This window comes from Lacerta agilis, chromosome 2 (assembly GCF_009819535.1).
Source record: "Lacerta agilis isolate rLacAgi1 chromosome 2, rLacAgi1.pri, whole genome shotgun sequence".
Taxonomy (NCBI): Eukaryota; Metazoa; Chordata; class Lepidosauria; order Squamata; family Lacertidae; genus Lacerta; species Lacerta agilis.
The window spans coordinates 8,251,854-8,395,664 of NC_046313.1; the positions used below are offsets into that span (position 1 = coordinate 8,251,854).

A 143,811-nucleotide genomic window follows, 5' to 3' on the forward strand; every position below is an offset into this window, starting at 1 on the left:
TGTTATTTTTCCAGACTAAGGTTTGCACAAGAGTGATAAAGAAGTCTTGTACAAAGGTATTAAAAACCGAAACAAAATAAAGCCTTGTGCATGTGCCACAATTGATCTCCAAGTTAGTCTCCCAAATGCACGGTCTGGAGATTTGGAGCTACAGCTCCTCCTACCTAACCTGGTGGTTGTTGTAATTCAGATGTGCCTTCGCCATGCAACAGTTGGTGGAAATGGACACAATTATATTGTGTGGACTGCCAGAAACAAAATGGCTCAGGTGAGGAGCAGATGGAGGCAGGGGTGTGGCATTAGAAATATATTTGAGCCGCCCCTGCCCCTTGGAAATGCCACCCCCTGTCTGTATTACAGCCTCATAGCCACAGCTGCCTATAGCAGGGAGGGATGTAGAACTTGTGGCTCTCCAGATGTTGAACTACAATTCCCACCATCCCAGAGTATTGGGCCATGCTGGCTGAGGCTGCTGGGAGTTGCAGCCAGAATTCAACAACACTGAGAGGGCCACAGATTCCTCATCCCCGACAGTAGAGCTGCCATTTGACATAGTTCTGAAGACAGAGGTCCTGTGCTTTCAACAGCCGCTGAACCAGAAGTCTGCTGTGATCCAGCGGTGGGGAAAGCTTCCCTTGTTGAACTTCTTCTGCCAGTTATGTAGCCATTAAAGGCTCAGAGCCGCAGCTGGATATCTTGATATTGCAGATTTCCTGCAGTCCGTATGGTAGGCAGTTAAATGTTCTGATGGTGTGCTGTGCATTATCAGACATAATTCAGGTCCAGAACCCAAGTAAAACCTGCTCAGACTCCTAACTCCTAACTCCTGGTCCTGTCCTTTATCTGAAGTGGCAGGTTGTAGTTTGGAAAACATGGACCAGAAATGTGGATCTGGACTCTAGTTTGCTGATAGTTCCTGTTTGTGTGGAAATCTGCTTGAGGGACGATTTCTAGAGGCACCCTAGTAAAGGCAGCTGGAAATCCAGTGACCAGCTCTGACATCCAAGACTCTATTGCACTACAGCTTGATATCAAAAGTGGATGTTGTGCACAGCTAGCTAAGGGAAAGGTAGGGTTGCTAACTGACTAGAACCATTCCAGCCTGACATGCCTTTGACATTGACTTGAAATTGGTTTTTCACAGCATGGATATCAGCAGTATCGCCTGCTAAGATCTGCACATCACATTGCTGTTAAAGGCATAGCTATAGAGATGCACATTCTGGTGTGGGGAACAAACCTAACTTATGTACTTGTAGAGGCTGATCCGGTGGTGAAGGATCAGGAAAGAGATATTGGAGTACTTGTGGTGGACAGCTTGATGAAAATATCAACCTGCTGTGCAGCAGCTGTGAGAAAGACGAATTCCATGTTATCGATCATTAGGAAAGGGATTGAAAACAACAAGAACCACCTGCCAATATCGTAGTGCCAATGTGCAAATTTATGGTGAGACAACACTTGGAATACTCTGTACAGTTTTGGCTGTTGTACAGTATCTTCAAAAAGATTGTAGAGCTGGAGAAGGTTCAGAGATGGGCAACCCAAATGGTCATAGTACTGAACCAACTCTCCTATGAGGAATGGTTACAACATGGCTTTGGTGAGTAAAGGGGTTGGGGGTGCGATAAAGATGTATAAATAATTATGCATGATGCAAAGGAAGTGGACAGAGAGATGTTTTTCTCCCATCTCCCACCATTCTAGAACTGGGACCGTCCAATGAAGCTGAATGTTGGAAGATTCAGGACCGACAAAAGAAAGAACTTCTACAGACAGCACATGGCCCCTCCATGGTTGTTGGCTTTCTTGCAGGCATTACCTGCAACATGTCATTGATGCAATAATGGTGCGTTAGTGGTGGGTTTATACTGGGCCGCACAAATCATTCCCCTTTATCAGCTGTTCTGTGATGCTTCCCTAATGTTACCCTATTGCTGCCGTCTGGAGAGAGATTCTTACACTGTGGCACCACAATAGCAGCACCAAAAAATTAAAAATCCAAGGAACATTTGTGACGTGAAAAGTTGCAGGATTTTGGCCAAAAGCTACATATCGCAAGCAAAAGCAGCATGACTGCCTCAAAGCGTTTGCAGGCACAAATTGAACTGAAAATGCAAATTGCATGTAACCACCCCGATAACATCATGAGAGCAAGTCGTGAGGAATGCTTAAGAAAAAGGATGCCTGCAGGGGACCACATACAGTACTTAAAACTGTAGAATTTGTATCGGCCATCAGCTTGGATGGCTTTAAAAGGGAGTCAAACAGATTCAGAGAAAAAAGGCTATAAATGACTATCCGTCATGAACCCCTAATAGGTGCTTCACCTCCTTCATGGTATTAAGGTTGCCAACTTTTTACTTTTTACCCTGCTCCTATGCCTTTAATAGCAGCCTGGTGTGTATAAATTTAAGCAAGTGAAGCTTTTCCTTACATGGGGATAAAGAGCTGGGGAAAGCTTCTTCCCCTACTTAATTTCTGATTACCATTCTTTTTTCATTTTTTAAGTCAGAGGAGTAAGGCTAGTTTTTAAAAAAAAGCTGGCAAACTTCCATTGCAATGGCTTACTTTGATTTAACTTTTCAGCACCATTCCAGGAATTCCTGCCTTGCTTGTTTAACATAAAGCAAGCATACCTATTTTTCTCTGTCAAATCCTTAAGCACATGATTGTACTTCTATGTAAAAATAGCAGGAAGTGGCTTGCTAGGCCATTATGTAGATATGGGTTAAGGGAGAAGGGCATGATGAGGCCTCAGTTTTTCAGGTTGCAACCCACAGCTGCTGAGCACTGTGGTTTTCCTGCCAGACGCAGCTTCCTGCATCGTGTACTACTGATTTGACAAGCTATCTTTTTTTTCTCTCCCACCCTCAAATGTCTAAACGTAGGGTTTTCTGTGTAGAAAAAAAACCCAAGTGGTCATTCTTCATTGATTCTAGAATAGAATATTGTGTGTATGCAGCCTCTGGGAAACATCTTGAGATTCCCATCAAACACATATCCCTCTGGTGGCCAACCTTTGGTCCTCCAAATGTTGCTCATCCCTGACCATTGGACACACCAGCTGGGGCTAATAGGAGTTGGAGTCCATTGGCATTTGGAGGGCCACAGTTTCTCCCCTCCTGCTCTAAAGGAGAACCAGGTTGAATCGGATCAAGTCATTGCTCTCAAGAAATGACTTCCATTCACACAATAGAACTTCCCTCTTCCCCTGGCCACCCCATATGCTCCAGAGGGTTGAGGACAACCCCAGAGCAGATTTTGGGAGGGTACAGGGTAAGGGGACAGATCCGGAAGGAGCAGGAGGGGAAGTCCCATTGTGTAAGTGGAAGTTGTCCCAACAGTACAACCCACAATCTTCAGGTGGAAAAGGGAGAAGAATGTAATGCAACACCATCCTCTGTCTCTGTTCATGGTAGGCGAGTCCACTGACATCCTTCCTCAGGCTGTATTTGGTCCAGGGAAGGATGTAGAGTGCGATACTCTTAATCTTAGGGTTGTGGGTTCGAGCCCTACATTGGGCAAAAGATTCTTGAATTGTAGGAGGTTGGACTAGATGACCCAGTCCAATTCTATGATTCTATGATGGGTGTTTCTATTCCCTCTTCCACTGCCTGTGGTGGAACTCCTTTGCTGGGCCTTAAAGTCAGAGGCACCTGAACCCTGAGCTGGCTGAAAGTTTTCCCCTGTACCTGCAACTTTGTGGGACAGCAAAGAACGTTGTTTCCTTATCAATAGCTAACAGTGCCCAATATATACACTTTCTAGAATTTGTACTGTTCTGCATGGTATGAATGTCCTCCATGTAGGAAATATGCATAACCCATGCTGCATACCCTGAAACCAAATATGGTCAGAAGGTTTATCAGCATTTACTGGGAGTTCTCTGATTTGCTGTAGATTAGCAGAAGTCCTGAATCCTAATTTTTCCCTTCTAAATTGGATGGGTGATATGAAGAAAGCTTGCGGTGGGGCAACAGGGCAGGGGACCAAGGGTAGGGTTTTGTGTGGCACGACTGTGAGCTCAGTTCTGATACTGAAAACAATTTCCTGCACTGAGCATGTGCTCAGAGGCACTCTTGTTCCAGGAATCTGTTGGCATGCTCGCCCACCCCCGCCACCTCAGTATTTTGCATTTGGTTGTGCTGGGTAGGTCTCAGGGTTCTGGTAAATACAAAATAGATACCATAAGCCTCAAGTCTCCCTACCCTCACCAAAAAAAACTTGATGCAAAAACAGAAGAATTGTCAGAGTTTGTTCAGTCACAATAAAAGAGGAAGTGAGAGAATGAGCAGAAGGCTAGTGAAGAACTCTCCCCTTGGCCTCCATTAAATGCTTTTTTGTGTTATTGATGGTTCAAGGGGAAGCTTTACTTCTCGCCATACAGAGGGAGAAATCTGTATGTCGGTAGACACTAGAGTTGTCAGATTTTCTTTTAATGAAAAAATGAGATATCCTGGAGTTGTGGTAACTGCATGAGAGAGTTCTAGAAGCCAGAATGTTCTGAAATAAAAGTACGTCCAAAATGTTCAGCAGCAATGCCGCTGCGTTCTAGAATAAAGAGCATTTACATAAAATAATGGACATCTGGCAACCCTGACGCAGGGCCAGGCGAATGGAACAGGAAGTGCCCACAAGAAATTACAAAGTCACCATCCCCAACTCATCAAAGCTGTAGCTAATTGGTAATGCAATGCTGTGCATGGATATGGTCCTCTCAGGCTCAGTCTTTGGCATCGGCTGATAAATGGCAAGGAAAGACCTCTTGTTGGGAAGCCACTCCCAGCCGGAGTATGTAGATGTAGGGTAGCCAACGTGGTGTACTGTACATGTTGTGGACTTCCAACTCCCATAATCTCTGACCATTGGCCTTGCTGGCTGGGAGTGATGGGAATCTAACAGCATCTGTAGGGTACCACACTGGCTACCCCTGAGACAGACCGATGGTCTGATTAAGCTTAAGCGATCTCCTTTATTCCAAGCTCAGTCCATTTGAACAATGGCGAGCAGAAATTGAAGGGCTAGGCAGAGCAGGACTCTGAGAGGGTCTTTATGAAGGTTACCATGCCCTTCTTCCTTGGTATGGCATTCTCTTTTGGATGTTACATTGCTTTATTGGCACCGTTAGAAACATTGCTGCGTCTCCAACCCCAGTGTCCAACCTGGAGACTGAGGTCCACCTCTGAGGGCCTTCTGGTGGTTCCCTCACTGCGAGAAGTAAAGCTACAGGGAACCAGGGAGAGGGCTTTCTCGGCAGTGGAACCCTCCCTGTGGAACGCCCTCCCACCAGATGTCAAGGACTTTTAGAAGACATCTCAAGGTAGCCCTGTATCAAGATGTTTTTAATGTTTGATGTTGTATTATATTTTTTTATATGTGTTGGAAGCTGCCCAGAGTGTGTTATATGAGGTGACTGATCCCTGCTGTCTTGAGCATGCTTTACTCTAGCATGTGCATTTTTATACCCATTACGTGGTTGGAGAACAGCATTGCAAAATTCAGAGGAGTGTAAATTTAGAAGGGTGGCTGTTTCATTTCACATACTGTTTTGGAAAGCATGAATTCGGCAGTTTTGCCTCCAGATGTGAACTGAATTGAATTCTTCCCCCGTCCATATCTGCATTACACTGATCTGGTCACCTGCCATTTCTGACATTGGCGCGTTTCTTGGAAGAGCCTGCCTGCCACCCTCCTTGGCAAGCATCTCCTGCCACGTCTCTTCCTGCTCCCCTTTCCCTGCTTCATGAATGGTCGTATGACTCAGGACTCCTGCCTCCCCTATCTCTCTGTAGCTGCCACCTCACTCCACCCCCAGCTATTCTCTAAACTCCAGGCTGACACACTTGTAACGCCAGGGCGGTTTTATGCTAGTTCCCTCTCCTCCCCAAGAAGTCTAGGCCACGGCGCAAGTACAGCCTAGCGCTTTCTCAGTGCCTGCCACCTTACAGCCAGCAGCATCACCCGCTCAACCCTGTCCTCACTGGAAGGCACACGTGTATCTGCCACTCTTCCCCCATCCTTCTCCTTCCCTGCTACCCCAGACCTTGCCGCATCTGCTGCTCTAGACAATTGCTGCCATCTCCCACATAGCAACCCAGCATTCTGCTGCCATGACAACAGGACAGCGTGGGAAGGATGGAGGGTTGCTAGGGATGCGATGTGGCACCTTTCTTGGAGTTGATTATAGCCAAAGCATAGGTGCTATAGTACCTTAAGCCCCATGGTGGTAGGATCCTCAGTTAGGAAGCCCTTCAGGTAAAGGATGAAATGACTTGCATGTGCTATTTCCATATCCCAGCAGGCTGGGTTAAGTGGATAAAATTCCAGAAGCATGTAGCTCTGCCTGCACTTTTAAAGCAAGGGAAGATTATGTGTTCTGGTCCTGTCTTCAGAAGCAGGGCTGAGGCACTTCTGCCTGAGTGAGGTTAGCAGGCTGTATGTGGTACAGAGATCCTCTTTATTCCCAGCCTGCCGTTTTGATATCCCAAAACTGGGCAAAACAGCACACATAGGTCAGAAGATGCACACATGCAAAAGATCCCTGGTTCGGTTTCTGGCATCTCCAGTGACAAGGGTCAAACTCTGATTGGCCTAAGTTATTTCTTTCCTGGCACCCTCCTCTGGGTGGTTCTTCCTGAAGTTCCTTGAACTTCCTAAAATCAATTAGTTTCCTCTCCTTCTGAGTGTGTGTGAGTGTTTGAGGATGTAATGGGAAAGACCTCTGCCTGATATCCTGGAGACCTCCAGCAAGTCAGAGTACAAAAGTCCTGCTTTCTGTATTCTAAGAGGGGGCAACTATTGTCCTTATCATTTATTTGTATGTGAACATACGTAAGGAATATTTGTGTCTCCTGACAGCAGAGGAGAATGATGATCTTGAAGGTCAGTAGGTCCGGCCACGCCAACACCTCTGGCATAGCCATTCTGATGTTCTTCCGTCTTCCGGCTATAAGATAATACATCTTCTGCACTTATATCCCTGAAACATCATTCCCTTTAGTCCATATTTCCCTTTGTGAGAATAGTTCCATATTGTCTGAGAACCTGGCTCTTGGAAGCACTATATAAAGGGCATAAAGTAGGAAAATAGAGGCTGATTGTCTTAATTTGCATAATTTATTCTGAGCACTATTCCTTCCACACACACACACACACCCTTCTGATTTGTGCAGCATGAATACAGCTCTGGATTCTGGGATTTTTTTTGGGGGGGGGGGAGAATCCCCTCTTGCCAGCTTAGCTCTGCCCATTAGGATACCAACCACGAAACCGCACAAACACCATACTTTTAAAGCACTCCCCACGAGTTCTGGGAATTGTAGTTTACCTAGTGTTGCCATATTTCAAAAAGTGAAAATCTAGACACACACAAATGACATTTTTGAGGAAATTCAGCAAAATCTAGGCTTGCCATATGTCCAGATTTTCCTGGACATTTCAGCGATTTCTGCCCAGACACTGCTTCCGACTGCCATATTCCAGGTATGTCCAGGAAATTCCAGACATATGGCAACCTTAAGTTTACTCCTCACAGAGCTACAATTGCCAACCCCTTTAGCCAACTCTCAGAGGAAGTCAATCTGACAAGGCATTGGCTCCTGTCAAGCTGGCTCCCCCTTTTATTTTTTTTTGCAGCCACAACCACAGAAACCATGGTTGGTTCACTAGATGGAGCTGCAAAATGTGGCTTGCCTGGCTGCGTCCTGTAGCCTGCTGTGTGTGCTTCATTCCCTCCTGGTTTCATCGTCTGCTTCTATTAGATGTGCCAATGGGACAAGGAAGGGAGCAGGGAGGGGAAAGAGCATGTCAGGCTGCAAAATGAATAAATACCCCAAACAAAAAAGTTCTGCAGCATGAATAGACATGGCTCTAAACCCCCCACACTCACACCCACAAGTTCAGCCAGAGCACAGGGGAAGACAGCAGGGCTTCCAAGGAGCATCTGAAGCCAACTCAATTGACTTGGCTTCTCCCCCACCTAACGGCTGCCTTTTGGTGTGAGGTTTCCTTTGGGCAATCTGCATTATGGGAAGAGGTATGGCTGGCTGAGTTGCACAGCAGAGCAGGCAGTTGGATAGAGAAGGCGAACTGAAGGGGGGAAAACGGCTACTAGCCATGAAAATCAGGAATTGCAGGGGAGCCCTTTTCTGTCAGGGATTTAGTTGCCATCTAAATTCAGGCCTGAAGGCAGACCCTCCAGGTGCCCCTATTTTGCAGCAACAGTCCCGGATAACAGAAGCCGCCCCGGTTTCTGATTTGATCCTGGAATGTCCACTTTTCCTTAGGACATCCCTATTTTCATCAGTGAAATGTTGGAGGGTATGGAGTTATGTGACACCCCCCACCCCACCCTGCAGCCAAGGAGATAAGCAACTATACAACCTTTAGAAGACATCTGAAGGCAGCCCTGTAGAGGGAAGTTTTTTTAAAAAAACGTTTAGTGTTTTTTAAAAAAATGTTTTTATATATGTTGGAAGCCACCCAGAGTGGCTGGGGCAACCCAAGCCCAATAATGAAATTGTTGCTGTTGTTGTGGAATAGGATGTCCCTATGATGAACAAGCCACCATCTTAATTCACATATACAGATGGGAATAGGAAAGGCTGTTTGTGAGGAAGCCTGAATAAAATACTCCACGGAGGAGGGATTATAAAACACACTGGTGTATGAAAAATGCTGTCTATGCTTCATGAATAATGGTAACCTCTGTTGTGACGTCATTATGGTTGGAGATGTCACAGACAAGGGGCAGTGACTTCAGGTGTGACTGGATGTCCAAGCACAGTGGGCCAACACGGATGAGGGAAGTGGAGGTGCGAAGGGCTGCTGTGCTGCTTTAAGGACTGTTCCCCAGGACTGTGAGTGATCAGACACGCAGCCTTTCCCCCCATAATGTTCCAGCCCCTTTAAGGACATCCTTGTCTTGTGTGTATGTTTTGTGGGGGCGAGGACTGTACTTTGCTTCTGTCCTTCCACATGGCAGGGAGGAGAAAGGGAGAGAGGGAGAAGGAGGGAGGGGAAAGGGACAAGTGCGTTGCAAAGCGTGACTGAGAGAGTCGCATCCCACACAACTCGCTGCTCTGCTTGTCAAAACTTGGTAGGCTGTTGGGGGAATCGGCCCCTTGGAGCAGCTGAAACGGAGGGGGGTTGGGGTGGAGAGAGCAGGGAAGAGAATGAAACCCCTGTGGCTGTTCCTAGGAGAGGATTAATTTGGCAAAAAAAAGCCAGGGGAGATCATCTGCCTATCATAAGCATAAAACAGGGCAGGTCTTGCCCACGTGGCAGGGTTAGGCAGCCTCTTCTTTAGGTGGCAGATTTGGGGGATGCCATGGAAAAGCAGCAAAATTACAAATTACTAAAATCTATTTTGAGAATTTTTACTATGGTGGGGGTGCTGTGTGGATTTTGCACCTCAGGCATCCCAACATCTTGGATCATCACTGGTCTGGGGATATATATACACTAGTGCCTGATAGCTGCAACAAACATTATCTCAATAATCCTTGCAACAAGCCTATAAGGTAGGGCAGTATTATCATTTCTGTGTGTAGATGTTGGGATGTAGGAAGGCATTGTTTTCTGTTCTGCCCTGTATCAGATGCATACAGCACTGCTTGCCTTCCACTGCAGTTCATCTTCCACCAAAAACTACGTTGCTCGTCTCTGCCCACAGTGGTGAGATTAGATAATTTATGTAATTAGTTATGTAAGTTACATTTTCATTACGCTCTTCCACCCCATTGATTTCATTGCAAAGGAGGGGAAAACATAATCCGTTACGTATTGTTTGCAGGCTGAAAGCAACAGCAGTAAATACCAATCATATTCACTGGACTGATTTCCGTTCAGACATGACACAAATAAGTGAACCCTGGCAATTTCCACTCCCGTCTATGTTTTAATCAGAATTCGCTAACATCCTTAGCTGAAAGTGATGAGGCAATTTTGGTAGGCCTACGGCTACCTAGTCAGCTCATGACTGATGTATATTGGAGCCAGGATCCTCCCCAGCTCACAGCCCTTAGCTATTATGCTACACCAGATCTCAGCTGTGAGGCTGTACTATCTAGTTCAAACTTCACCACAGCCAGGAACTCAGTAGGTGACACCAGACAAGCCATTATTCACCCTCAACCCCACCCTGTCCTGTCTGTGGGAATAATTATGACTTTCCTTGTAACAGGAATGGGGAGCCTTTGGTCCTCCAAATGTTTTTGGGCTCCCATAAGGCTCAAAAAGCACGGGCCAAGGATGATGGGAGTTGTAGTACAACAAGATTTGGAGAGCCTCAAGTTTCCCATCTCTGCCTTACCATGGTTGTACGAGTTTCTGAAAGGATGTTTGTGAAGCCCTTGGAGTACTTAGGGGGGGGTAGTTCTAGATAAAGGCAATTAACATGGATTAATTGTTCTTTGTCTACCTGGAATACTCCCATTTCTTTCTCCCACTCATCCAATGTGCATGTGTATTGTGGGAATTCAAATCTTTGTTAATGATTTGCCCCGGGTTCCATAATGGAGGGGGTGACAAATCATCAAGGAACAATTTTTTTGGGAAAAAAAATTGGGAAAAATTATTTGAATTTTTTTTTAAATGCCTGCTCCAAAGGTCTTATCTTACTATAATAGGGATTATATAGCTATATATGGAATTTCATGCATATCGGTTAATATCTTGACCCTCCTCCACCAAAATAGCTATTCACTTGGCTGTTTTCCTATGTCATGAAGGCTGAAATTTCAGTTCAGAGAACACTTACTGTTCCCAACCCGAACCCCGAGGAAAGCCATCTAATTAGACTTTAATTTGATTTTGAGATGTTTTTAGGAGGTAATTTAATTATTGTTTGATTATATACCAATGTTATGTATCTGATGTCAGCCACCCTGAGACCGACTTTGGCTGGGGAGGGTGGGATATAAATAAAAGTTTTTTTTATTATTACTTGTTATTATTCCTTTGTAAGAAAATATGAAATAACTTAAAACCATTTTTGCGGGGGCGGGGAATCAATGGGGGGGGGGTTGACAAGAAATTTTCCGCACCGGGTACCACAATTTTTTTTGCCCCCGGGTACCAATTTACCTTGCTACACCCCTGCACACACTGCTTCTCAGTAGGGGCAGTTCACCCATGCGAGTTGTTCAAGTGATGCACATTCATATGTGAATCAGTCGTCATGAATATGAAATAGGGAATGGTTGTTATTCTGAATTAATGTGGAGCACACAATACAGGTGTATAGGATGCATGGTCTTCATCCTCATGCTCCATGCAGCCAGAGCATGTGTTGCTTCCTGTGTGTGTTGTTGACAATTAGTTGGCTGTTCCTTGTTTTGCTGGATGAGTTTGGTTTTCTGCCAAACACATTGGTGTCAGTTCACATATATTGCAAATATATTTGCAAAATTTCAAATATACCTGAAATGTTCTGATTAACGTATGGTGGTGCTTGTTTTTGTGGTTGGTTTTTATTTGGGTTTTAACTGTATTATTTGTGCCATTGTAAACCACCCTATATTATTTGTGCCATTGTAACCCACCGTGCTCTGGTCCATGGGGTCACGAAGAGTTGGACACAACTGAACAACAACAACAACCCACCCTGTAGTGTTATGGAAAAGGGCAAAGCCGGCCCACCCATGAGGCAGACTGAGGCAGCTGCCTCAGGCAGCAGAATCTGTCAGGGTAGTTCCACGATTAGAGAAAACATGATAAAAATGTTCTATCGTTGGTACATGACACCGGAGAAAATCTATAAGAGCAAAGATCTATAAGAGTCAATCAAAAATGTGTTGGAGATGTGGAAAGGAGACAGGTACTTTTCTCCATGTATGGTGGGAATGCCAAAAAATAAAATCCTTCTGGAATGAAGTATTTGAACATTTAAAGAAGATCTTAAAATAATTTTTGACAAAAAACCAGATTTATTTTTGATAGGATTAATCCCAGATGGTATACCCAAAAATAAAATAAATATACTATTATACGCAACAGCAGCAGCAAGATTGCTGATTGCTAAGAATTGGAAAGGGGGAAATTTACCAACCATAGCAGAATGGAGGGAAAAACTCCTTGAATTTGTTGAAACAGCCAAAATTACAGCTAATATTAGAGGACGCACAAATAAAGATTTAATTAAAAATTGGGAAGGATTAAAAGAATACATGGAGAAATACTGTCCTAATTACGAAATCTTAACAGACTGAGTAGAGAGACCTGCACGGGAAAAGGAGGATTAAAAGATAGGTTACAAATAGATAGAAGATTATTATTATTATTATTTTTTGGGAAAGAACGCAACTGAATACGATAAGAGAAACTGGAATTGTAGACAGAGGATCACTCATGGGGGAGGGGAAGCAGGGGAGGAAGGGGAGGGGGAGGAGGGAGGGGAATTTTGGATGGACAAATGCAATATTTTGCTTGATATTCTGTTATGGTTTTGTTTTGATTTGCTTTGAGCTTTTGAATTTGAATTTTGAAACAGAGATATATGTATATATTATTATTTGACAATAAAGTGCAAAAAAAGAGAGAATCTGTCAGGGTAGTGCTCTTGTGGGTACCCTGCCGCTGCTGCTGCCACCACCACCACTAGAGAAGCAAGGAGAAGTGGTGGCAACAAGGAGAATGGGCAGGGGTGGCACCTTCTTGTTTCACCTCAGGTGGTGACATGGGATGGGTTGCCTCTTTCTGAATGGCATCTAATCTAACAGTGTTGTTTTTCTTCATAGAATCATAGAGTTTTAGAGTTGGAAGGGACCCAAAGGGTTATCCAGTCCAACCCCCTGCAGTGCAGGAATATCAGCTAAAGCATCCATGACAGACAATGTCTGGGTGGAGAGTTCCTCTTCAAAAGGGGGCAACCCCAGTCCCAGAGAGTCTGCCTGCTCACATCTGTCTATAAGGTTGCACAGCAAGAATTTCCATACCTTTCACCATTCCTAGAGAATCAGCCATACCATGGTGGAATGTGCGTCATGGACAGTTTACACATGGTTTTTCTCTTGAACCTGCAGGCTGTTTGGCAAGGAAAGTAGATCTGTGTGTGTGTTCAAAGTAACTTCCCTTTCCATGGTTACCACAAATACCAGCCCAAATGCTTCAGAGATGAGGCAAGGCTTCTGGGTGTGTCTTTTAGTCAAACATCAGAATCTGTACTCTCTGTCTCCACAGCAAATTAAACCCTGCTTCAAAACTCCCTCCCAGTCTCTGCTTGCGAGAACTTGCGACTTTGCAAGGTCTCCTAAAGCGGTGCGGGGCTGGCTCGGGGTGGGCAGCGGGAGCAGCATGCAGCCAGAAAAATGCGCCCGGGGTGATTGCCCTGGCAGCCTCCCCCCACCTACGACCCTGAAGCCAACCAGTTCTAGCTTTGTCCCCACCCTCCTCTTTGCTGATTTGTAGAAGGTCAACACTGAGGATGGAGGAAGCTACCCAGGGCAGTGCCTCCCCCTGGACCAGTTGTATGTAAGAAGGCAGGCAGGTTGGGCCTGGCTGAGGGCAAGCAGAGGTTGGTGGGGCAGTGCCCTGTCCACCCTAATGGACCTGCCTCCACGACTGAAAAGTCTCTCCAGAAGGGTGCAGGGCCTGTCTGCCGAGCAGTGTGGGTTGGGGGAGGCTGGGACTGCCATGGGAGAGGGAAATCTTCCAGAATTAAGCAAGCAGACCTCTGATGAGAGTTGTAGTCCAAAACAGCTGAAGAGCACCAAATCGGTGAAGTCTGGTTTGCATTAATGGTGGCTTTCCTTGTTGTTTTGGATAGTTTGGTACTGAGATAGACATGGTTGCATTTTCCGTTTTAATTTACTATATGTGGCTCTTCCTCCAAGGAGCTGAAGAGCAGTTCACATGTTCTTTGCAAACAGTCTTCTTAATGCAGATCCTTAGCTTCTAATGCGGCTCCTTAACTTCAGCCGTTGAAGCTTATCAGATGCCTTCAAGCTGTCTTCTGGGTTGCAAGCTTCCATAGCTGATGGCTAATTCTATGCTGGGCATTTCTTCACAGGGGCACCCTTTTTCTGGGCTCTAGCGGGGGTTGGAAAAAGATGATGAAGCCAGCAGGAAGCTGGGACAATGTGGGTGCGTCGCTATGGAGACGCCAGCAGCGCTATCACTGTGATGCAGGGTGCCATTCCTCAACTATCCTCCTAGTATGGCATGTTCCTGCTTTGCTGAATACTGCAGGAGATCAGTGTCTAAAGGAGAAAAATGGAAGAACTGAGCTATTCCTCTGTGTGTTCCTCTGCCGAAAGAGAGTTGGAAATGGGAGAAAGAACACCATCTAAGGGTTGATACATGACCAGCTCATGCAGTGGCACTCATATAAATTGCAGTATTGGGAGAGGAGGTGGCACGTATATCATGACTTGCTATATGTATTCAGAATCCTGATTTCGCACCATGCAGATGCAAATTATGGTACTGGATGCAGAGTTCAGCATCCTCAATGCTCAAAGCTTCCATAAATTCCCAGTGCTTAAGGGGGTGAGGTTAGTGTGGAAGTTGAATTGTGAGAAACCAGGAAAGGTGGCTGCAGGGCAGCCCTATGTTACTGACCTGTGGACTTCCCTGCCCTTCACTATGGTTAAATAAGCTGAACAAGCTGTGCCAAATAAGTGTGTTAATTTTGTGTGCTATATACTGGTTGCTGAATTCAGCTTTTCTTGATGCAGGCTGCCTAAACACCAGAGCAGGTCTCACAGGTCCATTTTATTCAGGAGCACTTTTGTGCACACTCATCCACAAACAAGCACTTTCATTCAACTCTGTCTCTGCGTTTGCCTTCCAGACTTTCATGGGTGGTGCTTGATGGGATGCATTTTCACTTTGTCTTCTTGTCCCCTCCCCTTAACTAATACTTCCCTATCCTCCGTGAATTTCTGGAAACCTGAGGTCATATCAGTCTTGCAAAAAGCAGCAGAACATAGGTCAACAATGTGGCCCCCACAGACACACATGTGCCCTCAGAGTAAGTAAGTAAGTAAGTAAGTAAGTAAGTAAGTAAGTAAGTAATTTTTTATTTAGACCCTGCCCTTCCTGGCCAAGACCAGGCTCAGGGCAGCCAAAATCAAATATCAAATATATTAAAACACAAACAAACAATTTATTAAAATACAGTTTAAAAATTAGAATCAGGATAAAATTAAATGATTGCCCACGAATTACAACCATAGGGGCTGGGAACCTCAAGTATTCGTCAGGGCCAGCTATCCATGTTGGTCCCACATGAGCTGATAAAAGGACCAAAGAGGTAACTTACAGGGTCCCGGGGGGGGGGGATGTCAAACTGGACCTGGACTGAAGGCCAGGCAGAACAACTCCGTCTCGCAGGCCCTGCGGAAAGATGTCAAGTCCCGCAGGGCCCTGGTCTCCTGTGATAGAGTGTTCCACCAGCCTGGGGGGAGAGCCGAAAAGGCCTTGGCTCTGGTTGAGGCCAGTTGAACCTCCTTGAGGACTGGGACCTCCAATATATTATTATTTGTGGTCCGTAAGGTCCTCTGCGGGGCATACCAGGAGAGGCAGTCACGTAAGTACGAGGGTCCTAGGCCGTATAGGGCTTTAAAGGTTAAAACCAGCACCTTAAACCTGACCCTGTACTCCACCCGGAGCCGGTGCAGCTGGTATAGCACTGGATGAATGTGGTCCCACGGCAAGGACCCCGTAAGGAGCCTCGCAGCGGCATTCTGCACCCGCTGGGGTTTCTGGGTCAGCTTCAAGGGCAGCTCCGTGTAGACTCCTTTCCTGGCACCTGCAGGGACCTGTCCCCCTGCTGGAAGGAACCTCTTTTGGCCAACATAAGACTTTTTTCCTCCAGTATAACAAAATAGTTTCAAGCGTAATTGCAGCATAGGGTGATATGGGGTTGGGGGTTGCAGCTCAGGTGGGGAGCGCTGGGTGCACATGTGCTGTCCACATCAGTATCAGTGCTGTCAAGTATCCCGTTTCCCCCGGGATTCTCCCTTATTTCAAGCAGTTTCCCGCTGCTCTCCCTTATTTCTTATTTCCCTTAAATTTCCCGATTTTAGTGGAAGCAGCTCCTCCCCTGCTGGCCAGGGACTGGGTGGGAAGACCTCGCCTACTTGGAGAGAAAAGCCTCAGCCCTCAAAGCAAGTGGGAGCCGTTTCCTGTGCTTACAGGGGGGTGTATTCCTCCCCCTGCATCAGCCCCTATCCGTTGCCGCCGAGCCCCTCAGCCGGCCAATCGGGTTAGCTGGCGGGCGGAGCCTGGCTGCCTTTGAGCAGCTGCTGCTTCCTGTCCTGTTTTGATGGGATCAGACAAGAAGACGATGGGGCTCCATCGCGCAGAGCACATGGCTGCCCTCCTCTTTGCTGGCTGCCCTCCTCTTTGCTCCACTCCAAGCCCGAGGCTGCTTGGAGTTTACATTGCTGCTCCGCCCACTTTTGCTTCTGGCTCCGCCCACCACTGACATGTGACTGTCCCCGGGATAGGTGAGACCGCTGATCCCTTATTTTCAAATCCGAAACTTGACAGCTATGATCAGTATGTCCGGCTTGCAAATATCTTCACGGGCCCACAAAGGTTGTATGTGGAAAGATCTTGGCCACTTGGGTGAGCAACGCGTTAAGTGCTGTGTGGATCCTCCATTTGAAATCCACTTCCAGATGGTTGCAGGAAAGCAACGCCTCCTCAGTGCTAAAGGGCTCTGAGCATTGAAGCAACGTATGCTTTGCAGTCAAGCATGTTGAAGATATAAGTGTGTGAGGGGATTCAAGAGCAGCTCCTCCCTACAAAGAGAGGTTGCCGCCGCTGCTGCTCTCATCATACCCAGCCCCCTGTTTTGCAGGTTTCTGATCAGCATGTGCATGACAACAGTTTTTAAAGGGGAGCTGGCAACACCAAAGGATTAAGACTGTCCTTATAGGCAGATTACTCTTGGCTCTGTCTGTTGTGTATACACATTAAACACAACGGTGGATCTGAGTGTTAGGAGTATGTATAGGCCAAGGAGTAACATGTCTTTGCTCTGCACATTTCCTTAGCCACTGCAATGCACCTTCAGTCCTTTCCCTTCAACTCTAAACGTTCCTAAATAGCCGCCCCAGCTTGCCATTTAGCTCCCTTCTCTGCCACAGTCCTTGTCAAATAATTCCCAATTCTGCAAAACATGACTATTTGAAACAAACTGCAGTGTTTGGTATGAATGTAACGCAGAATGCAGATTTTTCTCATTTGCAAAATGTTCAATGTTAGGGTCAGAAATCCGGTCCTACAACTGCAAGATGGGCTTGCAGAGCAAGCAGAATGATTGGCATGTAGCCTAGCCTGGGGAGAGGGGAGCAGGAGGAATGTTTCTATTTTATACACAGTTGCACTGCCTCCTAATTCCATTGTGCTGGGTGTGTGTGTGTGTGTGTGTGTGTGAGTGAGAGAGAGAGAGAGAGAGAGAGAGAAAGAGAGAGAGAATGTTCAGAAGATGAGTGAGGGAGGCATGGAGCTATAAATAGTACCGGTATATTCAGAGAGGAGTTTCTTTAAAAAAAAAAAAAAAAGCTGCTTGGTTTGTTGGAAAAGAGGGAGCTGAAGGGTTAAAGGGATAATTTGCACCCATATCTCCCAGTAGGATTAGAGATCAGTCATATTAAAGAGAAAAGAACCTTCCGTTCCATCAGAAAGAAAATGGAGAGTACAAGTTGGAACACCTACAAAAACGATAAGAAAGCTCACTAGCTTGCTTCCATTTTGGCTAGTGGCCGCCCGAGAGCCCATTTCATTGTGGGCAGCTCTTCTTCCTAGGTGCCCTATTCCTGCTGTCTTGCTTTCACCCTTTGGGGAAGAAAATGTTTCCCTTTCCAAGGTGCCTGAGTGACGATTACATCCCAAAACAAGTTGCTCTGCAGTGATTTTCTGTGGCTACAGCATGCATGTTCTGTTCCACTATGAAGTCGGTAGCTTGCCAGAGCCAACATTTATGACTGCGTTTCCCTCTGGCTTTTGGCAAACATTCGCATTCCCTGCTTTAATTTGAGCCCTGAATCATTCATATCTCCATGACGCTGGTAAGTGTCTTGATAGCACATCTGCACACCCGTCCTTGTTGGTATATAGATATGTGGCTTGAGAGGTGGCGGCAGGATGGAGAAAAGTCAGCTCCTAGTCAGGAATTGCATTGCAGTGGCATCGTGAGTCAGGGAAATTAGCAGATGTAGCGACAAGAACCCACCTCTAGAATGACATGCCGATCGGCACTTGAGAAATGAAGTGAACCAGCTGTGCCTGTGCTTTATATAAAGGCTGATTCACACAACTTGAGGGTTCAATCCCTGATAGCAGCTCTCCAGGGCTGGCTGGGGAAATGCTCTGCCTGACAACACTGCTGCCGGTGTTGACAATACTGAGCAAGATGACCAATGGTCAGATGTGGAATAAGGCAGCTTCCTACTGGGGAGCGTCTGTGTGACTGGCCTTGCAAGTGCTTGGAAGGAGACAGCCATGACCAACCAACCCGAGACATTTTGTTGCCTGAGGCATTGTACCCAAGGCCAACCAAGTGATTTTGGCACCTGTGGCGGGGAAACCCTGTGAGTCCCTCTCCCTGGGAGTGAAAACACAATCGTGATTTGTTAAATAATAAAGAGTTTGCTTTGTTTTCATAAAACCCCAAACCAATAGCTTTGAAGCAACCACCTTATGCTGCCTGGTGATAGGGCCAACCCTAGAGACAGCTCAAAATCATGGTGCCACTTCCAGGTTCAACCCAATGTGCCAAAGTTTTTCCAGAACATGGTGTGATGTGTTATATTACTATTTGGGTTTCCTGTAGCACTCACTAAATGTGGATTATTATCCCCAGAGTTACAGGGAGCAAGCCAAGCAAGCTATGCTTATGGAGCCTATGTGCTGCTTCATACATCATGTTCTCCAGGACTGAACAAAACATTCTGTGGCAGATCCTAGTCTAGGAACCTGGGTTGATGCAGAGCAGCAGGAGGACATTATTTCTGCTCCTGCCCCCCCCCCAAATTTGGAGTGGAGAAGCAGCAGCGGGAGAGGATGATTAACCCTTTCCTACCTGCCGTTTCTCTCCTGCTCTCCCTCAGCTGTATTTCTACCAGTTGTAGCTAACTAACATGAGTTTGGCCAAACTGCGGGAGGCAGTGAAGGATAGGCGTGCCTGGCGTGCTCTGGTCCATGGGGTCACGAAGAGTCGGACACGACTGAACGACTGAACAACAGCTAACATAGATCTGGGAACTCTAGTTGGGGAAACAGTGTGGAGGAAAAGGGCAGGCCTAGGATGGGTTCTCCTTTCTTAACTGCCATCTCTGACACTTTACAGGTGATCAGCAGTAACCCTGGTCTGCCACCAAATGTCTAGTTCACCCAAACACAAAGGAATGAGGCAAGCATATTTTGCCAACATGTATGTGTATTATATATGGACCCTCACGAGTGAACCAGGATTAGCTTCAGCTCCCTCAGTTGCAAATCCTAAGTAACCAGTACCTGTTGAAAGCATTTCAAGTACTGAGTCTCGTGTGTGTGTGTGTGTGTGTGTGTGTGTGTGTGTGTGTGTGTGTGTAGAATAATACCTTACTTTTGTACAGTACAAAGATCCCCATCATTCTGCATGTTAAAACTGTGCCTTCAAGGTTATAGGGAAAGAAATTAGTTCACAACCACACTGTGCATTTAAACCATTCTTATACAACTTTAACAGTCATGCTCCCACCACCACCAAGAATCCTGGGAAATGTAGTTTGTTAAGGGTGCTGGGAACTGCAGCTCTCTAAGGGATTTCCTGGCAACTCTCAAGCAGTCTTAACAAACAACACTTCCCAAGATTCTTTGGCAGGAGCCATGACTGTTTAAAGTGGTATAAGAGTATTTTCAATGTATGGTGTGGATGTGATTTAGCTCTTTTCAGCAGGGCTGAGAATTGTCAGACCCACTAACCTTATCCCCAGTAAGAAGAGCCAGGGTACCCATGCAAGATTACGATACAGATTGCGCTTAATCTCTAATCCTCTGTTGTAATCACAACCGGTGGTGTGATGCATACTTATGGTATGAAGTGGGAATTGGTGACTGGGTAAGCATGAAATTAATGGGGAGTAGCTATCAGTGGTTAAATATTATTATTATTTTTGAAAAGGCTCCCTGAAAACCACACCCATTGACCTAGAATCCCTGCCCACTGATTCTAGATGTGGGTGAGTGGACACTTACTAGTGAGAGAACTGCACTCTATGCAGGTTTGAAGGTGCTCTTCCCATTACAGTTTTGGCAGTACATAAATTAGCAAATAAGGACAACCGTACTCTTCGTTCCAGATCCTGGCATTGGAAAAACAGGTTGCTGGGCTGAACCTTGCCTCATGTTAAGGCCTGATATCCATTAATTTGGACTACAAGGGTATGCGATTCAATTGAATCAAATGAGCCTCAACTGGCTTAAAATCACATCCTTTGATTCCGTTGGGCTGCGGATTGGGCAGTAAGCTGTCACATCCCTTGTGCTGCCTGCTGAAACTAATGGCTCCCTTGGAACAAAGAGCTACTTTGAAAAGGGCCAACAGTCCCCAGGTTCAGCTGTGGATTTTTAGTGCTGGTGCCAATGCAGCGCACAGGATTCAGAGGATGCCTCTTTCAGCCAGCCCCTCCTAGCTAGCACTGGCATTAAGAAAGAGACGGGAGCAGCTGGATCTGTGAGAGCTGCTGGGATTTTGTTTGCAAGGCTTTGTGGGCCCGCATGAGCTGCTTGGATGCCTGGGCTTGTAAGCTTGCAAAGCACACCTGCTGACCAGCAAAAGGTATTCCCTAACAAGGGCTTGCAACGGGAAACCCTACAGTTATCCTTTTGAGCTTTCAGCCATGGCTGCTGGATTTCCATTTCAAATTAGCGCTATACAAAGTGCTTGTTCTGGAAAACCTTCCTGTGAAGTGATGAGGTTCAAAAATATAGGATGCCCATTATGACATTGTGATGATCATATGTCACGTTTACAATACACCGAGAGCTTTACAGTGCTTTTTATGCCCTCCAAAACATCGTGGGGAGGCAGGGATGTAAGGAGGCAGCGGTTTCTGTCCTGTCCTGCGTCCGTCTGTCGCAACCAGCAGTTTCCAGTCTGCTACAGTTTGACGGCGGCTGAAACCTACATTATTTGTTTCGCTATTCCCTGCGGCCAAAACTAAAGTAATTAATGCCGTAATTAATTTCAATGCATTTCAGCTGTAGCTTTCTCCTCCCAAAGCTGCCATTTCCAGCACCCTTAAGAAATTACAGTTTCTAGGATTCTTTGGGGGAAGCCATGGGCATCTCCTTCCTCTGTGGGGCCCCTGCACCCCCTGAAATTGGCTCTGGGGCAGCCCTAGAACAGAGTGTGAGGGGATCATTCTGACTGGCAAGCAGCAATGCTTATGCCAATGGGACATTCGTCATAGCATGACATTGAATTCCACCCGTCTCTAGAGGAAGTTCAGTATTGCACTAATGGCAGCCATGGACCAAGGAACATCCCTAATTTTTGGAGTATCCTATATAGGAACTCAAAGCTTCCTCCCTATACGCCCAATATAGAGGACATGGGGACCATTGGCAATATAGGTTGTTTGATGTTCCTCTGCACCCAAGTACAGTAAGCAGAATAAATGCCCTCCTTTTTGTATTATTTATCATATGTATATTATATACCACCTTCATCATAAGATCTCAGGCTGGTTCACAAGATAAAACGACATTGTATGTCTCTGAAAAGAGCTAGAAGATCCAAGAAAGGGTAAATTGGCCACTGGGACAGGTCCTCGGTGGAAATGAATACATCAGGTTTCGCTTATTACAGTCAATGGAATAAAATTGCCACCTGCTATAATCTGGCACAAGGAGAAGGGGACGGCAGAGGATGAGATGGTTGGACAGTGTTCTCGAAGCTACTAACATGAGTTTGGCCAAACTGCGAGAGGCAGTGAAGGATAGGCGTGCCTGGCGTGCTCTGGTCCATGGGGTCACGAAGAGTCGGACACGGCTCAACGACTGAACAACAACAACAACAATAATCTGGCTCCCACCTTCCCCTCCTAGAATGAAGTGAAGCCCAAACTCCACCTGTTAAAAGCCACCCACCCAATCTCCAGCCAGTGAAACTGATACAGCTTCATTGTGGTCAGGTTAGGGAGGTCACTTGTGCATCAGCACAAAAGAGGACATGGGTCTGAACATGTTAATTTAGTTGCACAGATATACATTTAGAAGCAATCACTTTAATTGAGATCAAAATAGAATGCATCTCACCATAGTGGGGAAGGCTGTGATAGGGTTATTTGTACGGCTGATCAGTCAGCTTCTCCAGGTGCTGCCAGCTGACTGTTGAGGGGCAATTATGAAAGCCCTTGCTGCTGGTCTCCCTTCCTCATGTTCTTTATCTTCAAACTGGACTTGGACCAGAAGGCCCTCCTCTGACAGCCCTTCAAACAGAGAACGGTCCTCTGTAAAGAAGGACACATGGGTTTGCTAAATTATTCATATATGTAATACTTTGTTTTAGAGGACTCTCTGGTGTAATCTCAGTGACTCTACTGGTACATCTCTCTCTCCTTTTTGCAGTTTAAAGGAAGGAGATTTCCCTACAATTGTAACGGCCTCTTATCCTTTTCACGAGCCTATCTCAGCCTTTCTTTTGGGTTATTCATCATCTTTCCAGCCACAGGAGCCAACCCCTAGGGACCAAGACCCCTTCACCCCCCCCAATAAAATATCTGAGCCCAAGTTGATCGGCATTGTCATTCAAATGGTGTGCATGAGCTACGTCTTGTGTTTGATTACGCAGGGTGGGGTTTACCTGCCCCCCCCCCAAATATTTTATTCAAGTTGGTACTCTTTGTTTCCAGCCCCCTCCTCACCACCACTCTTGCACATCCTTCCTCCTTTGATGAACTTGGAATTGAGGTACATTTGACTGTTCCCATTAATGCTGATTTCACTGCTTAGTTTAATTATTCCTGCTGTTTTCCTACATTTTCAGAGCTTTGGTTGCTATAACAACAAAATGTAGGGATTTAAAAAAAAAAATCAAAGACATATTTTTGTTAGCTTCTCTGACTCAGAAAGAAGCAGTCGGATTTGACAAGGATAGGAGTGATGGAAATAACCAAGATAAAGTGTGACTGGCAAGGAGCTCTTTGCAGAGTGGCTATTTCCTTGCTTGTTTATTTATTTATTTATTTATTCATTCATTAATTTACTAACTCCCAGTTAAGATTTTAAAAGGGTTTCTCATCTTGTGTTTCATAGTTCCATCTGCAATCTGCAGACTGGGATTTCAAAAGGTTCCAGTTAGCAGCACACAAAGTGCTTGTGAAAAATCTGGCCTGTCGTGAAACAAAAAGAGCTGCTGAATGCTAGTCACAGTCTGGTTCATACGGAACAATCTGTTGCTTCCCAGTAAATGTGGTTCAGTGTGTTGGCTTGTTTGTCTCAGTTAGCTAAGGACTAAGCACAGGGTGCGTGCTCTCAGATCAAGACCTGGAGACTCCGAAGAAGGCCCAAGATTAGGGCTGACAATTTCTGTGTCGCCCAAGGAAAGGAAATGCATTGTTTAAAAAAAGGATGCAGATTTGCATAAGATGTGTATACAGTATATTAATTTATATGCCTAGACATCCATTTAGAAATACTATAACTTAAACAGAAGTACAGTACATCTCATTATAGTGGGAAAGACTTTGACCAAGTGACCACTGGACCTGTTTGGTCTGCTACCCATGAGCCAAACTGTTGACAGGCAACTTCAAGTTACCTTCCTTGGAGTCCTTATCTTTAAATTAGACTCTGTCCTTGAGCTTGTTTGGAGGTTCTAGCAGGGGAGCGCAGCTATCGTATACCCTTGACCGAAGAACGGTACACTCCTTCTATCTGGGATGGTCGTCCTCTTCCACTGAGCGCGCAGCTTCGGGAGGGACGCACATGGAGCGGTGAGGGAGGAAGGGGACACTCGCCTAGCCAGCCAGATCAGCCGAATCAACCCTGGCGATCAATGGGGTGACAGATGTCGCAGCCAGATCGCCCTCACATCAGAGCTAAAGACGAACCAGTGCTATAACTGGCTGTAGCCCACCTTTTAAAGTAGTGATATCTTCTTTTATCTAAAAAGTTTAAAGTTTATATTTATAGTTCATATTTTAGCATGTATTTTGGATTGTTTTTTATGGATATGTGTGTGCTGGTTGAGAACCGTAACAATAAATCTATCTAAATTAGACTCAGACTGGGCGGCTTTTCAAAGCAGGACACATAGCCATCTTATGAGGAGGCTAGGAGGCTGACATGCACAATTTGGCTTGAAGTAGCCAGCCATTGTGAAGAAAGGAGTGGGTTGCTGTGAGGAGCATAGCTTTCAACCTTTCCCTTTTTTGTGGGAAATTCCCTTATTATAGTATTGGGAAACAGCAGGGAGGGTTTCCCTTCAGTTGTCGCTCATGAGAGACTGGCATGGTTTCAAAACTACAGTGGTACCTCGGTTTTCAAACATAATCCGTTCCGGAAGACCATTCGAGTTCTGAAACGTTCGGAAACCAAGGCGCGGTTTCCCAGCCAACAGGACTCAACAGCCGACAGGATCTTCTTGCACTCAGCAGCAGCTGCCTAGGAAGTTCAACTTCTGAGGCGCGTTCGAAAACTGATGCATTTACTTCCAGGTTTATGGCGTTTGAAAACTGAAACATTTGTCAATGCAAATGTTCAAAAACCTAGGTACCAATGTATTTTAAATTGTTATAACCCATCCTGGAACCTTAAGGTGAAGCGTGTGTAATAAATTAAAATAATAAAAGAAGGGATGGTTGGTTGGTTGGTTGGTTGGTATCACAGTGGTGGGTGAGATTGGACTAGGCATTGGTACTGGCTTCGGTGTTATATTCCACAGGCAGGCCTCAATAGTTGCACTACACTTGTGGCGATAACAGTAATGACATGTATCCCAGGGTTGTTATGAGCATGTAGAGTTTTTAAGAAGTATTGACGACGACGACATGATAATGTGTTTTAAACACATCACACTGACTTGTACCCTGTTAAAGTTTCAATGATGGTCAGTCACTGGAGACTTACAGCTGTGGCAGGAAGACAGCAACACTCCCCCTTTGTTTGCCTCTCAGCAATTAGTACTCTGGGGGACCCTGCTTCTGTACATTAAAATAGGAATTAGGATTCTTTAAGGTTAAAAATTGAGTCTTCTTAGATTGCACTGTACAGTGCAAAAACAGACCTGTACGGCCACCTAGCAGGAGAAAGCTGGATGCATCCAATAATAGTGGTCAGCCAAGACAATGATCCTACAGGTGTCTGTAAAGTCTCCTTCCTTATCATAGGAAGAATCTCCATAATGATGAAGTGAAACCATCTCCAAAACAATAACAATGGGTATTATATAAGGGTTGGATCCTGAGCTTGTCCCAGAAAAGGGAAATTACATTTAGGAATCTTGATTACATAATTAGTCGAAACAAAATAGAAAATTCTTTCCAGTAGCACCTTAGAGACCAACTGAGTTTGTTCTTGGTATGAGCTTTCGTTTGCATGCACACTTCTTCAGATACCCAGCAGACCAACATGGCTACCCACCTGTACATAATTAGTGTCACCATGATCACTAAGACTGCAATTTGTTTTAAACAATTTTTAATATTGTGGGGGTTTTATTGCTGTAAACTTCCATGCAACCTTAGAGTAAAAGGTGGCTAAGAAGCTGAAATTATTGTGATTATGATTATTATTGTGATTATTATTATTATTATCCTTTTATGCCCTAGTGGATTCAGTAGGACATTTCAACAAGCATTTCAATATCTTTATCCCAGCCTGCATTTAAATGGGAATGGTTTTTAATGGTTTCAGTGGTGGATTTTTAAAGATGTTTTTAATAGTATTGTTTTATTGCTGATGTGTTTCCTGCCCTGAGTTCCTTTGGGAGGGGTGGTGGGATATACATTTCATAAATAATGGTTAGGATTGTGCTGTAAATCAGATGCTTTTGAGAGGAAAGCTCAGACGTGAGTTCAAAAAGGCACATAACAGGTGGGAATCTTCCACGTGCATTTGGGAACAAAGGAAAATACAATCCATTCAGAATGGCACAACCTTTTTAACCCTCGTACAAGTTTTACCATCAAGACGGTTACAAAGATTAATACACAATTATTAACATGGATGTGACGAAGAAAACCTGGGGATGGAGACATGTCTGACCCTGTGCAAGTGCTGACACAGAGATTTCACATACAATTCCACTGGTCTGTTTGCAAACTCTACAGCCTAGTTACTCATACATACCTACTGCCTCGGGGTACGATGGAGATTGTGTGAATCTTTTCTGCATTGGTGCACTACTGCTGCTAAACTGACTGGTGGACTTCTGTCCATGCAGATATGATATACGTCCTTGCAGATTTGAGCCCAGTTCTCTGTGTCTGGGTATTAATTTCACATGTAGGGGAGATAATTTGGCCTCTGAACGACCATGTCTCTACCGCTCATTGTGCACACCTGCTCTTAAAAGCAGCATGTGGGTCCTGCATGTGGGTGCCTGCAAGTGAAACCTTTCTATAACAGCACAGCACGGCAGCTTGTGACCCAGGTAAGAGAACTGTGGCGATTATGTGCTGCGATGTAAGTACAGTTGGCTAGAATTGCTCCCTCAGCACTTTGGAAAGGAAGCAGCCAGTGCTGCTTTCTGAATATGAATCATTTTTCAACAGTGCCGTCAGTTGGGATATTTAGGTGCAATTAGCATTAATTGGTCCTTTGCTGGCAACATCAGAATACTGGCTGGACGGCCAGCACATCGAGAAGCTCTTTGAGGGGAGTGCACACATGTCTTCTTAGAGAGGCAATGGTATGGATGGATTCCTGCTTGGTACTTGTTTTGAAAGCATAGAAATGGCCAGGGGAGGCTGCCTGGTGTACTTAGGACACATTGTACCAGATGTCTGGCTGGGGAGGAGAGAGCCTCAAGGTACCCTGGTCCCAAGCCATGAAGGCCTTTGAATAAAACCACATAACTTTGAACTGGGCCTGGAAATGGACTGGAGACATGCGTAGTTCACAAAGAGTCAGTGTCCGATAATTGAAACACCAGCAAATTTTGGCCACCTTGCATTGACAGCAGGCTGCTTTTTGATCCCTGGAATTAGGACGCAACATACCCCCATTTATCCCCACCACCCACTTAAAAACAATGGGGGAAGAGGCATTAGTGATTGGATGAAACTAGAAGGTGGCAAATTACTCCAGATCTTCTGTGTGTGCAGCTTTTAGTCAAGGCAATTCTTCCACCTCCCCCTTGAAATAATATTTTTTCCCCCAGCAAACACTTTCTTCAATTGCCATAGAATTACCAGGTCTGCAGTACTTGCTGTCACATAACCTGACCGCCTTCATCGCCACTGCCAACCACAGTTTGATTCTGCCTTCACATTTGTCCCTGTACTGTACCACACTAATTTACTTGACCCATTCGGGCACGATGATGTTCATGCCAATTTTGGCAAAAGTGGCCAGTTTTGCAACTTCCCCCATGCGTGTTGAGATTATGTCTCAAATATGTTCTAGGTCAATTAGCATTTCAACACCCTTTTAGGACATAGGGAGCTGTGATCTTGCTACATGTTAAAAAGACTTGCCAGCACATTCACAAAACTGGCTGCCATGCTAAAAATAACCCAGTGCCATAGTTTCACCATCCAATGGATATGAATAACAAGCAGCCCTTAGATCTGATGGGCAACACCCATGGCTCATCATCTTGGGATGATGGGAGTTTTAGCTGCACAATACCTGGAGGGTCACAGTTTGCCACCTATCTTTGATTTCATACTTACTGGGCAGAGATTCTCTGTGCCGTTCCTAACCTTGGGGTTGAACATATGAACCTCAATGACTTCCTCTCCCCACCTGAACCAACTTCATCAAAGCCCTTCTCCTTGTATCTCATCTGAGGAAGATGGTAAGGGTGGCCACATGAGAACTGTCCTTCTCAGTGGTGCCCCCACCCCAATTTGTGGAATGCTTTCCCTAAGGAAATGTGCCTGGTGCCATCATGGTCCGTTTTTTAGGCACCAGACTAAGACATTGCTATTTACCCTGGCTTTTAATAGTTAAATCAGCCTCTGCTGTAGTGCTCATGTTTTAGTGGGGTGGGATATGACTTGTCCTTCTTACTGCGCTGTTGGATGAGCATTTTAAAGAATTTTGTATTTACATATTTTGTCATTTCTTTGATTTTATCTGTATTTTGCTAAGTTGCTTTGAGACTACACACACACACACACACACTTAACAAATGTAAATCTAATAATAATTGCTGTGCTTTTATAATAAACAACAACAACCCAGAAACATATGACCGAAACTGTGCACCAGAGTCACACCTGCTTGATTAAGTCATAGGCATGTCCTCTGTGGAAATGAATGGGAGGAGCAGTTGATGGAGGTGCGGGTGGGTGGTGGCCGGGCCAGAAAGGCAGGCTTGTTAAGACAATTGCAGCCACCTGTAACTCCACCTGCAGCCTCACCTTAACATCGTTTCCCTTCTCGAATTACCTGGATGCTTATCCCACAGCAGGTGGGGATTTGAACACATTAGCCGCATCATCCCCCCTAAGCCTCCAGATGTTGCGCCTTCCCAGCTGGGTCGCCAGATGACCTTGTCCATTGGGGCAGACTAAGGAAGCCAATCAACGTGGGCTAATTTTAGTCCCACGACATGTAACATCTGAGGGTGGCGGCGGCGGCTGGGTTTCCCCCCCCCCCCCCTTTGCGCCAGCGCCGGAAGGGTGCCTGATGAATCCGAGCCAGGCAATCTCTCAGGTCTTGTGCGCGCGCGGGGCCAGATTCCATGCGATCCAGTCCGGGATTTCCACGTGCCCCTGCAGAAATCCTTCACTTCTTGCCTTGTGCATTCCCAATGTGAGAATTCTCAGGATCTGCCTTCCCACCCCGTTTTAATTCCCCTCTCTCTCATTCTCCCCCCGCCTATAACTCCGTAGGCTACAGCAAATGGCCGTAGCTTTTTCCTCTTTTCCCCTCCTTCGGAAACCGTCGGCGAAGGGGTTTGGCGTCGCCACCGCTGCTGCTGCTGCTGCCATAGCTCTGCTTTTTTGATTTCCACGATCCCACCCACCCACCAGCACCTTGATCTCCGCATTCCGGCTCGCCACCAGCCACTGCTGTCGCCCAGGCAGGCGCAAGAACACCTCGCCAAACGCGCGCCCATAACCTCACCCCACTCACCCAGCCACCTCCTTCCTTAAGGGAAAAAAAAGGCATTAGAAAGTAGAAGCCACAAGGAAGGCGGCTGCCGGGGGGGGGGGTGGCAGCGGCGAAGAAGAAGGAGGAAGGCTCGGAGGAGGGCATTGGCGCAGCGGAGCGGGTGGGGGAGTGGGAAGAGGCGGCCTCCTGGTACGCGAGCGCGGATTTCCAGCCAGCCGCGGGAGCCTCGGCAGAAAGAGGACCCGGTCGCAGCGGCGGGAAGGCGGAGAAGCGCCCTTGGAGGCGGGCTGCGAGTGCCAAGACCCGGCGGGGGAGCGGCAGAGCTGCTGGCGCTTTGCCCGAGGCGTGAGGTCCGCGCCGAGGGGCGGCCGAGGTTGCGGCAAGACCGCGAAGGGGAATCCGCTCGCCAATTCGCGCACCCCGCCCGCGTCTTAACCCGCCCGTGCTCCGGCTCGTCTGCATGGGAACAGCCACCCGTCTCCTCGTGCCGCCCTGCCTTGCGCAGCCTGCTCGGGAGAAGCGCACACACCGCCTCGGCTTGGGCGACGATCGCCTCCGGTGAGAGACCCAGGACCAGCCCCCCGGTGGCCCACCTCCGCCGCCCCTTCTTCTTCCTCCTCCTCCGGCGGAAGATGCGCGCCTGCCCGCCCGCCGTTGCGCTGCGGAGGAGCAGGTAAGGGCTCCCAGGGATCGCCGTGGTTGGGAGATGCCCAGGCGGTTCCTGCACCGTCCCTCTCGAGCTGCCCTTTGTGCGCGGGGGCGCTAGGGGTCCGGCGGCGGCGGGCAACCGGTGCCATCCAAAGGGGGCGGCGGCAGCAGCAGCAACAGCAGGAGCGCGTGGCCGATGTTGGTTAGCGGCGTGGCCGCCGCCGGCGGTTCCCGCAGATACTCATGAGCAGAGGAGCGACCCTGCAGCGCCGGACCACCTACCTGATCTCGCTGACCCTGGTCAAGCTCGAGTCGGTGCAGCAGCAAGAAGGCGACGACAAGGCGGGCGCCGGCGATGGGGGCGTCCTGCCCGACGGCAGGGACGGCGGCCCCGCGCGAGTCTCGTCGCCCTGCGCGGCGGATCCCTCCGGGCTGAAGGACCGCAAGGAAGCCGAGGAAGCGGCGGCCGCCAAGCTCAAGAGGCAAGAGCGCATCTTCCACCGGCAGGATGCTCTCTGGATCAGCACCAGCAGCGCTAGCACGTCCGACTACCTGCTGCAGCTCTCCCCCAGCAGCCCCGGGACGCCCAGCTCGTCCCCTTCCCCAGATGGCACAGGGCGGCCGGGCTCCGTGTGGACACCGCCCAGGGGCAGCGCGGGCCGAGGAAGCCCGTGGGACCCCAAGGCCAAAGCCGCCATGAGCCCAGAAGGAAGACCCCTTGCACCAAAGCCCGAAGGGCTGGGGCCTTTGGGTGCTCCAGCGGTGCCCCCCAAACCTGAGCTGGCAGTGCCCCCCAAGCCTGCGACAGCTGCGCTCTCCAAATCTGAACCAGCTGTGCCCTTTGTACCCCCGCCTTTGGCCCCCAAACCTGAACTGGCTGTGCCCTCTGTTGCCCCACCTCTGGCTCCCAAACCTGAGCCAGCTGTTCCTTCTATAGCCCCGACTGTCCCCCCCAAACCTGAGCTGCCTCCAGCTGTTCTCTTTTCGCCCACCGCTCCTAAGATTGAGGCTGCCATTCCTCCAGCTGCAACTGCCAAGCCTGAAGTAACTGTGGTTTCTGCAGCTCCAGCTGTGGCTCCGAAACCCAAAGCCATTTTGGTCCCCATCATTCCCCCCAAGCCAGAGGTGATTCCAATTGCCCCCAAGGTTGGGCTGAAGGAGACCTTGGGGGTGCCTGGGGATGAGTCGCCAGTTCCAACGCCCACCACTGCCAGTTGCTCCTCCAGTGCAGCAGCGCCAGGGCGCCGCATGTTGGTGAGCCATGCCAGCTGGGGTGGCCCGGAGCCTGGGACCCTGGAAATGAGTGTGGGTCGGGTGGGCGGCTCTTCTTTCTCACACTCGGGAGCCTCCTCTCCTCACCCGGCCGCTGGGAACCGCCGCCTTCGCCTGGCCACCAATAAGCCTTTCAAGACAGTGACCACCAGCGGGGCCAAAGTGAGTGCCGAGCCAAAGGCTGGCAAAGGGGGCCACAAGGGGGCCACCCCCAACCGCCTGTCGTGGCCTGAGAGCGAAGTCAAGGGACGCATGAAGGTAGCTGTCAAGGGCAGTGGGGAGACGGTCCCCAGAGGGGGATCCCGGGCAAAACTATCCCCTCACAAGAACAAAAGCAAGACTCTGGACAACAGTGACCTCAACCATGGCCCAGGCAGTCTGGCCTCTTCTGGCTCCTGCTCCTCAGAGGCAGCTGTAGGGCTGAAGAGAGGCCGGGAGGGTGGTCGGGCCTCTACCCGGGACCGTAAAATGCTCAAGTTCATCAGTGGCATCTTCACCAAGAGCCCGGCATCCACACCCACCCACCCTGGACCTGGCTGGAGCCTTAGCCATAAGGAGCTGCTCAGCGTCGAACTGGCCAAGGGTGAATTGCCCAGTAAGTACAGTGGCCTAAGAGGCCTGGCCTCTCTCTGAATGGAAGTAATGGGTTGGGGTGTTGAGGGTGGAGGTTTGACTGTGGAACATGGGAGAGGGGCTTGAGGACCGAAGGTGTTTCATTACTGGCTTGGAAGATGTTGGCACCGATAACTTTGCCTTGGGATGTGACAATGGGAATGCTAGGCTGGTTTCTTTCCAGCAGGGAGCTCCAGAATGAAAAAGTGGCATGGATCTGCCACAGATCATTCTGTGTGGGCCTCTGCTCAACTTCTTCTATAGCAAGGCTGAGGAACATGTGGCCCTCTAGATGTTGCCAGGCTACACCTGCCATCATCCTTGGCCCATTGGGTACGCCGGGCCAGCTGATGGGGTCCTGGAGTCAAAGAACACCTAGAGGGCATCAGGTTCCCCATACCTTCTCTGTAGAGTTGCTTCTGTAGATTTCACTGAAGATTTATGTCTGGGCTGAGTGGGCCCTCAAGACCACTGGTGGGTGTAACCCTGCCAGAGAAACCTGGAATTTCTCTGGGAAGGAGATTCTGGACTGCTTAGCTTTGTTGCCACGGTGATGGGTAGGTGATGGCAGCCAATGAGTATATACTCAAAAATGGAGCAGTTCACTGAGGTGAGAAGGGGTGAGCCCAGGTATGTGCTGCTGTTGCAGCAGCTCCACAGTGTGTGTGTGTGATGGGATTCACAGCCTCAATATCTCACTTATGGTGGAATGTGACAAAAATGATATTATCACTACAGTATTGGGGGTCTGCGGAGGCTGGTAAGGATGCTTTCTCCAGTGGGTTTTTCCACAATGTGGTCAACAAGCCAGATGCTGAAGGGGGTAACATTAGGGTGGATCTCAGTCCTGAGGATGGCTTGGAACTACTGCTGTAGTGGTACAGGTTGTGATGCCATTCAAGAAGCAAAATCCCTGGGCTAGCTGCTGACGAATTTTCAAATGCAAGAACATTCTGCTTCCCGTCTATTTTCTTCCCCCGCCCTCATTACATGTTACGTGCCAAAGCCTTGTCGTAATGAATGGTTGTGATTTAGGGATTACCTAGAAGGTGCTCTGCTAACTCCGAAAGGGGTGGTGGTATCTCTGCATCCTCTACAGCACAACGAATTGGACCCCACCAAATCAGAAGCAGTAAGTGCAGAACAGGAGCGTAATCAACCTCTGCAGCAAATGGTTCTCTTGCTCGCTGTGCTGAACAAGAGCTCTGCTGATTTTACAGGTTGCTTCATGAGTATTGGATGGGAGGCAGGTGTGGTGTGTGCACGTACCTGTGTGCGTGTGTGGAATGGATTCTTAGAGTTCTATAAAAGATAATTAAGTAGAGGTGCTGGCAATTGTGTTTGACGGTGTATGGGGAGCTGGGTGCCGCTTTTTGCCCTTTCCTACCAAGCAAGAGATAATAGCACCCAACAAAATTTAACAGGCAACAATAATTTAAAAATATAATAGAAAGTAAAGATGGGGCGACTGTTGTTATTGTTTTCAGAAAATTCAGACACCATTCCATATGGATGTGAATGGTGGGACACAGCCATATGGTGTTGTGGAAGTTTTAATAGAAACTGGTGTGAGTTCTGCGTGATTATTTGATACCTTTTGTGGATTTTGACCTGAGAATCTCAGTTGTGCATGCACCTGTCTTTCTATTTTTAAAAAGCAAGTTGCAATTCTTCATGGTTGTGAAGATAAGTTTCACATTGTCCAGTGTACTTCAACGCAAATCTCCATTGTACAAGAGGCAGAGACTCTTTGCCTGTCTCTCTGATTTCTGTCATGGTCTCCAGTTGCATTCTTCTCCCGTTGTCCTTCTGTTCCTTTAAGGAAGGGGCCATAGTGCAGGAGTAGAAATCGTGGGTTTCAATCCCTGGCATCTCCAGCCAATAGATTCAGGTAGCAAATGATTGGGTGAAGACTTCTGCCTGAGTCCCTGGAGAACATCTTCCTCTAATCAACCTCTTCCAACATGGTACTCTCCAGGTAGTGTAGACTCTCCAACTCCCATCAGCCTGGTGGTTAAGATTAATGGGCATTGTAGTCCAAGATATCTGGAGGGCACCAGGTTGGGAAAGGCTGGTGCAGGCATTACTGTGGAAACTGTGGAAACAGGTACACAGCTCAGTATCATGTCTGACAGATTAATTTATGTCAGCATGCATCTATTTTCTATTATATTAATGTACAATTAATGTTCCTGTTCTCTTGGTGCAGAGTTTAGGCTTTTAATTTTTGGGGTAGGGGGTGGGGAAGGAATAACGAAGTTCACAACAAAAAAATCTCCCATCAGTTGGTGATCAAAAGATTCTACATGCTTAGGAGTCTTTCTTCGGTCTATCCATTGGTTGCCTAAAGATGGATCACTTTCCCCATTTCTGGGTGGTTTTTAAAAATGTCTTCTCTATTCCTGCCACCCTCAAAAGACCAGATTATGGTCTTAATGGCTTCTTTGCAGCCCATCAAAGTCTAGTTGTTCTTCTGATTTTGATGTGTTCCCATTGTGGGAGGGTTGGGAGACCTTCTAGCCAGAAGGACTGTTCTTCTAATTGCTCTCTGAAGTGAAAGGTTAATTGCAGTGGAAAGTTTTAGATTAAAGGGTATATTTTAGAAGGCAGGAATTAATCCCCCCAATCAGCTAAGGCAAGTCCTTGTTCCTACTGTGCTGTTAGCAGGAAACACCCATGCAAATTTATATGGTACTGTGAAGAACTTCTCCAAGGTCATATTTCTGCATTCAGCTCCCCTTGGCAACTGATAGCTTCTGGTAATTAGGAGAACATCGAAGGATGGAAGGAGGTTAGGGCTAGCTGACCCCTTTCTGGGGAGATCTCCCAAAAGAGCTCAGCATGATCCTCTATGGACAGACACCTGCACCAGAGACTTATAGCTGGTTTAGTAGTCATTTCCTCTTCCTAGGAACCCTGTGAGCTGTATATCCTACGAAGGGAGATAAGGGGAGTTCTCTTATTTGGCAATTCTTAGCACTCATGCCAAACTGCATTCTGGGGGTTCTTTGCAGGAGGCTAGATTTGTATGGTAGGAGTGCTTTGAGTGAAGAGCGGTTTCTGTAAAGAATAAACAAGGAATGGGAGACTCAATGAAATTTGAGAACCTGACAGCATACCCCCCTCCCAATTTCAAGAGAATGACCTGCTAACCATGTGCACATAGATTTTGAAAAAGGTCTAGAAATGCATTTCACATGCCTCTTGCGGTACACACGTGTGTTGCCGCTACAATGAATGGTGCCTGTTGTGAGCCTGGCAGTCCCCATTAACAAAGGGGATGAGCCCTATATCAGAAAGAAGAATTGTTCCTCCTTCAGGGTGAAGGCAGGGTGAAAGTTGCCGCTCTCTCTTTTAGTTAGCGGCTCATCTTTCTGGTTTAGTGCTGAAGCTGTAGCTGAGCAGAAGCCGCCATTCTTAGGGAGAGCTGTAGGCTTCAGTCGGGATGTGCAACTTAAAAAAAATATTAAAACGTATATGCTGTCCATCCAACAGCAGCCAACAGTTAAAACCCCTGCAACCAATATGTTTGAGATTGAGGCCTTACTATGCTGAATACAGACCATCTCTACCAAGTATTATGGCCTACCAGGTGCTTGATAAACTCCCCTGCTCTGGCAGTTTCTGGGATCTTCCAGACATCCTTCTGATTGTGCTCATGATGGTATGCAGAAGCTTACATGCAACCCTGATTTCAATATTTTCTGCCCTTGCAAAGATTTTGGGATGGACATATTGCTTTGTTTTCATTTGACACACATCTTACAACTTCCCGCTGAAATGCTGTTAATAGTTCAGGTTGTTTGCTGTTCTGCTTTGGCTGCACCTTAGTGCAATAATAGGAGCCAACTCCTAGGGGCCAAGGTCCCTTTGTGCGTGCGCCCCCCATTGTTGATGGGCATTGCCATTCAAATAGTGTGCATGCACAGTTATGCAGGGTGAGGCTTACATGGGTCTCCCCATATTTTATTCAAGCTGGCACCCCTGAGTGCAAACGTGCCCCTCCAGATGGCAATAACAGTCATATTGGGTAAGCATCACAGAAGAGCTAATGAAGTGGAATAATGCGTGGGCTTGTTGTTGTTGTTGTTCAGTCGTTCAGTTGTGTCCGACTCTTCGTGACCCCATGGACCAGAGCACGCCAGGCACGCCTATCCTTCACTGCCTCTCGCAGTTTGGCCAAACTCATGTTAGTAGCTCCGAGAACACTGTCCAAACATCTCATCCTCTGTCGTTCCCTTCTCCTTGTGCCCTCCATCTTTCCCAACATCAGGGTCTTTTCTAGGGAGTCTTCTCTTCTCATGAGGTGGGCAAAGTACTGGAGCCTCAACTTCAGGATCAATGACACCTGCAAAGAGGGGTCATACCTGCAGAGAAGGGTCTGGAGGGGTCCTGCGCTATCTGAAGAAATTCTTTCTTTTGCCTATCCTGAATCTTCCAGCGTTCAGTTTCATTGGATGGTTGCTGTTCTAGTATGATGTGAGATGGAGATAAAGTCTCTCTGTCCACTTTCTCGGCACAATGCATATAGATTTCCATCATGCCCCTATCACAATCGGCTCTATCAATGGCATGTTGCAGAATACCCCTTCAAAAACAAACAAAAAAACCACCTAGTCTGGAGGACTCCCCACAGTTGTTTATCCTGCAGGAGGCAAAACCAGGACATTCATCAAGCCCCTACTGGGGTGTGTTCAGCTTGGCAGACTACTGGTTTTGCTGGCCTGCCCAATAAGTGTTTTCAGGCTGAAAAGCACCTTTTGAGCTATTGCTATCATTATCAATGAATATTGTTAATGCAGGATAAAACTGAATGGAGGAGAAATTGAATGTACGTTGTTGGGGGGTATACTTACACTCTTGCAAATAAGGATTTAAGGGAAGAGTCCCTTTTGGCATCCAGGCTGAGGAAGTGTTCCAGTAGGGTGGTCCAGAGTCGTCTGGGGGAATTCAAGGAAACATTGACCTTAAACACCAAGCCCTCCTTTGTGGTGTGGTTTCCAGATACGTGCCATTTTAGGAAATGAGCCGCAATTTTTTCAGCTGCCTTTTAAAATATATGACAGTCCGGGGAATGTTTTCTCTTGTCAGAGCAGCCAATTCTTTTCTATAGCTTTCCTGTTTCTGTGCCCAGATGGGCTCCCTAGAATTAATGGAACTCCTTACAGCTGCTGACAATGAGCTGAGTGTAGCATCTCAGTATAAGGATCACGGAGCCATTTACTAGTACTGACCATTGACAGTTTTCAGTCCTCCTAAGTTGATTGCTGGCCTGGTTAAAGAGAAACTGAGGCACAGGCTCAAGATGCAGCCTTGGACCTTCCTGAAGGTCACCTGGAAAGTCAAAGGTAGGAACCAGGTGGAAGTGAGGACTCGAAGCATCGCTGCTTGTATGACGACCCCCCCCCCCCCCGGATAATTTTAGATGCGTCACTCTTAAGCACTGATCTGTTTGTAGAAGCAACGAAAGCTCCTGTGATGGCATTAAAGTCTTGTTGTACTCAAGCATCCATGGGCTAGAGGGCTTCCTTCATCAAATAGAAGCCCCAAAAGTTATGCCAGTATAACTGATTAGCCGTTAAGGGGATTTGGGATTCTTTGTTTCTGCTACCAAATACATTTAACATGGCTGGCTTTCTGCAAAGTGTTTGCAACTCTAAATGAAAGTCAGGACTTGCAGGTTGAATATCTGTTTTGTGCCATAGTGGAGGAAATCCAAGGTTTCACAGCAATTCATCAGGTGTCTGTAACACTACAACCCTGGTGTAAGGAGCCATTTGGTGCCTCCGAGTTTCCAACGCTGGGTGTAAATTACAGTTCCCATAATTCTCCTTTTTAGGTTTTTAAATGTTCTTTAAATGTACACTGTGTACATAGCTCCTGTTGATAAGTGGGCCACCATATTTCCCCCTCTAGGAAAGTGAGTTGCAGTGGCATAGCACATGCAAACGCCGCCTGGGGCGGGTGTGCAGGGCATGCCCCTAAGGGGGTGGGGCGCAGAAGCAGCCCGCTGCGGCTTGCCTCGCAAAGGGGCACAGGGGGTGCATTCATGCACCACAGTCCACCACTGTCCTCTCTCAGCCAGAGCTACCGGGCTGGGCGCCTTGTGTGCTGCAGCCACTCTCCACCCTAGAAATGGAGCTGCTGCTGGTGGCATTGGGCTGTTGCATAAGGAAGCTGTCCCTGCAGCTCTCTCGCACCAGCCCCCCCATGCCACTGGTGACTTGTTGACCGGGGAGCTAGAATTGGGATCATCTGTGTGATCAGTTGGTGGTAAGGGCTATATGAAAATATGGCTTAAATAAGGCATTTATACCCTGTCTTTCCTTTGCAAAGCTCCAGTTGGCTGACGACGTGTAGTTAAAAACGAATGAAGCCCAAATAACTAAAAGCAGCAGAAGACAAAAAGGCACAAGGCAGCCATAATTTCACAGAACTGGACATCCTCCAGGAATGGAACCAAATTAAATGCAGCAAGTTAAAAATACAGTTTAGTGCAGGAGTTCAAAGCCAACTTGGCCAGATCCGCTTTATGTTCCATGAGGAAGAGTGAACCTGTGTCGATTTTGTGATCTCAGCTTTTCCTCTCTAGTTATTGCAACCAACTATTGGAGATGCGCTAGCTCTGAATTCCCTTCATCAAGCAGGGAACTGAACCAGGTTAGACTTTCCCCAGCCACCCCATCTTTCTTGATGGTCAAATTTCCTTACCACCCACCAGTGCTTGATGGAAGGAGGATTCAGCTTGTCCCGTAGAACCCCCTACCGCCCACCTAGAATCCTGAAATGCCCACTAGTGGGTGGTAGGGACCAGGTTGACAACCCCTGGTCTATGTTGTCATACCCTCCAACATTTCTCTGATAAAAGGGATGTCTTATTTAATAATAATAATAATAATTAATAATACCCCACCCATCTGACTGGTTTGCCCCAGCTGCTCTGGTGCGGCTTCCAACATATATAAAAACATTAAAAACTTCCCTATACAGGGCTGCCATCAGATGTCTTCTAAAGGTTGTATAGTTACTTATCTCCTTGGCTCGGGGGTGGGGGGCAGTTGCATAACTCCATACCCTCCAACATTTCTCCAGTGAAAATGGCGATGTCCTAAGGAAAAGCGGGACATTCCAGGGTCAAATCAGAAACCGGGATGGCTTCTGTAAATCCAAAACTGCCCCAGGAAAATAGAGACACTTGGAGGGCCTGTGTCATTTCATGCTGCCTTCTGCTGAGTCATGCAATTCTCTCATCTAGCCCAGTATTGTTCCCCAGTATGATCCTTCCTGGGGAAGGACCATAGCTCAGTGACAGAGCATTGTCTGCATTCAGAAGGCTCCAGGTTGAAGCCCTCCAGCATCTCCCAGCCCAAAACCATGGAGAACCTCTAGCAGTCAATGCAGACCATACTGAGCTACTTACTGAGGCACCTTCCTCTGGTCCTACCGGTAATGTCAACTCTGACTGGTAGTGGCACTCCAAGGGGTCAGGCAGGGGTCTTTCACTGTTCCTGCTACATGAGCTACTTTTAGCTGGGGACACAAGGGACTGAGCAGAGAACTTTCAGCATGCAGAGCATGTGTGCTTCCATTGAGATATAGTCCATTCCCAACCAACGATATACTGGCAAATTATGGCTGCAGCAGCTGCTGAATGGAATTTGTGAACTCTGCAATCCAGGCACATTTATTTGACAGTTTTATTGGCGCATTACATCAAATAGCATTGATTCAGTTTGTCAGCGGGGAAGTGCATATATACTGCAACTCCGTGCAAGATCGGGGGGGGACGGGACCAAAATGTGGTATTGACTGCAGAAGTAAGCACCCCGAGAACCTCGGCATTTAGGGTTTTTTTCATGTTTCTAGTCCTTATGGTTGTAAAAGGATCTTGCTGTGTGGGTGACTCTTTGTGGAGCCTCTGAATCCTGAGCGTTGGATTTCCAGTGGGGTTGCAGTACACCGCACAGACCTTTGCCTCTCCCATGACTAGCACAAGCAAAATAGATTATGGGTGTGGGCAGGAGGAGATGCAAATTTACTTGCTTTTCACAACTTGCTTAGATTGCAGCATTTAGGTTTTCTTGGCTTCGACACATAAAGCTCACATTTATAGAGTCTAGCCCAAGGATAGGGATCCGGTGTTCCTCCAGATATTGGTGGACTGCATTTCCCACCAGTCCCAGCCAGTCAATGGTCAGGGATGATGGGAGCTGGACTCTGGAGGGCCACAGACTCTCCTCCGCTCAGCAAAATAAGGTAATGAAAGGGATATGCAGACATACAAGATATGTGCTTGTGGTTCCCTTTGTCAAGGGATGATTCAGTGAGAGATGCAACGTTCACATCCTGTAATTGCAAAGTGAATATCAAATAATTCCCTCCTCCTCCGTTAAAGTCCTGGGGTGGTTCTGAGTGGTAATGCACTCGGCATACAGAGTGCCACAGAATGGAAGGAGATGTCTGTGAGGGGCTCTGCTGCTAGCCGCGCACACAGGGAGAACGGCTCCATTTATCAGCAGCACACCAGCTGCAGTTTCAAAGGAGATGCATTTTGTATTCTGCCTGTGGGTGTTTTTATGACCATTGCAGGATGCCAAGTGTGTGAATTGTGGTTCGGTCCAATGCAACACAACCACATGCATGGTCGGCATCCTGACCTGTAAAAATAGGTGGCAAATGTGTGCCGCCTGCTAAGGCGCCTTCACAGTGGAAAATAGGATCTTCAATATTTTTAACTTATAAGGTATTGAAATACCTGAGTTTGGGATGAGAATGTTGATGGCTCTATAGGCAAAAAACAACAGGGAGATAAATTTCTTGGCACACTGAAGTATATTAAAAAGTTTATATAACGATTCTGCTTTATTTTATGCGTACTCAGAGGTACACTTGATTTTAATATTATTGGCCAAGAGTTGACAGGCAATAGATCTACTAGTGGTTGCTTGGATTATTGTAAATTACATTGGATTCTGATCCCACCCCCTGGTTTAACAGTAGCAACTAAAATTGACTCCCCCACCAAAAGAAAAACAAAAATAACCCAGCTGAAATGAAGAATGTATGTAGGCACCAACTGTGAGTAGTTCTCCACATCCAGTTTTCTGCAGAAATTTGTGATTTAAATAATAATAATCATGAAAATTGTTATTGTATCCTAATAAACACATTTTGTGTACAGTTTTGATTAACGTTCACATTTTTGCAAGCGATTTCTCCGTATGTATGTACTGTGTGTGTGTGTGTGTGTGTGTGTATATATATATATATATTTGTATGTTGTTTGCACTAAGATATTCATTTTTATGCACACCTTCCCCCAAATTTATATGCATTTTTGGAAATCTTGTTTGGCCAGAGAACTGCATCACAAAATTCAGATAAGTGTGAATTTTGAAGGATGGTTGTGTTTTGGTTCTCATATTGTTTTGGAAAATGAAAATTTGACAAATTAGGCTTTATATGTGAACTAAATCAAACTTCTCTCCCGTTCTTAACTGTGCGCTCAGTTTCAGTACTCGAAACCAATTTCTTGTTTCAGAATTCTTTAATTCTAAGGGTGTCTCTCTTGCGCCTGACTGGTGGGTCTCAGAGTCTAGTGTTCTGTCCCATCTGTGCTATATTGCTTGCTCTGTGCTGGTTGCTATTATGAGGCAGTCCTGAGCCCTGGGGGCACTGAGCAAGAGAGATGAAAATGTTATTTAATAAAGTGATGTAGATTCTGTGTGAGTGGTGTGCGTGCTGGACTTCAGCTTTCAATCTTTTGTGGAAGTGCCCCAACAATTTCGACTCACGGAAAAGAGGATAAGGCCACATCCACACCATACATTTAAAGCACTATTATGCCACTTTATCAGTCATGGCTCCACCACCACCCCCCAAAGCATCCTGGGAACTGTAGTTTATTAAGAATGCTGAGAAGAGACCCCTATTCCTCTTACAGAGATAACAATTTCTAGGGTTCCCTGCAAAGAGGTATTGATTGTTCCACCCTCTCAGATCCTCCAAGTGCCCCTATTTTCCTGGGACAATCCCAGATTTACAGGCGCCGTCCCTGTTTCTGATTTGATCCCGGAGTGTCCCACTTTTCCTTAAGATGTCCCTATTTTCATCAGAGAAATATTGGAGGGTAGAGTTATGCGATCCCTGAGCCAAGGAGATAAGTAACCATACAACCTTTAGAAGACGTCTGAAGGCAGCCCTGTATAGGGTAGTTTTTTAAAAAAAGTTTAGTGTTTTATTTTTATTTTTTATATGTTGCAAGCCACCCAGGGTGGCTGGGGCAACTCGGTCAGATGGTGGGGTATAAATAATAATAATAATAATAATAATAATAATAATAATAATAATAATAATTTAATAGGATGTCCCTATTTGGAGGGCACAAGGAGACGGGGACGACAAAGGATGAGATGGTTGGACAGTATTCTCGAAGCTACTAACATGAGTTTGGCCAAACTGCGGGAGGCAGTGAATGATAGGCGTGCCTGGCGTGCTCTGGTCCATGGGGTCACGAAGAGTCGGACACGACTGAACGACTGAACAACAACAACAACAACATTTTCACCGGAGAAATGTTGGAGGGTATGCCTCTAGGAATTGTAGCTCTGTGATGGGAATAACAGTCTCCTAACAATTCTCAGGACCCTTGACAAACTACACTTCCCATGTTCCTTTGCAGTGGGGAAACCATGACTGTTTAAAGTGGCATAATAGTGCTTTAGGTATATGGTGGGAATGTGGCCTGAGTCAGTGAGTGAGGCTGAAGCATCTTTAGACAGGCGGACATATGAGAAATCTGCGTGAGTGTTGAACAGTCTCTCAATGAGAGGTTTCCCAGAAATCTGTGGGACACATGGGAGATGGTCATTGACTGGAAGTATCTCTTCGTTCTCTTGTTTTCGCGGACTCCGCCTCAAGTCAGTCCCCTCTCCCGCCTGCAATTAGCATGAGTGGCAGGCAGGCATGGTGCCAGCTGAGCCATCTTGTAATTTGCTATCTTGGGTCCCACCTGACCTCTTGGTTTACAAGATAGGAAGACATGCAGCAGCCTCTTGGCAGAGTTCAAAGCCAAGTACGTTGGCATTCTCTTCTGGATGCTGGAGGGAAGAGTAAAGCCGATCTTTCCCCCCAGAGCACATCTATCACGTGCCTGGCATTTGGAAATCAATGGAAAGTGAACTGTATTGCCAAGACTGTCAAGGTATTGGGAGGAATTAAGATGGGAAGAAGGCTTTGTGATTTAGAGGGGGGGGGGAGTGTAGTTGAGTAGGGCTTGACCACGCTGAATCAGGAGTGGTGTTGAGCCGGCCAGCTTTCTGAAATCTGAGCCTCTACGCTATTGGGCAATTTTAAATGAGCTTACATGGAAACTAATGCAAGCAGACCTGAACAAATATTGTGGTATGCTAAGGTCTTGCATTGAGTTAAGAACCAGTCCTGTACAAGACTGAATTAATATTTTCAATTTCTTCATAGAAGTTCTGCATTTCTATGTGTCCGGTTTCCTCCCCCCCCCCCCACCCAGTATTGGGCAGGTTTCCATTCTCCTTAGAAATAGATACGATCTTGAGGCCAATTCACATTTTACTCTGGTCGACTCTGGACTCAGCTACGTTAGTTTTTTTTTTAAAAAAAGCATTTAAAATGTGTTATAACACTGTGGCACCTGATGGCGCTGTAGAGTTTGATCCTTTGGCAACGTGATTTCCCATTATGAGCTTTACAATGCGTTTTCCTGAAACATTTTTTGATATGTCTAGATCCAGCCTCTGTGTGGGTTTTGGTGTGTTGATTAACTGGTTTCACAACCAGTGTGTTTGACTTGTCCATTCAGGTGTGTTCCACCCTGATTCAGGAGCTGCCACATCTTGAAAAGCTTCCTAAAAAGTTGGTAGAGATAAGAATGTGATGAGTCTTGATTTTGGGTACTTGTACTATTTTTATTTTGGATTTCTTGCTCTCCGTATTCCACGGGGCCAGGGCAAGTAACAAATGAAACCTAACAGAGTCCACAAATCCTAGTTTGGGTAGGCGGGATTCCTTAGAACTACTTCTTCTTCTTCTTCTCCTCCTCCTCCTCCTTCTCCTTCTCCTTCTCCTTCTCCTTCTCCTTCTCCTTCTCCTTCTGATTTACTGGAGTAGCAAGGCCAAGGAAAGGCATTACCTCCACCTATTGGCAACAGTGTGATCATATTTCACCCTTACAGCCTTATCTATTTCACAAACCATAATAAATTGTCCAATATTGAGCCTCGGAAATTCTAACTCTGAAGGAGAAGCCCCCATAGACAAATCTGTAAAACCCAAATCACTAAACCTACAAAGGAGAGGTGTTCTGTCAAACAATCCCATATAACATGATCAACCATTTCCTCCACCCCACAAATATCACAGTCCTCCCAGCCCTGTACAAGCAAGCCTCCTCAAAACTCTGAACAGCCTAACTTTCCTCTGCTGCCCTTTTAGTTTGAACAATTCAGTTTAAATGCACCTTGCTTTATTTCTGGGAATTGTTTGGACTTGTACTTCGGCAAACCTCTAGAGGAAGGTATTTACATGGTTATGTGGTAGCCCCTGTGAGTACTTACCATAGAGGTGAGCTTACCATAGAGGTGGTCTAGTCAAGAGAGTGTTTGTGGCTGAATGTGCAGGACCCAAGCCATTCAGGATTTAGTAGACTGAAAGTGGCGTCATAGAACACAAAAGCAGCATCTTGGATCATTTCTGCATCAGGACGGGTGAACTTGTGCCTCAGCATGGGCAGTAATCAAGGATCCAACAACTTCTTGAGGCACCAGTTCCCCATCCATGGTTTAAGCCATCAAGGATGATCCGATCCATGGTTTAAGCCATCAATGAAGGATGGGCTGATCCTGAACAGATTACAAGCTGCCATATTCTTTATTTTCCAAACACACAGATATAGGGAGGGTATGTGTGGAACCTCCTTGAGAAATGTTACCAATTTATGGGACCTCCTCCTTTTCTTTTGCTTTTACTGAAAGTTCTTGGGTGTTTGTGCAAGAGTCTCCAGTTTCATCACAGTGGTGCTTTATGACACCCGAACCCCACCCACCACTTGCCTTGAAGCTTTTTGGATGCTAAGTCGAAACAGCCCTGAAATGTTGTATTTGATCAAGGTTGCTGGTGGTGACTTCCAGAGAGTACCCATCTTGACTCCAGTTTTCCACAGCTTTGGGTAACTATGCAGGACATCGGCCCAGGGTAAACAGATCCTGTTCCAAAGAAGGTGTTAAGCCTGGGATGGGGAACCTGTGATCTTCTGGATGTTGCTGGACTGCAACTCCTGTCATCCCTGGCCATTGACCATCCTGGAATGTTGGCAGGTGGAGTCCAACAACATATGGAGAGTCAAAGGTAGCTGATTATAATGGGCAGGAAGCTTGCAATGAAGTTTGAATACCTGCTTTGGGCCAGGTTAAGTAAGGGGAAACGGGAATTAAAATTCCACTGTCTGCTAAACACTCCAAATTGTTATCGCCTCCTGCTCACCGCCCTTGTTGTGAGCACAGCACAATTGAGAATGCCAACTCTCATTTCCTGAGCTGTTCTTCTGGGTGTTTGGGCTTCCCCAGGCAATTTGTACTTCTTGAGTCTGATTTGATAAGATGTAGTTTCCTCCACCTGTCAGAAAATATAATCGGGTTTTTAAGCATTCTGCTCTCTGGAGACTGTTTGCCTGAGGAAAGATCCTGGCCTACCTCAAGGGATGGTCATGGTGAACTGGGGAGATCTTAGATGATGTCCTCACCCCACCCAAGTAGCATCTACAGTCCACCAGCAGGGGCTTATGTGAGGTTTCTGGATATCTACGATTGTGGGTGGGTGGGTAGATGTGGAATGCAGCACGGATAGTGGTGGGCCCTTCTGACCCAGATGTGTATAAAATGCTAGTGGTGGGTTTGCTTAGGACAGATGTGGGCAGATTTTAATTTTTTTAGAACTCAGAGGTGCATCCATGGAAGCCAGATCCAAAATGGTGGCTTGGGAAATTAAGCAGAGCCAGTTACCAAATGCACCCCATGAGCAGGGCGTAGACCCATTCAGAGTCATGGGTCACAGTTACTTGTGCTCATTCATTTCAATAGGTCTACTCTGATGTCAGATACAAGCCTGTCCCCCAAGTTTCCCCTGGAAAGGCTTTTGTGCAAATTGCCTCTCTGCTCCACACCCGTCTCTTCCTCATGCTGACACCTTCCCTCTTGCCAGCCTCTGACTGTAGCTTCCTTTGGGCAGAGACCTTCCTGCATGGCAGATGCCGCACATTCCATTTAGACCTCCATTTAGAAGCACAAATCCACAGCTAAGTTACTACAGATCAGGAATTCTAACACCAACATTTATGAAGGAAGGGGCTTCTTGTTGTGGCTATTGCTGATATACTACAAATCATCCAGCGATCTGTCAGTATCTTCTAATTTGCTTTCTTCCTGCCCCATGGCTTTGGGACTAGTTTCCCATGGGCACCCCATAGGACTTCTTCTCAATCCGTGTCTATGATTTGGATGGGCCATTTCCAGATTGTGCCTCTGGTGGATTTGCTGAGTGGCCTTGAGCAAGTCACTCTCCTTTGAGTCTGTGCTTGATTCCAGAAATATTGCTGTCAGGAGGCCATTCAATCCCAATCCCAAAGAAGTTGCCAGAAATGGGTGTGTTCAGGAAAAGTGTCCCATTTTGGCACAGATCTCATTAGAACCCCATATTGCAGAAGGCAGACACTGAAGGGGTGCGAGGAAATCTTTCCCCCGATCGCTTTAGAGCAGTTCTGATTGTGAGTACAACGCGGCTTTATTTTTTTAGATAATGGACAACTTAAACAATTGTTAAAAGTGAGCTTCTGTATACACTTTTATGTTACTCACTTTTTTAAAAAGGAAAGGGAACACAGGTGGCTGAGCATCCACCCTCTCCTCTGTTTAACGTCCTTTCCTTGAAGGATAAACAAAAGTCCACATAGCTGGAAAGCCACCTCCACTAGCCAACAAAGGGCAGGGATTTCATTCAGCAGAGTAGCCAAAAAGAATCGCAGGCATTGTTCCTGGAATATTTCCCTTCGCTCCTGCATTTCCTCCCTCCCTTCGCACAACACCAGAAGCTTGCATAGCTGGCATCCTCAAGGAAACAGCTGAGCTAACCCCGGCAGCGGATGGTGTGGGCTGGGCTCACGCTTGAATGCAAGCTCACCTGCGGTGTAGGCTTTGTGCTTCCACTTATTGCTGTAAATAATAGGAGGTTTCTCTTCCGAATCATCAGACTTTTGATTCTGGCTGCAAACCTTTCACAGCCTGGGTGGGAGCAGAAGCTGCCTTTTCCAACAGCTACCTCACAGATGTTCAGATCTAGAATCTCCCTCATTCCACTTTCCTGGCTCTAGAAGATGCATCCCACAACGAGGCCGGCTCAGATCTAAGGTTCACAGTTTCGTGACTTGAGAGGAGCCTGGAAATTCATGCCCTTTGTCTCTTGGACACCTGTAACAGAGGTTAATGGGGATTCTTCCTTAACCTGTTCCATAGCTTAACCCTGACGTAACTGAAGGTGCAGAGGGAGAAGAGCACTTGATCATAGAACCATAGAATTGTAGAGTTGGGAGGGACCCCAAGGGTCATCTAGTCCAACCCCCTGCAGTGCAGTCATCTCAAAGATGTCTCTGCTAGCTGACATTCACTCAAGCCTGAAGGCTGTCACTGCAAGCCACCTTTAGTGTGTTTAATTAATTAAAGTATTTTAAATAAATATAAATAACTAGAAATCAATCCCTTAAAACAGGCATAGGCAAACTGGGCGCTCCAGATGTTTTGGGACTACAACTCCCATGATCCCTATCTAACAGGACCAGTGGTCAGGGGTGATGGGAGTTGTAGTCCCAAAACATCTGGAGGGCTGAGGTTGCCTATGTCTGTATTAAAACCTTCCAGAGGACCAGTTTTATAAAAACAAGTTGACTGGAAAGAGGGGGACAGTTAGCTGTTTGTGCAGCTTTAAGGCTCATCTCTGGCTTTAAAACAGGATTAGACAAATTCATGGAGGAGAGGGCTAGCAGTGGCTATAAGGTGTGATGGCTATTGGAGGCACACTTGGAGGCAGCAATGCTTCTGAATGCCAGTTTCTGGAAACCACAGGAGGGGAGAGGGCTCTTGTGCCCGGGTCTGGCTTGCAGGTTTCCCACAGGCATCTGGGTGGCCACTGTGAGAACAGGATGCTGCAGGAGATGGGCCATTGGCCAGATTCAGCAGGCTTCTCTTATGTTTTCTGGACCTAACCTGAGGGATTGACTATTATACGCCAACCTGACTTGCTTTGAAAGAGAGACAGGATATAAATGTGACAAATAGCTAGCAGATCTCAGCCAAGGAGGCAGCAAAGGCACCCTCTAACTTGACTTCAATTTTCCTTTCAACTTTTTCCTTTCAACCTCCTGGAATGAACTCTCCAACCCAGACTCTCATTTAAGCTTGCTTGAGGCCACCCCCTAAATTTACGTGGCAGCCGGCACTCATGTATTTTTCAGGAGTTTGGCTTTTTTTATATAGAAAAACCAACAACAAACATATTGTATCCACTGCAGCTATGATTTGAAACAGAAGATCAGCATGTGTGAGGAGGGGAAAAGCTTTTTCCATATCAGCCCATCAGCTGCTCAACTTCAGCAGCTCCTGGGGTGCTGACTTTGGGTGCCAGCTCAATCAATAAAGAACGCAGCCAGGCCTGTTGTCATTCTGCGCAGATGGTGGCCTGAATGTACACTGCAAATTTGGGGAGCACCCATGAGAAGGTTCAAAGCCTTAAAAAAATGAGGTTATGTGCTCAGTTATGTGTGTTAGTTATTTGTGCTTGCCAGAAAACTGGGACTGCAGCTCCTTGTGTCGTGTTATACATCAGACATGCTTTTGCCACTGCTTCCTGTGGTAAAGTGTGGCCATGATGCTCCCCTGCAGCTGTGCATTGCAAGCAGTATTTTTGTAGGGGAACTGTTAGGGCCAGAGGTGCCAGCTTGTGAGGGCGATGGGGGGCGGAGCTGACACCATGATGTCCTAGTGTTGCACGCATGAGAATTGTGCCTCCCTCCCTAAGCTGTTTGTGACACGGGTGGCACTGTGGGTTAAAGCACAGAGCCTAGGGCTTGCCGATCAGAAGGTCGGCGGTTCGAGTCCCCGCGACAGGGTGAGCTCCCATTGCTCGGTCCCTGCTCCTGCCCACCTAGCAGTTCGAAAGCACGTCAAAGTGCAAGTAGATAAATAGGTACCGCTCCGGTGGGAAGGTAAACAGCATTTCTGTGCACTGCTCTGGTTCGCCAGAAGCGGCTTAGTCATGCTGGCCACGTGACCTGGAAGCTGTACGCTGGCTCCCTCGGCCAGTAAAGCAAGATGAGCGCCGCAACCCCAGAGTCGTCCGCGACTGGACCTAATGGTCAGGGGTCCCTTTACCTTTACCCTAAACTGTGCAGAAGCTTCCTGGGATTTGGGAAGAAGGTGCCAGACCTCTGACAGGATGCTGGAGCCCTCCTGCCTTCTTCCCAAAGCTGGGTGGGCTTTGGGAAAGTGGCAGAAGGGCTCTTGGACCCCGTCTGAGCATCACACCTCCCTCCTTAAGCCAGGCTGAAGCTTCACAGGCTTTGGGAAGGAAGCACCAGGGGAACTTTTAGGGGACTAGCCTAGTTCCCCTAGTCCACTGACCGCACACCGCTGATTGCAAGGGAACATCAGTAGCAGTGGACAGATTGTCTGTTGCATTTTCCTCGTTGTGGAGCCCTGTGGAATGGCAGAGTGACCTAGAACACATGTTGGAAACTGACAGAGAGCCCCAGCCCTGGTGATGATGGTGATCTTGATCCTAAACCCACTTTGGGGTGGCTTCCCTACAAGGACAGGATGTAACAGCAAAGCACCAGGAGGAGTCAGTAGGCAGAGTCGGGGATGGAAGAAGAACATTGTTCTGCTCATTCCCTCCCCATTGTTTTTTTTTCTTTTTTAACCCACTAGGGCATTGCTCTTTGTTTTCCCCCTCTCTTTCTTATAAAAAGAGCTCCATAGCACTCAAACTCCCACTCAGGGGCGTTTCTGCTCATTCCTCTTAGCAGCCTTTTAAAAATGAGTTAATGACACACGCAGGCTGAAACAATGCTTGCTAGATTACCCCCACCCCAGTTCCCCCACCCCTCTCCCCATTCCCCGCTGCACTCACTTCCATTTGTGGCATCGGAGTTTGGCAGGGGCTGACGTTTTAATGAGCTGCCTCGCTGGTGACTCAGAGTGCAGGAGCTGACAGTTACTTTTCAGCTCAGAGTCGAGGCATCATCACCCACCATTGTGTCTTTGAAGGTCTCTTCCCTCCACCCGTCTTCAAGGGAGGCAAACAGCTGCTGTGCTGTGTACACAGAGTCCCTGTTTACATCAACGTGCCCCCATGATCTATAGGGTGCCTCGCAAAGGGGAACATATTTATCCCTCTGTTCTGCTGACAGTTGCTCTTGCCTTCTCTCAGCCACCTGGCACTGTGGGAACATTTCCCAGAATGCCATTCTCCAGAGATTTTGACGCTGTGCATTATGGAAAACATCGAGCAGGGAATGGGGGGGGGGATTGGTGGTTCCCCCAACTCTCGGCTACACAGCCAGTGGTTGGGGGCAATGGAGAGTTGTAGTGCAGCAACATCTGGAAGGGTGGCTGGTTCCCCATCCCTGCTTTTGATTTCCCATGCCCTGAGGGTTGCTATGTAAACAAGACTTGGGGCTGAGCAATTGGACAGATCCTGGAGATCCTTCACATGTATGTGAAGGAGAGAACTTCAGGTTGGCTCCTGCAGCTTCTGATGCATTTCATAGAACCATAGAATTGTGGAGTTGGAAGGGATCCCAAGGGTCATCTATTACCCCCTGCAATGCAGGGATCTCAACTAAAGCATGACAGGTGGCCATCCAACCTCTGCTTAAAATCCTCCAAGGAAGGTTTGCTGTGGATTTCACTGTGGCAAGCACTCAAAATATGATTCCAGCTTTCCTTCAAGGAAGTGTTCCCTGGGTCATTTTAAGCTATGGTGGAAGCTCATCACAGTTTTCTGACTCTTACCTGAAAACAGCCTCTAATATAGATAGGTTCTGTCAAGAAAGGATTGTTTGCTAGTTAGGGAAATGTGTGTGGAATCGAGGAGAGCTGATTTGATTATGTCACCAGTGTGCCACGCGTGACTAGCATGGGAATGAGCAGGCAAGCCAGTGACTTATCTCAAGTTATTTACAAGGCTTGTTTAAAGCAGTGGCCACCAACATGGTGCTCACAGGCACAGTGGTCTTTCCCTGATGCCAGTAAAAAACCCTGGGCTCCCCCCCCCCCACTATTCCCTTAGTCATGAGGTGGTGAGGACGGTTACCTTTTTCTCCCTACAGTTGAAGGAGGAAGTTGGAAGAATAACACTTTCCCACTTCCTCTCTGTGTGATTTTCAATGCTCAGAGAATAAATTGTTTTGCAGAGAACAGCACCAGAGGTATTTGAGCTGCTGTCTTTTGATAGCCAGGGTGACAGGCAGCTAAGAGGATCAGTCCTTTCCAGTCTTGGCTAATACAAATAGAAATAATAATAATAATAATAATAATAATAATAATAATATACTTGGTATTTAAGCAGTGCCTTTTCTAACTGCTCCACCTGCATTATTGCAGCAATCCGTACACAAGCACCAACTTATAAAACAGGCTGTTGTTATTGCTCCCATTTTGCAGGTGGGGGGGGGGGTTCTTGTGCTGCTCTAGATTTGGAAGGTGTCCAATGGATTGACTAGTAGTCCACACCCCTGCTCTATGACAGGGTGTTCCTATACTTACAGAATCCCCGATGAGTGCCTGTCAAACCTCTGTGAGAAAACCTTCACAGAAGGAGATGCATTGTGAGTTGCCTCTCTTGGTTCTGAGCACAGCATAATTGAGAGACGCCAGCCCTTATTAGGAGTACAGCTGGTGAGCTAAGATCGTGCTTTCTGCCATCATTTTCAAAGTACGAGGCACAGAAAGTCGCCAGGAGATGTAGGCTCTCTTTCCTGCCTCCCTTTGTGTGTTTCTTGAGCAGGCCAAATGCCAGAATGGCAACCCACTCCCTCACCAGTCGCTACACTCATCACGGCCACATTGCCCCTCCCTGGCTGTTTATGGCAACTTCAGTTGTGTGACTGCAACACATTACTGTGGTACCTCTGGTTACATACTTAATTCATTCTGGAGGTCCGTTCTTAACCTGAAACTGTTCTTAACCTGAAGCACCACTTTAGCTAATGGGACCTCCTCCTGCTGCTGCACCACCAGAGCACGATTCCTGTTCTTATCCTGAAGCAAAGTTCTTAACCTGAAGCGTTATTTCTGGGTTAGTGGAGTATGTAACCTGAAGTGTATGTAACCCGAGGTACCACTGTATTAATGTCCTGACTCTCACAGTATTGACTAGAGAAATCCTGGAGGCAGCCCCTGTTGTAGCATGATCTAGTCTGTACAGGTGGAGTAGAGGAATGTGGAACAGAGACTGAAGGAAAAGATGATTGGGGGGGGGGGACAGGAGAACCAACATCCACACACAGACATATCAGTGTTTGCTAGTTTCAGCAGAAGTTCTAAATAGTGGAAGAGAGAGCCCTAAAATTTGACCACAGCTCAAACAAGATTGGCCTATACCAGTGGTGGCGAACCTATGGCACGCGTGCCAGATTTGGCACGCAGAGCCCTCACTGCTGGCACGCGCACCATCGGCCCATCCGTGCTGTTGTTGTTGTTTTTTCCCCAGGCTTGCGTCCGCTGTTGAAACCTTGAACTTTTTTTTTTTTTTGCTAGTCGCTGGAGATTGTGTTCAGCGATTGATCTGTTTTTTAATTTGCTGCGTCAGTAGTTGTTTCTGATTGGGCATAACAGCGTTCTTTTTTTAACCCTTATTGTGCTGTGTGTGTGTTCTTTTGGCGCTTTGGCAGACGATGATGTCGGCGCTGCATGTTAATTCCAGCGAAGGTATTATTTGTCATTTATTTCTGTTCTCGCCCCCCCCCCAAAAAAGCTCAGCAGCTTTGGAGTGCCCTCCCAAAAAAGCAAAGCAACTTTTGTGCGACCCCCCCCCCCCAAAAAAGTTCCAAAACTTTGGTTGGCAGCTCCCCAAAAAAAGCTCAACAAGTTTGGGCACTTTGTGATAAATAAGTGGGTTTTGGTTTACAGTTTGGGCACTCGGTCTCTAAAAGGTTCGCCACCACTGGCCTATACTGAGATGAAAGTGTTGGTTAGTTCAGGACCTTGGAGAGCGGGGAGTGGTTGAAAGGGGCACTACTGTATTCTTTTTGGTAGTGATGCTCAAATAAAGATGGAGGAGTCTGTTTCACAGTTCGTTTATGTTCAGTATGAGACACTGTTGTCATAGACATCATGCAATTGGAGGAAAAGAAAGGGGGGGAGGAAGATTGGGGGTAATGTTCTTGCATAGTGTTAGTGTCGGATTTGTGTCAGCATCATGTGGGTAGGTCCTTTATTTGTATATTTATTTATTTGTATTGGCATTGCAAGAGATTAGTGGGTCCAGACTCTATGAATCAAAAATGGAGATGCAATATGTATTTTTCCTTGTTCATTTATTTGTTTTGTAACACAATAAAATCTTTTAAAAGGGTGGGGGATGGAGGACCAAACATTGCTCTGTATTGTGGATAGGTCATTAGGCTGCTGTTTAGTGGGACACTGCAGGGCACAGATGTAAGAGAGATTACAGTTCAGAACCTGAGTCCAGAATATGACAAATTAGAGCAGTGGGTCTCTTTATTAAAATGACTAAAGGCACTTTGTGTACAGGAAGAAACCATAACCCACAGCGGTGGTCACAGTGGGATCATCAACTGGTTGTACACAAATATCAGCAAGTCAGTAAGTTGATTCCCATGTCAAAGAGGTGGATCCTGCCGTCTGTCTTTCCCCAACTCTTATGTACCAAACCCATATGCATTTATATCTTTGCCCTTCCCCCACATCTTTCCAAACCCACAAAGTTTTAAAACAACAACAACAAAACTGTTATGGAGGCTGATGGGTTGGTGCAAATACTAGCCAATATGAACCTGTTAAAGCCAACATTTTTCATGATTCACACCGAACCATGCTGAAAACATACTGAACTGGTAGTGTTGTGTTGTCACAGTCTTCTACAGATTTATAATCTGACTTGATTTTAGATTTATCATGTTGTGTGTCTTCTTTGGCTGTGTGATTGTGCAACCTGAGTTCTTAGATGATGGAACGAGGGTACCTTTAAAATTGGCACTGCATAACTTCTTCAGTTTCACCGTGCCTAGAACTGTACAAATGCTGGAACAGTGGTTGCTGTATGGATCACAAAGCTCTGTTGTTCAGGTGAGTCCCACTTATTCCCAACACAATTTATGGTTCAGTTGTATACACCAGAATTCACCTCATGGGCAAATGTATGCTTGTACAGAGTGATGCTTAATTCTGACATCCCCTCAAACCATGAATTGTACTAATCCAAACCATGGCTTGAGCTTTGTTCTAAACTATGGTTTAGAACTGCTTGTCTGCTTTGTTTTTCCATTTGTAAGCTGCCTTGAGCTTGGCTTGAACTGTGAAAAGGTGGCATGCAAATAAAAGTATGTATGTGTGTGTATATGCCATGTCAGAGCCTCTGGAGGTGGAGTGTATGTAACTGATTCAGACACCATGCGGTGCCATTTCAAATCACATTTTCTCATTCTGGTTTGCTGATTGATTGCAAACTATGTTTTGTCAATGCAGAGGTCTCATGCTTTCATGTGGTGGCTGAATTAGATCTAGCCAGGTGGCTGTGGCTTCTGCAATAACTCCACATTCACATGGAGTTTTGGACAGAGTGAAGAATTTGGAATTAAAAGATTTTGGTTTTTTTTTTTTTAATTTCCAGCCCTCTTGGGCTGACATGAGAGTGTAAGGATAGTGCATTGCAAGATATTTGAAGCCACAAGAGAAGCTAAGCAGGATCTTCACAACTTTGTCCATTCCTATGATTAGTAAAAGCAGAATATATGATGCAGATATATGCATTGCTTTGCTCAAGACAGAGATTTGAAATTGTTTAGTCCATATCTACAGTCCTTGCTATGGCACAGTGTAACTGCATTTCCCTCTGATGACCCTAAGAACCCTGTAAAGTAGACACACCATTCCTTTTTAACAGATGGGGAACTGAGGCTGCAAAATAGTCACAGGTCTATGAGTGTTGATAGGGTCCATGGCTAAGTTGAGAGCTGAGCTTGTGTTGCTGTCTTGATTTTCTTTGTATAACACTGACCCTCTCTCACCCAACCTGTGCTTGGAACATCAAGAGGTACCAATTAACCTGTTGTGAATCTTGATTTCATGGTTGTCAATCAAAATAATTATATAAATTCATGACTTCACAGTTGTGAGTCTCAATTTGTCTTGCCAGGGACATTTGCAGAGAGTGCCAAGGAACCTCTGCAGGTAAACATTTTATGGGCCAGTCCCCTGCATGTTCACCCACAGATCAGACACTACTAAGCTCAGTGGAACCCTAATCCAATGTAAGCATGCATAAGGTTGAAAGTTAATTGGCAAAACTGTGAGATATAGATAGAAAAATGATATCTACCCTTCTGTCCAGTCTGCTGTTGATCTGCTTGTTGCAACATGAGCCCCCCTCATTGTGATGTCATGAGCCTCCTCCATTATGAGGTCATGAGCCTCTCACTGTAGGAGTTTGTGAACCCAGGGGCTAGTTAGTTGACCCAGGTTCTGGAGGCTTTGAGTCTGGGAGAGCTGGACTCATGTTTAACCTCTATTGTGGACTCATTGTGTGGTCCTAGGGAAGTCTTTATCTCTACATCTCCATTTCCATTTCGTAAAGTGGAAGTAAGTGAATGATCTCACGGATGTCTCCTGCGAGAATGCGGCTGGCATTGTAAAGTACTTTGTAAATTAAAAGTGATGTATATGTATGTATAGGGGTAGCACTAGAAGGATGCTATACCTTGTACAGCAGGACCAAGGAATGGGGAACCTGCAGTTATTGGACTCCACCTCCCATCATCCCCAGCCAGCATGGTCAGTGGTCAGGGATGGTGAGGGAGTCATAGTTCAGCCACATCTGGGGCCCACAGGTCCCCACACTTGCTTTAGAATACAAGGCTGAAGATGTAGAATTAGGACCATTGGTGCGTCGGTTAGCAGTGCTGAATGCCCTGTGTTTCTTCCTCCCCCCATCACTTCATTCTTCTGTCTCTAAGCTACCTGTTGTAACGTAGAGGCAATAAGCTTCATGCTTCCAGGGAGTGTCTGGGGAGGGGGGAGTCTGAACCCCAGCTGCAGCATTAAGGATGACATGATTCTATCTCCCCCCTGCCCGCCTTTCCCAGCTAGCGCTCGGATCTGCTGTATGAACAGAATCCCCTAGACAGCTGTGCCAGGCTGTCTTTGATGCCCTGATTCCATCTTCTCTCTCTCTCTCTCTCTCTCTCTCTCTCTCTCTCTCTCTCTTTCTTTCTTTCTTTCTCTCCCTCCTTCCCAGCCATAAACCTCTGTCTGAGCAGATGTGTTAATCAGGAGGAATTATAAGGGTGTAAAATGACTTCTCCAGCTTTCCCTTTGATCCTCTCTGATTGACGTTTCAAAAAAGCCACCAGCCCCAGAGAATCGGTATGCAGCAAGCTTCGAAAGAAAGAGCAAGGAGAGGAGAGGGGAGATTTATTAGAAATGCACTTTGTTTTGGGAGCTCTGGTACCAGATCACACTTCTGAGCATTTACAGCGGGCAACTAGCGGCTGTCAGCTCTCATCATTGCACATAATCGACTGGAACGTGCGCGCCAAGCCCCTGGCATAAGGTTGCAGAATGCGCTCTGCTCCCCCCCCCCCGCCCCGGGGTCTGTGAGTCAGAGGCCAGAGATTAACCAGCACCTGGGTCCTCCTGGATGGGCCTTGCAGGGGGAAATGTGGCCAAGGTTTAATTGGAGGCATGGCACAGCCTCTTGACCTCTTTTTCAAACCCCGGAACAGGTTGAAAGTACAATAGTAGTAATAAAGGAAAGTGTCTCTGTGCACAGGAAGAGTGATTTTCCCCGTTCTAATAATCGGCCTTCTTTAGCAGGTGTAGGGGAGTTTTGGCTCCCCAGTCATTGCTAAACTATTGCTCCCATCATCCTTGGCTATGGGCTGTGCATGCTTTGGGCTGATGGGAGTTGTAGTTCAGCAGTACCCAAAGGGCCACACGTTCCCCAGCCCTGTTCTAAAGGGACAGCCAATGGAGTCCTTTGATCAGAAGGTGGGCTGCAGGGCTTGGCTTGAACCCCAGCATCTTCCTAAGAAGGAACTAATCCCAGATTGTCTGATTTGAATCAAACTCTCTGTAGTCACAGCTCTGTGTGTTTGTGTGTATGTCCTGCAAGAAGAACAATTCGCACAAAAACTCTGTGCGACCGTATCCCAAATCCTTCATCCAGAATTGCAGGAATGATGCCAACAGTCATGCACCTGCTTGTTGTTGTCTCAGATCCACCATCTTGAAAGGATTTGGGACTTCTCTAAGTGAGGACTGGGAAAGTGGGAAGGGGCTCGCTGTAGGGACAGAGGGTAGTAGGGTGTAATGAGGGATCGTGTAGGACACCAGATTCCCATCTTTTGAAGAGTTTGGATTTGATATCCCGCTTTTCACTACCCGGAGGAGTCTCAAAGCGGCTAACATTCTCCTTTCCCTTCCTCCCCCACAACAAACACTATGTGAGGTGAGTGGGGCTGAGAGACTTCAGAGAAGTGTGACTAGCCCAAGGTCACCCAGCAGCTGCATGTAGAGGAGTGGAGACACGAACCCGGTTCCCCAGATTACGAGTTTACCACTCTTAACCACTACACCACACTGGCAATCCCATTCAGCATCCCCCTAACATAAAAATAATCCTGCCAGATAATTCCAAAAGCCCATCTACTCCTTGCATCCTGCGCCAAAAACAATGTTTGCAAACTCTGAAGTTAGAGCCATCCTGGACGTGACTTTACATTGTCTGCCTTCTAATTTCACTGATGGCTCTGAGTTTTTGTATTCTGAGACTGAGAGAAAATAATTAGGTCTGATAATCCAAGCAGAAGGTTCTGTTGGTGGGCCTTCTCTGCTCCTACTTGTATGTTTTCTCCAGCAACAGTAAAAACAGTCTTGAGGCAAAGGGATTAAGAAACCTCACCCCTCACCCCCCCCCCCCCAATTTGCAACTGATCTTTCCTTTCCAATTGCAGATTCAGTGGATAAATGTTACTGGGAACGAAACAAGGAACTGCCCATAAACAGAATTGTTTTCTGGAGCTGCTATTTGCAGTGGAAATGAAAAGAGCAAAATCCATGTTAGGGATTATTAGGAAAATGACTGAAAATGAAACTGCCTGTATCATAATAACTTTTACACACATCCCTGGTGCAGCCAAGTTTAGAATACTGTGTACCTTGCGGGTTGCCCCACCTTCTTAAAAAGTACATCGCAGATTTGTAAAAGGTACGGAAAAATGCAACAAAAATGAATCAAGAGGCTAGAGCACCTTATATACATGCATACATATATCCATACATACACACCGAAAACAAAACAAAAGCCAAAAATGTTCAAGGCTTTTATTGGGGGTTTTTGTGCAGAGGAGGATGAGTTCAGGGAGGCATGTTAAGGAATTATTAAAGGATGCATGGTGTGGAAGGATAATATTTTTGCCCTTTCTCACAAAATTATAACTCAGTGGTGACATGCACACCATACAATTAAAACACCAAAGGTTTTAATTTGCCTCCTCCAAAGGTTCCTCCAAACTGTAGTTTGTGAAGTTTTGCAGGGGGTTGTAGCTCTGTGAGGAGCAAACTACATTCCCCATGATTCTTTTGGGGAGGCCATGTAGTGTTTTAAAAGCATGGTGTGGACGTGACCCTGGTGTGGATGTGACCCTGGTGAAATTGGGCTGCAGATTCACGAAATTTGGTTAATTTGTGTTCACTGGCATGAGATGTGGAGGCAAATACTGACTTTGAAGGGGGAACCCTCTGTGACTCTCTAGGTGTTGCTGGAATACAACTCCCATCACCCCTGGCCATTGGCCACGAGTCCCAAAACATCTAGAGGGCCACAGGTCTCCTACCCTTGCTTTTGAAAGAGAGTAAACCAGTTCATGGAGGGGGGGCACTCTATCCGCAGCTGTTGGCCATTGGGAGTGAAATGGTACTTCCAATGTCAGGCGCAGCATATCTTTGAATGGCATTATCTGGGAGCCAAAGAACTGGAGCTCACGTCTGCTTTCTTGCCTTGCTTGTTGGCTGCTTGGAATAATCTGGCTGTCTTCCTTTGGGATCAGAATGCTGGAGTAGGTAGACTTTTGGTACAATCCCTACAGGTGCCTTGTTTGGTGGTGGTATGTTTTTGGTGCAACCTCCATGCATAGGTCTTTATGACGCATCATCGCTGGCAAAGCTGGGTAGCAACTTGTTGAATAAGCGAGAGGCTGATTCCTCAATCGGGTGCAGGTTTCCAGGCTTGCTGAGACAGCGTTTTTCATAGCTCTGCTTGGGCAGTGTAATTTACGGGAGCTGCCAGCAGCCCAGGAAAGATGGGCGATAAGAACTGGCTACTTTATTCCCGTTGGCCTGCAGGAGCTCAGACGTAGCTGAGAGGATAATTGCTCCCCTAATAGCAATGGGAACACCACTGCCCTGCATAGAAAGGGGCTCACATGCAGGGCTGCTTTTCATTATAGCTGTTTATCTAAATACTGAGTTGAATACTATCTGAAGAAGTGTGCATGCACACGAAAGCTCATACCAGGAACAAACTCAGTTGGTCTCTAAGGTGCTACTAGAAAGAATTTTCGATTTTGTTTTGAGTTGAAATTGGTTTCAGGTTTGTTTGTTTGTCTTCCTAGTTCTCTCTTCCCCACCTTCGAGCCATAAGCTTTTCTCTCCATGGATTTCTTCAGATATCTGTCCATTTCAACAGGTTTCTCCCTTCCATGTGGCTTGGCAGCAGGAGGGGTGGCTAATTTGGCAGTTTGAATCCCCCCTCAATTGTGCCAGCGGTCATTTTGTAAAATGGGCTATGTGGCATTTCTTCTCTCTCAGAAAAACCCTTGCGTGTGACATACCCATCGCCTACAATGGGCTCAGCAACAGGGTGAAACTGGCCAGTCTGCCTGGCAGGCAGCTACACACATGGCTGAATCTCCTTATCGAGCTGGTACTGATCCTGCTATTAAGGCAAGGTTAGACTGTCTTCCTAAGGCAAACAGACTTTTGATGGCTACCTGCGTCGGTTTCAAGTCTGGGTGAAAATGCCCTGCGTATTTATTTATGATTACAATGTTGGCCTCCAAAGATCTGATGTTCTCCCCCTCTCCATTTAATCCTCAGAACAACCCTGTCAGGTAAGCCAGGCTGAGGGACAGTGGCTGGCACAGGCACCAATTGCACTCAACATTGCGGAGGCTAATGTCACGCATGCGTGTGACATCATGCGCATCACACGTAGCGTGCGTGATGGCTGTCACATCAGGAGAGGCTGACCAGGTGCGACATTTGCCTCTTGATGCGACATTTGCCTGCCAGGCCATGCTGGTCTGCACATCATCTCCCAAAGCCTTCCTGCCAGGCCGCACGGCAGCAGAAGATGACGCACAGTCCAGGGCAATGTCCGGCCAGGCCTCCTCTTCCCCCTCAAGATTGGTGAGGGGGCTGAGCCCCATCCTAGTGGACATGGAGGGGGGCTGTAGAGGCCTCAGCCCCATGGAGTTGGTGCGCCTAGTGGCTGGCCAGAGGTCACCCGGTGGGTTTCATGACTGAGTGGGAAATCTGAACCCTGGTCTCCCAGCTCCTGGCTCAACAACACTATTAGCCACTACACTGTACTGGCTCTCACCTGTTGATGTTGCCGTCTTCTTCTCATTGCTGCTCCCCAGGCAGTTTTTATCCACACTTAGCTTTTGCTCCGCTCTTTCCAGGCACAGGTCTGTACTTTAAAGCTGAGCTCCTTCTCTCCCCCCCCCCCCCTGGAGCATCAGCTGTGAAAACCTGTTCTTTAAAGCTGAATTGCAACAAATGGCAATTTGAGTTTTCTAGGGATTGCCGTTTTCTCCAATTGAGCATTAAAGAGAGGGTTTTCACAGAGAAAACTCCAGAGCAAAAAAGGGGGGGGCTCTCTGATATGGAGCGCTAAGGAAAGGTAAGTGTGGATAAGCCCTCGGTTGAGCCTCTGGGCCCAATCTGTGTTTGTAACACTGTTTTGGGTTGTTCTGTGGATATTCCAAAATGTCTTAGGCTGCTCTGTGCAGATTTCAAGGAGCTGTCCACAGGATGTTTGTTTTTAGAATCAGACCCAAGCAAAGGGGCTGGAGCGTAGGTGGATGGTGCAAACACATGAGCTCTTGAAAAGAGCAAGGTGGCTAGTCTTACTCCAGAGCAACTTGTTCATTCTGATTGTGATTGGAGCAGGATTTCCAGCACCCCTTCTGTGGGTCCTCAGCCACTCGAAGGGAGATGGGAACACTTTCTGCCTAGAAAGCAAGAGTGGAAGAAAAAAAACACCCTGAGGTGTCCTCATGCGGCTTCACAGCACATGATTCTCCCGTGTGTGGGAGAAAAAGAGAGAGAGAGAGAGAGAGAGAGAGAGAGAGAGAGAGAGAGAGAGAGAGAAGGAGCAAACTCCTACACATAAAAGGATGTGGGAACTTTAGAGAAGCTCATGGCTTCTCCACATCCCTTTCAACCTGTATCTAATGTTGTTTGCCTCTGCTCATGTTGCTGGAGGGGAAGGTTTGAGCGCCCCAGCTTTGAGGATTTGGGGAGCAGAAGATGTTTGGAGCAAAAGATGTTTGGCTGCTGTTGTCACCTAGACGTGAGGCTCTAGGCTTGAAAGCGTACGTCCCTTGCATCCCTTGCATGCAAGCCATGGCGCAGCCCTCCTTTCGCAGACAACAAAGGCAGGAAGTGGGCAGTGGTGCCTTGTGAGGTGTCTCCCATATTCTGCCTTATTGTATCTCTGAGCCCAAGTCTTCAGATTAGGAGAGAAGCTGCTGCTGCAGGTGGTAGATGAGGATGCCAGTATCCTCTACACACACACACACACACACACACACACACACACACACACTGCTCCTTATGTAACATCCTGAGAGGAGAGAACACTGTCAGCCTGGAGCAGTCACTCAAAAGGGAAGCTTCAAGCCTGTCACGGGAACTCTTCTTTGCAAGAGAATTATGTACGGAGTTTGGGACAGAAGTCACACTGTGAGTGAGTGCGTGCTTGCATGTGGTAATGGATGCCTGCCAACCACTCTGCCATGATGCCACATCCCTCCCAGGATCTTAAATCAACAGTTCCTCCTCAGGCAATAGAGGCAGCTGTATTAACCCTGACTTGTAGTTTTGTACTGTAAGGTAAATTTATTTAGTGCGCTGGCCAGGGGCCAGAGTACTTTGAAAGTATTTGCAGGCCAGAAGAAGAAGAATTTCGCAAATGCAGCTAGGCACTTCAAAAAATAGGATTAAATTGAAAGTTAGAGTCAGGGATTGTGCGCATCCATTTTGGGCAAAATGGAAGGTCATAGAAAGAGCAAGAGGCAATCATCATAATGGGATAGTCATCAGCCTCAATTTTCTGCAGCCAAAGACTGCAAAGAGGTCACATGCCTTGCTGTCTTGAAGTCTTTGCCACTCCAAAGATGGGCAAACTTGCCTCTGGTAGACAGAGTAGGAAATTTGACCCAAACCAGTGTTTTAGTCATTTAGGGACAGTACTTACACTAAGGAACGGCCTGGATTGATAATGTAATCATCTACCCGTGCCTTGTAGGTCTTAGCTCAGGTGCAATGTCTGCACCTCCCCTTGGCAGATTGGGCCTTTCACCCTCTCATACTGGGTCCAGCAAATGATGTTCACATCCTTATGTTTATGTTTGAGGGCTGGGAAAGAGGTACAGAGACGTTTCCACCTTTGCCTTAATTTTGTTGTTGTTGGCATGGCATCCATCTTTTTTGAAAGAGAATGGAAGAGTGCGCTTTTGTGGGTGAAGTCAAACTGTTGGAAGCTGTGCCTGCTGTAGCTGTAGAGACTGATATGGGAGAGACATGTTTTATTGCAGCTGGGACAGATGAAGGTGTCTGGTTGTGCTACTGCAGGTGCACCATGGTGTGTCTTCTCTCTGTGCTCCTCCCAGCCGTCATTTCTTCTCTGGTCACTGCTGTGGATACACAATCTAATTGATTGTCTCCAGGTGCTGTGGTTGTCTGCAAGGGCACATGGCGGGGTTAATGTTGCCAACCATCATGTCACTTTTGTATGCATCTTTGTAATTCAGAGTTGGTCTGTCAATGGGCCTGGTGCCTGAAGCCAGCTGTGCCTGTGGAGCATGTCTTTGGGGATCCCGCCATCTTCCATTCTGTGGGCATGACCAAGCCAGCATCAACGTCGCTGACACAGCAGTGCAAACATGCTGGGAATGTAGGCTTGGGAGAGCACATCTTTGTTTGAGACTCTGTCCTGCCCAGTAATGCCCAAAATCTTCCTGATGTAGCACATGTAGACAGAGGCAGGAGCAGGGAAACTAACAGTATGGTGATGCCATGTCATGCACTGTGTTAAGCTAGGTATTTAGCAGGAAAAGAGGAAGAAAAATGTCCCGAGAGCTGGTGACTCCGTGTGTCTTCATAAGTGTATTTTAAAAACAGAGAGAAAGAGACTCTTGCCAATGGCCACCTAGACTGTGTACACATCAGTGGTGTAGCATGGGTTGCCAGCACCTGGGGCTGCAAAGAGGGAGGGAAATGGACAGAGTACACATGCACATTCAACTGCCCAATGATCGCAGCCACAGAGATCAGAAAAGAAGAGTTGTTCCATTGTCTAGAGGTCACTTGCTGGTTCACATGGCAAAACCGTTTTCAACGGAGGCCAGCAGCAGAAGTGCACAGCTGTATTGAGGCAGCACTTGGTATTGGTTTTTTGTGCCCCTAATAGTTTTGTGCCTGGGGCAACTGCCCCTGTGCCCCCCCCATGGTATGATACTGATGTACACACACCATACATTTAAAGCAACTGCCGGTAACTTCCCCCAGTGAATCCTGAGAATTGCAGTTAATCCCTCACAAAGCTACAATTCCTAGCATCCTTAACAAACTACAGTTGTCAGGATTCTTTGGGGGAAGGTCGCGTGCATTAATTGTGTGGTGTGTACACAGCCCCAGAGTGCTTTGTGGCTGAGTGGGGAAATTTGAACCCAGGTTTTCCAAATCCAGACACGACCTGCCTTTTCTTTTGATTATGAATGTCTGCAAAGTGCTTTATAGTTCATTAATGGTACTGTAAACATAATTAATTAAAAACCAAGAGATGGGACATGGATTATGTGCATGCTTGAGTCACACCCAAATATGATGCAGTTGTAAAAGTCAAAAGTGTTGTAGCCCCTTAGAAACTGAGGCTGCGGTGATGTAACAACATAAATGTTCCTAAGCTACTTTGGAAAGGGTAATTCAGGAAGGCGCATGTGGTTGGTGTACTGCTTAAAACCTTGGGTATACAGTACCTTGCCCACATTTTCAGGAAGTCATGTGAAGCTAACCTTCAGTTCTTCTCTACTCGGCTTTCTAGAGTGGACATAAGTCCTATTTTCTGTGGTGAACAGAGGCACCCTGGGAAAGTGCCTCTAACAAAAATTAAAATGCAGAAGGGAAATTTGCCTTCTGAATATATGTCCTCCTTCGTCACTTCCGTATCTGTTCAGTTTTCACCAAGAGAAGTTAAGCAGCATTTACTGTTTGTGTTGCCCAGGGTTCACGCGCACAGTTTTTCTGGCTGAAGGATTGTGTTGGAAACATGCATGTAAGCTGCAGCGTGTGAGTGGCAGATCAAATATGTGTTTCGCTCCTACATTCAGCTGTAAAACTGGAGCCAAGTCCTAGAACGGAAAACACCACCCTTATAAGATGGCAGCTGTCCCGATTTATTATTTAGGGTTCATAATTACATTCCTTAATCAATTTGCATCAGCTGAGTAATGTTGCATCATAATGTATGCATGTAGTAGCAGTTTATGCTGCTGCTGTCCTGTTTTAGGGACTCACCATGGGGCAGACGCAACAGATACCGTTATCATGAGCATCCCCTGGTTATTTGGCTGGTAGACTGACAGCCGACATTGCTGCACCAGAGAGGAGAAAATTAACCCAGTCACCTTTGTTGTGTACTGTAGAGTGGCCCTCCTACCCTGTGCTTAACCTAATGCAGCCTCTGATTGTAGACAGCTTCATCAGGCAGAAATTCAACAGGTTACAGCTATGCTGGGAATGGTTGTACCTGTTGGATTTTGGGCTGCTGTACGGCAGAAGGCCTGCCAGAAAAGGAAAAAGATGGCCACGGTAATTTGCTGGTGTGAGAGGGAGGGGAAGGTTGGCTGGCTGGCTGGCTAGCGGGTGGCAGCAGGATTAGTCAAATGTGGAGAGGGGGTGGCATTGCTTCAAAGTGGGCAACAGCTTTGCCCTTTTGGCTCTGCATCAAAAGGCCAGCAGGAGCTGCTGCACCTTTCCTCGTCCCCCTTTCCTCTTCGGTTACCTTGGTGATGTGTGCAGGGTGCTGCTGCTAAGCAACCGTTTCATAGTAACACACACAGGGAGAGCGAGGAAAGGCGTTAGCTGTGCTTTTGTGCAGGGCTGCCTGTGCCTCCCTTTGCTCAGGTGCATGCAAGGCGAGGGCCGTTCCACCAGGAAGCCTGCAAAGGGGTTCAGACAGCGGGGAGTTGGCAGGAGGAGGAGGAGGAAACGGTGGCTGTCTCGCCACCCCAACATCTGAGGAGAGGGAGGCCGGCCAGGATGGCTAAAGGTCTGCTTCACACATCACCGGCAGCACAAATTTGCAGACCAAATTAGTTTTCATGCCCAATTCAAAGTGCTGGTTTTGACCTATAGAGCCTTAAACGGCTTAGGACCGCAACACCTTAAAGACCACGTCTCCCCGTGTGAACCTACCCAAGACCCTGCAATTACCACCTAAGGCCCTTCTTTGTGTGTCTCCTCCATGAGAGGTCTGGAGTGTGGCAACAGGAGAACGGGCTTTTTCTGCAATGGCTTCTTGTTTGTGGAGTGCTTTCCCCAGGGAGGTTCGCCTGGTGCCTTCATTACACAGCTTTAGGCGCCAGGCAAAAACATTCCTCTTTAACCAGGCCTTTGGCTGATTGACTTCCAATGCCCTTTTAATATGTGTTGCTGGGGACGAGGCTGAGTTGCTTTTGTCTTTATTTTTATTATGTATTTTGTGTTTTTATATTGTGATTTTATGTTGTAACTGCCCTGAGACCTGTGGGTATAGGACTGTATACAAATTTAATAAATAACCATAATTATAATAATTAATCTGGAGGCATCTCAATGTCACCTGGCTGCTTACACTGGGATGGCTACAGGGTTTTCTGGGATCAGTGAGATAGAGAAAAATCAGCCTTGAGTCCTGGACTGCAGTTTTGTGAGCGTGTTTATTTAAATCGGGGGGCAGCCCAACTTTTCATACCAAGCGGGATGCAAGAGTGTTTTGACACCGAACCCGCCCCACTGCCTTGCTGCATGTTGTGGGGGAGCGAGCCCTAAATTTGATTCTGGAAAAGTGCTAACTAGGCTTTGGGAGCGAGGAAGGAGGACTCTAGGAGCCTGTCTGAGCCCTCATGCCACCTTCCCAAAGCCCAGCTCTTTGCTTACCCGGCTTTGGGAAGGCATTGTGGACTCGGGGGGGGGGGGGGACGTCAGATGTTGCCGATGAACATCAAGTCAATTAAAAATAGAGTTAATAAACATGGGGGAGAACTGTTAACAAAATATCATGCAACAACAAGGGAGTCAGGCAAGATGTCAGCAATACAAAATCAAACTCCTCACTTTCCCCTGCCCCAAATGTCAATTGTTTTAATACTGTACTGGCAACACATTATTGGGAGTATTGGCTCTTAGGAGGAAGAGTACAGTGGTAGAAAATTATTTCAAAACTGATAATAAGCCACTCAGTGAGAATTTATAGCTGAAATTGGATTTTGGTCCAAGATCCCCCTAGACCACATGAGGAATTTAGGGAGGCCTGGGATACATTGTCCTAAATCCACAGTTAGACAGTACTTAACACCTGGCAAAATTTAATAACTGACATGGCATGGTGTTGATATCTGGCAGTATCTGATGACTACTTAATACTTTACAGTATCTGACCATTGACATGCAATGGCATTTAACAACTGTATTTTAAATTTTGGGATAAAATTCCACACTTAAATACAAATTCAGTGTCAGTATTTCGCTTTCAAACTGTGAGCCGCCAAGGTTGAAATTCTGATTAATTTTAATATTGGCAAATAATATTAGTGTCTGCACTTGCATCCTTGTCTCTGTAGCTCTTTCCACAGCTGGTTCCTTCCTTAGTGCCATCTAGCTCTCTAGTTCTTGTTAGTACTTCCATGGGCAGTCAAAGCCTCAGGTGTGATTTGCCTATTCCCTGTACATTCAATGTCAACTGAGCAACAGCACTCCACCAGGGACATCTCTATAGATGGATGTGGGACTCAGTGGGAGGGCTAGTGGTGGTTCTGTTGGTGTCTCTTGGAGTGGAGAAGCTCCACACCTAGGAAATAAATGCAGCCCTCCAGGTAACTCTGTCTGACACCTGAATCTCTCCCCAGGCCAAGTCCCCTTTCTAGGCCACACGCCCCCTCTCTCCAGGCCACACCCTTCACTGTCTGTGCTCAGCACCCTCCTTGAGTGCTTTTGCCTTACGTGAATGTGTCCTTGAACTTCAACAATGCCTCTTATTTGCATGTGGAGCATGCATGCAGGGAGTGTGGAAATCTCTGTGCTTCCCTGTTTGGAATGTAGCCTGTAGACACTTCAATTTTGCCTCTAGCATGAGGCCCCTGGAAGGCTCTCCCCAAGGAATGTGGCCCCCAGGCTGCAAAGAAGGTTCCCTACTCCTGCTATAAGCAGGCAGACATATAAGCAAGCAATCTGGCCATAAGCACGTGTGTGTGTGTGTGTGTGTGTGTGTGTGTGTGTTTGTGTTTGTCCTGTCATTTGTCTCTCAAAAGAGAACTGCTGGGCAGTGAAGTCTTCCTGGAAGCTATGCTATGTGACCTCTATCCCTCGAAACGCAGGTCCGTGAAGGCAGGCAATAGCTGGGGAAAACACTCTTTATACGTTCAGAAGCACTTTTTATTAATACTTAAAGTATTTAAGGAAAGCAGGGGGCACTGAGCACTCTCCAGATTAAGACCTCCCAAGATAACCTGTTTATTTGGCATTCATCTTGATTTTGCTACCGCAAAGCTTAGACTATGTTTGGTCTTTGTTTCATTCTGATTTGTTTCTGAGGTGGTTATATAACAATGAGCGCTCATTGGGGTGTTGCCTCGCCTTCCCATTAATCATCTGTGCATCCCACACTTTTCAGTGAATCTCCCCGTCGCTTTCCAAATGGCAAAAAAACTTCTCCCCACCCCCAAGTGGATTTGTTGTGCTAGGGTGACAGAGGCCTTTAATCCACTTTAATTGCACAAACCTAAAGTTCTGGTATGTGTTTGTATCCCTCCAACAAAATATTGACAGCCTGGAGGTACCCTAAGACATCTTTTCTATTCCCTTCTGCCTGTCCCATACAGCCATTGCTCCTTTACCTCCCTACACCACAGTCTCTTACTCAATGAATCCTTATCCCCATCTATCCATCGTGTTGTACACTAAAGTATCTCAGAGCAATTTACAGGGCAAAAATCGGAATAACAAGAAATATTAAACCTATATACAGTGGTACCTCGCAAGACGCATGCCTCACACAACGAAAAACTCGCTAGACGAAACGGTTTTGTGATTTTTAGGTGACTCGCAAGACAAATTTTTCTATGGTCGTGCTTCGCAAGACGAAAATTTCGATGCATTCCTATGGGAATTAAATTCCTATGCATTCCTATGGTCGTGCTTCGCAAGACAAATTTTTCACAATACAACACAACTCGCGGAACGAATTAATTTCGTCTTGCGAGGCACCACTGTATATACATATACATATATACATACATACACACACACACACATATATATATATATATATATATATATATATATATATATATATATATATATATATATATATATACACAGTAAAACTAGACCAGGTCCTGGGGTTGCCAATACCAAGTTCTCAGAACTCCCAGGCATTTGGTTGGGCATGGAAATGAAAATGCTTCTTTGAGCCTCAGAGTTGGCAACTCAAACCTTGGCTGCAGGTGCCTAAAGAGGGAAAAGTCCTCTTTATATTCCCCTCCTGCCCTCCCACCAATTTTCCCATGGAGCCTGCCAGGACACCTGCTCTGAGCCTCGCTTCCTGACTCCCAGGCAGCTCACATTGGGCCTTAAACTGGCTCTTTATCCCATGGCGGATGCATCCCGCCACTGTGACTCTTGTCCCAGGGACCCTGGATGGGTATTGTGCTCTGTGCCCACCCACTTGCAGCTGCCCTCTCCGTTTGCTTTGCCACCCCAGAAGTAGCACAAAGGAGAAACTGTTGCGTGTGGGAGAGTCGAAGGGCTAGAGTTGTCCACACAGAGCAGCTGATGCTACGTGAAGGAGAGAAGTTCATCCCTGCCTTTCTTCTCTGTCCTTCCTCCCCAATTCCTCCATCCACACACACAGGCACACATGCCCAGCTGTGCTCCCCAACTTCCTGCCTCCTCAGAAAGCTGCAAACAGCAGTCTGGGTGGGGTGATCTCCAGCTCTATGTGTAGAGGACCAACTTGTCTTGAGACTAACCTGCTCAGAGCTCTGCGAGCTGTAAGCCAGTGGTACCTCAGCCGCAAATTCACCAGGCATCCTCAAACTCGGCCCTCCAGATGTTTTGGGACTACAGTTCCCATCATCCCTGACCACTGGTCCTGTTAGCTAGGGACCATGGGAGTTGTAGTCCCAAAACATCTGGAGGGCCGAGTTTGGGGATGCCTGCCCTAGGGCGAATCACAATTTCTCAGCTTCCTCCACCTGCACTGTGGGGGTGATAAGCTACTGGCCTGTCTCACAGGGCTGCTGCAAGGATGATTGAGATTACTTATTTCTTGCCCGCCTCTTTTGTTTCCTTTCCTCAGAGGCCGTTGCAAACAGCCAAGAATGGACCCTTGGACGTTCCGTTCCGGAGCTACGACTGGTAGGTGTCTTGTTGACCTTTGTCTCCTGTACATGCACTGACTGAGTACGCATCTGGGTACCATAAATGCGTTCCTTAGACTGCAAGCCGATTGAGGCCTGCCATCTTTTCCTTCTGCGAATGGACATTCACATCAATGGGCCTATATAAATAACACAGTTCAAGTAACATGAACAAGTAACATGCTGCATCACATATGGACGTTGGTGTCCCTAGGCAACTGCATTGGTTTTAGCTGATTCTCTTAGGTAGCTTTGGCACACACAAAAATCAATTCAAAATTGATTTTATTTATACCCCCACCTTTCCTGCAAGGTCAGGGTGGCATTCGTGGTTCCCATCTTCCCCATTTTGTCCTCACAACAACCCTGTGAGGTAGGTTAGGTTGAGAGACAGTGACTGGCCCAAGATCACCCAGCTTTGAACCTGGGTCTCCCAAGTCCCAGTCTACCACTCAAACTCGACTGCACATCACTGAGCCAGCATGATGAGTGGCCAGTTCCGCTTCCTGTCTCTCTTCAGCCTTACCTATCCTGCTTTGCTGCCTCGTCACTGGACTTTCTCTGGGGTAGGGATCCTTGAGAAATTTAATCTTTACAAATTCTGATATTTTTAACAGTGTGGCCAAACCAAGTTTAGAAACGAGTGCTTTGAGAAAGAAACAGTTTTTAAAAGACATATTAAAATGTGACTTTTCTTGCAGATTTTCTTGCCGATCGTTGCAAGAAAAGGACAAATACACCGTAATAGTGGCACAGATCTAAAACATACTGAATTGCCCATGGCTACTCAGGGGGTGCTGCTGCCAAAAGGAAACTTCCTCTCCTGCTAATTCCAGACTTGGTGATGAGGGGGCACTCTTTGGCGAGCGTGTGTGTAGGGGATGGGGAAAAGTTCTGGAACAGTGAGGTCTGCAGTTTCCGAAAGCACCTAGAGAGCCACGGCGTGGGGGTGTTGTTGTTGCACTATGTCGAGCTACACCCTGCCAATGACTTCTGTTCTTTGGCCTCCGCAGGGTATTCTCGGAACCATCAAGAGTGGGAAATCCGCCCTCGTTCATCGTTACCTGACCGGCTCCTACTTGGGCCTGGAACCTGCAGAGGGTGAGCTGCTTTCCCTCCCTGTCCACAAATTTGAACTCGCTTCTTTGCGCCCTGCCCAATGCGCACCTAATCAGTTTTCTTTTCCTCGTAAAGGAGTAGGGAAGTAATGAAGGAAGACGAGGAAAGTAAATAGAGTAAATTTTGCCTTTCGCATCATCTACTATGTGAGACCCTTTTAACTGGAGATGGCAGGGATTGAACCTGAGAACCTAGCCCAGCCAGCTATCATCCCCCATGTGCAATACTTGTTTCTCAGCCACTAATTTTCTCCTTCCATCTCAGGCTTCAGCTATCTGCATGTTCTACCTCCCCTGCTGGAGGCAGTATTATTATTATTATTATTATTAAAATTTGTATACAGCACTTTGTATACCCAAAGATCCCAGGGTGGTTCACAACAGCAAAATACAAAATGAGAACACAAGTTAAATAATGAAACAAAAACAAACCATTAACTCTCCTCCCCACAAAACACATTTAAAAGGCCATAGAATCTCAATCAGCCAAAGGCCTGATTATAGAGAAACATTTTTGCCTGGCACCTGCAGATATGTAAAGAAGGCCCAGAGCCGCCCAGAGTGGCTGGGGAAACCCAGCCAGATGAGCGGGGTATAAATAAATTATTATTATTATTATTATTATTATTATTATTATTATTATTAGGTGCCAGGCAGGCCTCTCTGGGGAGAGCATCCCACAAACGGGGAGCCACCCCAGAAAAGGCAGGTTCTTGTGTTGCTGCCTCTGGACCTCTCATGGAGGAGGCACGCAAAGAAGGGCCTCAGATGATGATCGCAGAGGGAGAGACGGTCCTTGAGGTATCGCAGCCTGGGAATCGCAAGTGAGGAGAATGCGACTTGTAGGTCCTACTTGTAGGCTTTCCTGGTTGGCCGCTGTGAGAACAGGAAGTCGGACTAGGTGGGCCAATGGCCTGACCCAGCGGCGCTGTTCTTATGTTGTTATACTGAGCTGTGCTAATTTTCTACTTGAGAGCCACTGCACCGAAAGGACAGGTTTGTTTCTGCTGCTTGGCTGCTCCCCAACCCCAACCCCAACTCTGCCTCCTTCTGTTTTGCAGGGGGCCAGTTCAAGAAGGAAGTGGTGGTGGATGGGCAGAGCCACCTCCTGCTGATTCGAGAGGAAGCGGGACCTCCAGATGCCAAGGTAGGCAGAGGAATGTGTGGCGGTCCCATAGCCACAGTCCTTTTGGGGCGCTGTGGACCCTCCCAGGCCGCAGTTCACACTGCTTCAGAAGTTGCATGGAGCATCCTTCAAGAGCAGTGCTGTCAAGTATCCCGTTTTCCCCGGGATTCTCCCTTATTTTAAGCAGTTTCCCGCTGCTCTCCCTTATTTTTTATTTCCCTTAAATTTCCCGTTTTTAATGCAAGCAGCTCCTCCCCTGCTGGCCAGGGACTGGGTGGGAAGACCTCGCCTACTTGGAGAGAAAAGCCTCAGCCCTCAAAGCAAGTGGGAGCCGTTCCCCGTGCTTACAGGGGGGTGTATTCCTCCCCCTGCATCAGCCCCTATCCGTTGCCGCCGAGCCCCTCAGCCGGCCAATAGGGTTAGCTGGCGGGCGGAGCCTGGCTGCCTTTGAGCAGCTGCTGCTTCCTGTCCTGTTTTGATGGGATCAGACAAGAAGATGATGGGGCTCCATTGCGCGGAGCACATGGCTGCCCTCCTCTTTGCCCAAGCCCGCTTGGAGTTTACATTGCTGCTCCGCCCACTTTTGCTTCTGGCTCCTCCCACCACTGACATGTGACTGTCCCCGGGATAGGTGAGACTGCTGATCCCTTATTTTCAAATCCGAAACTTGACAGCTATGTTCAAGAGGATGATGCTAAGAAAAGTTATTATTAAAGTGCCAATTTGGGAATTAGAAGAAGAAGAAGTTGCAAGGCCTCTTGCCCCTGAAATTCTTCTCTTAGCTGAGCCAAGTTGGGGATCGGGAAACAGAGAGGAAAGGAGGGGGATTGGTTCCGCTTACCCTCACAGCTGGTTTTATCTGAGTTGAAACCAGACAGTCACCCCTCCTCCAATCATGACTTGTGAATGAATCCTGAAATGTCTGGATTCTCCATAAACAGCACTACAGAGACCTAATTGCAGGAAACCTGGAAAAAAAATAAGCCTGGCATGGTCTGAGGTTCTCCACATAGCCGGGCTTATGTAGGAATGTAGGAAGCTGCCTTACACTATTGGTCCATCTAGCTCTGTATTGTCTACACTGAGTGGCAGCAGCAGCTTCGGGCAGGAGTCTATCCAAGTCATAGAATCGTAGAGTTGAAAGGGACCCTGAGGATCATCTAGTCCAGGGGTCAGCAACCTTTTTCAGCAGTGGGCCAGTCCACCGTCCCTCAGACCACGTGGTGGGCCGGACTATTTTTTTTTTGGCGGCGGGGGGGGGGGGGTGAACGAATTCCTATGCCCCACAAATAACCCAGAGATGCATTTTAAATAAAAGCACACCTTCTACTCATGTAAAAACACCAGGCAGGCCCCACAAATAACCCAGAGATGCATTATAAATAAAAGGGCACATTCTACTCATGTAAAATCACACCGATTCCCGGACCGTCCGTGGGCCGGATTGAGAAGGTGATTGGGTTGCATCCAGTCCCCAGGCCTTAGGTTGCCTACCCCTGATCTAGTCCAACCCCCTGCAATACAGGAATATGCAGCTATCTCATATGGGGATTGAACCTTTCACACATGGAGATGCTGGGGACTTCTGCATACAAGGTAGATGCTCTTCCACTGAGCTGCAGGTTTTGTATAATTGCTGGAGTGGAGGGGGTGGGGTAGATCTTAGAACAGTATCATCCCTTCATACTCCTTCATACCCTGACTCAGTGCCAAAAAAAGAGGAAGAAAGTGTGACCGGTCTGAACACTGCCCCCCGTTGATCTGCCTCTCCCTCTCGATTTCCTTCCTGCTTGCAGTTTGCAAACTGGGCAGATGCTGTCATCTTTGTCTTCAGCCTGGAGAACGAGGCCAGTTTTCAAGATCTGACCCAGTACTACGGGTTCCTCACAAACTACCGCGCGGTCTCCGACATGGCTCTTGCGCTCGTGGGCACTCAGGGTGAGTGGGCGAGAGTATCTGCCCTGCAGAGAATTTACTCTTGGGGGCATGGGTAGGCTGCAAGGGGCAGTCAGGTGGAGTTGTTCCTTGGGGGTCTTCCTGAGGCCAACTGGAAGAAGCCTTTGTATTCACCAGGCTTGCTATTAACTGTTTCTTTATACATGAAGAGATTGACAGCCCAGTTAGGACTATAATTACTTCTGCTAGGGGGCTGCACAGAGACCCTGCCCCTTTCCCCTCTCCCAACCACTTAAAGCCCTGCTCAGGCTTTCTGTGGTTTCTGAACTTCCACCATACATTGCCCACTTACTTTCAAGCCTGTCCTCATTAAGGACTAGAAACTTGGTTTGTTTGTTTAAAGGAAAAGCATCCTAGTATGCATTTCTGCGTGTGCACACTCATGTACACCTGGTTGCTCTGTTAGCCAGGCAAGGAATTCCACTGCAGGACATCTGTTGGCTCTTAACCTTGACCCAGTGTCTTGGCGTATCACAGACACCAGACTGGGGGTGGTATGGCCAGGTAAGCCTTTGCTGGATCCAGTCCAAAGTTTAGCATGGCAGCAGCAGCAGCAAGCCTGATCCAGCAGGGAAGGTTGCACAGAAGCAAAGTTAAGCACAAGCCGGTTTAGTATTACTAGGTCATCTGTCCAGCTGGGTCAAGATGCCGATGAGAATAACTGGAGCAGAATAAAGAGGCCAGCTGGGGTCAGAAACCAAGAGGTAGCGGCACATGCTGAAACACAGTCCAGTAGGAACTCTAGTTTTGAGTTACAGGTAGGTAGCCGTGTTGGTCTGCCATAGTCAAAACAAAATATAAAATTTAAAAATTTAAAAATCCTTCTGGTAGCACCTTAGAGACCAACTAAGTTTGTTCTTGGTATGAGCTTTCGTGTGCATGCACACTTGGTATCTGAAGAAGTGTGCATGCACACGAAAGCTCATACCAAGAACAAACTTAGTTGGTCTCTAAGGTGCTACCAGAAGGATTTCTAGTTTTGAGTGTTCATATCATTGGTGGAGAAATGAAAGCAAGGCTGCACCATAGAAAAAGCAAAATCTGGTCAGTTTTCTGGATCTGTGGTTCCCTTTGTTACTAGGGCTGCTGAAGGATTCCAATGGAAATGGGGGTGGAAATTGCCAAAATTTGTCGCCCTGTGCCCAGAATGGAAATCAATCCAGTGGATACAAATGGTATTCACTGTTATTGTTGCTTCCAGTCTGCAAATGATATGTAATTGGTGGCATTTCCTCTCCCACATTTGCATTAAAATGAATAGTGTGGAATAATGTAATAGTAACAGAATTAATTATGTCAAGTTCTGCCACAGAGGACAGGGAGGCAAATAATGTGGGGTTTTTTTGGAAGTCGAACTGCGGCGGAACAGCAACAGCACTGCATGCAGTGTACGTGGGTCAGAGGGGAAATTGTTACCTTCTTACATCCCAAATAAAAAAGCAGGGCCATATATAGGAGCATGTTTTTGTGGTGAGGAGATAACGCAGCTAAGGCAGAATGAGAATACTTTCCAGTCCAATCCTATGCATGTTTATTCAAAAGCAAGTCCTGTTGATTCCAGATTTCTGTCCAGCTCAGAGATAAAGTGTGTGTGTGTGTTTGCTTCTTCCTTGCAGATAAAATCAGTGCCAGCAACCCACGTGTGATTGAGGATTCCCGAGCCAGAGCTCTGTGCACTGAAATGCGCCGCTGCCTCTACTACGAGACATGTGCCACTTATGGACTCAATGTTGACCGGGTCTTCAATGAAGGTGAGGATTTTTCTGGGATGTGTTCCTTGGAAATTGGATGGGGAGTTGGGTTTCATGGCTGCAAGAGCGCCTGTGAACATGAGCCAAGGGGGAGAACACATTTCAAGACATGGCTAATGGCAAACCAGAGCCGTTTGATCCTGTGTGTAGGGCAAGAGAGTGTGTCCTGGGTTTGCAGACCCTTCAGTGGTGCAAAATTCCTCATGTCCATCTTCATGTGTGGACATCTTACATGCCTACACAAAGCAAACATAATAAGAGCCCTGTTTGATCGGGCCAAAGGCCCACCCAGTCCAGTCTCCTATTTACACAATGGCCAACTAGGTGCCTATAAGACACCCTCAAGGAGGACCAATCTGTCTGCTGCAAAAATGGTGGGTTGTGCAAGCAAGACGTACATATTTTTATACAGGTATGCACCAACTGCACCTGACACTTGGAGGCATTTTTGTTGGTTTAAATTTCTTTTGTGAGTTTATTATTATTATTAGTATTAGTATTATTATTATTATTATTATTATTATTATTATTTTGTTGTTGTTGTTTGTTGTTCTCTGGCTTTATACTTTGTGCTTTCAATGTGTTGCTTCATTCTGTCAGTTTGATACCTTCTCTGGGCATGAGGAGAGTGGCAACAGCCATTAAATAAATAAACAGGCAATGGGGGTGTGCCAGAGACCCCATGGCCCCCTCGTGTGCTCCATCATGTGTGGAGTCTACAGGCCGGTAGAACTGTGAGAACTGGTTCTTCCGTGTCAATGGTTGGAGAGTCAGTGGCTTGAGGCGGCCATGCACAAGCCTCTGCTGCTCTCGGGAGGTGTGCTCCTGCATAATAAGAGTTGGGGCAAGCAGCTTGTGTTGTGTATGTGGGGATTTGTTGACTCCAGGACTGACTTCTGTCTACAAAGAGGTGTCTGTAGCAGAGAGAGTACACTTTGCAGGCAGTTATAGGTCAAAAGCTTTTCTTGCGTTCGGTTTTGTGGTTGTGGCGGAAACCCTGGTTTGCGACCCAAAGTACTTTTGCTTTCTGCACATCTGGCATACAAGAACAATGAGACTGCCATTTGAGGAGTCTCTGATAGCACCATATATTTATTGGTTTAGGCCAGGGGTGGCAGTTTTTGGGCACAAAAGGTATTGCTGAACTCCAACGTCCATCAACCCTGGCCAACACGGCCAATGGTTGTTGCATGATGAGAGCTGGAGTCCAGAAACACCTGGGAAGTCACAGGTTCCCCCCCCCCCCAGGTTGGACACAAGGAGACCAAGCTCCCCATCACACATGCAGAAGATGATGTGGGAGCTGCTTGCACATGGTGTGATCTCATGCTGCAGAAGAGAACGTGTGAATAATGTGACCAGGTTTGGGGGGAGGGGGGTGCATCACATGTGTATTTCCCGCCCAATTGGCACCCTCCCAACATGGGGCTAATTGCATGGGGGGGGGACCCCTTTCATGAGCCCCTCCTGGATATGACTCCTATTCTGCTGGATCGGGGGGGGGGGCGTGTTTCAAGGGCCCTAACAGAGTTTGTTCAGGGTGTGCATGACCTGGCCCTTGCAGGACTGGCAAGTGTGGGTGGGACGGGACTCGGTGTCTGCGGAGCTTGGATGTTGCAGGGTCTGCAGTCACATCCCCTGCAAAGTTCCCCCCCCCCTTTCGAGCAGTTATAGCCGATTTCCAGTGTGGCAACTGAAGGATCTGAGCAGCCCTATGATTTACCGATATATATATGTATTTTCCTCCCCCTCTCCCAACTGCAGTTGCTCAGAAGATTGTGAATATGAAGAAACAGCAGCAACTCCTTGCATCTTGTAAATCTTTGCCCAGCACCCCCAGCCATTCAGCCGTCTCCACGCCGGTGGGTGGAATCTACCTTGCGCAAGTACCTCCCCCCGAATGGTTATGGGAATCGCACTTTCCTCCTGCTGATGGCACAGCACCATGAATGGGAAGGGAGGGTGTGAGGCTAAGCCCCATTGATTTAGTGGACCTCCTTGCATGAGCTTCCTCTGTCGGCAACTTAGGGCTCATCATCCGCACTTTCCTGTGTCTAGAAAGCACAGGTCCAAGCGGTTTCTCATTTGTCAGAGGAATCGGAGGAAACATAACTCCACAGACAAGCCTGTTGCCATTGGTTCCAATTAAGTGGTAAACAGTGGGGGAAAGTGGCAGGACAAGCAGAAGTGTGGACAAAAAAAATTCCACAGCCTAGCCATCTCCTTGACAGTGCTAGTTTTGTATCTGGGGTGCTGCTTCATTTGTTTTCAAAATGGGGTCAGGATTCAATCATACACGCAGGAACTTTGCCTCTTGATTTTGCACAGCCAAGGCCCCGCCAGACCTGCGTGTCTGTCTTCCTTTGCTTTTAGGGGCTGGCATAAGTCTGCTTGGTCTTTTCCTCCCCCTCTAGGCAAGTAACGGTGGCCACACGAGCGACTACTCCTCATCCCTTCCTTCCACGCCCAACATCAGCCACCGGGAGCTGCGTGGGGAGGCCACCGCTATAATTGGCACACCCAGCTCCCTGCATCGTGGGACCAAACGCCGAACCAGCCTTTTTGCGGTGAGTTCCAGGGGAGGCCACCAGCCCTGGGACAAGGGAAGCCAAAGGGTGGGTGGCCCAGTCCAGGCTGAGGGTGGAAGGATCTGTCTATTTCCGGTTCTCTCAGTTTCTCTTTTTTCCCATCTTAAATTTGGTTCTCAACCTTTTTGCAGCAATTTGCATATTACTTTTTTTTAAGAGTCTTTGGTGTGGTTTTTTTCTATTAAACACATTTTTAATTCAGTGCTGACAGAGCTACACGTTTTTGCAGTCATGTCATGCATTTTTGTACATTATTTTCATGAACGTCTTCATTTCTGTAAACACGGTTTGGCTAGGAAACTGCACCGCAAAATTCAAGATAAATATTTCAAAGGGTAGCTGTGCTTTGGTTCTCACGCTGTTTTGGAAAATGCAAATTTGAGAAATGAAGCTTTAAATGCAAACAGAATCAAATTTCTCCTCCACCCCCTAGTCCAGACCGAAAATAACCCTCCGCTATCAAGGGGCAACATCGTGAACCACAGCAACACCGAGGGGTTGGGTAACAGGAGATGGAGAAGTGTTTCTCTAGAACACCCTGGATAACCGGTGCTGTCAGTCAGAGTAGGCATCACTGGACTAGATGAACAAATAAGGCAGCTCCCCTTGTTTTTGAATCTCTTCTGGGCCCTGCCCTCCTCAACCTCCCCTGGCCCCCCTCCCAGTGTGATTTGATGGTGAGACAGGCCGCCATGGAATCAACTCCACCAACCCCAGTATCCAAAGACTTTCAGGTCTGTTTCGTTGCTTCTTAAGCTATTCCCAGCTTTGGGGCAAGCAATTCCACCACCACCCAAAAAAAACCATGCTTTGTTGTTTCGAGTGTAACATCAGTTTGCCTGAACTATGGTTTGTAAATTAGCTTCAAGCCATAGTTTACAGATTCATGTTGCTGGCTATTTTCCAAGGCATGTTTTGTGAAGGCATAATGGCAAACCCATGGTTGGACGTTACATCTGAACCCCAGCTGTGTCTCTTTGCAGAATCGCAGAGGGAGTGACACCGAGAAGCGGAGCCTGGACAGCAGAGGGGACAACACGGGAAGTGGCCGAGCCATACCCATCAAACAGGTGACCTCCTTACATTTGTCCTGGCAGCTGTTTGCCAGTCCTCTGAACCCTCGGTTGCAAGTCCCAGCACCATGGGTAACCCCTGGCCTTCACCACCTCTCTCCCATTAGAGTTTCCTGCTGAAACGAAGCGGCAATTCTCTGAACAAGGAGTGGAAGAAAAAATACGTGACTCTCTCCAGCAATGGGCTTCTCTTCTATCACCCCAGCATTAATGTAAGTGCGCCATGTACTCCAGCTCCCAAGCACACCAGGGCTCGGCTTGCCGCATTGTCAAGTCCTACATATTACCATCTAAAGGCAGACTCTGCAATAAGGCCACAAAATGTGTAAGAGGGAACCATCCGACAGATCACGCCTGGATTGGAAAATAGACATGTGGATTAGATCACATTTCTACGGACCGTTCTGAGCCTGGTCCACTAACGCTTACATTGTTGCTGTTGCTAGGGGTTTTCTTTGTTTTGTTTTGGAGTTTTTATTTGCAAGGTAATCCCAGGGCTTTCTGGCTCTTGCCCAACCCACCCCCTTTTCTTTTTACAAAACATTTCTAGCTGATTGGGGGTGCTAGAAAGCATGGTACTTGTGACATTCATTGAAAGGTTTCAAGTAAAAGGCCCCCAGGAAGTGGCAGCACATGATGTCATAACACCAGTCCCTGGGCAATGGTATGCAGAAAAAGATGTGTGCTTCCAATAGGTGGGTTTTAAAAGCATGTGGTTTCTCCCCCCCCCCCCCCCCAGATTTCACCTAAAAATCTACAGTCGGTTGACGTAACAGACCCGCTGGTCTACTTGTGTGCAAGGGACACAGACTGGGTGCATACCATTCTATTCATCCCTACTTGCGTCCAAAATAGCTTCACCATTCTGTATGTATGTGCATGTGATCCATTCTCCTAATTCCCGCCCCACCCTAAAATAATCTGGTCTTTGTGCCTTTGCAGGACTATATCCATAGCAGCCACGGCAAAGAAATGGACCTGCTCCGCACCACCGTCAAGGTGCCCGGCAAACGCCCACCCAGAGCCATCTCTGCCTGTGGCACCTCCTCGAGCATCAACGGTTTGGTCAAAGACGTGAGCAGCGTAGGAGTCGGGGACACCAGCAGTAAGTGACTCGTTCCCACATCATGGGCATAGCAGATTTAGGATGGGAGAGCACTGCAGTGATTGTATCTCCTGACATTAACAAAAGAAACCCAAACCCTTTCAAGTTGCTGGGGTAGGAGCGGGAGAGGATTTTAAACTTTAACAGGAGACCCCGAGTGCTTCATTCCTTCCCTGCCCCGGCACCTTTAGGGATCACCCTACAACACACTTGAGTCTCATGTGTGGCCTGGACATCCTGGCTAGGCAGGTTGATGCCTCAGAATGAGGCCCTTCCATACTCAAGTGGGGTTTCTTGGGCAGCGACAGCACAAAAATCAGAGCTCTGTCACTTGCAGGTTTGCCAGGGAAGGAATACTTGCATGGTGTTTGGCTGTGTAGGTGTGTGTATAATTACTGCTTGTTAGTTCACACTCCCGATACGTTGTGTTTTCTTAATTTGCAATTCTCTGAGATTCCAGCCACTCGAGAAGCCAAGCACCCCCCTCCCTTTGCACTATGATGTTGATGCACTCACACTTTTGTTTAACCTTAATTAGTAACAGCCAAGGAAGGGTGTAACAGAAGGAAATTATGAAAAACAACAAAATAGTGTTTTTAACGAATGTCTGCCTCAGCTATAACACGTCTTCCTACATGGGAAGCACCCTCGTATTTGGGGTGGGGGGGAGAGAAACCCACATGTCATGCATGATGGTTGAACATGTGTCTTATTCTCTGTACATGTGCCTGCTGTCATGACAGGCCAGTTTGCACATGCCATGTACTGGGAAACTGGTGTGTGTGAGTATTTAATGCTTTGCATGTGAGAAAGTTTGAAGTGACTCTGCCTCCTGAAATATTTTTATTCTACTGATACAGACATACAGTAGGAATCAAGAAAATAAGTCAACCTCTTCTTAAAAAGTGAATCAGCTGTGAGCAGGAAATAAAAACTACATTTAATAATAATTAAAGCCATAAATGATCTAAAATAGGGCTTCCACAAGCTACATTCATTCAGGTGGTCTGTGGCATTAAATATTCATATTGCTTTTTAATTTTTATTGCTTCTTACATTGTATTTTATTGTACTATAATTTGTATTCCATTGAATGCAAATTGTAATCCAATAAAATACAACATGATCAGCAAAAATACATGCAACATTAAAAGTCATGCAACATCTAACAACATTGCTACAACAAGCAGAAAAGGCATTAAATGTTCCGCCAAGACAATCAGCAATTTTCAAGTAGTCCATGAGAACCGTTTGGGAACCACTGAAGTCCCAGATGACTCCCTAAGAAACACACGCACCGCATAAAACAGATCAAGATTATCAAACCATGAACATGAGCTGGGGGACATCACCCAAAAAGTGGTGCGTGGGTGTTCAAAAGTCTGCAAATGTGCATAATATCTCCCAGTGTTCCAATTAAATCCAGAATGGGAGGCAAGTCCCTGGGTATGTTTTGGATTACCCTTATGGTCATAGGAAAAAAAAACATCAAAATGGAGAAATAGCTTCTACTGCGATTGAATTATGTCCGATGAAAATAGAAATATCGTCCCACTGCGATGGTACCTTAGAAAGGAAATGTACATTCCTATTGCTAAAGGTGAGCAGTTCAGTACATTCCAACCACTCCTTAAACAGCATGCAATTTGCCCCCTGATGGGGAGCGTTCTCCCTTCCTCCTCCTCCTCCTCCTGCTCATTGTACAGCAGAACCATTCACCTCTTTCCAGCATAGGATGTAAAAATCCATACAGTGAGGCCTCTTGTGACCCACCTGCACACCAGCCACCCATGGCTATCTGCCAGGATCTTGATGCCCTCTCCACCCACTTTCTGCAGTCTTGTGCAGGCAGCAAACCCAGGAGATATATTGGCGCCATGTGACTAACTTCCTGGTACTATTCCACAGCCAGTTCGTCTAACCAGCCTGGCAGCATGCACCTATGTTAGGCATTCGTACCTGGAAGATAAAAAGACCTTCCCTGCTTTTGTCACTATTTTACAAGTGACCAGGCTAGTGGTTATTTATAAGGTCAGGGGCGTCTTGCCCATAGAGGCAAGTGGCACGGGGCACTAGGGCGCCTGGGAAGAGGTGGAGGCTGGATGCGGCACCTCCCGGCATCAGCTCACTGCCCTCGCCCAGAGCCTCCGCCTCTTTCCCGCCGGAGGAGCCGCCCTCCAGCTGCTGCCCGCCTCCTCCAGTCCCGCAAAGCTGCCGCCAGCACTGTAAAAAGGTCAGCAACTCTGGGAAAGGGGGGGGGCGGCGGCACCGGAGGGATCTTTGAACCACGGCGCCGGATGTGCTTAAGATGGCCCTGTATAAGGTTGCTCTATTGAGCTCCTCTTAATACATCCCCATTCGTGGTTGGTGGAACACAAGTTATGTACATCCGCTGCAAGAATTACCAGCTCCAAAACACAACATTCCCTTCCTGCACGATTGCAGTAAATGAATTGTGTGTTCGGATTTCCTGGAGGTGCTGCACACCTTCTCCTCCTCTGTGAAAATGCTCGAATCGAAGAATTGATTCCTATCTAATCTAATCAAAGCTCTTAATAAAAAAAATTGCGATGAATTTTGGCTTTGGCCAATTAGCTTAACTTATTAAAGGAAGTCATATTTCTTTGTTCCGAGGTGTCTAGCGGTGCGAAGTTGAATTGGAGCATTTGCTAAGTATAATCGTTTCAGTTTAATTCACAAACCTGGAGAACTGAATGTTCCCTTCAGCCCTAGTGTGGGGGAAACAGCTGTAATATGAAGCAGCAGCGGCCCCTGCAGGAAGCCTTGCAATTGCAAATCGCAGAATTTTCCCTTGTATGTACAGGACAAGTGGAAGCGGGGATAAGCCCTAAGGCCCTTTCAGATTTGCTGCCTCATTGAAAGGTGGCAAAATTATAGCACCAGGGGTGGGATTGGCGATGGGGGGCAGAATTGGGGGCCTAACCAGTGGCCCGTTTCATCTCTTGAGCCTCAATGTATTTTGAGCTGAAGATAGGCTCAGGAAAGATTTGGACTTAGCTTTGAACACTCTGCTGTGATTTCTCACTGGTTCAGAATGATGAAATGGCTGTGTAAATAACCAGCCCTGGTTATTCTGCTTCTCCAAGCCACAGCCCAGGGGTCCCCAAGCTTTTTTGAGAAATGGGGCACGTTTAAAAATCACAGAAACAGTTGTGGGTGCCACAAAATACCCATTTCACGAAAGAATGCTCACTGGCAATGCTCAGAATCCATACCCAAAACACCTACACCTCCAACAAAACAAATAGAACACAGGCCAAAAAAATAAATCAATCAAAAGCCATAATTATTTAATTGAAGAAAAATGGGAAGAGCAAGGGCCCTTAGCTGGCACCAAGTGATGTCTTAGGGCCCCACGGGTACTATGTTGGTGAACTGACATCTAGGAAACTAGAATATTCACACCTTGACAGGCCACGGCTTACTCTTGTGCAAATGCTTTTAATGCAGAAGGTATTAGATACAGTTTCCACCTATTTCAGTTGAAAGCTGGAGAAATTTCAAAGTGCTGATGGGAGTCAGAGGTGGCAGTTCTGAGCCAGTTGTGCCAACGTCCTGACTTGACACAGCTTCATAATTTCATTCTCTCCCCTCCACCCCAGCTTGCCCCAGTCCAGGTCTGCTGAATCCTCCTGTCGACCCAGCGATCAAACTCTTAGGCAAACCTGAGCGCCTACAGCGATCTGTGTCCTCTTCCAAGGCTGGTAAGTTCAGCACAGACCTGGAATCTCCCAGGATGGAGGAGAAAGGATGCTGGGAAAGGGCTGCTTTGAGCCAAGAGGAAAGGATGTGATCTGTTTCTCCCGCATGTTTCTGCAGAGGTAGCCATGGCTGCAGAAGGGCTCTCCAGCCCTGGCAGCGGTGGCAAAGACCCACCTCCATCCCCTATGGTTGACAGAAAGAAGCACAGGAGGAAGAAGCTGACAACTCCTTCAAAAACAGAGGGGTCTGCAGGACAGGCAGAAGGTAAGAGGCAGCTGCCTTGTTTTCGTCTGCAATGGAGACTGGTTTGTGGGCTCCTGACCCCCGACTACCTTACTCTTTGCCCCTCCAGAATGTGGAGAAAGACTTAAGAATGATGCATTGAGCTGATTTTTTAAAAATTGTGCCTGTAGTGACATCACACTGCCCCTACATTTCAGGGGTTAACATTTTTTTACAGTGTTTTTATTAAAGATTTTCTTGGGTTACAAAAGTACATACACCATCTCTGCTTTCAGATAGGAGTTAACATTTTTGAGATCTTAGAAGGACCACCCCGTTGTTTTCTAGGGTAGGAAAAGCTGGTTTGCTCCTGGTAATGCAAATTTTCATAAGAACAGGAGGAGGAGCTTGCTCGCCTCACCACACCATTCAAAATAAGTAGCCACATTCCTTGGAAGATATGCATATATTTGCCAGAGTGACAGTCTTCGCACAAGAGGGAAGACTCCCTTCCACAGTGCAGATAATGTCTATTGCAAACCCCCAAGCACTCTACCCAAATGCCCACTTCACATGCTCCTTCTCCCTAGAAAAATGTAGGGAATGATCCTGTGAACTGGAATTGGGTATTTACCGTGGTTGACAGGTGAGTGGGGCCACCCGCCTGTCAGTCACCTTACATCACTGTGAAGGCAAGCTGGTTTCAAAGGAAAAATGGCTCCTCTGGTGATCTCTGATCTTATGAAGTTGGGTGTGGAGCAGATGTTGTCTGTGGGGCGGAATGGTCTCTGCTGGGACCAATGTGGTCTGAGAACTGGAAGCTCCCTCTGCCTGATCTGTGGTTCTCAATGTTGTTAGACTCCCAATTCTCATCAGCTCCACTTGTCCCCTGCTTTGTAGGCATGGGTCCAAGCGGTTTTGCCTTTGCCTTAATACTTCCTGCTGGAAAACCCATTCTTTTGTGCTCAATCGCAGCAAACGTCAACCCAGAGAAATCCAATTGACGTTTGGTCCGATTTAGCTCTAAAGAATGAATTTTCCTGGGAGAAAGCCTTAACCTGCCTGGCATGTGGTTCCCTGGAGAATTGGCCAAAGGGTTCAAAGAAAATGTTAGCCAACCCTGATCTAGAGGAAAGGCCAGCACTGTCTTCAGCCTGCCTGGCCTCAGGAAGTACGAATTTAGACTGTGGGGAGGCCATGGGTTTTTTGAAGGGTAACACCCCACAGATTCTGAGTCCGGAAGGCACCATGCCATGTCCAACTGGGCTTCCTACTCCCACCCCCACCTCTTCTGTTCTGTCTACACCAGGCAGCTGATGCGAAGCCTTTCATTTCCACTCTTACGGTTTTGCTGTACGCCCCCTTGCCCAGGAAGGGTTTGTCGCGGCTCACGCAGCTTCCTCCCTCACTCTCCCTTGCGACTCTTCACGCATCCACTGCCACTGCCACCCCCTGGGCCCGTGGGTTCTGGATAGCCTCTGCTTTTTTTGGTTCTTATTTTTCTCCTCCTCTGAACACTCTCCCCTTTCTTCTTTTCCTCCCTTCTCTTTCTCTGCCTCTTGCTTCCTGCTTCCCCTCCGGACCCTCCGCAGCCAAGCGTAAAATGTGGAAATTAAAAACCTTTGGTAGTTTAAGAAATATTTATAAAACAGGTAATGAGCGGCGGGGGCAGGCGCGAGCTCCTTTTGTGCCGTGGCGCCTGTTGCATGCGATTGTGCTTACATCGTGACGTGCAGCCTGCGTAGATGTCTGTCCCCGAAATGCTTCCCCCGTGATCAAGAAAGCTTCCGTCCTATTCTGCCTCTCCTTAACGATACCCCAGCCCTCGGGGAGTTTTAGAATGTCCCTCCCTCCTCACATCGGGTTTGCAAAGGTGGCTGAGCTCCTGGAATTCCTTTATGGTGGCTGTTTTCAAACTATGTTCCACAGAGCCTGAGGGTTCCTCAAGGCTTCCTCAACTGGAAGATCTGTAATGACAGATAGACCCTATCTCGCCCTGCACTGTACAGCCTTGGGGATTTTTGGGTGTCTGGAGTGCCCTCTTAGTGTGTGCAGGTGACCAGGAAGGCCCCATGGGTGCCCTAGAATGTATTCTCCCAGAAACCTCTGCCGTGCCCAGAGGTTCCTTGGCAGGCACGTCAACACAGGACAGAGTGCCCTGAAGGGGGAGAGTTTGGAAAGCCACCACCTTGTGGCATTATGGCACCAGCCCCTTTTTAATGCCCTGGTGGTTGTCATCATTGTGTCCTTCCACCAACCTGATGAAGGGTTTTGATGAACGAAAAACCTTGCTTGTTTCCTTGTCACCTTATGGTTGCCCTTACTCAGGGCAATGCTGTACCGTTAACTTTTGGAGATTTTCTTGAAGACTCCGGAAGAGACTAAGGCCCATGTATTCAAGTCACAGGTCTGGGGCTGAGGGGACCTGAGTTCAAGCCCTGCCTCTTCTGGACCCCACAAAGTCTGCCATTTTTTCCACTCCCCCTGCCATCTGTAACATGGGAAATGGCAGTTTATAGCACGGTTTTGAGAGCCGGCAAAAAAAACCCAGGCAAAACACACATTGTACAGCATTCCACAACTTCAGAGCGCTATGTAAATTTGCAGTGGCAAATATTTGAATAACTGTAATCATGGGACTCATGCTCTCAGAAAGGTGTGTGCCTTAAAACTCTGCCTCTGGCTCTCCTTATGGGGTTTGGGGCTGTTAGCGGTGGCTCTTGTCCATGCCACTCCCCCTGCTGTGCATCCTCCCCATTGTCCGGTTGTGTTGAACCTGCCCCTTAGGGGAGCGCAGGGAGGGAAAATAGGTCGGTTGGAAGCCATAGGATTCATCCAGCCTCCACTGCGGTCCAGCTGGAACCTGCTCTTTTGTATCCACAGAGGAGGAGAACTTTGAGTTCATCATCGTCTCCAGTACAGGGCAGACATGGCATTTCGAAGCCAGCACCATTGAAGAGAGGGACTCCTGGGTCCAGGCCATCGAGAGCCAGATCTTGGCTAGCTTGCAGTGCTGCGAGAGTAGCAAGAACAAGGTACTGATCCCCACCCCCACCCAAAAAAACACGGGGACACACACACACAACTCTTACCCTGCAATGATCTAGGCTTGCCTGTCTCAATATTGGCTACCATATACAGTAGCTGTCATGATCACACCTTCCACTTAACGTGTTATATAGATGGGTCTTTTCTGTAATAGCTCTCCATCTATCCAACACTCTCCCCATTTTTCTGGCACCAAGGAAGAACATCTCCACCGCACCCCAGGTATTTGGTGGCGATGAGAGGTTTTTACTCTGAATAGGGACGTTTCCGAGCACAATTCAAAGTGTTGGTGTTGACCTTTAAAGCCCTAAACGGCCTCGGTCCTGTATACCTGAAGGAGCGTCTCCGCCCCCATCATTCAGCCCGGACACTGAGATCCAGCGCCGAGGGCCTTCTGTCGGTTCCCTCACCGCGAGAAGCAAAACTACAGGGAACCAGGCAGAGGGCCTTCTCGGTAGTGGCGCCCACCCTGTGGAACGCCCTCCCATCAGAAGTCAAGGGAATAAACAACTACCTGACATTCAGAAAATACCTAAAGGCAGCCCTGTTTAGGGAAGTTTTTAAACTGTGACTTTGTATTGTATTTTGGTATTTGTTGGAGGCCGCCCAGAGTGGCTGGGGAGACCCGGCCAGATGGGCGGGGTATAAATAATAAATTATTATTATTATTATTATTATTATTATTATTATTATTAGGAGGGTGGAAACGGCAACTTGCATAAGAACTGTACCAAAAAAATACAACAAATAAGGATAAGTACATGGCACAAGGCAATGTTTCCCTGTTGCAGTTGGGGGTGGAGACTGGCATGCAAAGGGAGAACCTTGCTCAAGGTTTGAAGAGGGATTGAACTATTGCCTTGGGTAGAGAGACCAGGCTTCAAGCGCTCTGAAGAAAAGGCTAGCAGGAAGATGCTCCTTCCTTTTTCCTCTGTCTCTATCCCTACAGGCTCGCATGGACAGCCAGAGTGAAGCAGTGGCAATCCAGGCCATCCGTAATGCCAAAGGAAATTCCTTATGTGTGGACTGTGGGGCCTTGAGTAAGTATTTCTCTTTTGTATGCAGTCGGATCTAAAGGGATTCCAGATGTGTATGTGTGTGTGTGTGTGTTTTCCCCTTGGGTGGCAGTGATTGACCCTTGGGCATTATTAGCACTAAAGCTATTGAGATATTAGTGCTGCTATTTGGCACCACAGAGCTCTGCTTTCTGCCAGTTCCTTAGGAACAGGTAGTTCCCTTTTAGCATGTTGTTAATTCTGTCTGGAGACACAGAGGATCCAGGGAGTATTATGACAGCTTCTATGTAATCTTTTTGTTATGTGCTAGATGCTATACAGAACAAGAGAGAGGGTGTGACTTCTGCCCAAGATGAAACAATCTATGATAGGCAAAATGCCATAGTTGCAGGTAGGGGGGCAGGAATGAGCTGGGATTGAGTGTGTTTAATTCTTTTTAAAATTTTATCCCAGCTTTATTTCACAAAGGAGCATACAAAAATCCTCCTTTATATTTACAACAGCAGTCTGAAGTCGGTTGGGCTAGAGTGGGGTAAAGGCCCAATATCACATGGTGAGCAGGGACATGAACCCAGGTCTCCCTAGTCCCTGTCCACTAGACCAGCCTTCTTCAATCTGGTTCCCTCCAGATGTTTTGGATTACAGTTCCCATCAAACCTGAACATTGACCATGCTGGTTGGGATTGGGACTGATGGGGGCTGTAAGTCTGTGAAGCAAATGAACTTTGCTGGCCTGGATTGTTTGTATGAATTGTTGTGTCCTTACATGGAAATGCATATATTTCTTTTCTGTTGCATGAAAATCAAAAGCTCCAAGCTTTCTTCAGTGGAGCATATGATTGTCAGGGGGGAGGTAGAGGAAACCTTTAAAAAGACAGGTGAGCAGTTCAAGGTGGATCTTGGCATGATGAGCATAAGCTTTGTGCAAGAGTAAGGCCTCATCTTCACTATGCATTTAAAGAGCATCATGCCACTTTAAACAATTATGGCTGCCCCCCGAAGAATCCTGGGGACTGTAGTCTGCAAAAAGAGCAGAGAGCTGGTAGGAGATTCCTATTCCCCTTTCAGAGCTACAATTCCCAGACTGGTTTAACAACCTCACTTCCTAGAGAACTCTGGGAATATAGCTCTGAGCTCTTTCCAGGGGGCGAGAGCAGCCTTCCCTGATTTCTGATTGGCTGACTTGTCTCACCCCCAGACCCAACCTGGGCCAGCCTGAACTTGGGGGCGTTGATCTGCATTGAGTGCTCTGGCATCCACCGGAACCTTGGCACCCACCTCTCCCGGGTCCGCTCCCTCGACTTGGACGACTGGCCGCTGGAGCTCACGCTGGTTCTCACCTCCATCGGCAACGAAACGGCCAACAGCGTCTGGGAGAAATGCACGCAAGGACGCCGGAAACCCACTTGCGAGTCGTCACGGTGAGTGCAGGGCAAGCTGCCACCGTAACACAGCCACAACTGGAGCCTCCAGGACCTAGGGCTGCAGTCCTGTGCAGGAGCGTAATCTTGTCGGAAGTCGTGGGCATTAAATTCTGAGTCTACATGCGCAGAATTGCGCTGTTAAACTACCAGTTAAGACGGGTACCTAGGGTAGGTGGGGGAACTTAAGCACTTGCCACATTTTCTCTCAAAATGGCTTCACTTTGCCTGGCTTATTGTGCCCTTAACTGATTGGAGTTTGCGGTCCTACTTAGTAGCTACTCTTAAATAATAATGACGTCGCGCACATGCACAGATGCGGCGCTTCAGGTTACGCACTTCACGGGTTATGAACGTGGCTCCAGAACGGATCCCGTTCGTAACCAGAGGTACAACTGTAAATGTAAATGAATGAACTTACTGTTTCTCTCAAATATACATTGATTCATGGGTCCCTATGGTTTCAATAAATAAGTTCCAAATATTGTTAAATTTGTCCATACATAATCATCATCTGAAAACGATCTGTTCCTGGGTTGCAAGAGTTGTCATGTCATCTATCTATTGATCGAAAGAGGCCATCTTTTTGTCCTTCCAATGTATCAATATCAGACTTTTTCAGATTTAAGGGGCACAGAGAATCCATTTACATTCACCGATTATAAACTCTAGGTGTACATTGCTATGGATTTTGCTCTTCCTGTTTAGTGCTAGGCCGGAGCTTAGACTAAGAATGATTATATTGTAGAGTTGCGTCCTTGAGAATCATCTAGTTTATTCTTCAGTTGGAGGGATGGTCTTCTCTACTTAAGAAGGACCATGCTGGGTGGATCATGCCAAGTGTTCCATCCAGTCCTGTTTCTCACTGGGAGAAAGAAACCTCAACCAGGGTCATGTGCACAATAGCCCTTCCCTTCTGTTCCCCTTGTATTCTGCAGCATACAGTCTCCGAAACTGGAATTTGCATATAGCCATCATAACCCCTCTTTCTCTCTGTCTTCCCAGGGAAGAGCGGGAGTCATGGATTCGAGCCAAATACGAGCAGCGGCTGTTCTTGGCACCACTGCCCCCCTCTGAACTTTCCCTCGGGTGCCAGCTCTTCCAGGCCGTGCTGGACCAGGACCTGGGTGCTGTGCTGCTGTTGCTGGCCCACAGCTCCAAGGATCAGATCAACGCCCCCACAGGCGACAAAGACCGGCGCTCGGCACTGCACGTGGCATGTGACCTGGCGCACGTGGTTATTACTCAGCTTCTGGTCTGGGTAAGTTCTTGGTAGTGGACGGTGAAGGACGTTGGGGATCCAAGGGAAGCAGATGTTCCCTTCCAGCTCTCTTCATGTGCCCTGGGTCAAAAAGGATTAAGGCCCTATCTGCACTCCACAGTTAAAGGAGTATCATACCACTTTCAACAGTCATGGCTTCCCCCAAAGAATTCTGGGTAGTGTAGTCTGTTAAGGCTGCTGAGAGTTGTTAGGAGACCTTTATTTCTCTTCCCAAAGTTCCCTGGATGCAGGGATTGATGGATTCATAAACCACTCTGGAAATAGTAGCTCTGTGAGGGCAATAGGGGTTTCCTAACATCCCTCAGCCCCCTTTAAATGTACAGTGCAGATGAGAGCCATATAAGCATCTACAAGGGCTGGCATAGAGCTGACTCTGAGTTACTCTGTATGGCTAGTTTAGGTCCCCCTCATTCATGCCGCTTTTTGTAGCTTGTATACAGTGACTAGAATATTGTGAGTTATTCGTCAAAAGCACCATTTCCCATGCCCTGGCTCCAAATCACATTAAGACAATTCTGTGGTAGCATGTACAACTGCAATGTGGGTTCTTTAAGAAACGATTCAGACACTTGTATCAGCTGAGATTTTTAAAAGCAGCTTTTTTAAAAAAATGCAGAGCATCCATGGTCCAAATCTAAAGCCCATGGAGCTTCAACCTGCAATCGATATAAGGGAAAGGGGCCAGAGTTCACTAGCGGAGCATGTGATTTGCATGAAGGTCCCAGGTTCAATCCCTGGCATACCCAGGTTTTTAAAATATGCATAAAAAGGATCAGGTTGCAGGTGACGTGAAATACCTTTACCTGAGACGCAGGAGACCCTCTGCCAATCAGAGTGGACAGTACTGGGATGGATGGACAAGCATAGCTTCTGATCAGAATGTCAGTGTGTCCTCCCACCAGCAGTTTTTTGGCAGTGACCATCCCAGGCCAAAGTATTTATGCGGCTTAGCAGATTCTCCCCCCCCCACCCGCAGTTCTCATGGTTTAACTGTTCTAAGTTAAAATCAGAACAGTACTCTAGATAGTGTTAGCAAGGGTCAGCAGGACACATAAAAACGTTGGTGGACTATTCCATACGCAGGATAACTTGGTACTACATTGCTGCTGGGGCCGTATGTCAACTTGGCAGGTTGGAAGTGTCTGCTGCATAGAGAGTGGGGGCACAGGGAAAGTTATTTACTGAAAGGCTCTTTGGGATGGATGAGCAAGATGGTTTAAAAAAACAACAAGAAGATAGTAGTCACAGGTGGTTTGGCAGACTCCAGAACAAACCAGGCCCTCCCCAAACTCAGCCCAATCATAACTGTAGAAGAACCAAGCAATAGGGCAGCGTCCCAGGCCTGGGAAGTTGTTCTAGCTGTGGGAGAAGCAGGAGAGAGTCTGAGAAAAGGGAAGTAAGGTGGTGGTGAGAGAGGTAGCTTCTGGACTGAGAGGAGAAGTGGATGTAAAGGGAAGCCGAGGGTGCAAACGTACGCTGTGGACTGGGTGAAACCCTAATTTCCCAATCATCAGCGTAGGTGTATGTTTGTGTCTTCTTTGAATGAGCACCTTGGGGTTCCTAACACAGCTCAACCGCTCTTTCCCCCACAGTACGGGTCTGACGTGAAGGCGTGCGATGCCACTGGGCACACAGCCCTCTTCTATGCCCGCCAATCAGGGAGCCAGGAATGCACTGACATCCTCTTGCAACACGGCTGCCCGAACGAAGGCTACAGCAGCATCGCCACCCCTGGCCTGCGCCGCAAGAGCAGCAGTGCCAGCGTGGGAAGGACCGAGGCCCGAACTGCCCTGGTGTAGCATCCCAGGGGGGAGCCTCTTTCCCTATCCCAGTGGTGCAATAGGGGTCCAGCAACTGATGCCTCTTCTCCCTAGGGAGACCCCACACCCCTCTGGCATCCGGACTACGCGCCAAGGAGCTTGGATCACGAGTTCCCGTCTCGCACAGGATGAGGATGTGGTGGCCACCCAGAGCTCTGCTCCAATGGCTCTGCTTGGTGCAGGCTGCTGCCGCCGTCACCTGAACCACCTCGGCAGCTCACGACTCTCCTCCCAACTGCCAGGCCTTGAGCTGCTCTGCTGGTCTCCAGGGCAACAGCCATCTCTAAAGGCAGGCCGCCAACGCCTGCGGGGGAACAGAGAGAGCAATGCGTCCCAGCGCTTGGAGTGAAGGATCAGGGCCCAGGATGGCTTTCTCTTCCCAGTTACTGGGGACTTTTAGAAATGGGGAGGGCGGGGGTGGGCAAGTGGTGAGTGGGGGTTTTCCTTTTCTTTCTTTCTGTGTTTGTAACAAGCTTTGAAGGTGGAATGTAAATCAGTGTTATTGGAGTGGTCAGTGACCCAGCCTCACCTAACCAACTCTAAAGAGGGCCCAGAAAAGCTTGGCTGTCGGGGAGAAGGTTAAAAATGGTCCAGCAAGTCTTACCTTTTGTAAGGCAGTGCGCAGGGGCCTAAGGTTTGAGGGGGGGGCCTTCATGCCATTTACAGAGGGAGAAACCCTTTGGCCTTTCCACATAGCCCTGCCAGGCCTCTCCAAATAGGCCACACCCGCTTTCAGTCTTGGCCCCTTGATTCCTTTCCCCCTGGGGAGGGGGTGAGAAGGCACTGCTTCAACCCTTCACCTTTTCTGCCTTTCAACAAGGTTTTTTTTGGCCCTAAACTGCCATGTGCACTCCCCCTCCTCAACCCACCATGCACCTGCCACTGATCTGCCCCCTCTACTGCTCTCTGCTCATCCCTTCAAATCACTTTCTGGTTCCTTGGGAGAGGCTCCCTCCATCAGCCGCCAAAACACTTCCTGCCAGCTCAGGCGTGGCTGTTGTTTGCTGAGTGCAGCTTACAGCAGCTTCTGTGCTGCTTTTGCCTGCTGGCAGTGTGGCCTACAAAAAGACAGGAGAGTGTGACAAAAGACACCAATAGGAAAGCCCAGGCCTTGGCTTTTAAAACAAAGAGTGCTTTTATAAAGGGTTATTTGTTGAAAACAAAAGAAAAAGGGCCCTTCCCTCCCTCCCTCCCCGTCACCCAGATGCCACCTCCACTTCCTTCTCTGGCTAGACTACTGCTGTTTTAATTTATTGCTTCATAAAACTCTTCCTCTCTCTGGCTGGGCAGCATGTCTGGTGCCAAGGTTCATCCTCCTCCTGTACCATCACTGCAGCAGAGGTACCTGTGTGGTTTGCGATGAGTGGTGTGGCCTCAGGCTTTATTTCAAATCTGTGATGAGGGTCATGGCAATGAATTCCAGGAGGAAGGTGAATAGGCATTGACTCCCCACAGTGGTTGGCTGTGGCTCAGTTCATATCCAGGCTGCTTTGTTCAGAGCTGGAGCTAATGAGTGGGCCAGATGCACAAGCCCACCTCGGCCACATCACGGAGGCCCCAGGCCTTTCTTTGCCCTTCTGAATTGGACCACACTCATGAATGTATTGTCGATTGTGTTGCACGAGGCTTACAGGCCCTGGGTGGAGGTGGAAGGCAATAACCTGGTGCCACTGCCTCCTCCCTTGCAGAGTGAAGAAAGCTGGGCCTGGCACAACCAGATGTTGGGAGGGGCTACCTTGCACCTTGGGCCCCTGCGCTCTTCCTCCCCCTGCCTTGGAGGACCAGAGCCTGTGGTCATGAGGGGGACAGGTGGGGTATTGGGGGGGGGCGCTCTTGAAGACTGAATGTAATTTATGCTGTTGGGCATGGCAGTTCAGCACAAGGTTCTAGGAGAGCCTCTGGTGCAAGCCCTCACAGTAGGATGGGATTATAATACCTCCTGGGGGGAAAATGTGAGGTTTGGGGTGGGGGGAGGGGGATGCAGAAGTGCCAGAGCTGATAGTATTGGCCCTGTGCCGCTGTTGTAATCTCTTGGATTGTAACTTGTAAGTATGTGACAATGTAAGAAGATGTAATAACAAAGACTGGTTATTCCTTCTTTTGACTGTGGTCTGGAGTTGGATTTGCTGCTGGGTGGGGAGCAGTTCTTACTCGGTTTCCTTCCTTCCTAGCAGAGATTAAAGCAGGAAATGGTTGTAAGCAGGAAAGGATGCCTTTTAAGGCCACCTTGAATTGCACAGGTGAGGGAGTAGGAAAGTGTTTGTGGCCACGAGCAAGAGAGATTATCAAGGCTGGTGGAGGACTGGCTGCACAGACACTTCAATGCTGCTCTTGCCTTGAGAGGTCTCAGGAGCAGCAAGCAAGTTCACCCTGCCTGGGGAAGCAAGAACAGAACAACACTCCTCTGCACATCACAGCAGGCAAAATGTTTCTCAAACCACACAGGTCTGGTGAACAGGAGGGACTAAAAACAAGAGGACTAGCGAGATAGAGAAGGAGAGTGTTTGCTTTGTTTACATACCCAACCCCAATTAGCTACACTGCTGGATCTGATGCGACGCCTCACAAAATAGCATTAACATGAAATCCTGCTTCTGGTAAGGTTGGTGATTTGGAGGTTTTCATGTTGCTTCCTTCCTTGGCCCAGGTGTGCAAATCTGCTGGACTCAGGGTCCACTGGAGCTGCAATAAATGCTGCTCTTCAACCAACTGAGCAACTATGGTTTTAGGTGCTGCCTACAAAACACAGTTTGTTGGAGCAAGTGGTATCACACCTGAACCTGGGATGTTGTCTGAGCTGCAACAAAGCGTGTGCCGGAACAAACTCTGCAACAGGTGTATACTAGCTTTGATGGTAACGTTATGAATGTAGGAAGGGCACTCATTTTCACAAGAAGTTTGTCCACACAGCACATTCCAAGTACAGGCACCACCCAACAAATCATTTTCATCGTATCAGCAAAGCTTCTGCCCATTCTTGTTACAACTACAATCCACTGGTGTAGTAATTTCCAAATGAAGGCAGATCAATTTTTGAGTTATGGAAATTGGCAATCGGCTAGCACAGAGTTTAAAAAGAGGGAAAGTGTGGCCAAGGGAAGAAACCCCACTATTAGTTTGGATAAACATTCCACTGAGCAATAAACCATTGCAGGTCCCAGACTATCCTTGCCCAACTCCCTGCGGCTGGGGTTCATTACCACCAGCCATTGTACTGCAAGACCTGAAACCACAACTTCTGCAATGCCATTAAGTATCCTACAAAGCCATGTTGTATCAAACTGACATTATAGAGAAAAATCAGCACACCTCTCTCAAAAGCAGAAGACTTAAGGTTTATTAACTTTTTAGCGCTAGAGTCTTCCAAGCAGAAAGGTACAGATTCTATAGAAACATTAACTCTCCCCGTCATTTAAATATCAAAATACAGAGTTAAAACTCACTTCAAGTTTAAATGGGTGTCTTTTTTCTTCACAGACTGGCTAGAACACAAAAAAAGTGTTAAAGGGAAGATGAACTTCAGCAACAGATATTTGAAGTTACGAAAGTGTAAAGGGAAAAGGATTAGTAGTGATTCAGAGGAGTATCCTTCCAGTCCTAAATTTTACTTTCTCAGTTTACCTCTTGATCCATACAAGAGAGGGAAACATATTAGCCAGAAATACTAAAAAGATAAATATTTTTCTTTACTACAAAGTACAAAAATATTGAGAACAAACCCCTCTAAACAACACAGGGGCCAACTAAAGTGACCCAACATTTCCCAGCTTGGCAAGTCAGATTTTTAAAAGCCCACTGCTCACAGGTTTTCCTAACACAAAGATCCAGAAGTCTCGTAGCCCTTTCCTAGCAGAAAAGTCTGATGCAGAAAGTGTGACAACTCTTAAGTCAGGGATAGGGAACCTGTGGCCTTCCAGTTGCTGTTGACTTCCAATTCCCAACAATCCAGCTAGCATGGCCAGCTGTCAAGAAGGAAGAATGGAAGCTAGGGGCACTTGTTGGCCACCTCTGCTCTAAATCAATAGTGCTCCCTTTAGAACAATACACTTAAGAGACATAAAAGGAGCTTTAGGAACACCACTGACACAGTCAAAACTAGCTTAAAAGGAACTGCAACCATGTAAACCCCAATGTTTAGGAATCCCCACCCACAACAGGGCTGTAACTATTGCAAAATCCCATTTGCTTCCGCAAAACTTAGATTGCTGGTTAGTCTGTCTCACCGACAACAAGGAAGACAAGTGTTTCAAACCAGTACATGAGAAATGAGGTTAAGATTACTTCCCCTTCCACAATCAAATATTAGTTCCCTCTTTGGTAACAACAGTTAAGAGCACCATCCTGGGAATTATTCATTCTTTGTAGTCCAGTGGAATGAAGCACGTACAGAAACACGCCTTTTCCTAATTTTAAGGTGGAACACAGAAGCTCTCAAGAGGGTGTCCTCAAGAACCAAGGCTGGTCAGCTAAGATCAAAATAACACAAACTAGATGCTGGCAGCGTGAAGGGGGTGGGCAGAGGCTGCTCCAAAACAAGAGCCGAGGCGTCATCCAGCTATTCATGTAATAGTGTGGGAGAAGTGCTGCGTGCAGAGACATTCATATCTTCCGTTTCACCAAGAACTACAACAACCCCTCTCTGCCCTCCAAAAATACAAAAACAAAGTCCCATTGTCCTGAGGTTATACGGCAGTCGAAACCAAGCTGCTAGGATCACTGAAGTACATTAGCTGACTCAAACTGTTCTTCTCTTGAGCTACACCTACCCTAGTTGGTGGTGTGGGTACAGGCCGAGAACTGCCTTGGGTATAGGTGATATTCGCGCCACAGTCGACGTAATGGTGAGTCTCCAAGGAACTCTGAGTTATGTGGCCAATGTAGGAGATCTTCACTGAAGTCCTGAGAGGCAGAAGCAAAGAGAAGGAATCACAGCGGGGGAGAGAAAGGCTGCACCCCTTTCTACTATGCCATGCATACCGTACTATGCTAAAAATGCAGTCATTCAAAGAAGCACTGAGGCAAACATTCTTCCCCCATCTGTTCTGGGGATTTGTGTAATTTACTTTTGTCAGAGTTCAGCTTTCAAGATTTGGACTGACCCAGCAGAGAATTTTTTATTTTCTCACGCGTACACAAAACTATACTTCCTTCCAACCCACACATTTACTGGGAGACCATTTACTGGGAGTCCAATGGTCCTACAGGTCAGTGCCTAGTTAGGAATTCACACCAGAAGATTTATCGACTGATCTCAAATTTACTTCTAGCAGAGGCAAAGCAGAATGTAAGAGCGGCATACCTCATGAAAATCACCATGTTGTGCACTCTGATCTTGGGTAAAGTGCAAAAGAAACTGGAAGAGATCAAGACAAAGAAATAAATTGGCAAGAGACTTGAACAATTAAAAGGAAACACATGAAATGCGAAGTCTTGTTGTGTTAATTATATTGACAAATGACCATCTCATGACAAGTGTTTAATGAAGTGCAGTGCTCTTCAAGCTTTGATAACTTTTTGATGCCTTTTTATCTTTATTTGGGAGCTATCTGCACTTTCTAGCTTGAATAGCCTTGTGGGGCAGGTTATGCAGAGAGCTTGAGCTAGCCCAGCCATCCAGTGGGAATTCAAACCTGGGTCTCTCTTGTCCTAGCCCAACACTCTAACCACTACACCCAACTGGTCTGAGAGAGCTGGGCCTGCAGCAAAGTAGCAAGAAGGGGGAAGGGAAACCTAGGAACCAGGAGAGAGCAGTGGCATGGAAGAACCAAGGCACTACACTCAAGTGTGGCTTCTTGGTTTGTGGCGGGACCATGCAATAAAAGCTACAGTAAGTTTGGCTGGGAGGGGCATGATTCTCCACATCCTGAGAGGCAATGCTATAACACAATTGCCAGATATTACTGAGAGACCATTTCCAAAGCTTGTGCACAGATTATGCTTATCCACTGGCTCTATTGTGCAGTTGCTCCAGCAGGCATAAGACAACTACTTGAGGGAACCAAAAGATCTCTAGAAAAGCGGAAGTGGGTGGAGAGAGGTGGCAGCTACTCTGGGTTAAGTGCTGCAGAGCCTAGCTGAAGTTCAAACACAGATAAGCAAAAACCAAGTCCTTACTATACATAAGAAGATGGTCCACCCATTTCAGCCTTCACTGTGAAATTCACCTGGAAAAACAGCACAAGCAAAGGCACATTAGTTTAATAGGCCGCATCTCCTCCCTCCCCACCATAAAGGCAAGACCCCTATTGCCTTTCCAGACTGCAGTACCAGCTGGTCACTCAGTGCCTGGATACGGGTGACGTTGTTGATCTGCCGAGTTCCAACCACAGTATTCATGTACTGCACCTGGCTGGCCAAGCTGGTTACTGCTACCGAGTAGAAATTGGAGTTTCTGATCCGGAGAGTGGCCTATAAAGTAGGACAGAGGAAAAGAAATGCAGGAAGCCGATAAGATTCTTAGCACCGACCCGAAAAACTGCAGCTGCATTAAGTAATATATAGACACATTTGGGTATTACCGTGATGGCAAGGACCACAAGGGAGTTTTTCTCGTCAAACCAGACCGTAACCACTTTGATGCCATTGTCATCCACAAGGACTGAATGAGGAAAGAGAAAGAAGACCACCAGCCCCGACACCAGGAGGCAGAGCAGCACCGACACCAAAACATAGAGTTTCCTGCAGAGGACAAGACCAACAGTTTAGCCAGCTTCCCTTCCTGTGCTCAGCTCCTGCTAACAGATCCACACTTTATATGCATAAAAACATAAGGAGGACCTTGCTGGATCAGGCCAAAGGCTTCCTGTTCTTACACTGGTCAACCAGATGCCTATAGGAAGCACATCAGCAAGCAGGGCCTCAGGGTAACAGCACTCTCCTTGCTTGTGATTCCCAGCAACTAGTGAACACACCAAAGCACACCTCCATTTTGCAAAGGAAGTGAAAGGCACTGGACTAGGCAGTCACATTTAATCCATCAGTTCATCTCCACACAAAGTCCTATCATTGCAAAATTCTCCTCTCGCCCTCCCATCAGAAATAATAATTTAACCCTTCATTATACAAAAGCTCCTCAAAACATCCTTAAGATGCATCTTAGTATCTCTGGGGGCAGGCAACAGATAATACACACTTTTTTGTTCAGGATATGCATCAAGCCAGGCAGCAAAACAAAGCACTACAGCTTTCCAGCACAAAGCCTGAAATAGGAAATTATGATGCTCAGACAATGCCATCTTTGGGCTCACCCCAACAAAGCAGAGAGAGGTCCTGTACAAAGTCGGTTGCAATCTGAAGCACGACATTAGGATTTCACTCACAAGGCCTACAAATCACTGTCTCCTTCTCCCTCCCTTCAAAATCCAGCCTCTGTGGTCAAAATGGCTGTTAAAGCTGAGAATGAATTTGTAAACAGGACTTCCAGAGTTTATTTTTACACAGAAAACACAACTTGGCCAAGAACAGTTTGCTCTCCACATGAGTGGGTGCACATGTGCAAACATCTGCTGACCGAGGAAAACACTTCTAAGGAAGCAAGCACTGCTTCATGAAAGCTTCTGCCACAATGCACCTGTCAGTCTTTAAAAGTATTTAAAGACTCCTTTTGGTGGTTTGAAGGCCTTTCCACACATGAAACTTAAAGCACTTATTTCCCTAGTTCTATAAAAACCTACAGTAGCAAATCTGTGGTTTGCTCTCCTGTATCCCCAAGTTTATGAAAGAGAGGTTCAATGGCTATATAAACCTCATGTGTGAGAAAGCTTTCAATACGAATAGTTCTGTTTTGCTTCCACATCATATGTTTAAAGTGCATTCAGTCCACATGACTCCTTCACAACGAATCCAGGGAACTGTAGTTCTCCCATCACAGACCTACAGTTTCACTGCTCTTACAACTACAGTTCCCATTATCCTTTTGGAGGAAGCCATGTGCTTTAAATGTGTGTTTGGTGTGCTTTAAATCTATGGTGTGCATCTGCTAACACATCCAGCAAACTTGTTAGGACACCTGCCTTGCTAAACACCAGAAATAATGGAATTCACTTTGTAGAATGGGAACAAACTGAGTTGTATTTTTATAGGCTCTGGTTTATTCAATAAACATTTCAGGTTACAATCAAAAAGTAGTCAAGGCATTTTGTAGATTAGAGTAGTTGGGCAGATAGCAAAATGGAGGCGGTGGTGAGATATCTCCTTTCAACAGGATATTAATTCACTTCCCTGTCTATGTCCAGAACATAAAGGCAGCAAGAGAAGTTACTTACGTCCTTTGAGGTTTTAACCTCTGGTCATGGTATGGTATTAGAGCTACCAATTCGTTGACTTGCTCTAGAAGAAGAAAGCAGAAGTAATTGCCACTGCCAGAAGCTCTCAGTCTTATAGGCTTGTTTTCAATGTACAGATATGCACCTCACAGTTTTTTAAGGTCAGCCTGAGAACTGTGGAATCTGGGTTTCCATGTGAAAAAGTCCTAAATAACTTACTTGAATTTTCTGTGAATTATCAATAGGACTGAGAAGTGAACAACTCTACAATGACAATATAGTGGGATGGGGTAGGTGTTACCTAAGCTGTTAAAAAAAAAACAGGATGATATGATAACTCATACTCAACAAAACTCATCAAGAAGGCTGATCGCTGAAGAATTGATGCTTTTGAATTATGGTGCTGGAGGAGACTCTTGAGAGTCCCATGGACTGCAAAAAGATCAAACCTATCCATTCTCAAGGAAATCAGCCCTGAGTGCTCACTAGAAGGACAGATCCTGAAGTTCAGTACTTTGGCCACCTCATGAGAAGAGAAGACTCCCTGGAAAAGACCCTGATGTTGGGAAAGATGGAGGGCACAAGGAGAAGGGGACGACAGAGGATGAGATGGTTGGACAGTGTTCTCGAAGCTACTAACATGAGTTTGGCCAAACTGCGGGAGGCAGTGAAGGATAGGCGTGCCTGGCGTGCTCTGGTCCATGGGGTCACGAAGAGTCGGACACGACTGAACAACAACAACTCAACAAAACAGACTGGTTTCAAGTCCACCTTGGGAAATTTAAGTAAAATAAACAAACAAGATTGGGAAGGGGAACCTGAGGCCCTCCAGATATTATTGGACTACCACTCCCATCCCCTGTGGCCACTGGCCAAGCTTGTTGGGGCTGATGAGAGTTCGAATCCAACAATATCTAGGGGCAACAGGTTGTACACCCCTGTATAGGGTAGAAACAGAAATAAATGTAACTTGAACAAAATTATACACTTGTGGCAGACATGAGTCTAGAATCAAGACTGTGCCACTGATCTAGACCCTCACTCCACAGAATCTTCCAAGTTTGCCACACCACAGGCAGGCAACATCAGGTCTGCAGGGTGAAATTCAGTCTGTCCAAGCTCACCTCTGAGAAACGAGGTGCAAAACACGTCACCATGTGACTGTTACGTATTTATAAAGGACATACCGTATTTTTCGTTCCATAAGACACACTTTTTTCTCCTAAAAAGTAAGGGAAAATATCTGGGTGTCTTATGGAGCGAATGGTGGTCCCTGGAGCTGAACTGTCCAGGGGCCAAAACCAGATCGTGCTTTTTATTTTACAAAGAGAAATGGGGGTGTTGAAAGGAGCTGATCCTCAAAAACAGGGCTTTTCCCTTTGCAAAAAAGCTGCAAAACTTAGCTGATCCTCAAAAAAAGCAGGGCTTTTCCCTTTGCAAAAAAAGCTGCAAAACTTTTAAGCTGATCCTCAAAAAACAGGGCTTTTAGAGGAGGAAAACCAGAAAAATATTTTTTTTCTTGTTTCCTCCTCTAAAAACGAGGTGACCCTATGGTCTGGTGCGCCCTATGGAGCGAAAAATACGGTAAACTACAAGTGGCAGGGAAATCACAAGGTGTGTGGGGGGGGGGAGACAGGGAAGATCCTATGGGATGAAACATGCTTTCAAAACCAATGGGAGCTGAAGCTTGTTATGGAATCCACTGACAACAGCAGATTGCAAAACTGTATAGCAGGATTCTCTAGCTTCCAACAGCCCTCACTTATTAGGCATGACTGGTGTGCAACAACAGCAAGTTGTGTGAATCGATTCCTGCAGGACAAAGAATTGGCTTACTCCACACAAATCCAGATAGATCAAAGTAGTAAGCCACAACATACACAGAGGAAGCTCTCCAGGCCATTGGCCGGCCTGACCCAAGAGGAACTTCTCAAGTACAGTTATTGCACAGCCCAAGGTGAGATGGTAGGAAATGCTAAAAGACAGGATTTGCAGGAGTAGGAAAAGGCAGTTTAGGATGCCATTAAGGTATGGCCTAGTAGTGCAAAAAACTCACTGTCCTCTGGAAATAAGATAGCAGGCTAAGGTATACAGAGCCAGAATTACCTGTTGGGATGCAGCCAGTGCCTTGGCAGGAGGGGCAGGTGATGCTGTCTCGCCCAGTGAATTCAACATAGGGAAACCTAGCAATGTCTTCCTCCCGATCCTTGTTATCTAGCAAATCGTTGTCCTCTTCTTTCTGTCGTCGCCTGGAGGAGTAGGAACTGGTGCCGACAGACTGCAAAGACCCCATTGCATCAGGTTTTTTGGGGGAAGGAGGGGGTTCCTAACGTGTCCTTAAATGGTGAAACAGAGGACAAATGTTGACATAAAAAGCATTATCTCTCCCACCCCAGGTTAATCCGCTTCAGAAAAGGACACCATCAGTGTCAGATGTAATCCAAAAGAAAAGGTTAGAATTCTGCACCAAGATGGTGATGGGGAATTGAAAGAATTCGGCAACCTGCATATAATCTACATTTTTGCACTGTAGCGGAGGTGGTGCTGCTTGCTCCTCCTCCACCCCCCGCTTCCTGGTAAAGCAGGGTTTGGTGTGGAGGGGGGAGGCAGCTTCTCCGCTGTAGCGGCAGCGGAGATGTTGCTGGATCCTCCCCGCACCTCCGTTTGCAAAAACAGGCTTGTTTTTGCGAACGGAGGCTGTGGGGAGGATCCAGCAGCATCTGCTCCGCTCCCTGCTCCCTCCCCCGCCCCTGCCAACACCGGAGAAAGTGGGGGGGTGGAGAAAGGGGGAGCCCGACAGCATCACTACTGGGCTGCCCCTTCCTCCCCCACCCCCTTCGCCGGACTGGTCCCAGCCTTTTAGAGGACGAAAACCAGAAAAATATTTTTTTTCCCTGGTTTTCCCCCTTTAAAAAATAGGTGCGTCTTGTGGTCCGGAGCGTCTTATGAACCGAAAAATACGGTAGTCCAGCAACATGGGGGTGGGCGGGCACAAGTTCCTCGCCCCCTCACCTGAAGTAAGGCACGCATGAATGTGAGACGACTTTCCCCAACTGTTACATTTAAACTATGGAACTTTTAAAGGATTTTTTTATTTAAATAGGATATTTTTTTAATTTAAAAAATCCCCCACTGGGTTCCAACAACTGCACTAACACTTAACTGTGCAGAATATGCACCTGAATGTAGAAGCAAATCCAAAGGGGTGGTGGTGGAAATAATAACTGGGATCTATAAGTCCTTGAAGCGCTTGCCAGTCAACTAAAAAGAGTTCACTGGTTCCAGGCCCTTCTTCCCAGGGCTCGTCTGACATTGTCTAAACAAGAAAGCCTCTAACCACATTAGTTAACAAATATGGATACATATGCTATAATGTTATTGTTTTAGTTAAATAAATTGTTTAAATTATTAAGGAAATTATTTATTTATTTATTTTTATCCTTCCAATAAAGTACAGCAGAAAAGTTGTCTAAATATAAACAGTTAATTTATTAAACCTCACAATAATTTCATAATTATGTCTATGTATTTCTAATAGTATAACCAAATCAGTAATTTTTGATATAACTGTAAAAACTACTCTAAAAATTTATTATTCCAAAAGAGAAACCTTCATCTGGTTGTAAATATTCAGATTATACCAGCAAGAATGAGTCTGTAGAAATTGATTTAAATCAAGTCTTACTGACCAGTGATTTAAATCATGATTTAAATCTATTTGATTTAAATCAACTCCACCCTGGTGGTATTGTTCTTAAAATGTGTTGTGGTGAGACATCTTAAGAGCCACCCAAAGACAAGACAGGGAAACATGTTTTAATAAATAAAACAAACAAGAACTAAGCTCTAGTTGTGGACATAACCTTAAAAGAAGCATACCCATGTCTGAAAAACAATAGCGCTATTTTTTGGACAGATAAAGAGAATGTGCACTGGTTGGGAGATGTTGGAAGAACAAACTTTAAACACGTAATACAAAGAAAAACACGTAAAATCAAGACCAGCCCCTTCACCACTCAAGATGGGCAAAAAAGAAGAGGAGAAAGGGGTCACTAAGCAAGACCAGAAACACTCATAACAGTATCTAATTATACTTCTCCTAGAAAGTGAGGAAATCCAAGTTCCCCAAGCACAAGCCACATTCCCCCCCACTTAAACCCACTGCTTCTTCTTACCCCCCACCCACCCACAAAGTAGCTCTGCTCAAGAGCAACTCTCTCATGGCCCTGACCTATTTCTCCTACTGGGCCTCTCTACCCCATTTCTCTACAAGTAGCTCCCTCCCCACCTGCCCCAAGACAAAAACATTATTTACTAGCAAGATGAATGTCATTAGGACAATGCGTGACTGTGGGGATGACTGCAATACTGTCATTGTGGGTCAGGCCATTCAGCAGGAGGAATGAAAGGCCTTGGATCACACTGTAACACTGCCCTTCCTCCCATATACAGCATTTTTTATCCCCCAACAAAGATGGGATTATTCATTATTATTTCACATGGGGGAGTGCATTCGGGGACACCACTGGATTGGGCCCTAAGACTTGGGTCACACTAGTGTATGACAGAATATTGAGAGAAAATGTTGAGGACAATCCTTTTTTACAGATTAAGTTCATGTTTTCACATTCCTGGTAATTCAAGTAGGATACCTGGCCATTTTAAAAGGCCCTCAAGTGCACCTTACAACACTTAAAAATTAACAGAACCAACCAACCAAAAACAGAAAATGCGTAGGGCACCTCCAGGCTATGTTTTTTGCTTGTTTTGGGGCATGTTCTGCAATATGTCACTGAAGCAATAACAGAACATCAGTACAGTGGTATCTTGGTTTAAGAACTTAATCCATTCCGGAAGTCCGTTCTTAAACCAAGGCGTGCTTTCCCATAGCAGCGGGGAACTCAATTTACAAATGGAACACACTCAACAGGAAGCGGAACATGTTCTGCTTCCAAGGTAAAGTTCACAAACCAAAAGACCTCCTTCCAGGTTTGCAGCATTCTTAATCCAAGTTGTTCATAAACTAAGCTGTTCTTAAACCAAGGTGCCACTGTAGTGGGTTTAGACTGGACCATCCACCCATCATTCTGCTTTATAAATTGTTCTGTGATGCTTCCCCAGTGTTACTGCATTACTGCCATTTGGAGAGGTACTTTTGAACTATAATTCAACAAGAGTGGGACCAAAAAAAAAAAGCCAGGACATTTATGGCATTAAAACTTACAGAATTTCAGGAGGAAGTTAAAGGACATGCACTGGCAGAAAACCAAGTTGTATGCCCAGAACTTTTGCACGTACAAAAAGTACCAAAAAACAGATCACATTGACCACCTGGATACCATCATGAGCACAGATCATGAATGCAAACTAAAAAGGGCATCTGGGAGGGCCCATAATCAAACACAACAGCATCTCAGCAACTTAAAAGCTGCATCAGCAGCACAAACAGAAGTCAGGAGAGAGCTATTCCACACCTAAAGGTAAAGGTAGAGCAACCCCTGACCATTAGGTCCAGTCGTGTCCGGCTCTGGGGTTGCGGCGCTCATCTTGTGTCACTGGCCGAGGGAGCCGGCGTACAGCTTCCGGGTCATGTGGCCAGCATGACAAAGCCGCTTCTGGCGAACCAGAGCAGTGCATGGAAATGCCGTTTACCTTCCCGCCAGAGCGATACCTATTTATCTACTTGCACTTTGACATGCTTTCGAACTGCTAGGTGGGCAGGAGCTGGGACCAAGCAACAGGAGCTCACCCCATCGCAGGGATTCAAACCGCCGACCTTCTGATCAGCAAGCCCTAGGCTCTGTGGTTTAACCCGCAGTGCCACCTGGGTCCACACCTAAGGCATGACAAAACAACACAGCCTTTACAAGCAGTGGAAATACAGGTGGTGGGGGGCCAAACAAATATTCAGGAGAGAATTCCACAAATGAAGAAGACCTTGTCCTATGCGGACTCCAGCCACACCTCTCATGGTCGTGAAACAGAGAACAACTTCCACTGAGGACCACAATAGACAGGCAGGATCATACATTCACCTTTCTACAAGGACCACTCACTTCATGCTTACCTCCACCTTACAGTGAAGAGGCACTGAAAAGTAACCGAATGATGCCATCACGCAACCGCATGCAGAGAGGTGGCAGGATTATCATCTCACCCCTGGCAAAGAGACCAACTGAAAGGAGGCAAGACCCATATAGTGAATCATGCACTGCAGAGACACAACAGACGGCCTTTTTCATGGATGGGTAAAACTTTACTTCTCATGGCACACAAGCAGTTTTCTCACAACACGTGGCTTTAGAATCACTAAAGCAGATAGCAAGACTAATTGAGATACTTCACCTGGCGGGTTCACAGCCAAAAACTGGGGAACAGAAACATGCTGGATAGGCTGTGCAAAGGCAGAACCACCATTTAATTTCTTTTTAAAAGGGGGGGGGGTGTTAGTTTCAAACAATGAGATGGAGGAGGAGAAAGAGAGTGGGGAGAGAAGACAAAGGTAGAAAGATGGCCATATATAGAATCATAAGGGACCACAAGGGTCAATCTAGTCCAACCCCTTGAAATGCAGGAATCTTTTGCCTCAACGTGGGGCTCGAACCCATGACCCTGAGATTAAGATTCGTGTAACAGATCTATTCCTAAAAAATAATAATTGAGGCTAGTCTCATAGCTGATAAGGTTAAAAGACTATTGGGATAGATACTAGAAAAAAGGCAGTGGGGTGTAAGAGTTAAGAGTCAAAACAAAATCGAAAATTCTTTCTAGTAGCACCTTAGAGACCAACTGAGTTTGTTCATGGTATGAGCTTTCGTGTGCATGCACACTTCTTCAGATACACTGAAACAGAAGTCACCAGATCCTTAAATATAGTGGGGGAGTGGGGAGGGGTATTACTCAGAAGGGTGGTGGGAATGGGTGATAGGCTGATAAGTGTGGAAAACCTGTTGACGACTCTAAAAGGCTGCAATTAGTCTTGCAGGGAAAGGCAAGACTAATTGCAGCCGTTTAGAGTCGTCAACTGGTGACTTCTGTTTCAGTGTATCTGAAGAAGTGTGCATGCACACGAAAGCTCATACCAGGAACAAACTCAGTTGGTCTCTAAGGTGCTACTAGAAAGAATTTTCGATTTTGTTTTGACTATGGCAGACCAACACGGCTACCCACCTGTAACTAGAGTTAAGAGTGTCAAACTAGCGCTCAAGGGCTCTTGGCCAGCCAGCCCCACCCGCCACTGCCCCTCTCTAAGCAAAGTCTACCTCACAAGGGTGTTGTGGGAATAAAATAAAAATATGTGAGAATGGTGGGGGGCGGGAGCGCCGGCCACGCCACCACCCTGAGCTCCTTGAAGGAAAATGGAGAGGTATTTATTTATTTCATAAAACTAATACACCGCCTGACTGCGAAACGACGACCCCAAAGCAGCTTACGAAAGATAAAACGGTGAAATGGAGAGAGAGAGAGAAACTATACAAAAGTTAAAACGCTGAACCCTATTAAAAACCACCTCAACTTTCTAAGCATTTGGGGCCGGGGGTAGGCTGCTCTCGTCGAAACAGCAGGCGCTGAAAATGAATCTTAAAACCGCTTCGCCTCAGCTGAGGAAGACCCCGACCCGCTTCGGGCCACCCTCCCTTCCCTCTCCCGCTTCACACGTTCACCCTCCCCCAAAAGGACTTCCACCGCCCCACGCACGGTCACCTCTGGGCCGAAACCGCCGCAGCTCCGGCCTCACCGGCGGCTCCTCAACATCTGCTGAAGCCGCTTAGCGTCGCTACGACTCCCAGCAGATGAGGGAGGGGGCGGTGCCGAGAGGAAGCCACGCCCCCTCCTTTCCTCGCCCCCGCCCGGAGCCGCAATACGTAATAGAAACAGGTGCGTTTTCAAGCCCGCCCCATACGACAAGCTGCTCACCTCCCCGTGCGCAAGGCGGGGCCGGTGGTGGGCGGGCCCAGCCGAGCGCGGCGTACGTACGTGACACACGAGCGCGCGTGCGTAGCCCTAGCAACGGCGTCGGCCCGTATCACGTGGAGTACGCGCAGGTGCGAGGACGCGCTGGGACGCAGAAGCTACGGCCTCCCACAATTGAGCGCTGTTGGTTTAACTGCGCATGTGCGAACAATCTGTCTGTTGAGAGGGGCGTGTCTGTCTGAAAGGGGCCGGCCCGCCTGTGAAGCAAAATAAGGCGACCGCAGGAGGCGCTGGGGCAGCAGATTTCAATACAGTATAGCTCTTTATTGAATCATTCTAGCCCATTATTTCCCCCCTTGTTCCATGTAGATCAGTGTTGCCCAAACTTGGGTTCCCAGCTGATTTTGGACTACAATTCCCATCATCCCTGACCACTGGTCTTGCTAGCTAGGCATGATGGGAGTTGTAGTCCAAAAACAGCGACCCAAGTTTAGGAAACGCTGGTGCATATTTTCACTCGCCCCTCCTTCCTTGGCGGTGGCGGGGGGAACCATATTGTGGTTCGCTTCAGCTGCCCAAACTGTCTTGGGCTAGCCCTGTATCTGAATACAGATTGACACCAATTTGCTCCATTTCCATCAATTCAGTTTAATCACACACACACACACACACACACACGTGGTTCATATGAATTTAATTCCACAGTAGTAAGCATTCTGTTGCATGAGCTGTAAAAGACCCAGTTGAATCAATTAATTCTACAATGAGAGCAGACTCTTTAAATTCACTCGGTCTCCTCTAAGCATGGCTATATCCAAATCCAGCCTATTCCCTTTTAATGGGCTGCTTACCCTTCCTGGTTCTGGGAGAAATCCTAAATCCACCCATCCCCTGTTGAATCCCACTGACCTTCACCTCCAAAGTGAAGGTGTGTAACACTACAATCCCATGTCTACTCAGAAGCAACCCACTGAGCTCCATGGGCTTTGCTCCCATGACTGGGGAGAGTATTGCAACCTAAGATTAAGACAAATAAATCACTTATTGTGTGGAAATGAGGTGGTAGAGCTGGGGCTGCACCACTCCACTTCACAATAAGCAATCTATGATTCTTTGGAAGGTTTTAAGCCAAGGTTGGATGGCCATCTATCATGTATGACTTAGTTGAGATTCCTGCATTGCAGGGGGTTGGAATAGCTTGGGATCCCTTCCAACTCTATATTCTATTACTGTAGTCTACTCCATGATTCTACCGGTATGTTTACTCAGAAATAAGACCCACTAAGTTCACTGGATGTCTGCACTTACATCCTTAGGCCTCTTATGCATTGTTGTTGTTCAGTCGTTCAGTCGTGTCCGACTCTTCATGACCCCATGGACCAGAGCACACCAGGCATGCCTATCCTTCACAGCCTCCCACAGTTTGGCCAAACTCATGCTAGTCGCTTCGAGAACACTGTCCAACCATCTCATCCTCTGTCATCCCCTTCTCCTTGTGCCCTCCATCTTTCCCAACATCAGGGTCTTTTCTAGGGAGTCTTCCCTTCCCATGAGGTGGCCAAAGTACTGGAGCCTCAGCTTCATGATCTGTCCTTCCAGTGAGCACTCAGGGCTGATTTCTTTAAGGATGGATAAGCATGTGAAAGTGCAAGTAGTTAAATAGGTACCACTCCGGCAGGAAGGTAAACGGCGTTTCCGTGCGCTGCTCTGGTTCGCCAGAAGCCGCTTAGTCATGCTGGCCACATGACCCGGAAAAACTGTCTGCGGACAAACACTGACTCCCTCGGCCTATAGAGCGAGATGAGCGCCGCAATCTCAGAGTCGTTCACGACTGGACTTAACTGTCAGGGGTACCTTTACCTTTACCTTCAAGCTCTTCCTAACTTACATCTTATTTCATTGGGAGAAAGGTTTGAGGAAGGTTGGTTCTTTGCTTTTGCTTTCTGAGGTTGTTAAACTTCTATAAATTGCCCTGTTGCCAATGTCAACAGTCTATTATCCCCATACTGTACATTGCAAGTGTTATAATTGAGAGTGCCTTACAACAGCTCAAACTTCAAAAGGCAGGTTGGAGACAAGGCCAAGGCTGGCTTGGATTACAAAATCCCTTGGAGGCTCCAATAATCTCTCGACTAAATGCCATTTGGAAATTTCCTGAACAAAGCTCTTTAAGCTTAATTTGGTTTCTTGGAGTCAGGTTGGTTAATAGCTAAAATGATCAGGATGTTAGATCTTCTACCTGGTCAATCTTTTGACAAAAGTTGATGTTTTGAAAAAATTGGTTCTTCAATAAAGCAATTAGTTACAGAGCTCTCAAAACCAGGAGCTATACTGAAGAACTGTAAGCTCTAAAATAAGAAACAGAAGATTCTCAAACTATTGGGACTGTGTAGCTACAGATGCTGTTCCTTATTGGCTGTTCTTTTCATTCTACAACTGCAGGTTCTTGAGAGTTGTGTCAATGAATTATCAGACTCCTTTTCTGATTATCTGGAAGAAATATTTCTATATTTGTTTCACTTCATATATATAGTAGGTTCATTTTAGTTGTTCAAAAATCTTAGACTAACTTTGTTTTGTTTTCAAATTCAGACATGTATGATTAGCAGTATTAATCAACACCTTAGAACTTTTTAAGGTTCGAAGCACAAACTACTGATTTTGACAAATATCTGTGAGAGAATCTATTTTTTGTTTTTAACCTAACTGTAATAAGAACAGATTCCAGAGAGGAGGCTGGTAATAATTTAAAATAAAGAAAGAAGCTTCACATTTTGTGTTTTTCATCCCCCCCCCACCCCCCACCCGCAAGGCACCCGTTTTGGAAAGTTGAACTTAGCAGCTTTGGGGAGAGGAGTGGAAGTAGCTAGCCATGCCTAGGGCACAAAATAGCCGGACACCAGCACATGGCCCACAAACACAAAAAGGAAAAACATCAGTGGGGTACACGCCAGCTGGGTAAGCACAGTTTCTACTGAGAGCTCCTCACCCAAGCTGAGAAGGACTCCTGTGCTCTTCTGTGCAAGGCTAAGTGCAGCATGTCAGTCTTTTGTGACATTGAGGCACATGTCAGAGGCACATATGACAGAGATGTAGCTGGTGAGTTGTTGCTTGACCGAGGGGGAGAGGACAGCAGAATGGGGGGCTCCTGCAGCTCCTCCCAAACACACTCCCACCATCCAACTATACATTCAAGTTCCAGAGATTGCTTCTGCAGGTTCAGGTGAGTCAAATCTATGGACGGTATTGACACGCACAGGGGGCAGAAAAAAAGTTTAAAGATTCTGTCCCACGACTTGTAGGGCTGGGCAATAGTCCATATCGCCATTTCGGTTTCATAATATTTGACCGGGCAATATATTGCGAATCATGGAGTGTGAGTGTGTTTGTGTGTGTTGTGCAAAAATCACAATGTGGGGGAAACTGTGAAGCCAGCCAATGCCTCTACATAGGTCCATCCTTATTTCGGATTTTGCCATATATATCAGTATATTGTGATATTTAGCTGGTGATATATATGGGCGATGTTGAAAATCAGATATTGCCCAGCCCTAGTGACTAGGCATTTGGCTTGTTGAAATTCGTCATGGTGATCCACTACTGCTTTAACGGAGGTCTCGGAATAAGTAGATTTCTTGCTGTTCTCCTGCGCTCCCTGCCTCACACCCTGGTGCGTGTGCCGTCCTCCCAAGCTCTGCACACTATTTCATATTTGGTTGTGCATTGCATTAGTGTAAAGATGATAGTATGTTGGCAGGGGGAACTAGTCTGGCTGGTGTGGGACCAAGGCACCTACCTATGTGTTCTTTCCGTCTGTCGATCCTTGCTATCTGACAGATCAAGAAGGCTTTTAAGTAAGTTGGTTACAAATGACACTGCACTGTGTCCCTTCGCAACATCCCCCAAAGGCAAATTCTTATAGTAACTTTGCCCTTGTAAATGAGTGGTTTTTGCTGGGAAAGAGTCCAGCTTCTTGCTGCTGTGACATGGTATCTGTACTACGACTTCAGTGCCTGATACTCACCATTTCACCCCCTGCACCAAGGCATTCCCACACTTTACTAATGCTCTCAAGCTCCACCAACCTGGAAGCTTCCTGCTTTCCTCTTAGGGACATTGCCTCTTGAACAACTGCTTCCCGCCTGTTTTTTGGAGCCTTTGTCAATTTCAATGAATTGTGCACGCTTGCTACCTTAATGCCTGCAGGCTCAGTCTTGGCTGTCATTATTGAGTGGTGCCAAAACAGCTGGTTGCATGGACCCCCATGGAGCAGATTGCTACAATCTTGAATTGAGATTAATTTTTCCACATCTCTTCCCTTTAAAGTCTTCCTTTGTTTGCTTGTGGTCCACATCATTGGGGCGTCTAAGATTGCTTTTTAAAACAAATTTATTAGCTAATAGATTGGGAAATTTAGCCAAATACAGTGGTACTTCGGGGCTAATAACTTATTTGGTTCTGGAGGTCCGTTCTTAACCTGAAACTGTTCTTAACCTGAGGTACCACTTTAGCTAATGTACGATTTCTGTTCTTATCCTGATGCAAAATTCTTAACCCGAGGTAATATTTATGGGTTAGTGGAGTCTGTAACCTGAAGCATCTGTAGCCTGAAGAGTCTCTAACCCGAGGTACCACTGTATCATAGTAAACCACAACAAAACCCCTAATTTCCTGTTCCTATAATCACATTAGATACTACTAAAGCAGGCATGTCCAACAGGTAGATCAGGGGTCCCCAAACTGAGGCCCGGGGGCCAGATGGAGCCCAATCGCCTTCTAAATGCAGCCCGCGGTCAGTCCAGGAATCAGCGTGTTTTTACATGAGTAGAATGTGTCCTTTTCTTTAAAATGCATCTCTGGGTTATTTGTGGGGCATAGGAATGTGTTCATATTTTTTTTCAAAATACAGTCCGGCCCCCCACAAGGTCTGAGGGACAGTGGACCGGCCCCCTGCTGAAAAGGTTTGCTGACCCCTGAGATAGATCGTGATCTACCGGTACATCACTGGACGTCTGTGGTAGATCACTAGTAGATCATTGGTTCCTCTCAAAGAAGCTGAACAACTGTGAACCCCCTTAAAAAAGCTCAACATTTTACCTCCTCCCTGAAAAAACTCAACAACTTTGACCTGAACCCCCGAAAAGGGGGTAGATCATTACCAGTTTTTAACTTTGTGAGTAGATCGCAGTCTCTTGGGAGTTGGCCACCCCTGTACTAAAGCATGCAATGAGGATCAATGGACAAATGTACTGGAGTTAATTTCAAAATATGGAACATAATCTGTTAGGAATATGATAAAAAATAGGAATTTCTATTGATGATATCCTATAACATTAAAACGAATACAAATGCCAAATTTGTATATTTATTCAAGGGACTACCAATACAACACTCCTCCAGAGAAATGAAAGAGCTCACAAATAATGGAAATATATGAGTACACTCAGGAAAGAAATACAGAAGAGGAACAAGCTAATGGGAACAAGGACACAAATGCTGGAGGACACGTAAAAGAGGCCTCCTTTTGATTCCCTTCAACAGTAAAGAGTAAATTATCAGATCAGGATCCACGCAGATCGCTATCCCCAACCAGCCCGCCCACCCACTGCTTGGTCTTCACAATTCGGGCTTCTGGAAGGGGAAATGCTGGTATGCGAAGGGTGTGGGTGTGTATGGAGCGATCTGCGTGGATCTGGAACTGTTGGTTTACTGTTCCCTGTTGATGGGAATCACCTGTATAATGGTACATTGAGGGACGTCGGGTGGCATTTGGATTGCATGGCTTTCCTCAATCTTTGCGCAGGATTCCTCTCGCATGACATTTTCTGCAAGGCTATCTGCCACTGCACAAGATTCCTCCTCAACTACCAGATCCAGCACAGAACCACACTTTGAACAAGTGGTTTGACTCTCACTTCTTTTCGCACTTCCTGGAGTATGAACCACAACAGTTCCTTTTTGACATGTATCTGTTGAAGTGGTCTTGACGCAAAATGTCTCCATCGCAACAAATGCTGCACTCAGCAGCTGGAAGCCCGCAGCGATAAAGCCTAAATAAATAGAAGATCCAATATGCTGCTTGCTGGGAAATGGAGGCAATCCTAAATTATCGGGGAAGTAGATTTCCCAATTTTGCATGACAGCAGTCATGTTCCAAGTGACAGAAATCAGGACAAGTAACCCTGCAATTAAGTTCAGGAAAGCCCCAAGCTTAAAAAAGATTAAGACAAAATCCTTGTGTTTTTTGGGCTTCAACACATTGAACAAGGCAAATGATATTACTCCTAGAGCTGCTGAACTCATAATGGAAGCTAATGCCATTAAGTCCTGAGCCATAAAAATTTCCCTTGGCAGGGTTGGATATCGCTCATTGAGCTCTTCACAATGCCAAAAAGAGTTGCCGTCATTTGAAGGGTCTCTCCGAAAACAGACAGACCAGATTCCAATCCAAACATTGCCAGAGGCGATCCCTGTGATGTTTTCTACACGCCACACTCTCCAGTTCACACTGGCTGTTGTTGCAATGCACATAATCCAGGCCAAAATACCCAGCAAGTACGCACACAACTGGAGGCAAGACACGAAGCTCAGCCATTTCACCACCAGAGAGCCTTCTTTCAACCGCAATGGGGTTTTGGAGAGGAGAGGAACCAGGGAGACATTGGCAGGCATCCTGGAAACAAAAGAGAAGACAACATGCAGTGAGGGAGGGGATAAAAAGCATGTCTGGGTACAGTATTGAAGAACACCCTCCCACCTGCATTCTTCCTTCCATGCACAGAAAGAAGCAGCAAAAGAAAGGGTTCCCCTGCTCTCTCCCACCCCTGGTTAGGTATAGACATCTGATCCAGAGAAGCCGAAACACATACAGTACTTTCTGTCACCACACTCATGGGCGTACCCGGGGGGGCAGCTGCCCCCCCCAGAAGTAAAAGATAAATAAATTGTTATTGACAGCCTAAAAGGAAAAAAAAAAGCTCTCCTCCTGTTAAAAGCTCAACAACTGGTCTTTCTCCCCCTCCCAAAATCTCAATAACAATTGAGCTCTTGCGCTCTTGCTGAGGCACAGTTGGCCACTGTATGTGTGTGTGTAAACTGTGTTTCCGCGGGCTGCTCTGGTTTGCCAGAAGCGGCTTAGTCATGCTGGCTACATGACCCGGGAGCTGTCTGCGGACAAACGCTGGCTCCCTTGGCCTATGGAGCGAGATGAGCTCGCAACCCCAGAGTCATCCGCGAATGGACCTAACTGTCAGGGGTACCTTTACCTTTACGTTTTACTGCAGCTATCCTTTTCCACAGAGCATAAACACAACTGATAGCATAGTGAAACATGTTTAATCCATAAACTTACATGTCAGGAATAGAGCAGGTATTTGCTAGGTGCTCCTGGGCCTCAAGAAGACTGAGCTGTTGTCCACTGGGCTGACGTTCGCCTGAGCAGCCGGCCACAGCAGCAACTGCTCTGCAGAATTCTTAGGTCAGTTACAGTCCAGTTAGAATCCTGACAACAAGACAAATCATAACTCCAGGGTACTGGTCATTTGGAACATCAGGAAAGTGGGAAACGGGAGGGTACTCAGTTCCCTTTTTCCCCAATGCAGACTGTCTATTCCAGGACACTGTGCAGTTAAAACACGTTCTTCCTGAAGTCAGATTCAGAGCAGTTCCAGTAGTAAAAATGGTGATGTGTGTATCTCAGTACAGATTTGTTTGATGGTCCTGAATGCATTTCATAAAGGATCTCCATCTACAAAAGAGGCTAATAACATTAGGCCCTGAACAACAAGAATTCCTTGGCAAAATTATTAAAGACTCCTTATAAACCTATCATTCTTCTTCCCCATCACCTCTTGTTTGGACATTATAGTAAGGGAGAAGATCTTAGCTCTTTTCCTTTGCACTGGGACCACATGAAATTTGTGCCATGGGACCCCATCACTCACACCCATACAGGCAACACCATTTTCAGAACCAAGGTGTCCATGATTTAAAAACACGGAAAAGTCTTTACCGTCTTCATGCACATACAGTTCTGTGCAGGGGTTTTGACGACAAGTTTTTCCAGAGTGTGGGGATGCATTCTGGGGCTGTTTGCTTTTCCCTGCCTCCCATTTCATCCTCACCTGAGGAGATCTTGGCCGTTCTCTTGACAGGGACCTCCGTTCTCAGGCCGGATTTCTGTTTTCCTTCATTCCTCCTTCTCCCGGTCTGGTTCACTGAGCAAATAGGAGAGAGGAGGCATTTGGAAGGAAAAAAAGGTTCAGGAACAAGTGACGCAGCAGCCCCCAAAGCGTAAAAACACATTTGAACATATCTCTCATGAGATTCCCCCCCCCTTTCTGCATATAAATGCAGAACATCCTGCTCCTTATTAATATACAGAGTGGGGTGTTTCATATGATAAGAACATGGGAAGCTGCCTCATACGGAACCAGACCATTTTTGAGAAAGTGCTACATGTGCCAGTCCACCAACTGGCTACCAGTGAGGACATAGCAAAACACAAAATGGCAAAGGCAGTGAGCTCCTTCAAGGCGTTTTGTTTTTATGTAACAATTCAGATATTGCAGCACATACTGTATTCTCATTCTAATGCTTTTCCTTGGGAAACTTCAGTCATAAAAGAAGTAACACCAGCCCACACAATAGAGGGTGTAGCTTACCTGGGAAGCAGCAGTCAGCTCCAGAGATTCTCCTACCCTCCACTCCCTCAATTAACGCTTACTTGCAGGTTAACCTTTTCTCCACAGGCACGCAGGCGCTGCTATGCCAAGGCCACTGTTGAAGGGCCGGAAAGGAATTTCCCTGCATTGGCATGTTTCGCCTTTCCAATTCGTCACAACTTTGGCGGTTTCAGGCCTTGGGCAGAATCCTTTAGTCAGCTTCCTAAATGGGTGGGCAGGCGTGGGGCAGTGATGCCACGCCCCCAGTGCAGCGGCGATAACAGGGTTCCCCCTTAAAGGGGCATTGGGGGGAGGCATTGTCCACACGTTGAGAGGTTGTCATTGCTCTCCTCCACCAGTGGTGGTAAAATGGGGGGCTTACAAACCTATCATTCCTCTTCCCCATCCCATCTTGTTTGGACATTATAGTAAGGGAGAAGATCTTAGCTCTTTCCCTTTGCACTGGGACCACATGAAATTTGTGCCATGGGACCCCATCACTCACACCAATACAGGCAACACCATTTTCAGAACCAAGCTGTCCATGATTTAAAATCGCTTTTCTAAGACAGTTACACGTGGGTAGCCGTGTTGGTCTGCCATAGTCGAAACAAAATAGAAAATTCTTTTCAGTAGCACCTTAGAGACCAACTGTGTTTGTTCTTGGTATGAGCTTTCGTGTTCATGCACACTTCTTCAGATACACTGAAACAGAAGTCACCAGATCCTTAAATATAGTGAGGGAGTGGGGAGGGGTATTACTCAGAAGGGTGGTGGGAATGGGTGATCAGCTGATAGGTGTGGAAAACCTGTTGACGACTCTTAACGGCTGCAATTAGTCTTGGAGGGAAAGGCAAGGGGTGAGATGGCTAAAGAAAGCTTTGTTATGTATAATGAGATAAGAATCCAATGTCTTTGTTCAGACCAGGTTTCTCCATGGTTCTAAGTTTGGTGATTAGTTACAATTCAGCCACTTCTCTTTCCAGTCTATTTCTGAAATTTCTTTGTATTAAGACAGCTACTTTGAGATCTTTTATAGAATGTCCTGGGAGATTGAAGTGTTCTCCTACTGGTTTCTCTGTCTTGTGATTCCTGATATCAGATTTATGTCCATTTATCCTTTGGCGTAGGGCTTGGCCTGTTTGCCCAATATAGAGAGCTGAAGGGCACTGTTGGCATTTGATTGCATATACAATGTTGGAAGATGAGCAATTAAATAATCCTGAGATGGTATGTTTGATGTTGTTGGGACCAGTAATGGTGTTGTCCAGGTTTATGTGGCAGCAAAGTTGGCATCTGGGTTTATTGCAGGCTCTGGTACCAGTGTCCATGTTGAGTCCTGTTGTTTATTATTGTGGGTGAGGAGCTGTTTGAGATTGGGTGGCTGTCTGTAGGCGATGAAGGGTCTTCCTCCCAGAGCTTGAGAAAGAGAACTGTCATTGTCTAGGAGAGGTTGTAGATCTCTGATGATGTGTTGTACTGTTTTAATTTGGGAGTTGTATGTGATTACTAGTGGTGTTCTGTTATTTTCTTTTTTGGGTCTGTCTTGCAGCAAGTTCTCTCTGGGTATCAGTCTGGCTCTGTTGATCTGTTGTTTAACTTCATCAGGTGGATATTTTAGTTCTAAAAAGGTTTGCTGTAGATCTCTTAGGTGAGAGTCTCTGTCTGTAGAGTTGGAACAGATGCGGCTGTAACGTAGGGCCTGGCTATATACAACGGATTGTTTGGTATGTTTGGGATGGTAGCTAGAAGCATGTAGATATGTTTGTCGGTCAGTTGGTTTACAGTATAAGGTGGTGTCTATGTGTCCACCCTGTATTTTTATAGTAGTGTCCAAAAAGTGTATTTCTTGCATAGATTGGTTCATTGTTAGGTTGATGGTGGGGTGAAAGTCATTGAATGTCTGGTGGAAGGTGTCCAGGGTCTGTTGACCATGTGTCCAGATAATAAAAATATCGTCAATGTAACGCAGGTACAAGAGAGGTTTGAGTGGGTAGGAGTTTAGGAAACGTTCTAAATCTGCCATGAAGATGTTGGCATACTGTGGGGCCATGCGGGTGCCCATTGCTGTGCCGCTGATCTGAAGGAACAGATCCTCACCAAATTTGAAGTTGTTGTGGGTAAGGACAAAATGACAGAGTTTGGTAGCAAAGTCTGCTGTGGTTTTATCTGAAATGGTGTTCCTTATAGCTTGTAAACCATCGTTGTGTGGGATGTTGGTATACAGAGATTCCACATCCATAGTGACTAGAATAGTATTGTTAGGAAGGTTATTCAAAGATTGTATTTTTCTCAGAAAATCTGTGGTGTCACGTACGTAGCTGGGAGCACTGATGGCATATGGTTTCAGAACAGAGTCCATATAACCGGAAACACCCAATGTAATGGTGTCAATACCTGAGATGATGGGGCATCCTGGATTTCCTGGTTTGTGTATTTTGGGTAGAAGATAGAAAGTTCCTGATCGAGGTTCTGCTGGTGTGTTCATGAGGATCTGTTCTTGGATGTGTGGGGGTAGCTCCTTAACAATCTTGTTCAGTTCTTTTTTGTATTCTTCTGTGGGGTCTGTGTCCAATTTTATGTAAAAGGTGGTATTGGAAAGTTGTCTGTGAGCCTCCTGGATGTAATCAGTTTTGTTCATGATGACGACAGTCCACCCTTGTCCGCCTCTTTAATTATAATGTCTGGGTTGTTCCTCAGATTATCTATGGCTCTCCTTTCAGCATGGTTTAGATTTTGTTGTAAGCGGTGGTGTTTTCTGGTCACATCTGTTTGGATTCTGTGGTGGAAGCAATCGATGTACAGATCTAGTGTGGTATTGCGTCCATCAGGAGGGGTCCATGTGGAGTCCCTTTTAGTGTAACATTTTTTCGGTGGTGGTTGGTGGTCAATGTTCTGTTCATTAATGTGTTTGGAGGGTGGTGGATGTTCCCCAGTAGGTTGAGAGATGTTGTGCTGTGACCAGTCTTCTTTATGGTCCAGCTCTCACTTCCATACAGTACTACAGTGGTACCTTACAAGACGAATGCCTCGCGAATAGAAAAACTCACTAGATGAAAGGGTTTTGCGGTTTTTTAGGTGACGCACAAGACCAATTTTTCTATGGTCGTGCTTTGCAAGACGAAAACGTTTTGCGATTTATTTATTTTTTCGCACAATGCATTCCTATGGGAAACCGTGCTTCGCAAGACGAACTTTTCACAATACGAAACAACTCACAGAATGAATTAATTTCGGCTTGCGAGGCACCACTGTACTGGGAAAACCACAGCTTTAATTATACGGACCTTTGTCGGCAAGGTGATGTCTCTGCTTTTTAAGATGCTGTCTAGTACGTTTCCGAGCACAATTCAAAGTGTTGGTGTTGACCTTTAAAGCCCTAAACGGCCTCGGTCCTGTATACCTGAAGGAGCGTCTCCACCCCCATCATTCAGCCCGGAAACTGAGATCCAGCGCCGAGGGCCTTCTGGCGGTTCCCTCATTGCGAGAAGCAAAACTACAGGGAACCAGGCAGAGGGCCTTCTCGGTAGTGGCGCCCGCCCTGTGGAACGCCCTCCCGTCAGAAGTCAAGGGAATAAACAACTACCTGACATTCAGAAAATATCTAAAGGCAGCCCTGTTTAGGGAAGTTTTTAATTTGTGACTCTGTATTGTATTTTGGTATTTGTTGGAGGCCGCCCAGAGTGGCTGGGGAGACCCGGCCAGATGGGCGGGGTATAAATAATAAATTATTATTATTATTATTATAGGTTTGTCATTGCTTTCCTCCCAAAAAGCAGGCGTCTTTTAATTTTGTGACTGCTCTCACCATCTGCAGTGATCGTGGAGCCCAAGAAAGTAAAATCCCTTATGCATAGAGATTCAATTGTCTTGGATGGAATTTCCTGGATCTTTTTTCTGGTGTTCCTTCCTCACCTTGGTGGGGCAGAAGTGAGAAAAATGGAAAACAATGTCACAATCCATGGCTTTAGGCTGCCCGACATTGACCAGTGGGATGTCCACCCAGAAATAAAAGGGAACCTAAGCTCTTCCTCCCTGCCCACCTAACCAGTTCGAAAGCATGTCAAAGTGCAAGTAGATAAATAGGTACCGCTCCGGCGGGAAGGTAAACGGCGTTTCCGTGCGCTGCTCTGGTTCGCCAGAAGCCGCTTAGTCATGCTGGCCACATGACCCGGAAAAACAGTCTGCGGACAAACACTGGCTCCCTCGGCCTATAAAGCGAGATGAGCGCCGCAATCTCAGAGTCGTTCACAACTGGACTTAACTGTCAGGGGTACCTTTACCTTTACCTTCAAGCTCTTCCTAACTTACATCTTATTTCATTGGGAGAAAGGTTTGAGGAAGGTTGGTTCTTTGCTTTTGCTTTTTGAGGTTGTTAAACTTCTATAAATTGCCCTGTTGCCAATGTCAACAGTCTATTATCCCCAGACTGTACATTGCAAGTGTTATAATTGAGAGTGCCTTACAATAGCTCAAACTTCAAAAGGCAGGTTGGAGACAAGGCCAAGGCTGGCTTGGATTACAAAATCCCTTGGAGGCTTCAATAATCTCTCGACTAAATGCCATTTGGAAATTTCCTGAACAAAACTCTTTAAGCTTAATTTGGTTTCTTGGAGTCAGGTTGGTTAATAGCTAAAATGATCAGGATGTTAGATCTTCTACCTGGTCAATCTTTTGACAAAAGTTGATGTTTTGAAAAAATTGGTTCTTCAATAAAGCAATTAGTTACAGAGCTCTCAAAACCAGGAGCTATACTGAAGAACTGTAAGCTCTAAAATAAAAAAACAGAAGATTCTCAAACTATTGGGACTGTGTAGCTACAGATGCTGTTCCTTATTGGCTGTTCTTTTCATTCTACAACTGCAGGTTCTTGAGAGTTGTGTCAATGAATTATCAGACTCCTTTTCTGATTATCTGGAAGAAATATTTCTATATTTGTTTCACTTCATATATATAGTAGGTTCGTTTTAGTTGTTCAAAAATCTTAGACTAACTTTGTTTTGTTTTCAAATTCAGACATGTATGATTAGCAGTATTAATCAACACCTTAGAACTTTTTAAGGTTCAAAGCACAAACTCCTGATTTTGACGAATATCTGTGAGAGAATCTATTTTTTCTTTTTAACCTAATTGTAATAAGAACAGATTGCAGAGAGGAGGCTGGTAATAATTTAAAACAAAGAAAGCAGTTTCACATGTTGTGTTTTTCATCCCCCACCCGCAAGGCACCTGTTTTGGAAACTGTTTTTAAATTAGCAGCTTTGGGGAGAGGAGTGGAAGTAGCTAGCCATGCCTAGGGCACAAAATAGCCGGACACCAGCACATGGCCCACAAACACAAAAAGGAAAAACATCAGTGGGGTACACGCCAGCTGGGTAAGCACAGTTTCTACTGAGAGCTCCTCACCCAAGCTGAGAAGGACTCCTGTGCTCTTCTGTGCAATGCTAAGTGCAGCATGTCAGTCTTTTGTGACATCAGAGGCACTGATGACAGAGATGTAGCTGGTGAGTTGTTGCTTGACCGAGGGGGAGAGGACAGCAGAATGGGGGGCTCCTGCAGCTCCTCCCAAACACACTCCCACCATCCAACTATACATTCAAGTTCCAGAGATTGCTTCTGCAGGTTCAGGTGAGTCAAATCTATGGACGGTATTGACATGCACAGGGGGCAGAAAAAAAGTTTAAAGATTCTGGCCCACGACTTGTAGGGCTGGGCAATAGTCCATATCGCCATTTCGGTTTCATAATATTTGGCTGGGTAATATATTGCAAATCATGGAGTGTGAGTGTGTGTGTTGTGCAAAAATCACAATGTGGGGGAAACTGTGAAGCCAGCCAATGCCTCTACCTACGTCCATCCTTATTTCAGATTTTGCCATATATCAGTATATTGTGATATTTAGCTGGTGATATATATGGGCGATGTTGAAAATCAGATATTGCCCAGCCCTAGTGACTAGGCATTTGGCTTGTTGAAATTTGTCATGGTGATCCACTACTGCTTTAACGGAGGTCTCGGAATAAGTAGATTTCTTGCTGTTCTCCTGCGCTCCCTGCCTCACACACTGGTGTGTGTGCCGTCCTCCCAAGCTCTGCACACTATTTCATATTTGGTTGTGCATTGCATTAGTGTAAAGATGATAGTATGTTGGCAGGGGAAACTAGTCTGGCAGGTGTGGGACCAAAGGACCTACCTATGTGCTCTTTCCGTCTGTCGATCCTTGCTATCTGACAGATCAAGAAGGCTTTTAAGTAAGTTGGTTACAAATGACACTGCACTCTGTCCCTTCACAACACCCCCCCCCCCAAAACGCAAATTCTTATGCTGACTTTGCCTTGGAAACAAGTGGTTTTTGCTGTCAAATAGTCCAGCTTCTTGCTGCTGCGAGATGGTATCTGTACTACAACCGCTGTGCCTGATACTCACCATTTCACCCCCTGCACCAAGGCATTCCCACACTTTACTAATGCTCTCAAGCTCCACCAACCTGGAAGCTTCCTGCTTTCCTCTTAGGGACATTGCCTCTTGAACAACTGCTTCCTGCCCGTTTTTTGGAGCCTTTGTCAATTTCAATCAATTGTGCTACCTTAATGCTTGCAGGCTCCGTCTTGGCTGTCATTATTGAGTGGTGCCAAAACAGCTGGTTGCATGGACCCCCAGAGAGCAGATTACTACAATCTTGAATTGAGATAATTTTTCCCACATCTCTTCCCTTCAAAGTCTTTGTTTGCTTGTGGTCCACATCATTCAGGAGTCCAAGATCGCTTTTTAAAACAAATTTATTAGCTAACAGACTGGGAAATTTAGCCAAATATCATCGTAAACCACAACAAAATCCCTAACACTCCTCCAGAGAAATAAAAGAGCTCACAAATAATGCAAATATATGAGTACACACAGGAAAGGAATCAAGAAGAGGAACAAGCTAATGGGGAAAAGGACACAAATGCTGGAGAACACGTAAAAGAGGCCTCCATGTGATTCCCTTCAACAGTAAAGAGTAAATTATCAGATCAGGATCCACGCAGATCGCTATCCCCAACCAGCCCGCCCACCCACTGCTTGGTCTTCACAATTCGGGCTTCTGGAAGGGGAAATGCTGGTATGCGAAGGGTGTGGGTGTGTATGGAGCGATCTGCGTGGATCTGGATCTGATGGTTTACTGTTCCCTGTTGATGGGAATCACCTGTATAATGGTATGTCTAGGGACGTCAGGTGGCATTTGGATTGCATGGCTTTCCTCCACCTTTGAGCAGGATTCCTCTCGAATGACAATTTCTGCAAGGCTATCCGCCACTGCACAAGATTCCTCCTCAACTACCAGATCCAGCACAGAACCACACTTTGAACAAGTGGTTTGACTCTCACTTCTTTTCGCACTTCCTGGAGTATGAACCACAACAGTTACTTTCTGACATGTATCTGTTGAAGTGGTCTTGACGCAAAATGTCTCCATCGCAACAAATGCTGCACTCAGCAGCTGGAAGCCTGCAGCGATAAATCCTAAATAAATAGAAGATCCAATGTGCTGCTCGCTGGGAATTTGAGGCAATCCTAAATTATCTGGGAAGTAGATTTCCCAATTTTGCATGACAGCAGTCATGTTCCAAGTGACAGAAATCAGAACAAGTAACCCTGCAATTAAGTTCAGGAAAGCTCCAAGCTTAAAAAAGATTAAGACAAAATCCTTGTGTTTTTTGGGCTTCAACACATTGAACAAGGCAAAGGATATTACTCCTAGAGCCGCTGAACTCATAATGGAAGCTAATGCCATTAAGTCCTGAGCCATAAAAATTTCCCTTGGCAGGGTTGGATATTGCTCATTGAGCTCTTCACAATGCCAAAAAGAGTTGCAGTCATTTGAAGGGTCTCTCCAAAAACAGACAGACCAGATTCCAATCCAGACATTGCCAGAGGCGATCCCTGTGATGTTTTCTACACGCCACACTCTCCAGTTCACACTGGCTGTTGTTGCAACGCACATAATCCAGGCCAAAATACCCAGCAAGTACGCACACAACTGGAGGCAAGACACTAAGCTCAGCCATTTCACCGCCGGAGAGCCTTCTTTCAACCGCAGGGGGGTTTTGGAGAGGAGAGGAACCAGGGAGACATTGGCAGCCATCCTGGAAACAAAAGAGAAGACAACATGCAGTGAGGGAGGGGATAAAAAGCATGTCTAGGTACAGTATTGAAGAACACCCTCCCACCTGCATACTTCCTTCCATGCACAGAAAGAAGCAGCAAAAGGAAGAGTTCCCCTGCTCTCTCCCACCCCCTGGTTAGGTATAGACATCTGATCCAGAGAAGCCGAAACACATACAGTACTTTCTGTCACCACACTCATGGGCGTACCTGGGGGGGCAGTTCCCCCCCCCCTAGAAGTTTTTTTTTTAAAAAATTGTTATTGGCAGCCTAAAAGGGAAAAAAAAAGCTCTCCTCCTGTTAAAAGCTCAACAACTGGTCTTTCTCCCCCTCCCAAAATCTCAATAACAATTGAGCTCTTGCGCTCTTGCTGAGGCACAGTTGGCCACTGTATGTGTGTGTGTAAACTGTGTTTCCGTGCGCTGCTCTGGTTTGCCAGAAGCGGCTTAGTCATGCTGGCTACATGACCCGGGAGCTGTCTGCGGACAAACGCTGGCTCCCTCGGCCTATAGAGCGAGATGAGCTCGCAACCCCAGAGTCATCCGCGAATGGACCTAACTGTCAGGGGTACCTTTACCTTTTACTGCAGCTATCCTTTTCCGCAGAGCATAAACACAACTGATAGCATAGTGAAAAATGTTTAATCCATAAACTTACATGTCAGGAATAGAGCAGGTATTTGCTAGGTGCTCCTGAGCCTCAAGAAGACTGAGCTGTTGTCCACTGGGCTGACGTTCGCCTGAGCAGCCGGCCACAGCAGCAACTGCTCTGCAGAATTCTTAGGTCAGTTACAGTCCAGTTAGAATCCTGACAACAAGAGGAATCCTGCTCAAAGGTGGAGGAAAGCCATGCAATCCAAATGCCACCTGACGTCCCTAAACAGTTATCAAACTGGAATAGAAATGGAAATGTAATACAGTAGATGTTTTACAAAAAAGAGGAAAGTATACGGTATATATTATTAGATTATTAGACTAATAGGTTTAAGTTGGAGAGAATGGACGCTAAAAACAATTAAACAGAAAAAGAATGCGAAATATAAAGGATTGATCTAAGGAAGACAGAACATGGAGGATTGGAAGTCGATGAAATATATTATTTGTTAAAAATATGTGTTATTATATGTACTTACCTGTATATATTAAAATCAATAAAAATCATTAAAAAAATAGATGGGAGGATATGCTAATTGTGAAAGGAAAGAATGGATAGAATGGCAAAAATCTAAGGAAACAAAGACTATTATTTGGGTTCTTAAAAAAAAACATGATTTCCCTGTGGATTTCAGAACAAACATGTCTCTTTTTTAAAAATTACCCAAACACTATAATGCAAGGAGTTGTAGTGACAATGCAGTGAGATTCTACTCAGAGTAAGCCTATTGGAATGAATGGATTTGAATTAGTTGTGTCCTTTGGTTTTTGCTTTTTATCTGGATAATACCTAATTAGTGGTAGGAATTGGTTTGTTATTATTATTAAAATTCCACAAATTGCACATCAGGATTCAATACATATTAAGTTTCTTCCCCTTTTTATTATCAGCTTCCCACCCCATTTCCTAGGATGTTTTTTTTCTTTCCCACCCTTAGCTGCAACTCATCTTCCCTCTTTTATATCATAATTCCAATGCTCTATTGGAGTTAAAAGAGCGGGAAACCCAGCCAGATGGGCAGGGTCTAAATAATATTTTTTTTGTGTGTGTGTAAAGATAAAAACACAAAAAACCCAGAGTTGAAGCAAGAAGGCACCTTCAAACAAAGTATTAAATAAATGCAAGCAGTGAATTCCCAGGACTTGGAAGCCCCCTGGTGATGAACTCACTGTTTCCACCTACCCACCCACCCCCCTTGCAGAAATGTGCATGGAATGAGTGAGCTGGCATTCAAATATATTCTTTTAAAAGCATATGTTCTATTATTATTGGGTCCATTCTGACAAATATTGGGTCCATTCTCTCACTTCTGACCCCTCATGATTCCCTCATTTCTGGGGGTTGGGCTAGATGACCCATGGGGGTGGCTTCCAACTCTACCGTTCTACGATTCTCTCGCCTACAATTCCGACACCCGCTTCAGGTTCTACCAATAATACCAGCTGATAAACCGCATTTTCCCCAGTTGATGGTATTTTATAAGGGGGTGGGAAGGAGTGTGGGTTTGTTTTGGAGGGTTTGTTTTGGAGATTTTGGTTTGGAAATCCTGACATCGAGTGGATGGGGAATGCATGACAGCTGAACTTACACTCACAACATCCACTTAAAAGCAATATGGTATCTTGAAACGCTTCCCCCAAAAGGATTCTGAGAGCTGTAGTTGGTTAGAGATGGTGCTGAGAGCCGTTTGGAGACCCCCTATTCCCCTCCTGGAACTACCATTCCCAGAGTTCCTTGGAAAGTTGTGGGCATCCATTTCAAGAGGCAATGGAGTGCACCTCCGGGCGGGGTGTGTGAAATCAAACATTTTCAGCAGGTGCTAGAAAGGAAAATGTAGGAGACACCTGCCAGAAGCAAAGTTACAGGAAAACAGGCAGAGGCCTTCTTGGTGGTGGTGCCATCTTCATGGTGATCCACTACTGCTTTAAGGGACATTACTACAGTGGTACCTTGCAAGACAAATGCCTCGCGCAAAGAAAAACTCACTAGACGAAAGGGTTTTGCGGTTTTTTAGGTGACGCACAAGACAAATTTTTCTTTGGTCGTGCTTTGCAAGACGAAAACGTTTTGTGATTTATTTATTTTTTCGCACAATGCATTCCTATGGGAAACCATGCTTCGCAAGACGAAATTTTCACAATACGAAACAACTCACAGAATGAATTAATTTCGTCTTGCGAGGCACCACTGTACTGGGAAAACCACAGCTTTAATTATATGGACCTTTGTCGGCAAGGTGATGTCTCTGCTTTTTAAGACGCTGTCTAGGTTTGTCATTGCTTTCCTCCCAAAAAGCAGGCGTCTTTTAATTTCGTGACTGCTCTCACCATCTGCAGTGATCGTGGAGCCCAAGAAAGTAAAATCCCTTATGCATAGAGATTCAATTGTCTGGGATGGAATTTCCTGGATCTTTTTTTTTTTGGTGTTCCTTCCTCACCTTGGTGGGGCAGAAGTGAGAAAAATGGAAAACAATGTCACAATCCATGGCTTTTGGCTGCCCGACATTGACCAGTGGGATGTCCACCCAGAAATAAAAGGGAACCTAAGCTCTTCCTTCCTGCCCACCTAACCTGTTCGAAAGCATGTCAAAGTGCCAGTAGATAAATAGGTACCGCTCTGGCGGGAAGGTAAACGGCGTTTCCGTGCGCTGCTCTGGTTCGCCAGAAGCCGCTTAGTCATGCTGGCCACATGACCCGGAAAAACTGTCTGCGGTCAAACACTGGCTCCCTCGGCCTATAGAGCGAGATGAGCGCCGCAATTTTAGAGTCGTTCACGACTGGACTTAACTGTCAGGGGTACCTTTACCTTTACCTTCAAGCTCTTCCTAACTTACATCTTATTTCATTGGGAGAAAGGTTTGAGGAAGGTTGGTTCTTTGCTTTTGCTTTTTGAGGTTGTTAAACTTCTATAAATTGCCCTGTTGCCAATGTCAACAGTCTATTATCCCCATACTGTACATTGCAAGTGTTATAACTGTGAGTGCTTTACAACAGCTCAAACTTCAAATGGCAGGTTGGAGACAAGGCCAAGGCTGGCTTGGATTACAAAATCCCCTGGAGGCTTCGATAATAAGAACAGATTCCAGAGAGGAGGCTGGTAATAATTTAAAATAAAGAAAGCAGCTTCACATTTTGTGTTTTTCATGCCCCCACCCCCCACCCGCAAGGCACCTGTTTTGGAAAGTTGAACTTAGCAGCTTTGGGGAGAGGAGTGGGAGTAGCTAGCCATGCCTACGGCACAAAATAGCCGGACACCAGCACATGGCCCACAAACACAAAAAGGAAAAACATCAGTGGGGTACACGCCAGCTGGGTAAGCACAGTTTCTACTGAGAGCTCCTCACCCAAGCTGAGAAGGACTCCTGTGCTCTTCTGTGCAATGCTAAGTGCAGCATGTCAGTCTTTTGTGACATTGAGGCACATGTCAGAGGCACATATGACAGAGATGTAGCTGGTGAGTTGTTGCTTGACCGAGGGGGAGAGGACAGCAGAATGGGGGGCTCCTGCAGCTCCTCCCAAACACACTCCCACCATCCAACTATACATTCAAGTTCCAGAGATTGCTTCTGCAGGTTCAGGTGAGTCAAATCTATGGACGGTATTGACATGCACAGGGGACAGAAAAAAAGTTTAAAGATTCTGTCCCACGACTTGTAGGGCTGGGCAATAGTCCATAACGCCATTTCGGTTTCATAATATTTGACCAGGCAATATATTGCGAATCATGGAGTGTGTGTGTGTGTGTGTGTGTGTTGTGCAAAAATCACAATGTGGGGGAAACTGTGAAGCCAGCCAATGCCTCTACATAGGTCCATCCTTATTTCAGATTTTGCCATATATCAGTATATTGTGATATTTAGCTGGTGATATATATGGACGATGTTGAAAATCAGATATTGCCCAGCCCTAGTGACTAGGCATTTGGCTTGTTGAAATTCGTCATGGTGATCCACTACTGCTTTAAGGGAGGTCTCGGAATAAGTAGATTTCTTGCTGTTCTCCTGCGCTCCCTGCCTCACACCCTGCATTGCATTAGTGTAAAGATGATAGTATGTTGGCAGGGGAAACTAGTCTGGCAGGTGTGGGACCAAAGGACCTACCTATGTGCTCTTTCCGTCTGTCGATCCTTGCTATCTGACAGATCAAGAAGGCTTTTAAGTAAGTTGGTTACAAATGACACTGCACTGTGTCCCTTCTCAACACCCCCCCCCCAAACGCAAATTCTTATGGTGACTTTGCCTTGGAAACAAAAGTTTTTGCTGTCAAATAGTCCAGCTTCTTGCTGCTGCGAGATGGTATCTGTACTACAACCTCTGTGCCTGATACTCACCATTTCACCCCCTGCACCAAGGCATTCCCACACTTTACTAATGCTCTCAAGCTCCACCAACCGGGAAGCTTCCTGCTTTCCTCTTAGGGACATTGCCTCTTGAACAACTGCTTCCTGCCCGTTTTTTGGAGCCTTTGTCAATTTCAATCAATTGTGCTACCTTAATGCTTGCAGGCTCCGTCTTGGCTGTCATTATTGAGTGGTGCCAAAACAGCTGGTTGCATGGACCCCCAGAGAGCAGATTACTACAATCTTGAATTGAGATAATTTTTCCCACATCTCTTCCCTTCAAAGTCTTTGTTTGCTTGTGGTCCACATCATTCAGGAGTCCAATATCGCTTTTTAAAACAAATTTATTAGCTAACAGATTGGCAAATTTAGCCAAATATCATAGTAAACCACAACAAAATCCCTAACACTCCTCCAGAGAAATGAAAGAGCTGACAAATTATGGAAATATATGAGTACACACAGGAAAGAAATACAGAGGAGGAACAAACTAATGGGAACAAGGACACAAATGCTGGAGGACACGTAAAAGAGGCCTCCATGTGATTCCCTTCAACAGTAAAGAGTAAACTATCAGATCAGGATCCACGCAGATCGCTACGCCCACCCAGCCCGCCCACCCACTGCTTGGTCTTCACAATTTGGGCTGAAAGGTAATTAGAGATGTCACTAAGAGAAGCATTAGGCTTCTGGAAGGGGAAATGCTGGTATGCGAAGGGTGTGGGTGTGTATGGAGCGATCTGCGTGGATCTGGATCTGATGGTCTACTGTTCCCTGTTGATGGGAATCACCTGTATAATGGTATGTTTAGGGACGTAAGGGGGCATTTGGATTGCATGGCTTTCCTCCACCTTTGAGCAGGATTCCTCTCGAATGACAATTTCTGCAAGGCTATCCGCCACTGCACAAGATTCCTCCTCAACTACCAGATCCAGCACAGAACCACACTTTGAACAAGTGGTTTGACTCTCACTTCTTTTCGCACTTCCAGGAGTATGAACCACAACAGTTACTTTCTGACATGTATCTGTTGAAGTGGTCTTGACGCAAAATGTCTCCATCGCAACAAATGCTGCACTCAGCAGCTGGAAGCCTGCAGCGATAAATCCTAAATAAATAGAAGATCCAATGTGCTGCTCGCTGGGAATTTGAGGCAATCCTAAATTATCTGGGAAGTAGATTTCCCAATTTTGCATGACAGCAGTCATGTTCCAAGTGACAGAAATCAGAACAAGTAACCCTGCAATTAAGTTCAGGAAAGCTCCAAGCTTAAAAAAGATTAAGACAAAATCCTTGTGTTTTTTGGGCTTCAACACATTGAACAAGGCAAAGGATATTACTCCTAGAGCCGCTGAACTCATAATGGAAGCTAATGCCATTAAGTCCTGAGCCATAAAAATTTCCCTTGGCAGGGTTGGATATTGCTCATTGAGCTCTTCACAATGCCAAAAAGAGTTGCAGCCATTTGAAGGGTCTCTCCAAAAACAGACAGACCAGATTCCAATCCAGACGTTGCCAGAGGCGATCCCTGTGATGTTTTCTACACGCCACACTCTCCAGTTCACACTGGCTGTTGTTGCAATGCACATAATCCAGGCCAAAATACCCAGCAAGTACGCACACAACTGGAGGCAAGACACGAAGCTCAGCCATTTCACCACCAGAGAGCCTTCTTTCAACCGCAATGGGGTTTTGGAGAGGAGAGGAACCAGGGAGACATTGGCAGGCATCCTGGAAACAAAAGAGAAGACAACATGCAGTGAGGGAGGGGATAAAAAGCATGTCTAGGTACAGTATTGAAGAACACCCTCCCACCTGCATTCTTCCTTCCATGCACAGAAAGAAGCAGCAAAAGGAAGAGTTCCCCTGCTCTCTCTCACCCCCTGGTTAGGTATAGACATCTGATCCAGAGAAGCCGACACACATACAGTACTTTCTGTCACCACACTCATGGGCGTACCTGGGGGGGCAGTTCCCCCCCCCTAGAAGTTTTTTTTTATAAAAAAATTGTTATTGGCAGCCTAAAAGGGAAAAAAATGCTCTCCTCCTGTTAAAAGCTCAACAACTGGTCTTTCTCCCCCTCCCAAAATCTCAATAACAATTGAGCTCTTGCGCTCTTGCTGAGGCACAGTTGGCCACTGTATGTGTGTGTGTAAACTGTGTTTCCGCGGGCTGCTCTGCTTTGCCAGAAGCGGCTTAGTCATGCTGGCTACATGACCCGGGAGCTGTCTGCGGACAAACGCTGGCTCCCTCGGCCTATGGAGCGAGATGAGCTCGCAACCCCAGAGTCATCCGCGAATGGACCTAACTGTCAGGGGTACCTTTACCTTTACGTTTTACTGCAGCTATCCTTTTCCACAGAGCATAAACACAACTGATAGCATAGTGAAACATGTTTAATCCATAAACTTACATGTCAGGAATAGAGCAGGTATTTGCTAGGTGCTCCTAAGCCTCAAGAAGACTGAGCTGTTGTCCACTGGGCTGACGTTCGCCTGAGCAGCCGGCCACAGCAGCAACTGCTCTGCAGAATTCTTAGGTCAGTTACAGTCCAGTTAGAATCCTGACAACAAGACAAATCCTAACTCCAGGGTACTGGTCATTTGGAACATCAGGAATGTGGAAAACGGGAGGGAACTCAGTTCCCTTCTTTCCCAATGCAGACTGTCTATTCCCGGAGATTGTGCAGTTAAAACACGTTCTTCCTGAAGTCAGATTCAGAGCAGTTCCAGTAGTAAAAATGGTGATGTGTGTATCTCAGTACAGATTTGTTTGATGGTCCTGAATGCATTTCATAAAGGATCTCCATCTACAAAAGAGGCTAATAACATTAGGCCCTGAATAACAAGAATTCCTTGGCAAAATTATGAAAGACTCCTTATAAACCTATCATTCTTCTTCCCCATCACCTCTTGTTTGGACATTATAGTAAGGGAGAAGATCTTAGCTCTTTTCCTTTGCAGTGGGACCACATGAAATTTGTGCCATGGGACTCACACCAATACAGGCAACACCATTTTCAGAACCAAGGTGTCCATGATTTAAAAACGCAGAAAAGTCTTTACCGTCTTCATGCAGATACAGTTCTGTGCAGGGGTTTTGACGACAAGTTCTTCCAGAGTGTGGGGGTGCTTTCTGGGGCTGTTTGCTTTTCCCTGCCTCCCGTTTCATCCTCACCTGAGGAGATCTTGGCCGTTCTCTTGACAGGGACCTCCGTTCTCAGGCCGGATTTCTGTTTTCCTTCATTCCTCCTTCTCCCGGTCTGGTTCACTGAGCAAATAGGAGAGAGGAGGCATTTGGAAGGAAAAAAAGGTTCAGGAACAAGTGACGCAGCAGCCCCCAAAGCGTAAAAACACATTTGAACATATCTCTCATGAGATTCCCCCCCCCCCTTTCTGCATATAAATGCAGAACATCCTGCTCCTATTAATATACAGAGTGGGTTGTTTCATATGATAAGAACATGGGAAGCTGCCTCATACGGAACCAGACCATTTTTGAGAAAGTGCTACATGTGCCAGTCCACCAGCTGGCTACCAATGAGGACACAGCAAAACACAAAATGGCAAAGGTGTTTTGTTTTTATGTAACAATTCAGATATTGCAGCACATACTGTATGCTCATTCTAATGCTTTTCCTTGGGAAACTTCAGTCATAAAAGAAGTAACACCAGCCCACACAATAGAGGGTGTAGCTTACCTGGGAAGCAGCAGTCAGCTCCAGAGATTCTCCTACCCTCCACTCCCTCAATTAACGCTTACTTGCAGGTTAACCTTTTCTCCACAGGCACGCAGGCGCTGCTATGCCAAGGCCACTGTTGAAGGGCCGGAAAGGAATTTCCCTGCATTGGCATGTTTCGCCTTTCCAATTCGTCACAACTTTGGCGGTTTCAGGCCTTGGGCAGAATCCTTTAGTCAGCTTCCTAAATGGGTGGGCAGGCGTGGGGCAGTGATGCCACGCCCCCAGTGCAGCGGCGATAACAGGGTTCCCCCTTAAAGGGGCATTGGGGGGAGGCATTGTCCACACGCTGAGAGGTTGTCATTGCTCTCCTCCACCAGTGGTGGTAAAATGGGGGGCTTGAACATATGTTCTCCAGAGCCAGCCCAATCCCCACACATTCTGGATAACCCTGACGTTTCCCAGAGCCCTGGCTGGGGGCTGGGAAGGATAAATGCCCAATGCCTGAGCCAAGGTCTCCCTACACCTGAAGCTTAATAAAGTTGTGGCCAATTTTAATCCCATAGCACGTTGTCTTGTGTCATTATTCCGCTCGGGGGTCACCTAGGGTTTGGGAGACTCCGCCTGTCCACGCAAAACACGTTCTTCCTGAAGTCAGATTCAGAGCAGTTCCAGTAGTAAAAATGGTGATGTGTGTATCTCAGTAAAGATTTGTTTGATGGTCCTGAATGCATTTCATAAAGGATCTCCATCTACAACAGAGGCTAATAGCATTAGGCCCTGAACAATAAGAATTTCCTTGGCAAAATTACTGAAGACTCCTTACAAACCTATCATTCCTCTTCCCCATCCCATCTTGTTTATAGAAAGGGAGAATCAGGATATACCATCTCCATTGAAAACTCAACTCAATGGCACCCATCCAAAAGAAAAGTGCTGACCATCTTCATGCACATACAGTTCTGTGCAGGGGTTTTGATGACAAGTTCTTCCAGATTGTGGGGATGCTTTCAGGGGCTGTTTGCTGCGGGGATTCTTTGCTGGAGCCTCCCGCGTGCAGGACAAGGTCAACTGCACACGGGATACCAGTTGCTGGGGATCTGCGGCCAGCGCCTCACGTGCGTCCTTGCACGGGCACCGGCCAAGCCTGCGAATGGGACGGCCGATAATTCCGGAGCTTAACTCACACCGCGCCGTTGTCCGCCAGGCTAAATCGGAAGGGTGCGTGAATAGTTCGGATGAAAAAGTGCCTCGTAAATGTACTTGCAAGCACTTGCGACCTCCTAAGTTGTTTCCTTAAGTAACATACCCAAATAAAAGTGGCCAAAACTACGGCCAAGCAAGAGAGCTAATAGACTACAAAAAATTAAATCAAGACGAAATAAAGACAGACGAAAAAATTAAATCAAGACAAAATAAAGACAGACAACCATTGTTTCTTTTGATGGCTTTGGCTGACCCGCATAGGCTATTACTTCTCTCTATGCCTCGACTGTTCTAAAACTATCTAAGCTAGCTGACTCTGTACCGCCAATTCTTCCGCAATCTCTAGGCTAACTAAATCTTTACCGCCAATTCTTCCGCAAGACTAACCTATGCTAAAACTAAAGCTATCTAAACCTTTGCCGCCAATTCTTCCGCAAGCTAATCTCTCTACCTCCTGCACGCGCTTCCAATCCAACCAACCCAACCAACCCGTTCCCAAAACCCCGACTACCTGAACGACTGATTAATCCTGACTATCTGCAGCCTTTTATTGACAACGAACAAGCAACGTCATGATCAATACTTTTACCAATCAGAATGCTGTTGCTGCCCTTGAAAAGGGCGGGAAGCAGATTAACTGACCATTAACAAGTTTAAACCTTTGGAGCCAAAAAGTCTAAGCGGAGGGATCTCAGTGGCAAGATGCCTACTGAGCCCTGCTTTCACTTTCACTTTTACTCGGAAGTAAACGTTAAATAGTACACATAATTGACATTAACTTGATACAAATAAAATCTGAAGAAGTGTGCATGCACACGAAAGCTCATACCAGGAACAAACTCAGTTGGTCTCTAAGGTGCTACTGGAAAGAATTTTTGATTTTGTTTTGACTATGGCAGACCAACATGGCTACCCACCTGTAATTGATACAAATAATCGTGGGTGCAAAGACACCCACGGAGTGTATTCCCACAGTTTGCTTTTCCCTGCCTCCCGTTTCATCCTCACCTGAGGAGATCTTGGCCGTTCTCTTCACACGGACCTCCGTTCTCAGGCCGGATTTCTGTTTTCCTTCATTCCTCCTTCTCCCGGTCTGGTTCACTGAGCAAATAGGAGAGAGGAGGTTTCATGCAAGTCAAGGTGTGCAATGGATCTTCAGGGCATTTGGAAGGAAGAAAAGGTTCAGGAACAAGTGACGCAGCAGCCCCCAAAGCGTAAAAACACATTGGAACATATCGCTCATGAAATTCCGCCTCCCTTTCTGCATATAAATGCAGAACATCCTGCTCCTATTAATATTCAAAGTGGCGTGTTTCATATGATAAGAACATGGGAAGCTGCCTCATACGGAACCAGACCATTTTTGAGAAAGAGCTACATGTGCCAGTCCACCAACTGGCTACCAATGAGGACATAGCAAAAAACAAAATGGCTGCCATGGTGAATGGCAAAAAATGGCTGCCATATGTGTGGTATGACATAAAATCGCCTGGATGGGATTGTGAAGGCCGCTCCCTGCAAGGCCCTTTCCAACTGGCCTAGGGGGCGAGGCCTACACTCACCCAGCCCCACTGAAGAGGCTCCTCATGAGGCCGGAGTTACATCACCCGGCTGTGGGGTGTGAAGGCCACTCCCTGCAAGGCCCTTTCCACCTGGCCTAGGGGGCAAGGCCGCACTCAGCAGCCCCACTGAAGAGGCTCCTTATGAGGCCGGAGCAACGTCGCCCAGCCATGGGGTGTGAAGGCCACTCCCTGCAAGGCCCTTTCCACCTGGTCTACGGGGCAAGGCCCACACTCACCCAGGCCTACTGAAGATGCTCCTCATGAGGTAGGAGGAACATTGTCCGGCCATGGGGCGTGAAGGCCACTCCCTGCAAGGCCCTTCGACCTGGCCTAGGGGGTGAGGCCCACAATCACCAGCTTCAATGAAGAGGCTCCACATGAGGCAGGAGGAACATTGCCTGGCTATGGGGCGTGAAGGCCACTCCCTGCAAGGCCCTTTCCACCTGGCCTAGGGGGCGAGGCCCACAATCACCAGCTTCACTGAAGAGGCTTCTCATGAGGCTGGAAGAACATCGCCTGGCTATGGGGTGTGAAGGATGCTCCCTGCAAGGCCCTTTCCCACACTCACCAGCCCCACTGAAGAGGCTCCTCATGAGGCCGGAGGAGCATCGCCTGGCCGTGGGGCGTTAAATCCGCTCCCCGCAAGGCCCTTTCCACCTCACCTAGGCCCAACCTCACCAGCCCCACTGAAGAGGCTCCTCATGAGGTAGAAGGAACATTGCCCGGCCATGGGGCGTGAAGGCCACTCCCTGCAAGGCCCTTTCCACCTGGCCTAGGGGGCGAGGTCCACACTCACCACCCCACTGAAGAGGCTCCTCATGAGGTAGAAGGAACATTGCCCGGCCATGGGGCATGAAGGCCGCTCCCCGCAAGGCCCTTTCCACCTCACTTAGGCCGACACTCACCAGCCCCACTGAAGAGGCTCCTCATGAGCCCGGAGGAGCATCGCCCGGCTGTGGGGTGTGAAAGCCGCTCCCCGCAAGGCCCTTTCCACCTCACCTAGGCCCACACTCACCAGCCCCACTGAAGAGGCTCCTCGTGAGGCCGGAGGAGCGTCGCCCAGCCGTGGGGCGTGAAAGTCGCTCCCCGCAAGGCCCTTAAAAAAAACAAAAACATGACCCCCCAGTGGATTTCAGAACATACATGTCTATCTTTTTAAAATTACCCAAACACTATAATGCAAGGAGTTGTAGTGACAATGCAGTGAAATTGTACTCAGAGTAAGCCTATTGGAATGAATGGATTTGAATTAGTTGTGTCCTTTGGATTTTGCTTTTTATCTGGATAATACCTAATTAGCGGTAGGGATTGGTTTGTTTTATTTTATTTCTGTTTTTATTTTTATTAAGTATTTTGTATTATTATTATTATTATTTTTAAAATTCCACAAATTGCACATCAGGATTCGATACATATTAAGTCACATGTATAATGGTATGTTTAGGCACTTCAGGTGAGCTTGGGGGCGCATGGCTTCCCTCCTTCTCCCCTGAACAGGATTCCTCAGAAATGAAAAAATCTTCCGCACAGCTTCCCTCCAGCTGCACTGAGCAGAATTCATCCTGAATGAAGAGATCATCCGCACGGCTTGCCTCCAGTTCTGCTGCGGAAGATTTTTCTTGAATCACCAGGTCCAGCAGAGAACCACACTTCAAACAAGTAATTTGACTCTCAGTTTTTACTGCACTTGCTGGTGTCATCACCACTACTCTTTGTATTTCACATGCATCTATTTTGGTGATCTTGGTGCAACATGTCTCAATCATAACGAATGCTGCACTCAGCAGCTGGAAACCCGCAGCGATATAGCCTAGATAAATAGAAGGCCCAATATGCTGCTCAGTGGGAATTTGAGGCTATTCAAAAGTATCTGGGAAGTAGATTTTCCCATTTTGCAAGACAGCAGACATGTTCCAAATCACAGAAATTAGGACAAGTATCCCTGCAGCTATGTTTAGGAAAGCTCCATGCCTAAAAAAGGTTACGAGAAAATCCTTATGTTTTCTGGGTTTGAAGGCCACTCCCTGCAAGGTCCTTTCCACCTGACCTAGGGGGTGAGGCCCACACTCACCAGCCCCACTGAAGAGACTCCTCATGGGGTAGGAGGAACATTGCCGGGGCATTAAGGCCGCTCCCCACAAGGCCCTTTCCACCTCACCTAGGCCCACACTCACCAGAACCACTGAAGAGGGTCCTCATGAGGCCGGAGGAGCATCGCTCGGCCGTGGGGCGTGAAGGCCACTCCTTCCATGTAGGTTTAATTCACAAGCAAAGGCAGTGAGCTCCTTCAAGGTGTTTTGTTTTTATGTAACAGTTCAGATCTTGCAGCACATATTCTGATTGCTAATGCTTTTGCTTGGGAAACTTCAGTCATAAAAGAAATAACAGTGAAGACAAGCTCCAGAAATCATTGGTGCAAGCCACAAGCAGGAGGGAGAAAGCGATAAGTTTTCAATTATGATTGGCAGGCCAATTATGAGAGGAAGGGACTGTGGTCAGTCTTTGGCAGCAGCGATTCAGATGCATGCTGACAATGTCAGCTTGTCCAATTAAAGCAGAATTAAACACTCTGGTGCAACAAATCCACTTTTTTAAAGGACTTATTTGCAGTTAGGGGAGTGACAGGGCAATGCACTAAAAAGTGTAGGGTAAATTGCCGATGATAGAACCCAGAAGCAAATCAGGTTGAAAGCTAAATAGAGTTGGCATGGTCCAACCTCCACATAAATTTTGTGCAAGCAAATTAGAATGAATGCTTAATTTTATTCTATTTTTCTCTCAAAAGGATCTGCATGAGCCCCTTAACTGACTTGTGAATTCTACCTTCATATACGTACCAGTACAATGGTCATTGCTGGGACGCGGATGGCGCTGTGGGTTAAAGCACAGAGCCTAAGGCTTGCTGGTCAGAAGGTTGGCGGTTCAAATCCCCGCGATGGGGTGAGCTCCTGTTACCTGGACCCAGCTCCTGCCAACCTAGCAGTTTGAAAGCACGTCAAAGTGCAAGTAGATAAATAAGTACCACTCTGGCGGGAAGGTAAACGGCGTTTCTGTGCGCTGCTCTGGTTCACCAGAAGTGTCTTTGTCTTTCTGGCCACATGACCCGGAAGCTGTACGCCGGCTCCCTCGGCCAGTAACGCGAGATGAGCGCTTCAACCCCAGAATCGGACATGACTGGACATAATGCTCAGGGGTTCCTTTACCTTTACTGGAAGATAGCATTAGAAAACTCTGTCTCAAAAATGTCTTCTTTCAAATTAGCCAGAATAACTGCTAATGCAGTAATTGCATCAGTTAGCCCCAGTGTCGGTGGTCCACTTGGACATGTGCCAAGGCCCAGGTGCCAGCAAGAGAGCCCAATGCTTACCCATTTCCCTTTTCCTGATATCAGGAGTGGAGCTCTCAGGACCTTTAAACTACAGTTCCCGGAGCCCTGACAGAACTGCAGGTCTCAGCCCCCCCCCCCCGGCAGGTTACGGTTTCCCCGGTTAAGGGCTGCTTTAAGCAGGAAGGTGGAGAGGCAGTGTGGCCTAGTGGTTAGACTGCCAGACTAGGACCTGGGAGGCAATGGAGTTCAAATCCTCCACTTGGCTAGGAAGCTCACTGGGTGACTTTTTGGGGCCCAGCCACCACTCTGTTTGCAGCCAGCAGGGCCAATGGTTAAGGGCGATGATGTCACATCTTTCCTCCAGGCAGCCTACGTGGTTCTCTCTGCCACCCTCACAACAACCCTGCGAGGTAGGCTAGGCTGAAAGAACCAGTGGCCACCCACCCAAGGTCCCCGTGGGTGAATTTCAGGGCTGAGCAGCGGAGGGGCGAGGATTTGAAACCTCCAGTCCCCGTCCAGTGCTCTAACCACTAAACCATACTGCCGCCCATTGGAGTCCAACAACAGCCTGCAGGGCCACAGATGCCCCATATTCTCTGGCTCTGAGATTGCCAACTGTTTCCTTTCTCTCCCTTGTTGTGCAAAAAGAAAAATGCTCATGAAAAAATGTGACATTTTGGATGCACAGGTTTGGATGTTACAACAAATCCCAACTGTGAAGCAATGGCAGCAAAAAAATATGGAATATATGGAGATTGCTAGATTAACAAAAAAGAATGGGGAAAGTATGTGGCTTAAGTATAGTAATATTGACATAAACCTCATAGCGTGAAAGGAAAGTTATCAAACTGGAATAGAAATGGAAATGTAATACAGTAAATGTTTTCCAAAAAAAGAGGAAAGTATACGGTATATATTATTAGATTATTAGACTAATAGGTTTAAGTTGGAGAGAATGGACGCTAAAAACAATTAAACAGAAAAAGAATGCGAAATATAAAGGATTGATTTAAGGAAGACAGAACATGGAGGATTGGAAGTCGATGAAATATATTATTTGTTAAAAAATATGTGTTATTATATGTACTTACCTGTATAAATTAAAATCAATAAAAATCATTAAAAAATAGATGGGAAGATAAGTTAATTGTGAAAGGAAAGAATGGATAGGATGGCAAAAATCTAAGGAAACAAAGACTATTATTTGGGTTCTTAAAAACAAACAAACATGATTTCCCAGTGGATTTCCGAACAAATATGTCTCTTTTTTAAAAATTACCCAAACACTATAATGCAAGCAGTTGTAGTGACAATGCATTGTGATTCTACTCAGAGTAAGCCTATTGAAATGAATGGATTTGAATTAGTTGTGTCCTTTGGTTTTTGCTTTTTATCTGGATAATACCTAATTAGTGGTAGGGATTGGTTTGTTTTATTTCTGTTATTCTATTTTATTAAGTATTTTGTATTATTATTATTATTATTATTATTATTATTATTATTAAAATTCCACAAATTGCACATCAGGATTCAATACATATTAAGTTTCTTCCCCTTTTTATTATCAGCTTCCCACCCCATTTCCTAGGATATTTTTTTCTTTCCCACCCTTAGCTGCAACTTATCATCCCTCTTTTATATCATAACTCCAGTGCTCTATTGGAGTTAAAAGAGGGGAAACCCAGCCAGATGGGCAGGGTCTAAATTAATTTTTATTATTTTATTATTTTTTATTTTGTGTAAAGATAAAAAAAAACAAAAAACCCAGAGTTGAAGCAAGAAGGCATCTTCAAACAAAGTATTAAATAAATGCAAGCAGTGAATTCCCAGGACTTGGAAGCCCCCTGGTGATGAACTCACTGTTTCCACCTACCCACCCACCCCCCTTGCAGAAATGTGCATGGAATGAGTGAGCTGGCATTCAAACATATTATTTTAAAAGCATATGTTCTATAATTATTGGGTCCATTCTGACAAATATTGGGTCCATTCTCTCACTTCGGACCCCTCATGATTCCCTCATTTCTGGGGGTTGGGTTAGATGACCCATGGGGGTGGCTTCCAACTCTACCGTTCTACGATTCTCTCGCCTACAATTCTGACACCCGCTTCAGGTTCTACCAATAATACCAGCTGATAAACCGCATTGTCTCCAGTTGACGGTATTTTTTAAGGGGGTGAGATGGAGTGTGGGTTTGTTTTGGAGGGTTTGTTTTGGAGATTTTGGTTTGGAAATCCTGACATCGAGTGGATGGGGAATGCATGACAGCTGAACTTACACTCCCAACATCCACTTAAAAGCCATATGGTACCTTGAAACGCTTCCCCCAAAAGGATTCTGAGAGCTGTAGTTGGTTAGAGATGGTGCTGAGAGCCGTTTGGAGACCCCCTATTCCCCTCCCGGAACTACCATTCCCAGAGTTCCTTGGAAAGTTGTGGGCATCCATTTCAAGAGGCAATGGAGTGCACCTCCGGGCGGGGTGTGTGAAATCAAACATTTTCAGCAGCTGCTAGAAAGGAAAATGTAGGAGACACCTGCCAGAAGCAAAGTTACAGGAAAACAGGCAGAGGCCTTCTTGGTGGTGGTGCCATCTGCATGGTGATCCACTACTGCTTTAAGGGACATTACTACAGTGGTACCTTGCAAGACAAATGCCTCGCGCAAAGAAAAACTCACTAGACGAAAGGGTTTTGCGGTTTTTTAGGTGACGCACAAGACAAATTTTTCTATGGTTGTGCTTTGCAAGACGAAAACGTTTTGCGATTTATTTTTTCGCACAATGGGAAACCGTACCTCGCAAGACGAACTCTTCACAATACGAAA

General features: G+C 46.6%; 2 protein-coding genes across 4 annotated transcripts; one reads left to right on the forward strand and one right to left on the reverse strand.

The window, feature by feature from the left end:
- The first annotated feature begins 30,091 nt into the window (after window positions 1-30,091).
- Window positions 30,092-95,338, forward strand: AGAP2 (ArfGAP with GTPase domain, ankyrin repeat and PH domain 2). Of its 3 annotated transcripts, XM_033138475.1 has the most exons (20): window positions 30,092-30,708; window positions 30,754-31,744; window positions 69,925-69,983; window positions 70,999-71,086; window positions 72,165-72,250; window positions 74,026-74,167; window positions 75,802-75,936; window positions 77,701-77,798; window positions 78,351-78,503; window positions 79,508-79,594; window positions 79,705-79,809; window positions 80,540-80,702; window positions 84,326-84,427; window positions 84,543-84,689; window positions 86,240-86,299; window positions 87,531-87,682; window positions 88,645-88,735; window positions 89,910-90,132; window positions 91,138-91,393; window positions 93,007-95,338. In XM_033138475.1, exons 1-20 carry the CDS (start codon window positions 30,121-30,123, stop codon window positions 93,211-93,213), a joined length of 3,933 nt encoding a protein of 1,310 aa, XP_032994366.1. In that variant the 5' UTR covers window positions 30,092-30,120; the 3' UTR covers window positions 93,214-95,338. The 3 variants fall into 3 exon arrangements, with proteins under 3 accessions (XP_032994366.1, XP_032994365.1, XP_032994367.1); XM_033138474.1 differs by having other exon boundaries at window positions 30,092-31,744; XM_033138476.1 differs by lacking the exon at window positions 86,240-86,299 and having other exon boundaries at window positions 30,092-31,744.
- Window positions 95,339-96,548: 1,210 nt separating this feature from the next.
- TMEM106C (transmembrane protein 106C) lies at window positions 96,549-109,279 on the reverse strand. Its single transcript, XM_033138477.1, has 8 exons — window positions 109,203-109,279; window positions 103,605-103,834; window positions 101,499-101,562; window positions 99,753-99,912; window positions 99,502-99,642; window positions 99,349-99,398; window positions 98,534-98,587; window positions 96,549-98,133 (listed from the first exon to the last, which is right to left on the reverse strand). The coding sequence occupies exons 2-8, from the start codon at window positions 103,789-103,791 to the stop codon at window positions 97,917-97,919; spliced, it is 873 nt and encodes a 290-aa protein (XP_032994368.1). The 5' UTR covers window positions 103,792-103,834; window positions 109,203-109,279; the 3' UTR covers window positions 96,549-97,916.
- Between the last annotated feature and the right edge of the window lie 34,532 nt (window positions 109,280-143,811).

Excerpts from the sequence above, each read along its gene's own strand:
- TMEM106C (XM_033138477.1), bottom strand. The coding sequence starts at position 103,791 with ATGGGGTCTTTGCAGTCTGTCGGCACCAGTTCCTACTCCTCCAGGCGA. Across the intron at positions 101,563-103,604 it reads CACTGGCTGCATCCCAACAG|AGCAAGTCAACGAATTGGTA; the intron begins GTAATTCTGGCT and ends TTCTTCTTCTAG. Across the intron at positions 99,643-99,752 it reads TTGTGGTCCTTGCCATCACG|GCCACTCTCCGGATCAGAAA; the intron begins GTAATACCCAAA and ends CCTACTTTATAG.
- AGAP2 (XM_033138474.1), top strand. The coding sequence starts at position 30,121 with ATGAGCAGAGGAGCGACCCTGCAGCGCCGGACCACCTACCTGATCTCG. Across the intron at positions 77,799-78,350 it reads ATTCAGCCGTCTCCACGCCG|GCAAGTAACGGTGGCCACAC; the intron begins GTGGGTGGAATC and ends CTCCCCCTCTAG. Across the intron at positions 86,300-87,530 it reads AAGAAATATTTATAAAACAG|AGGAGGAGAACTTTGAGTTC; the intron begins GTAATGAGCGGC and ends TTGTATCCACAG.